This window comes from Mesocricetus auratus, unplaced genomic scaffold, assembly GCF_017639785.1.
Source record: "Mesocricetus auratus isolate SY011 unplaced genomic scaffold, BCM_Maur_2.0 Super-Scaffold_100014, whole genome shotgun sequence".
Taxonomy (NCBI): domain Eukaryota; kingdom Metazoa; phylum Chordata; class Mammalia; order Rodentia; family Cricetidae; genus Mesocricetus; species Mesocricetus auratus.
In genome coordinates this window covers 16969609-17110883 of record NW_024429197.1, presented here as the reverse complement: position 1 = coordinate 17110883, position 141275 = coordinate 16969609, and the positions used below count along the sequence as shown (strand labels likewise).

Genomic DNA, 141275 nt, shown 5'->3' with positions numbered 1-141275 from the left:
GGGATGATGGCAGACCAATCAGATGGTCATATGGAACTCTGGAGCAGAAAGCGGGGCTCAGAACAACTACCAGCACGTGAGTGGCATGGACAGGGGCAAGCTGTGGACCACTGCAGAAAGCGGGAGAGTTTGCTAAGTGAATAGGTGGATATCCACAGACAAAAGCATTAAATAGCCCTAAAATGCTTATTCCAAGTAGATCTGAATTTAAATGCCAGAGACAGAACTTTTAAATTTATAGAGGAAAATACAGCTAGGTATATCACATGCCTGTAATCCCAGCACTTGGGTGCTGAAGCAGGAGAATTGTGAGTTCAAGACTGGTGTGGGCAACATAGTGAAGCCCTATCACAAAACAAGACAAATCAATAACAAAAAATAGACAGATGTGGTGATGTAAACGTGTAATCACAGCATTCAGGAGGCTGAGGTTAAAGGATTACTGTGGGGTTAAGGCTAATCAGGACTACATAGTGAGACCTTGCCTCAAACACAAATGCCTCAGTATAAATATGTTTGCGTGTGAAATGTGTGTGTGTGTGTGTGTGTGTGTAATTTCTTTATGACCTCAGAAAAGAAATGCTTTCTTCAACAAGATGAAAAGCTGTGAGGCCAGGGAGATGGATTAGTGGTTAATAGTATGCGCTGCTCTTCCAGAGGACCTGAGCTGGCTTCCCAGTACAGGTGTCAGGCAAACCCAGTGTCCTCTTCTGATCGCCACGAACAACTGCACTCATGTGTATATACTCACACATACACACATATAATTAAAAATAAAACAAAGCTTATATTTTAATTTTGAAGAAGAAGAAGAGGAAGAGGAAGAAGAAGCCGTGTGCTGGTGGCGCACACCTTTAATCCCAGCACTCAGGAGGCAGAGGCAGGCGGATCTCTGTGAGTTCAAGGCCAGCCTGGTCTACAGAGTGAGTTCCAGGGCAGCCTCCAAAAGCCACAGAGAAACCCTGTCTAGAAAAGCAAACAAAAAAAAGAGTATCTACAATAAAGAAAACATTCATATCAGGTGGTGGTAGCACATGCCTTTAATCTCAGCACTCGGGAGGCAGAAGCAAGTGAATCTCTGTGAGTTTGAAGCCAACCAGATAAGTTCCAGGACAGCCAGGGCTGGTACATAGAGAAACCCTGTCCCCCCCCCAAAAAAAAAGAAAAAAAAGGAAACATTCATTAGTTCAAATACATTAAAATTTAGACTTGCTCAGCATCAAGGCATCATAAAGAAAATGAAAAGACGGGGGGGGGGGGCATGGGAGGAGGGGAGGGAAAGGGAGAGGGACCTGGAACTGACTTGTGAAGCAACCTTGTTTCTTATCTAAATTTAAACTGAAAAATAAATTAAAAAGAAAAAAATGAAAAGACAAGCCACTGACTGGGCTCAGTTGCTTAGACACACACCACTGATGTCCCCAAGGAGCACATGAGCAACAGACATAAACAGGCATTTCTCAGAAGTGGGACCTGAAAGACCAATCAGCGTAGGAAAAGATCAGTTCCACTGATAAAACAAAGACAGCACAAGACTGTCCATCCTTTAATTCAGTAGAATGAAGATGACTGACCCCACCAAGGGCTAGTAGTATATGTTCAGCAGATACTTCTTTACTCAGGAAGCTAGGACATGAATTTGCACAAGCATTCTGGGAATGGTACTATTTATAAACTTGAACATAATGCATACTCTGCTCAGTGGTTCTAAAGAAACTTGTAAGCGTAGGGACCATGAAACATGGCCAAGAATGTCAGCAGTATACTTCCAGCATGGAGACAGGAGGATCACAAGTTTGAGGCCTGCCTGGTCTCTATAGCTAAATCCTGTATCAAAAAAAAATGGCAATAATGCCAGTTCAGTACAGGGGTGCAACTCTGATTCCATCACCTGGAAGACTAAGAGAGGAACATCTAGAGTTCAAAGCCAGGGTTGGAGAGATGGTTCAGTGGTTAAGAACACTGGGTGCTCTTTCAGAGGACCTGGGTTCAATTCCCAATACCCACATGGTGGCTCACCACCATCTGTAACTCCAAACCCAAGGAACCTATGTCCATCTCTGGCCTCTGCAAGCATGCATGCAGGCAAACACCCATGCTCATAAAATATATGGAAAGAGAGAGAGTTCCAGACCCTCCTAGATTCATAGCAAGATCCTTGCCCCACTCTGTGTTCCACCAAAAGAAAAAGCCATCTCAAAGGGCAATAGCAAAAAATGGACAAAATTAATAGACACACTTTGACTGTACAGAGGAAATGTATAAGCTTTGTCAAGAAATTTAGTTAGCCAAAAAAAAAAAAAAAGCAGGAGGATCTCTGTGAGTTCGAGACCAGCCTTGTCTACAAGAGCTAGTTCCAGGACAGCAGGGCAGCCTCTAAAGCCACAGAGAAAACCTGTCTCGAAAAAAAAAAAAGAAAGAAAGAAATTTAATTATGCTGGGTAGTGGTGGCACACACCTTTGGCCAGCTTGGTCTACAGAGAGTGAGCTCTAGGACAGTCAAGGCTACACAGAGAAACCCAATCTTAGAATTTTTTTTAATTAGTTATAGGTGTAATCAGCTTTTATTCACAGTTTATAAATCAGGGCAGCCTCCAGGCTACAAATGGAACCCAAGCTCCCACTGCACACACTGACAGAACAATAGGAAAGAAATGGGTCTGATAGTGTCAAGTTCTTCAGATTACTTTCTTATAGAGGTTAAAGAAGAGACTTCCTGCTCGGCATTGGTGGCCATGCCTTTAATCCCAGCACTCGGGAGGCAGAGGCAGGTGGATCTCTGTGAGTTTGAGGCCAGCCTGGTCTACAGAGAGAGTGCCAAGACAGCCTCCAAAACTACACAGAGAAACTCTGTCTCAAAAAAACAAAAAGAGAGAGAGAGAGAGAGAGAGGCTTCCTTTTAAACGTCTTCTCATAAAACAGTTTTGCTGCAATATAACTCATATATCATACAATTTACCCATCTAAAGCACGCCTTGGGTATTCACAGGGCTGTATTCTCAGCTCCCCTAAAAGAGATTGAGGGTGGGACAGAGAGGTGACTCAAGGGCTGAAAACACTTGCTGCATAAATCTTACAACCTGAGATTGGTCCCTGGAACAGTGGGGGGTTGGGGTTTGAACCCAAGACCACTTGTACACTGGGCAAGCACTCACTGAATTGCACTATATCTATCTCTATTCTGGATAATTTTTTTCTATCCACCAAACAGTGAGATCCAGGTTCAGTAAGAGACTCTGGTTCAAGGGAATACAGTAGAGTAATAGAGAAGGACACCCGACACCCTGCTCTGACCTCAAGTGTGTCCATAAATTCACGAATACGCACATGTGTCACACACACATACCATATAAAAAATAAAGGAAGGGTTGGAAAGATGTCACTGATGTTCTTTGCAGAGAACCTGAGTTCAGTTCCCAGAGCCCACATCAGATGGCTGACAACCAGCTATAACTCCAGCTCCAGGGAATCCAGCACCACATCAGACACAAAGCTGAAAGTCAGGAGGAACACCAACCATATTCTCTGGTTCCTGTTACTCCTAGAGCTTGGGAGAAGATTTGTGAAGGTAGAAGGGAAATGGTAGGGTGTCCTTGGGCATGGGAGATACTTGGAGGTCATAGGTAAGGCTGACAGTGACAAGCTATAAGAGCCCGTAGTCTGATTCACATATTAGTCTCAAGCTCAGAAGCTCGTTGGTAGCTGGTGTGCAAAAGTACAGGATGGAAGAGTGCATGGAGGATGGATGGATGGATGGATGGATGGATGGATGGATGGGTGGATAGAAGGATGGATGGATGGATGGATGGGTGGGTGGATGGATGGATGGGTGAGTGGATGGATGGGTGGATGGATGGATGGATGGATGGGTGGGTGGATGGGTGGATGGATGGATGGGTGAGTGGATGGATGGGTGGGTGGATGGATGGGTGGATGGATGGATGGATGGGTGGATGGATGGGTGGGTGGATGGGTGGATGGATGGATGGGTGGGTGGATGGATGGGTGGATGGATGGATGGATGGGTGGATGGATGGGTGGGTGGATGGGTGGATGGATGGATGAGTGGGTGGATGGATGGATGGGTGGGTGGATGGATGGATGGGTGAGTGGATGGATGGGTGGGTGGATGGATGGGTGGATGGATGGATGGATGGATGGATGGATGGATGGATGGATAGAAGGATGGATGGGTGAGTGGATGGGTGGGTAGATGGTTGGATGGATGAGTGGATGGGTGGATGAGTGGATGGGTGGATGGGTGGATGCATGAGGGTTGAGTGGATGAATGGGTAGATGGATGAATGGTTTAGAGGATAGACGGATGGAGGGCGAGCAGATGAATGAGTGAATGGATGTGGTGGGTAGATAGATGGCTGAGAAATGAATGGGAAAAAGAAAGAGGTAAGCCATGAGTGTGGTGAAGAAGTGACGAATGAATTAAATAAACAGGCTTTCCAGAAAGCATGAGAAAATAGCACAGAAGGCCAGACAGCTGCTAGAGATCACAAACCCAGCTTTGGACCTGCAGTCTAAACTACTCCTAAGAAGGCTACAACCACAAGATTCCAACAGCCACAGCCCTTCTGCCCTGTGCCTCCCAGCTCAAAGGCTTGACTGTGGGCAGCATCTAAGCCTGTGCTCCCTGGGTCCAGACTGAAGAGGCAGGGGACGAAACCAAAGAACGGGCTGCTCCTGGGAACAGAAACCCGCTTCCCTCTCAGGATCCAGTTCAGACTGGGAAAGTAGGAAGTTTGCAGACCACGATGATCCAGACCTTCTGCTCTGCCTTCACCTTTCTCTGTTCTTCAACCTCGTCCTTTTGCTTCTGGCTGCTCTTCCTGGCAATGTTTTTTAGGAAAAAAGATATACAAAAATACTCACCTTCTCACTTTTACCTGTGAAACTCAGAGATGTTGTGCCTAAGACAGCTGTCTGGTTAGGAGAAGGTGGCAATCTCTAGACTAGAGCCTTCTATCAAGAAGTTCTTGATGAGGCTGAAGCAGCCTGGCCTGGGGCACATACCTTTGTCTACGGGAGAATTTTCCTGCCGTCCAGATAAGCATCTGAACAAGTATGTGTCTCAGACTCTGATGTCTACTGCAGTTCTCATCATCAACACAGCCCTTCTCCAACCATACTATAGCAACCAGGTCCTGTGATGCAGATCTAAGTCCCCACGGGCAGCAGACCACAGTCAGGGGACATGAAGAGAGCAGAGAGAAAGTTAGCTACTACTTCCTTCCCCCAAGAGAGCTCAAGAGCAGCTGATACGACCTCGTCTCCTCCTGCGCTCCTGTAATGTAATTCCCTCACCGCACCGAGTCCTACTCCACTCATTGCTGGCTCCAGAGCGCCCATCAAAGGCAGGGAGAGAATCCTGCATATGTGAGTGCCAGGGAAGCAAGATAATGCAGTGCAGACTGCCACAAAGTGGACAAGACTACTCGACACCTCTGTAACTGGGTGGCATTGGCACACTAGTCTCTTATGGACAACTACTCCATGCTAGGCTCCAGAGGGTCCCAGAGTCACAGGTCTATCCCCGCCTTCAAAGGTTCAGGTCCCTGAGAGCCCAGCTGAACAGCATCCAATTAAGCCTGGGAGACTTAGGGAGCTCCCAGGAACGCTGATGGTGAGTGTGGAAGCATGAGGGTTTCTTCTGTAGACATAATGGCCTTCTGAGAAGAGGGGAGGTACAAGAAGGGCCTGAAGCTGTGGGAAGACCACACGGGACAGTGATGGGAAGTGGAAGGGCTCACAGAAAGAAAGAAGCAAGGGGGCAGGAAGAACCCAGGGAAGAGGCCCCAGGGCTGAGAGAGGCAGGGTCCTGAAAGTCACCTAGAACTGTCCTGTGGTCAGTAACCCAGAGACCAGCAGGAAGCGGTTACAGCCATCCAGATACCTGATGGACAGTGTTCGTCTTCCCTTCCTGGGGCTGTGATAAAGAACTCTAACCAAAACAGCTTGGGGTGGCAGGGGATGTGGGCGTCTGCTTGAGTTCCACTTCCACACCCAATAAGAAGTCATTGAGGGAAGTTGGGTAGGAACCATGGGGGAAAGCGGCTGGATGACTCTGTCGGACTCGCCCACAGGTTTCTGCTTAGCTAGCTTTCACAAGCAGCCCCAGACCACCTGCCCAAGAAATGGTGCTGATCACAATGACCCTCCCATGTCAGTTAAGACAATCCTCCCACAGACATGCTCACAGACTAACCTGATAGAGAAACTTCTCAACTGAGGCTCTTTGGGAGGGAGGGAGGGAGTGGATTTTGTCTGCATCAGATTGACAGTTAGTCCTAACTGGAAAACAGTACCCCAGGCACCTGAGAGGCCTTGAGGCTGCAGAGAAGGAACAGAACCCCCACCAGAAGGCATGTCAGGCCAGATATGCAGATGAGGGCAAAGAGGCTCCTTCAGAGAGCCACTGAACAGAACAGGAAGTAGATTTTTCAAAAGAAAGTGCAAAGAACTTAGTTCCGGGTGAGGGATTGGAGTGTCTGAGGGGCTTCCCACAAGTGGGAACCCAGAAAGTAGGACAGCAAGTGTTATTGAAGGTCATCAGAGTCAAGACTGTATCTACTCAAGAACGCAGACTTTCACCCCACCACAGTTCCCAAACTCTTCATAGTGCCTCTTACCTGTTTGATGAACAGACACACACACACACACACACACACACTCACACACACTCACACATACACACATGCTCACGTAGTCACTCTCACACACAGTCGCACTCACACACTCACACAGTCACACTCACTCGCACACTCACACATACACTCACCACACTCATACACTCACACACACTCACACATGTCACACTCGCACACAGTCACACTCACTCGCACACTCACACATACACTCACCACACTCATACACTCACACACACTCACACATGTCACACTCGCACACAGTCACACTCACTCGCACACTCACACATACACTCACCACACTCATACACACTCTCACACACTCACACAGTCATACTCACTCACACACTCACACTCGCACACACACTCGCACACACACACTCACACACACACACGCTCACGTAGTCACTCTCTCACACACAGTCGCACTCACTCACACACTCACACGTACGCTCACCACACTCATACACTCATACACACTCTCACACACACTCACACAGTCATACTCACTCACACACTCACACTCGCACACACACTCGCGCACACACACACTCGCGTAGTCACTCTCTCACACACAGTCGCACTCACTCACACACTCACACGTACGCTCACCACACTCATACACTCACACACACTCTCACACACACTCACACACACACTCACACACTCTCACACACAGTCACACTCACTCGCACACTCACACGTACGCTCACCACACTCATACACTCACACACACTCTCACACATAGTCACACTCACTCGCACACTCACACACACCCCTCATTGGCCTTTGCTCCCACTGTTCTTCCACCCAGACACCCTTCTCTCCTTGTGAATCCCATCCACCACTCAGTTCCCAGCTGGAGTCCCGCTCCACTCCAGGACCCGAGCCACCATCTAGGCTCAGAAGTGGACGGGTCTGAAAGAGGTGATGGTGTGGCCTAAAGAGGACCCCAGTCTCAAGCCATGTGATATCAGCAGGTCACTTCCCCCTCTGGGTCTCAGTTTCCTAACTGAGTTTCAGTTTCAGAGGCAAATAAGGAAAGAGTCTTGAACTTGGGAAGTCCATTTTGAGAGGGCATTAAGAGGGCTGCAGACAGCTCACAGGTCAGACTACTTAGGGCTCTTACAGGGGGTGGAGTTCCATCCCCGTACCCTTGTCGGGTGGCTCACGACTGCCTGAACTCTAGCTCTATAGTCCTGAAGACTTCTCCAGAATATACAAAGACATACCCACTTGAGATTTTTAAAGATGAAAAAATTAAGCCAGGCAGTGGTGGCACATGCATTTAGTACCAACATTCAGGTGGTGGAGGCAGGCGGATCTCTGTGAGTTCAAGGCCAGCCTGGTCTACAGATTGAGTTCCAGGACAGCCAAGACTGTTTCACAGAGGAACCCTGTCTCAAAAACCAAAAAAAGAAAAAAAAAGAAAAAGAAAAAGAAAAAGAAAAAATATATATATGTAAATATTTGCATGTGTATGTGTGTATATATATTTAAGAGGTTTTAAGAGCAATCCTGAACCAGGCATTGGTGGCGCACCCCTTTAATCTCAGCACTCTGAGAGGCAGAGGCAGGTGGATCTCTGTGAGTTTGAGGCCAGCCTGGTCTACAGAGCGAGTTCCAGGACAGACTCCAAAACAATACAGAGAAACCCTGTCTCGGAAAAAAAAAAAAAAAGAGCAATCCTGAGAATCAAATGCCTTGACTATGCAAATGAGGAGAGGTTTATGATGACATACTGGAGGGCATTGTCTCTGAGCCTGGAAATAAGAAAGATGAACCATCAGTTTCTGCATAGAATGATGCTGTTTGCTAGAGGGCTCGTAGATGGTGGTGGTAGTGGTGGGGATGGTTTTCTGAGACACTCTCCCTACACAGCCCAGGATGGCCTGCAACTCTCGACCTCCTGCTGAAGCCTCTGGAGAACTGGGAAGATAGACACATCCAACACACGCACCTTACATGCTGGTTCTGAGGTCACAACTCTGGCACTTTTTGTAAACACACTGCCCAAGCCGGATAGTCTCCAGTAAACACCTATTTGCACAATGTGTTTGCACAATGATCTGTTTGCCCAATCTTGGCTGACTGCTATATTCCACCCAGAGCAAGCCCAGGAGGAGAGCACAGCCTCTGCTTCCGCACCCTCAAGCTGCCTGGCTGGCCTGCAATGCCTGACCAAGCCCCTCTGGATCCAGCAGTTCCCTGACCCATACAGCAGTCCTCCACGGTCCAGCTCTTGGTGTCCAGGCTTTTGAGAGCAGGACATTGCTGGGAAGGGAGGGAGTGTTCCAACCCACAGAGGCCTCATCTGATGGAGGAAGGAGGGGACAAGAAGAGGAAGTACCTCACAGCAGATGCCCAGTGCAGGTGAAGGGGTGATGTCCGTTGCCTTGAGCACTTTGACGCCCTAGTAAACAGTCCTTAAACGTTTGTCAGGTGCCTCACTCTGTCCCACGAGCCTTACTTCTCACTGATTTCTCTCTCAAGGATCCAATGAGGCAGACATCATGATCCCTATCTTTAAGCTGTCAGCACAGGCTGGGCCTGTGACTTGGTCCCTAGAGCAATAGCCCGGCACGCACGAAGTCCTGGGTTTGACCCCAAAAACATATAAACTGGGCTTGTAATCTTAACACTCAGGAAGTGGAGGCAAGACAAGTTCAAAAATCAAGCCAGGGGGCTCGAGAGATGGCTCAGAGGTTAAGAGCACTGGCTGCTCTTCCAGAGGTCCTGAGTTCAATTCCCAGCAACCATATGGTGGCTCACAACCATCTGTAATGAGATCTGGTACCCTCTTCTGGCGTGCAGGCAGAACATTGTATACATATTATTAATAAATAAATAAAATCTTTAAAAAAAAAATCAAGCCAGGCAGTGGCGCACGCCTTTAATCCCAGTACTTGGGAGGCAGTGGCAGGCCGATCTCTCTGAGTACAAGACCAGCCTGGTCTACAGAACGAGTACCAGGATGGCCACAGCTGTGACAAAACAAAACAAAACAAAACAAAAGAGTGCTTGTTATTCTTGCAGAGGACCCAGATTCAACTGCAAACACCCACATCAGATAGCTCACGACTACGTGTGACCCCAGGGGACCTGATGCCCTTTTCCTACCTCTACACATGGTGCACATGGCATAGACTCTGGCACACACAGAGATACATAAAATCTTAAAAACAAAACAAAATATGACAAAACTGAGGCTCGGGGACCTTAGATGACTTGCCTAGGTCTCACAGGAAGTGACAAAGGCAAGCAGTGTGACCCCAGCCCATGCTCTCAGCCTCTCTACTCACTGATGCCTCTTACCGAAACAAGTGCTTCTGCAAAACAACTTTCGTTTCCTCATGTCTGATTTTCATTTCAGTCCCAACAGCTCTGCTTCCTAGTGTAAGTTTTCAGAGGAGATTGGACCAAGGAGATCAGAAAAGTGGTTTCTGAAGTATCGAAAGGGAAAGCAATGCGACTGAATGCCTACTGTGTGCTGGCTACCATGCCAAGCACTGGTTGCATGTTTTGTTGTTGTTTTGTTTTGTTTCGTTTGGTTGTCTTGTGTTGTTTGGGGTGTGGGTGTGAGAATTAGTGTTGACGTTTTTGTGTTTGTTTACTTCTGAGACAAGGGCTGGATATGTATCCCAGACTAGCCTGGAACTTGAGGTCCTGTAAGTCATGTAGCTCAGGCTAGCCTGGAACTTGAGGTCCTGTAAGTCATATAGCCCAGGCTAGCCTGGAACTTGAGGTTCAGTACTGGGCTTGCAGATGCATATCATCATGCCAGGCTCCAACACTGTGTTTCTGAGAGTTCCTCTAATCTTCCCTGTGGCAGGTGGGAAAGCAGAGGCTGGAGGGTTAACCATGTCCCCAGGATTCTGCAGCCCAATAGGAAAGAGGACTGTCTATAGCTTCTCACTGTGCTGAACTGTGAGTGGAAGCCAGGGTGTAGATCTGCCCCCACGGACTGAAGCTTATTGAAGGAAGCAGACAGCAACAGTCCACTATTGTGTTACAAAACGGTCAAGGAGAAGGACACCTGATGCCGCTCTAAACCTAGATCAGGAAGGAGTTTCACTTGGCAGAGAGATGGCAGGGGCTCGCCTGTCTGGCAAGAACAAAAACACAGAAGTGTCACAGAGCCTGGGCAGGCTGGAAAACACAAACCATTCAGGCTGGCCAGATCAGGAGACAAATGGAACCTTATGCCCACATGACAGGAGCGGAGGTGGGCTGCAGGCTAGAACATGAGGAACTGTATTAAAGGGTCACAGCATTGAAAAGGTTGTGACACCCTGGTCTAGGGATTTACGGGGCCAGAGTTCTGCAGTTAGGCAAGGGGGAGACGAGCTGCAGAGTCAGAGCTGGAAACACCTCCCATCCCTGGATCAAGAAGCCTGTCTTCCAGGCGCTAGGGACAGATTCTCCTTAGTCAGAAAGACTGGTGGGTGTGGGTAACCCTGGGAGGAAGGGCGTGAGGCATGAGGTCCTTGGGCTCACAGATAAGCACTAGGGGAAACCAAGAATGTTGAACAGCCAGGCTGTATAACCTGTTTTCTGCCCAGAAGGCTGGGAATGGAGATAGTTTATAGCCTGGTGCTGTGCTATCTGTATGACTGAGACCACACCAGATCCTACCCCTGACTCTTAAGATTGTCACATGTAGTCAATCTATAGAACCCATCTTTATGGATGATGTCACGTGGTCTTTACAAAGAATTTCTAAGTAGTCATGCCTTAAGTTTTATTGTGCACAGGGGATTGAGTTAATTATCATCAGAAAACTTTTTATACTTAGATATACCTAAAATAATTTTAGACTCTTGAAGTTTGAACCAACACCAGCTACTGAGTCTCAGTCATGTTGAACCCAACTTCCTTGCAGGGTCAACACTCTGCCAGCTGTGGTGTTAACAGAGGCCCCACAGGGGGAAAGATAGCTCAGAGTGCTGAGGAAACTGATCAGATTACCTAGACAAGTCAATGGGAATTCGGACAGTTATAATGAAGAGCATTAGGTCTTTCAATAACTCAGCATGGGCTGCTAACTTAACTTGTGATAGAGCAAGTTGTAGACACTGGACCTACAGTGAGTTTTTGTTTTGTTTTGCTTTGCTTTTCCCATACGAGGTTTCTCTGTAGCTTTGAAGACTGTCCTGAAGCTCGATCTATAGACCAGGCTGGCCTCGAACTCACAGAGATTTGCCTGCCTCTGCCTCCCAAGTGCTGGGATTAAAGGTGTGAGCCACCACTGCCTGGCGTAGTTTTTGGTTTTCATTTGCTTTATTTGAATGTTTTTTCTTTTTTTAGAATTATTTAGTTTATGTGTATGAGCATTTCACGTGTGTGTGTGTGTGTGTGTGTGTGTGTGTGTGTGTGTGTGTGTGTGAAAATATATATATATATTTCAGCCAGATATGTGCGTGGTCCTCAAGGGGGCCAGAAAAGGATATCAGTTTTCCCAGAACTGGTGTTACAGACAGTTGTGAGTTGCCATGTAGGTGCTGGGAATTGAACCTGGATCCTCTGAAAGAGTACTGAGTGCTCTTAACTGAGCCATCTCTCAGGCCCTGTTGGTTTATTTCGAGCCAGGGTCTCCCTCTATAATCCAGACTGAACTAGAATTTCCTAAGCTCAGGGTGACCTCAAATTCATAGTTATCCTCCTGCTGCAGCCTCCAAGTGCTAGGATTGCAGACCTGGACCAGCAACATCATCTGGGGCTGCAGTTTTGAACAGAACAGACAAAATTTTTTCCAGCATCGAGGTTCAGTTCTAGAAGGGATGGGAACAGAATGTTCAGAAGAGGAGACGAGGGACAAGGTATAATTTTTTAAGGGTTCCAGAAGACGTCAATAGGAGGGTGATATTTGAGCAAAGGCCTGAAAGGGGAGAGAGTGGTCCCGCCTTTCTCCCTCCTGTGAGAGGAAAGAGTTCAGGCTGAAGGCGGCAAGCACAAAGGCCCTGAGGAGCTCACTAGAGAACCTAGCACGTTCAACAAACAAGGAAAACAGAGAAGTGTGTGTTGAAATGTCATAGAAGCTTACAGTTGAGAGACTTTTTTCCTGACTGTCCTGGAACTCTCTCTGTAGACCAGGCTGGCCTCAAACTCACAGAGATCCCCCTGCCTCTGCCTCCCGAGTGCTGGGATTAAAGGCATGCCCCACCAACACCCAGCTAAGGTTTTTTGTTTTTTTTTTTTTTTTTTGGTTTTTTGAGACAGGGTTTCTCTGTGGCTTTGGAGGCTGTCCTGGAACTGGCTCTGTAGACCAGGCTGGCCTCGAACTCACAGAGATCCGCCTGCCTCTGCCTCCCGAGTGCTGGGATTAAAGGTGTGCGCCACCAACGCCCGGCCCCAGCTAAGGTTTTTAAAGTGACCTGTTTGTGTATCATTAACACGGGATCCATCATGATGCTTGATTTTAAATGTCAACTTGCCATGATTTAGAATCGCCTGAGCTGGAGCCCTCAGCTGAGCAATTATCTTGACTGCCTTCCTTAATTGATATCGAAAGACCCACCCCAAACATGGGCGGCGCCTTCAGGTGGGACCCTAGGTCAAAAGCAAGACATGGAAGAAGGGAGATTTGTCAGCCTTTGCTTCCCTGACCTTCCCTCTTGCTGCCAGTAATTCTACCCTGTTGCTGCCACCCAACGATTCCTTCACGCAAGTCAAAACCAGGGTATCCGGACTTCCAACACCGACCAAGGACCACACACCCTCTGGGGCTTCAGAACCATCTTGGGACTGCTGAAGCACCCAGTATGTCCTGAGGATCTCCCAGGTGGGGGTTGGGATGTAAGGTGGCTGTTGCTACTACTTAGACTGCATTCCATAGACTAATTTAATTATTCATGTGTGTGTGTGTGTGTGTGTGTATGTGTGTATGTGTGTATGTGTGTATGTGTGTATGTGTGTATGTGTGTATGTGTGTATGTGTGTGTGTGTGTTCACTCTGTTGGTTCTGTTCATCTAGAGCAGCAGTTCTTTACAGAGGTCACCTAAGACCTGGGAAAACACAGTTACTTAGGTTATGATTCATAACAGCAAAATTACAGTAATGAAGAAGCAATGAAAATAATTTTAGGGTTGGGGGTCGCCACAACATGAGGAACTGTATTAAATGGTTGCGGCATTAGGGAGGTTGAGAACCACTGCTCTAGAGAACCCTGCCTAATATACTAATATATACTATTTTGGTGATTATTTTCAAACTAAAAATGTTTTTCTCCTCTATTTCTTTTGGGGAAGAAGTGTTTGTTTGGTTTTTCGGTTTTGGCTTGTTTTGGTTGTGATTTTTTTGAGACAGGGTGTCTCTGTGTATTAGACTTGGTTGTCCTGGAACTCGTTCTGTAGACCAGGCAGGCCTTGAACTCGCACCGATCCACCTGCCTCTGCCTCCTAGAGTGCTGCAATTAAAGGTGTGCACCGCCGTGTATGGCTTTCTCCTCTCTTTGTTGGTAATTGAAATTATAGGATGGGCTCTGAGGCATCTTGGCAGGGATTAAAACCTGACAAGATAAAACCGGGAGCCACTAGGACGGTACAAACAGGTAAGGGCATGACCTTTTACTGTCAGGTGGTTTTCTGATGAGAGTCCTAGGAAAAGGCAGGTGTTCAGCTGACAAGGGAAGACAGATTTGAGTAAACGTTACCTGTTCGGAAATCGTTTCTCCTCGGGCAGAGGCTCCAACCAGACTCAGTGCTTCTCAACCTCCTTACTTTTCCCTGTCTTTTTGTCCTGCTTCAGTTTTGAACACTTGAAGATCCCAGCCCTCCCTTAGCCGTGTTGTCTAGGGTGCCCTGCACAAACTCAAAGTGGGGAGCTCAGGAAATCCGGAGAGAAGGGAGAGGTGGCCTGGGCCAGGTTGCCACAATGCCCAGCCCTCTAGGACCCCCGAGGCAGGAAGGTCACTGGCTCACCAGTTTCCTTCAACCTCCTTCCTGAGAGGAAGGGGCTGCCTATGTCCCCCAAGGGTGAGGGCTCAGGGTAGAGCAGGAGAGAAGTCAGGAAGGTGTCGCAATCCTGGGTCCCCTGGCCTGTCATTAACGACGGAGCTAGAAAGAGAAGTTTCAGGAACTTGCCCCAAGAAGAGAGGAGCAAGAGAAGAGAGAGCCAACCCGAACCCCGGGAGGCTGGGCACTCTGCCCTAGCCTCAGTGTAAGTAGGGGAGGGCAGAGCCCTGGAGGCCCCAGACCATTCCCTGGCATTGCCAGGATCACTTCAGGGGGGCTGTGACAGATGATCCTTGGGAACTGGGAGTCTTTCTGAGTGTGGCATCAGGAAGTCAGACAGCTGAATCTCTTTGGGAACAGGAGCTGATCTCAGGGATGAATACATCCCTCCTGGAGTCTCTGTCCCTCAGAGTGTTCTAGTGGCCCGGATCTGCCACGGTTACCCTCTTGGCTACTGCCTGTTTTCAGCCCTTTGGCACGCTGCTTCTCGGCGAGTCTGGCTGTCTCGGAGTCCCTGAGCCTCTCTCTCTCTCCTCTCCCAGTTCCCTTTGCTACAAGACTTGGCCTGCTGGGCCTCTCTGCCTCTCTAGATCCACTGGGCTAGCTTTCGCTGCCTGCCTTTCCACCTCTCTTTGTATCTCTCCAGCCTTGTCTTGTTGTTGTCGTTGTTGTTAAAGTATGTGGCTCTTGTGCAGATGAGGCTTATCACCATGTAAAGCAGATAAGAACCTTGAACTTCTGATCCTCCTGCATTCCAAGTGCTAGGACTACCAGCCTGCACCACCATGCCTGATGGTCAATGTGTTGCTGGGGCTCAAGCTCAGGCCTTTGTGTGTGCTAGGCAAGCATTCTACCAGCTGAGCTACAGCCTCAGTCCCAGCTGCTTTATGTTTTTGATATAGGTTCTCACCAAAATGCTCAAACTAGATTTGAATGTCTTCTATAGCCCAGGCTTGCCTTAAACTTGCAATATACTCGCCTCCACTTCCAAGGTAGCTGGGATCACAGGTCCATGCCACCAGGCCAGGCTCTACCTCGGTCTATCTCAGAGTATCTCTTTCTCCTAACCTATCTACCCATCCATCCATCCATCCATCCTTCCATCCATCCATCCATCCATCTATTCCTGTCTCTATCTCTACCACACCTGGGAAGCCTTCTCCCTTAGTTTAGTCCCGATGTCCCCTTCCTCCCTCTCTTCCGACAGACAGAATCTCAAAGGAGCAGGACAGGAGACAGGAGTCAAGGGGGAGAGTTGACAATGATGAGTAAAGGAGGGGACAGCAAGAAGAGTGGCTGCTGTAGCAGTGGTGGCTTATGGCATCAGCTGTGTCAGTGGGCACAGTGAGAGCAGCTGCGGAGCCCAACAGAGAAACGAGAGTGACGGGAGCAGCCTGGGAACCTAGGAGCTAAAAGTTCACCCAGAAATGGGGCCGTGCAGGGTAGCACAGACAAAGGCATGGTGGCTGTTCCAGGAGGTTATGGGGACAGGCACTGAGTCTTGCTGGTTCCATTGACTGATTTCCTGCTTTAGAACTCACGCCACTGCTTCTGAGAGCTTGTTCCTCAAGCACTGTGTCAAAGGCTTTCATCTTAACTGTCTGACTTCAATGTTATAGCACTGCTGAGATATGAGTGTTACGGTTAATCGCCTTTTTGCAAATGGAGAAACTGAGACTCAGAAAAGTGAAGTAACTCATCCAAGTTCACCAGGCAGGTAAGTGTCCTGGGCTCCCGGCCTCTTCGTATATAATAGGCATTGTCCCCAAAAGGCCCTTGCTCCTACTCACCTGGAACCACCCGAGGAAGATGCCTGCTCTTTTTTATTTTTTTTATTTTTTATTTTTGGTTATTTATTTATTTATTTATTTATTTATTTATTTTGGTTTTTCGAGACAGGGTTTCTCTGTATTGTTTTGGAGGCTATCCTGGAACTCGCTCTGTAGAACAGACTGGCCTCGAACTCACAGAGATCCGCCTGCCTCTGCCTCCCGAGTGCTGGGATTAAAGGCGTGTGCCACCAATGCTGGGGCCAGATACCTGCCCTTGACATAAGCCCATGGGAAGGATAAGGTGGTACCAGGAATGGGCTAGGCCTAGGTTCAACCACAAATGAGTAGAGCGGAAGACCAGCATCCTGAGGCCTGGGGGCTAAGTCTTTCCCCCTCAGTGTGTACATGTGTGTGCATGTGGTGACAGGAGATAATCAAACGGGTGTGCTGATGTGAGGTTATTTTCTTAGTTAAGGTCTGCTATTGCTGGGAGAAAACCTCCTGGCCAAAAGCAAGTTGGAGAGGAAAGGGTTTATTTCAGCTTACACTTGCAGGCAACAGCCTTTCACTGACAGAAGTCAGGGCAGGGACTTGAAGCCATGGTGGAGTACTCTCACTGGCTGGCTCCCCACAGTTTGCTCAACCTTCCTTCTGACAGCACCAGGACCACCAGTCCAGGGGTGGCACTTCCCACAGAGATCTGGGTCCTCCCACACTGAACATCAATCAAGGCTTGCCCACAGGCTTGCCCCACAGACTAAACTGGTGGGGGCATTTTCTCAACTGAGGGTCCCTCTTCCTAAATGATGCTAGCTTGTATTAAGTTGACACAAAACTAGCCAACATAAGGATTCGTACATAGACTTGTCCTGGGCAAGAAGGAAGAAAAGCTTGTGTTCCTAGTGGCTCTGATCCCTGTTCTTTCCGGGAGCAGGTTTCACCTACACACACACACACACACACACACACACACACACACACACACACACACACACACACAGAGACAGACAGACAGACAGACAGACAGACAGACAGACAGACAGACAGACAGAGGCACAGAGACACAGAGACACAGAGAGAGAGTCATTTCCTTAATGCTGAGCTGGGAGAAAGCTCTGAGAGCAAAGCTCGTTCTTAATCATCTCTCACTGCCTCCAGGTAAGCAGCAAGTTGGCACGATGGTGGGCCTGGGAGCCTGCACCCTGACCGGAACTACCCTGATCCTCTTGCTTCTCCCAAAAAGTAAGTGGGGGGGGCGCTACGGAGGATTATTAAAAGGGAGTACAGGTCCTCCAGGCTGCTGTGTGCCAGATTCTGGGAGTGTGGTCTCTACATCACAGAACTTAAAAGCATCAGATCGGTCAGGGTTCTAATTACAAAGGGATGGAAGGACTCCAGGACAAAGTCTGGCTCACCGAGATGTACACACGCTAACACGGTGAGAGAGGGCCAGAAGAGCACCGTGAAGGGGGAACAGAGGGAGCAAAGACCCACAGATGGGAGGGGTCATGTTGTTTCTTCAGGAACAGACCCAGCGTCTGGGAGCAGAAGCCATGGTCTGAGCTAAAACAGTGAGATTGAGGCCAGGGGCTATGTGAAGTTCAGGGGTGGAACTTTGTCCTAATCTTGACTGAGGGCAATGACCTGCCACCTATGGTCTATGAGGACATCTGATCTTCTCAGCTCAGCGGTCGTGGTGCAAACCTTTAATCCCAGCAGCCAGGAGCAGAGGCAGGTGAATCTCTGTGAGTTCAAGGCCAGTTTGGTCTACAGAGTGAGTTGCAGGACAGCCAGGCTTACACAATGAAACCCTGTCTCAAAAAAAAAAAATCTGTTCTTCCAGAGACACAAAGGTAGTGCTAGATAAGGAAGGAAAACAAGCCTGATGCTGACTCTTCATAGACAGGCATTGAGACTGACTGCCAGTAATTAGGTCCTTAATAATGCCAGCCACCCAGCCACAGGAGGCTGGGGTATGGTGGAGATCCAACAGCAGCCCACAGAACAGAGGAAATTCCTTTAGAACGGAGGGGTCTCTGATCTCAGCAGATTAGTGTTAGTGCTGACTAGGATACCAGGCTATAAAGTAGGAAGCTAACCCTAGTCCCATCCTACCTGATGGATGTTACACTCCACAGTCTTAGCAGCCTTGGGAAAGTACTGGGTAGGATGTTAGGCATGACTGATGCACTCTACAGGGACAGTTCTGGGATCTAACTGGTAGGAACCACTTTTTATCTCCATTCACAGATGAAAGCAGTAAGACACAGGGAGTCCCACTTATATCTACTAGGGTCACTAATAATAAGTAAGACACGCAGCCTAGTCCTGTGTCTGAGCTCATCAACCCATCACACCGGCCTGCCTTTGCAGGCCGTCACATGCCTTTGAAGTGTCACAATCAAGACGGGCTCTTACAATCAGATCTGAATTTGGCAAGGGTTGCTGTGGCCTTGGGGGGTTCTTATCACTCTGATTGTGGCTTTCACTACCCAGTCCCTCCCTGGTGAGGAATTGGAGTTGTCTAAGAGGTATCGACTGCATTCATAACTGCATTCAGGGAAGGCACAGGATACAAATGTTCACACAGTGGAGAGCACGTACATCATGGGGAAGGTGTTTACATCACAGGAAGTGTTTATACCCCAGGGCCTGTTCACATCACAGGAAGCATTCATAGCATGGGACACATTCACATAAGAAGTGTTCATAGCCCAGGGCGTGGTCATACCATAGGAAGGGTTCATACTTCTGGGAGTGTTCACACCTCAGGGGGATGTTCACACTGTAAAGAGATTTCACACCAAGGGAACTGACCAACACAAACCAGGACCTGCTTTTCTCTGCAGAGCCCATGGGTAACCATTTACAGACACGCGGTTGTCTATGTCTCCCTAAAGTGCATCTTGCAGACCCCATACTTACTCTTCACGTTTAGTCTCCGTGTCCTTCCAGATGGGACAGTGAGAAGGCAGAGGAGGCCTCTGAGGTTAGGAGCCCACAGGCCTTGACATGGCCCATGCTGGCCTGGCAGAGGAGTCCTCCAAGGCCCACCCCCTACCAATCCAGGTCTGGAGAGCTGTGGGCACATCAGGATCTCAGTCCCCATTGTCCGCCTGGGGGACCCCGTCACGGCCTCCTGTATCATCAGCCCAAATTGCAGCAAACTAGACCAAGAGCCTCAGATCCTATGGAGACTGCAAGATGGACCAGAGCAGCCTGGAGACAGACAACGACGTCTTCATGATGGCAGCCAGGAATCCACCATCACTCTGCCCCATGTGAACCACACCAAGGCCTTTCTCTCCTGCTTAGTGCCATGGGCCAACAGCTTCCAGGTCCTGGATCAAGCTGAACTTCAAGCAGGCTGTAAGTCCCTCCCACCATCCACCCATCTGCTTCCAATGCCCCTCTGCCAGAACCAGGGAGAACAATGACCTCGCTCAAGTAACCCTTTGTGAGCATGACTGGGCATGTGGTTCTTCCTATCACGTGTTATTATTTCGCCCATTCTCCAGATTAGGAAACTAACATCTAGTGAGGGAAAGTGACTTACTGAAGGCCACACTCCACAGTGTTCCTTGTAGAAATACATGTCTGGGTGGCTGTTTAACAAGCTCAAGTCCTTGGCCGTAAGAGGAGATCACTTCCAGCTCCTCCTAAGCCCAGTCTCAGTTTTCTTTCCAAATTCAACAGGATGGAATTTGTGTCAAGATGAGGTATAAGAACAAATAAGAACAATGGCATAATGACACATTTATAATCTCTGCAGAGGAAGGTGGATCTCTGTGGGGGTTTTTTTCTTCTTTTTTTAATTTTTTTTTTATTTTTGGAGACAGGGTTTCTCTGAATAACTCTGGCTGTCCTGCAACTCACTCTGTAGACCAGGCTGGCCTCGAACTCACAGAGATCCACCTTCCTCTGCTTTCTAGGATCTCTGTGATATTGAGGACAACTTGATCTACATAGACAGTTCCAGGGCCACTAGAGCTGCATAGTGAAACCCTGTCTATCCCATCCCCTCAAAAGAAATTAGTGCTAGGGCTGGGGATATAGCCCCATAGTAGTACACATATTTAACATAAGCAAGGCCCTGGGTTCCAATCCTAGCACCATACCAATCAATAACAGAGCCAGGCCTGGAGGCACACTTCTGGGATCCTAGTACTTGGAAGCTGAGATGGGGGGATGGCGAATTAGAAACTAGCCTGGACTGTATCATTAGACCTGTCTCCAAAAGAAAAGAAAACAGTGGTCACTGCAGCTCCCGCCTGCATAAGCACAGCTGTGAGTGCCCTACACAGAGGAAGTCACTTAACCCTCGTTTGAGTTACTTTGCCATTGCTGTGCTAAAACACCATGACCAAGGAAACTTACAAGAGAAAGCATTTAACTGGGCTTACAATTCCAGAGGGTTAGAGTCCAGGGTGGGGGAGCAAAGGCATAGTGGCAGAAACAACTGAGAGTTTACATCTTAAAGAGCAAGCAGGAGGCAGAGAGGACTACCTGGAAATGGGACAGATCTTTTGAAACCTCAAAGCCCACCCTCAGTGACACTCCTTCTCCAGCAAGCCTTCCAAAACCGTTCCACCAACCAGAACTAAGCATTTAAACATACGCGTTTGGGGAGGGAGGCATTTTCAATCAAACCACCAACGGCCCTGAAAGACACCTAGGTGGGAAGTTGATTACTGTCACCCAAGGAAACTGAGGCATGGGAGTATTTCAGTCACATGAGGATCAAATGGTTCCTGATTGACCAAACCAGAGTGAAACCTGGCATATCTCTGACAAAGCCACCGCCATCAGGCTGCCAAGGGTCTGGGATGCCTGCCCCTGTGCCTGACAATAGCAGAGCAGCCCTTACAGGCCCACACTGCAGAAGGAATAGTTGAGCCCAAGGTAGGAAAGCCATAGGTGTACACGCCCCCCCCCAGGAAAACTCCTAACATTCTTCCCACCCTACCAGATCCTCCCGCCAGCCCCTCCAACCTGTCCTGCCTCATGTACCTCACTACCAACAGCCTGGTCTGCCAGTGGGAGCCAGGCCCCGAGACCTACCTGCCCACCAACTTTACCCTAAAAAGCTTCAGGTACAGAGGGTTTCCATGTCAGCCCCTTGCTCCAGATCCTGGGTCAGGCCACGAGTCATTGTGGGGATTGGAGCCAGAGGCAAAGATGGGGGGGGCAGGGGGTGTCTTACCTTTTTCGTCCGCTTGACACCAAAGCCCAGCCTCTTGGCAGGAGCCGTGCTGACTGTAAGTACCAGAAGGACTCCATCACGGACTGTGTGCCTAAGGACAGGCAGAACACCTGCTCCATCGCCCGGAAGCACTTGATCCTGTACCAGAATATGGTTGTCTGGGTGCAAGCAGAGAACGTGCTAGGGACCAGTGAGTCCCCAAAGCTGTGCCTTGACCCCATGGATGTTGGTGAGTGATACTGGGTGTGAGAAAGGGGAGAAGTCCCCAAATTGGGAGACCCAGAGGGGTACAGGGAGGAAACACTGACCTAGGCAGAGACAGGGAGATTTTGGGTGACCTGGAGAGAGGCAGAGAAGAGAGAAATACGAACCAGAGACTAGGTTTATTCTTTCATCTTATTTATTTATCTGTTCACTGATTTTTCAAAACAAGGTTTCTCTGGGTAACCCTAGCTGTCCTGGAACTTGCTCTGTAGACCAGGCTGGCCTAAAATGTGCCAAACCACCACCTAACTCATATTATTTATTTACTTATTTATAGGGGCAGTGCATATGTATCAGGGGGCACATATGGAGGGCAGAGGAACATTCTGGAATCATTCTCTCCTTCTACCTTGAAGACAGGGTCTCTCTTGTCTTTGATGCTGCCCTTGTGCTCCAGGCAATGTGACCTGGGATCTTTTCTCCTGCCTTCACCTCCCAGTTTGCCACTGTGGTGCTGGTGTCACAGATATGTGCCATTACGTTGGGCTTTTCGACACGAATTTTGGGACTGAACTTGAACTTGGGTCATCAGGCTTGGCCTTCAGCATATTTCTTGAAGTATCCCCTCATACCCACCCATACACACACACACACACACACCTCTACCAGGCTGTGGTGGTCCTAAAGATACGGCAGTAAGCAAACCTTCCTCAGTTCTACCCTCAGAATAGTACAACAATTTAGATGGCAAACTAAATAAAATAAGATGTCTGGTGGACTTTAGAAGTTGACAACTGAGTAGACCCTTGGAGGAACTGAGGGAGCAAGCTGCTGCATATCTGGAAAGAAAATGCTGTAAGCAGACATAGCAACCAGTGCAAAATCCCTGAGGCAGGCTTTCACCTAGCAAGAAACACAGATATTCATACCCAAACACAGCTAGAGAAAAAAAGAGAGACTGAAAGAGATCCAGGAAAGAAAGGGGAAACAAGACAGAGCTTTCCCTGTGAGGTGGGGAAAAGTTTGACACGCCACCCCTTGCAGTGAAATTGGAGCCCCCAGTGCTGCAGGTCCTGGACATGAACCCTGAACTAGTCCCACGTCAGCCCGGCTGCCTGTGGCTGAGCTGGAAGCCATGGAAACCCGGTGAATTCATAGCGCAGGAGTGTGAACTCCGCTACCAGCCACAGTTTGGAGGAGCCAACTGGACACTGGTGAGGCAGAGGACAACCTGGACAGAGGTGGGGGACTGAGAGAGGGCAAGTTGGATTTAGTGTCTCTTCCCACACACCAGGTGTCCCACCTGCCTTCCAGCGAGGACCAGTTCAAACTCTGCGGGCTCCATCAGGCCCCAGTATACACCCTGCAGATTCGATGCATCCGCTCACCTCTGCCTGGACTCTGGAGCAGTTGGAGCCCTAGCCTGCAGCTGAGGCCCACCATTAAGGGTGAGAAGCCGGGAGCAGCCATCAGAGCCTAGTCCAGGCCCCAGGGTCCTCCCCAACAAAGCCCTCTCATCTCACCCCATCTACAGCCCCCACCATCAGACTGGACACGTGGTGGCAGAAGAAGCAACTGGATCCCGGGACAGAGAGTGTGCAACTGTTTTGGAAGGTGACTCTCTGAGACCCCCTCCTACCCCAACAGAGCCCCAAGGTAGGACTTAAGACTGCAGTGTGCCTGTAAGTCTGGAAGGCATTTCACACATGCCTCAGAAGCTGGGTAGTAGCCTTGGGGAGAGACTGCAATGCAATGCTCTGGGGTCACCTGTGCCCCCAAAGGGTCCTGTCAGAGAATAGTTAGGCACCTGCTACATGTATTAACTGGCTTCGTCCTTCTTTCCCTCCTAGATCTTGCCAGAGGGAAGTAGAGGGAGAGGGAGAAGAGGTCTAGAGCCCGGTTCCTATGACTGGACCAGGCACCCCCGGCCAATTCATAATTGAGCTAGACAGCTCCCTCACCGTGTTCTTCCTCACTCCATCACAGCCAACACCCCTCCAGGAAGATGGCGGAGAGATACAGGGGTACCTGCTCTCTTGGAGTCCCTCCGATCAGCAAGAGCCAGACAGGCACCTCTGCAACACCACGGAGCTCAGCTGTGTCTTCCACCTTCCCTCAGAGGCCCAGAATGTGAACCTGATGGCCTACAACACCGGGGGGACCTCGCTACCTACTCCAGTGGTTTTCTTGAAAAATGAAGGTAGAAGGGGCTGGCAGTTGAACAGCACAGGGCAGTATGGGAATTTGAAGGCTGGACTGCCTAGGCTCCTACCTGTCTAGCCCCCACACTTGCTAATAGAGTGACCTGGACAGGTGACTTCCTTCCCGGGCCCCTGTTGTCTCCAGAACCTGCAAGCAGATGCACTAACATTGCCTCTTGGGAGCAGTCAACTTTTAAATTATTCTTGTTGGCCGGAATTAGGTTAATCTGGGAGAATATGCATACATGCCTAGAGCATGTGTACACCAGCAAAGGCAGGATTTGAATCCAAGTCTCTAGGACTGCGGCCTGAGGACTTTTCATCTTCACTCCTATCCCCACTTCCTCTCCAGGTCCAGCTGTGTCCAGACTCCATGCCATGGCCCAAGACCCAGATAGCATCTGGGTAGACTGGGAAGCACCCAGCACTGAGCCTCAGGGCTATCTGATTGAGTGGTGCCAGAAGTCCCTCAACCACAATTACAGAAATAAGACCTGGAGGATGGAGCCTGATGGGAGCATCACTGGAATTCTGCTACAGGGTGAGACAGGCCTGGGAGGGGGGATGGGATGGAAGGACAAGAACGGGGAACAGAGAGGTGGTGCTTGTCCACAGGTAGCAAGGGCAGTTGGAACCTCCCTGTAGAGGCAGCCGCTCCAGGCTTTTCTGAACCCTTACCTTGGGGAAGTTCTTCCTGGACTCTAGCCAGATCCTGTCTTTGTGTAGCCCCCACTCTGCTTCTATTCCAGTTCTCTGTTCCACTTTCTCTTCGTGACATCCATCAAATGAACTACAAGAGATTTCTGTCATTAGCCCCATAGTAAGAATCAGCACAAGCAGAAAGCAGAGTCTGAGGCTGAGTGGCAGAGTTTAGCCTGGACCTTAGTGTCATCCCATCTTTTCTCTGCAGAAAACATAACTCCCTATGAACTCTACGAAATCATGGTGGCCCCCCTGTACCCAGGCACCGTGGGACCCCCTTTAGAAGTCTATGCCTACTCTGGAGAGAAAGGTTTGTATTCCATCAGAATCCTCTTCTCTCTCCCTGGCTGGGCCCTAGGAACTGGGGATATGAGGAAATGGTACCCTTTTACTTCTGGCCGTCCTGGCTTACACGGGGCCCCTCAAAGCTGGGCAGAATTCAGGAGATGGGGTAGAAGACAGGAAATCATGCATGTAAGAGAATCAGGGAGGGAGTCTCACAGCATCAATCCATGGTCCCAACAGAAATCCAACGTCACATCTGGTAGAATTGAATGGGGTCCCTGACATGATAAAACCAGATGTGGCAGAAATTGGAGAGCAAAGATTTGCAACCAGACAGAATTGGATCCACACCCGGGCTCTGCCTCTGGGAGCCATAAAGGGCAAAGGAATTCAGACGAAATCCTGGGGGGAGGGGAGACTCTGGACTAAGGAGTGTATACCTCTGACCCTAGCAACACTAACAAGGTAGGATTTTGATTTGGGGGCCAGACTGAGCTGTGTGGTAAGACTCCCATCTCAAACAAATGCAGTTTCCTCTTAGAAGGGATCTCTCTTTTGTATCTCTGTCTCATTGTCTTACACACACACACACACACACACACACACACACCACATGCTTTTGTTTTGAGATTTGAAGTTTGATTTTTATTGTTTTTGCTATTGTTTTAATTCATTTATTATTATGTGTGTATTAGGAGCACACATGGATGCACACATGCCTAAGTGTCTGTGGAGGTCAGAGGACAGCTTTGTAGAGTTAATTCTCCCCTTCCACCTCTGTGTGCTAGGCTAGATAGCTTTCATTATCAATCGGACACAATCTAGAGTCACCTGGGTCATGTACAGCCACACAGCTCCATGAGCTCTCTTTTCTCAGTCACCCATTGTATGTCCCAGGTTCTGGGTCCAAAAACTCACCGGAGCCCGGCAGGCTCACTTGCTCTGATCACATCAAACCTTCTACCTCCCCTCTCTCTCCACAGCCCTTCCTCACGCTCCAGAGCTACATCTAAAGCACATTGGCAGCACCTGGGCACAGGTGGAGTGGATACCTGAGGCCCCTTGGCTCGGGATGATACCCCTCACTCACTACACTATCTTCTGGACCGATGATCAGAACCAGTCTTTTTGTGAGTCTATCCTCAGCTCCCCACAAGCCCAGGAGGCCTGGAAGAAGTGTTCCTCAGCAGATACAGAGATGTTTTAGCACCCAAAACTGACCATATGCTCCATCCACAGCTTTTATCCTGAACGTCTCCTTCCATGGCTACGTCCTGGACCACCTGGAACCTGCCCGTTTGTATCATGTCTACCTCATGGCCACCAGTCGGGCAGGGTCCTCCAACAGTACAGGCCTAACCCTGATGACGTTAGCCCTGGGTAAGCAGGAAGGCTGACAGTGATGACTGTTGGGAGGGTGCCCCACTTTGCCTCTCAAGAATTACTGACTTTGCCAGGTGTGGAGGTACACATCGTTAATCTCAACACTGACACAGAGGCAGATGGAGCTCTGTGAGTATGAGACCATTCTGATCTACATTAGAGAATTTCAGTTCAACCAGGGCTACACAATGAGAACTTTTCTCATAAAAAATTGTTTTGAAGAAATTCTGATTTTAAAGGGAAGGGAGGAGATTATGTAATCGTGTTTTCATATTTTTTTAAGTTTAAAAAAGTGAAAAAAAAGTGCAGGGTGGTGGTGGTACACACCTTTGATCCCAGAACTCAGGAGGCAGAGGCACATCTCTGAACTTGGGGCCAGGTTAGTCTGGTCTCAAAGTAAATTCCAGGACAACCAGAGTTACACAGAAAAATTCTGCCTCAAAAAAAAAAACAAAAACAAACAAGTTTCATTTTGAAAGTAATTAGGGACTGCCTTCATATCTGCCGGTCTGTAGGAGAGACGGGGCCCATCTGAAGGGGACCTGCAGCCCCCCAGTCTTACATGTACTCCTGCCCAGGATGTCTTTAACTTTTCCACTTTTTTTTTTAAAGATTTATTTGTTTATTACAAACACAACACCCTGCCTCCATGTACATCTACACACCAGAAGAGGGCACCAGATCTCATTACAGATGGTTGTGAGCCACCATGTGGTTGCTGGGAATTGAACTCATGACCTCTGGAAGAGCAGTCAGTGCTCTTAACCTCTGAGCCATCTCTCCAGCCCTAACTTTTCCACTTTTAACCCCCTTTTCACGCAAGAAATTTTTGCATAATTCTGAGTATGTACACATGTAAAAACATATCCAGATCAAACACTTACTGATAATAAACAACACATTTATTTTGAAACAATTCTTTGGCATGCATATACATTTTCATTTATTCAACACTAAGGCAAACCTGCATACTAATGAGACGGCTGTGCTTGCTTCTCTTACACAGACAATTAAATGTTGGCTGAATGTTTGATCTTCGGGGGCCAAGAGCATCTTCCACTACCTTCAGCATTTTTCAGAGTTAGTCAATATTTTGATTTTTACAATCATCAATGCTGAGAACAACACATCGCATGAATACATAGTACCGAATGGCAGACATATGCTTAGGGTCATTTCAGAAATTGTTGGAAATTCTGGCCTAATCCCAAGCCAGAATTCATTCAACAATTTTTTTTCTTTCTTTGTGAAATTTAAGTCAGCAACTCAAAACAGGGTTTCTCTGTATTGCTCTGGCTGCTCTGGAACTCCCTCTGTAGACCAGGCTGGCCTCGAACTCACAGATCGTGGGATTAAATGTGTGCACCACCACAGCCCGGCTAACACTACACTCTTCTTGCTTTCTCTCACCCCAGAGACATCTGAGCTACATGTTTTCCTGGGCCTACTTGTCTTCCTGATTTTGTTTGTCAGCTTCTGTTGGACTGTCTGGTTCTGCTGCAAGAACAGGTGAAAGTTTGCTAGACTTCCTGTTACCCTTCCCGGACTTCCAGGCCCCAGTCTGGGAATCTGTCCTTCCACCTCGCGCCCGCTTCAGCTGTCAGAGTAGGGCAAAGGATGGCAAGCCACGGGGACACACCTGACCCAGAGTTCACTTGCCCCTTTTTCCAACAGGACAAAATTCTTCTGGCCAAAAGTGCCAGACCCAGCTCATAGCAGTCTGAGTTCCTGGGCGCCCACCATCATGACGGAGGTAATCATGAGGCAGAAAGGGGAAAGGGATTTATGCTGTGACTGGCAGACAAGGCACTAAAGGGATGCCCTTTCTGAGTGAGGAGCACGCACTGGAGTCTCACTCTCCACAAGAGACACACCCTATGCATGCTCTCTCTCTCTCTCTCTCTCTCTCTCTCTCTCTCTCTCTCCCTCTGCTTTGAAGAGATGCAGGCCTGAGAGAGATCACACAATGCCTCATCTCAGGAAGGTACAAATGGGTGGGGCAGACATTCAAGATAAGCCATGCCTCATTTTGTATCCCTATGTTCAGGAAATCTTCCAGCTGCCCAGCCTCTGGGACTCTGGCATGCCACCAATCACCAAGATCACTGTGCTGGAGGAAGAAAAGAAGCTGACCAATTGGGATTCCGGTGACAACTCCCAGACCAGCAGCCTTCCCACCCTGGTTCAGGCCTATGTGCTCCAAGGAGATCCAAGAGCAACTTCCAACCAGTTCCAGCCCTCCTCTGGCACGAATGACCAGGTCCTTTATGGTCAGGTGCTGGGGAGTCCCACTAGCCCAGGAGTAATGCGGTACCTTCGCTGTGATTCCACACAACCCCTTTTGGGGGGCCTCACACCCAGCCCTAAGTCCTATGAAAACATTTGGTTCCATTCAAGACCCCAGGAGACCTTTATGCCCCAACCCCCAAGCCAGGAAGATGACTGTGTCTTTGGGCCACTGTTTGATTTCCCCCTCTTTCAGGGGCTCCAGGTCCACGGAGTTGAAGAACAAGAGGGCTTCTAGAACTTTTTGGGCCATTGAGTCTTGAAGGCCCTGGCCAGTTCAGAGAAGAGCCCTCTACTGAAATCTACTGGCTCTAAGAGAAGCAGAAAGGCCCAGTCTGCTCCATTTCTGGCCACTAATACCTCTCCTTTACCTTAGCCTCTGCAGGCTGTACCCCCAGGACACCCTCATAGATACTGCTGCAGCCCAGCACTCGCCTTCTTTTTTGTTTGTTTGTTTGTTTTATTTTTCGAGACAGGGTTTCTCTGGGTAGTTTTGGAGGCTGTCCTGGCACTCGCTCTGTAGACCAGGCTGGCCTCAAACTCACAGAGATCCGCCTGCCTCTGCCTCCCGAGTGCTGGGATTAAAGACGTGTGCCACCACTGCCTAGCCCAGCACTCGCCTTCTGTGTCTCCCATAATTTCAGTCTGTTAAGCTGATTTTAGGTTTTGAGTTGGGGCTGGTATTTTCAGAAATTCTTGCCAGACGTGGTGATACATGCCCATCATCCCAACGTGCAAGGAAGAAGCAAGAAGATTGCAAGTTCCAGGCCAAACTGTGTGCCACCACTGCCTAGCCCAGCACTCGCCTTCTGTGTCTCCCATAATTTCAGTCTGTTAAGCTGATTTTAGGTTTTGAGTTGGGGCTGGTATTTTCAGAAATTCTTGCCAGATGTGGTGATACATGCCCATCATCCCAACGTGCAAGGAAGAAGCAAGAAGATTGCAAGTTCCAGGCCAAACTGGGCTACATAGAGTTAAAGGCCAGCCTGGACTACATAGAGAGTTCCAGGCCAGCCTGGGCTACACAAGTTCCTTTCTCAAAAATTAAGCAAAAGCTAAATAAATAATAAACTTTTTGCAACATTTATTTATTTTGTTGAGATAGGGGCTTTCACAGAGAGGTCAGAAGACAACTTTTGGGAGTTGGTTCTGCCCTTCCAGCATGTAGATCCTGGGAACTGGGCCTAAGGTTTAGTGGCAATCGCCTTTTCCCATGGAGTCACCTCACTGGTCCCAGAAAAGAATCCCTTGAACATGGCTGGGTGTCTTACTTTTCAGGGCCCAGCAATCAGCAAGAATTTTCTCAGAATCATTCATGTATTCCTTCCTTCCTTCCTTCCTTCCTTCCACCAGCTCCTACCTAGCATCTAAGTTGTGTGCCAGCATCAGAGATTCAAAAAGGACAGCTCAGTTCCACACAGAGAGCTCCCATACTGCCATCGGAGACTTGAAACCGATTATCAGGAAACAGAGGCAAGACTTACTTAGGAGGAGTTGGAGTGCTGGGGTGAAGAGACCAGGGGTGAGACTAGCCCTGCTGGAACCCATAACTCCAACACTTGGGGAACCGAAACAGGAAGTCTGTACATTTGAGGCCAAGCTGTGATACACAGCAAGTCAATAGTGGGGTGACTGGAGAGATAGCTTTAGCAGTTAAGAGCACTGACTGCTCTTCCAGAGGGCCTGGGTTCAATTCTCAGTACCCACATGGCAGCTCACAACTGTCTCTTACTCCTGTTCTAAGGGATCTGACGCCCTCATACAGACATTCATGTAGGCAAAACACCAGTGTATAAAAAATAAAAATAAATAAATTATTTAAAAAAAGAGCACTGGCTTCTCTTCCAGAGGACCCAGGTTTTCAATTCTCAGCTCCCTTGTAACCACCTGTAATTCCTGCTCTGGATTCCATGGGAACAAACACGCAGGTGATGCGCACATGTACACACAGGCAATACACTCATATACATAAGGTAAAAAAAATCTTACTGAGGAAATACAACTACAACAACGTCTCAGGTCTAAGGATGCAACTCAGAGGTAAAAAACATTTGCCTAGTGTGTATGAGTCTCAGGGTTGAACCAAAAACATCGCTTGTCAACCCAGAAACCCTTTCCCTATGGAGAAAAGAATGAGAAAAGGGCATCATTATTTAATAAACAGTAAGCTAGAATGTGACTTTCATGGCAGGCCATCACTAAAGAGGTTATTACAAAGACAAGCTTTACCCTTTTTTTGTTTTGAAGGACTTGCTTATTTTTATTTTATGTGCATGAGCGTTTGCCTGCATAGATGTCTGTGCATCACATGTAAACAGTGTCCACAGAGGCCAGTAGAGGACAGCTGGTTCCCTGAAACTTGTTACAGATAGACGAGAGCCACCACACTGAGCCCTCTATGCAGCCCTATTTTTATTTTCGTTTTGTTTGGCTTGGTTTTTTGTTTCTTGTTTTTCCTTTGGTGTTTGTTTGATTTGGGTTTTTTTCCCTTTGAGGAAGCTCCAATACTGATATCTGTGGTAATTGCATGTACACATTCCCAGAAACAATGCATAAGAATTTCTTTTTCAGGGGGCTGAAGAGATGGCTCAGTGGTTAAGAGCACTGGATACTCTTCTAGAGGACCGAGGTTCAATTCCCAGCATCCACATGGCAGCTCACAATGGTCTATAGCTCCAGTTCCAAGGGATCCAACACCCTCATACAGGCAAGCCAATGTACATGAGATAAAAATAAATCAGTCATTAAAAATTTAGAAACCATTCTTTAAAAAAAAAAAGAATTTCTTTTCAGCCAGGCATGGTGTCGCTTGCCTTTAATTCCAGCACTTGGGAGGCAGAAGCAGGTGGATCTGAGTTTGAGGCTAGCCTGGTCTACAGAGGGAGTTCCAGGACAGCCAGGGCTACACAGAGAAACCCTGTCTCGACAAACAAACAAGCAAACATCTCCACATCCTCACCAGCATTTGCTGTCTTATGTTCTTGGTTGCAGTAGTAGCCTAGTAGAGTCATTGTATCTAGGGTAAACATTAAAATGCTTAAGTTGTTTCTCACTGTATCTAGGATAACATTGGAATGTATTAGTGTTTGTTGAAGGTACTTAGACCTTGAAGAAATCATTATATAATGAGAACAGGGATGATTGTTTTCTATGATTTATAGAGTTGTTTTTCTGAAGGAATTTTACATCCTTTACATGACTTTAGTCACAACACTACCCTGGCGCACCTGGAGTGTCTTACCTTATTGGGTACCGTAAAGAGTTCACAATAAGGACTGAAGTTGTGGGGGTGTGATGTTTTCCTTCAGAGAAAGGATAGACTAGATCAAAGGGCTTTGAGGAAATTGTTTTCCAAAAACAACAAAAAGCTTTTGTGTAACAATCAATAAATATGCCTTTGTAGGCTGTTCAGGGTTCAATTCATCAAGGTTGGACATCCCTGCTGCCAAAGGCCTAAATTCATTTTGGAGTGACCATCTTTCTTTTATTATCTGATGCAACACAGAACACTGACATTTAGTGATAGCCATTCTCTCTTGGGGTGAGATGGCTTTCAATGCACTTTTTTTGTTTGCTTGGTTTTGTTTTTTGAGACAGTGTTTCTCTGTGTAGCAGCTCTGACTGTCCTGGAACTTGCTTTGTAGACCAGATTGAACTCAAACTCACAGAGATCTGCCAGTCTCCGTCTTCCTGGTGCTGGAATTAAAGGTGTGTACCACCACCACCCTGCTATCGGTGCACTTTTAATTTGCATTTCCAGGTGTGTTGAATATTTTTTCAAATGTCTGTTGAAAATTTCCTTTCCTTCTTTTGAGGTCTGACTAATTCATTTGCCCATGTATCAACACATGATTTAGTATGGGGAATGTAATTACTAGAGTTCTTTGTATAATATATATAACTCCATTAGATGACTAAATGGCCGAATTTTCTCCCATTCTGTAAGTCCACACACATGTAGACACCAAAGGTTGAACTCTACTTTCCATGATTATTGCTTTGTTTTGTATTGTTTTTGAGACAGAATCTCACTAATTCTGGCAGGACTGAAACTTGCTTTGTAAACCAGGTTGGCTTCAAACTCACAGAAACCCACCTGTCCTAAGTGCTGGAACTAAAGGCATGAACCACCATACCCATCAACTTACCTTTTCTTTTTTCTTTTTTGTTGGGGGGTGGGTGTTGAGACAGGATTTCTCTGTGGTTTTAGAGGCTGTCCTGGAACTAGCTCTTGTAGACCAGGCTGGATTCGAACTCACAGAGATCTGCCTGCCTCTGCCTCCCGAGTGCTGGAATTAAAGGCATGCACCACCACTGCCCGCCTCAGCTTACTTTTTCTTTTCCTTTCTCTTATTTAAAATATTTACTTATATTGCATGTATGAGTGTTTTGACTACATGTATGTATGTGCACCGCATACATGCATGCCTGGTGCCTTCAGAGATGAGAGTAGAGCTTCCGTGGAATGGGAGGTACTAAAGGCTGTGAACTGTCCTGTGAGTGCTAGGAACCAAACCTAGGTCCTCCTCTGCAAGGCAGCTGAAGGAGACCCCACACTCAGCAGGGACTCCCTCCCAGGCCCTGGATTAGTCACAAACCACACACAAAAGCCTGTTTTCCCGGAAAGATCCTGTATTAAGCAGGGAAGAAAAGTTTAAATGGCCACTTTCGGACTCAGTCAGAAAACAGTAGCAAATGACCTTGCAGGTATAATTTTTAAGAGAAGGGGAGGTCAGTGTTAGAATAGGATAGAATGTGGTGGTAAAGGAGATAGGGGATGAGGGAGAAGGGGAAGGGGACAAGGGAAAGGAGGAGGGGGTATTTGTCCCAGAGGGTCAAAAGACTGCTTCTGGATAGAGACAAATATATGTGGCTCATAGGCAAATGTAGGTTTATAAAGGTAAAATAGGAAACCCCTATGTTAGGATGAGGTGTATAATTTTTTTTTTGGGTTTTTTTTTTTTTTGAGACAGGGTTTCTCTGTGGCTTTGGAGCCTGTCCTGGAACTCGCTTGGTAGACCAGACTTGGTCTCAAACTCACAGAGATCCACCTGCCTCTGCCTCCCAAGTGCTGGGATTAAAGGCGTGCGCCACCACCGCCCGGCGAGGTGTTTAATTTTAATTGGACATGTTAATTAGATGGGCCAAAGAGGACTCCTGATTACTGGACTTAAATACTTTGATAGCTGGACCTCAGTAGTCAGCCTCAGGAGGAAGAATAAGGGAACAGACTTTGGTGGCAGCTTTAGGAATGTAATCTAACAGTTTCTAGCAAGGCAGGGGGATGGGGGAGAAGCCTGCCAGAGCCACATGCTCGAGAGGACTAGTGTCCCCTCAGTAACAAGTGTTCATCTCTCCAGACTTCACCTCACTTTGCAAGCAGGGTTCCTCCCTGAACCTGGAGCTCCTGGGTTCAGCTGGACTAGCTGGCCAATGAGCTCCCAGAATCCATCTGCTTTACCTCCCTGAACCCCTGCACTAGAATAATAGGCACTGTGCCTGGCTTTTACCTGGCTGCTAAAATCTGATCTTGGATCCTCATGATTGCACAGCAGGCACTTTACCAACTGAGCCTTTTTCCCTGCCGCACACCCCTCATGGAGCCCAGGCTGGCCTCAACCTGCTATGCAACCAAAGATGACCTTGAACAACTTGTAACCCTCTTGCCTTCAATCCAAAGTGCTGGGTTTACAGGCACATGCCAACTATGCCCAATTTGTATGTACTGCTGGGATCCAACCCAGGACTGTGCATTCTAGGCAGAGACTCTACTAATCAAACTACAACTCCAGTTGCCCAAAGTCGTTTTAATTTCATGTAAACACATTCTCACCAATTCTTGAGATTATGTCCTGTGCTATTACAGTCCTTTTCAGAAAAGCCTTGCCTATGTCTGTGTCTACTTCCCTCTGGCCCCGTCTCGGGTTTTGGGTCAATCAGGGCCAGGGTGTTCCGTCCTTGGCCCGTTTCTCCCACACCCCCTACTTTTCCTTTATATTTGCCCTCACATCCCTTGTTTTGCTATCATCACAGCTAACTGAATACTGAATGCTGATGATTTAATCATGTATTGTTTGCAATGGCCTCAGTTCATAGGCTGAACAACCTAAAAGATACATTACCATCCCCATCTGATGTTTGAGAACACTGTGGCCCAGAAAGGTAGACTTTGCCCACAGGATCTTACGGCTCAGCACCCTTCCAAATCTCCATCCTTAGTCCCTACGCTACAAAGCCGCCTAAAGAAGACTGGAATCTGGGGGCTCTTACGGGCCCCTGACTCGGGGGTGGGGAGACAAGAAAGAATATTAACCTCTGGGGACGGTGTGGCCAGTCCCACAAAAGCCCCCCAAAAAAAAGAACAACTAGAGACGATGGCAGTGATTCTCAACCCCACTAACGTTGTGACCCTCATGTGTGGCGACCCTAACCATAAAATTATTTTTTTTTTATTTTCCAGTTTAAATTTAGAAAAGAAACAAGGTTGCTTCTCAAGTCAGTTCCAGGTCCCTCTCCCTTTCCCTCCCCTCCTCCCGTGCCCTCCCCCCAAAATTATTTTCATTGTAATTTTGCTACTGTTATGAACCGTAATGTAAATAAATATAATGTAAAAATACGACCCCTGAGAAATGGTCGTTCGACACCCCCCCCCATGGGTTGCAAATCATAGGATGAGAACCACTGACCTAAGGTCAAGAACGTAGGAAGTGATTAAGACTCGTGCAAGGTCATTAAGCGACATTTTAGAATTTACACAGAGCGGTACACCGGTACACCAGTAGCCGCAGAGACAGGCCATGCACCCGCCAAACGCACCAGCTCCTCCCCTGTTACTCGGAGCTCGGACCGATCCATTCGCTCAGCCCTCGGCCGCGTTCGTTGATCGCTAGCCTCGATTGGTCGAGCCTGAACTGTCATGGCTGCGCCCATGTAACCCGGCTCCGCCACAGAGGGGTCAGTGGCGGTGCGGGCCCGCGGGGTCAGGAGTCGTCATGCTGCGGGCTGCGTGGCGCGCTCTGAGCTCCCTTCGTGCCCAGGCAGTGGCACAATCCCCAGTGTCTGCGTTGCGGAGCGGAGGAAGCGCCAGTCTGCCCTCAGCACGCTGCGGCCTGCAGCCTCCGAGTGAGCCGCGGAGCGGGGGGCAGGGGGGCTGGGCGAAGCTGGAGGATCCTAGGCATCCGAAGACAGGAGAAAGGCAGTGGCAGGAGGAGAGACAAAGAATGGTGGCTAGGAAAGGAATGACGAAGTGGGAGAGCGGGAAATAGGGCGCTAGTTAGGTGCAGATGCACGCAGCCCGTGACGGAAGGGTCATGCTGGGCAGCGGAAGGAGATGAGTCTCTGCTCTTTCTGTCCTGCACAGGTCTCCTGCAGGCCGCCCGTGCTTACGCCATTCGGAAACCAGGTAGGAGGACTTGGGCTGAGACTTGATGCAGAAGAGACACCACCTGGAAAGCCTAGGGTGGACCAGGAGCGGGCCAGAAGACCCACCACATCCACGTTATATAGAGCCCAAAGCCAGAAGTCTTCGTGGGGTTCACGAGGAGTCAGGAGTAGGAGCTTTCGAGTGGAATATTAGTGAAAAAGAAGGAGTTCTTAACACCAGACCTTCCTAGAGTTTATGTGACGCTTTTTATCTGCCATTCTGACTTGAAGAGTGTAGTTTCTCATCCCAATTTGGTATGCCTTAGGGCCCTCTAACGAACAAATGTCATTTGAGGCAAGTGCTGACATGAGTGTCAAAGGACCCATTGGAACACATTATATTAGGATTCAATCATGATAACATGAGAAACACCCCTAGCCCCGTACTCAGTAAATTATAAGGTGTAATAGTATTTATCGCTGCTAGTGTCCACCTGTCCCTGTGTGAAATCTGATAACTGTAGAACCAAGTGGGTTTGTGAGAAGTGCAGGCACAGTCCATGTCTTGGGAAAGGTCGTCTGTTTGCAACGTGAGATATGAAAGCAGGTGCCCACAAGGCTTGCAGAAGGGAAACTGGCCTTAGATAAGTCCTTTGCCGTGTTGAGACCGTAGGCATTTCTCACAGATGGGGGAATGTGTAAGGCAAATGGAGCCTGGGAGGATGAGAGTTGACTCTGTTTCCCATCCCATTCCTGTATTTGACAGTCCAGCACAACCAAGATGATGAGCCACCCCCTTCCGCATTCATCAGAGAGTACAAGAGTATCATCCCCAGCATGGAGAAGTAAGCGGGAAGAAACCTACTCGAGGGACACAGGTGTCCTGGGAGGATGGGCAGGGAGTGCGAAACGGTGACTTAACGCCTTGGGCTGTTGTGCTTGAAGCTTGATTGTGTGGAGCCCTGGGTGTGGTGGGCACTGAAGGACCCCAGGTATGATGGACTCAGGTGGGCAGCTGGTCCTCATGGAGCTCAGATGCCCTTCTCTCCCTGGTACCAACAGATGCCAAAGAACTAACACACTCTAGTGGTCTTGGTAGAAGTCTCTCTTCCCTTGACCTCACAAAAGCCCTGTGAGAGATGAAATTGTGTCCTGATTGTATAGAGTTACACATATACACGCCCTGTGTTATACATCTAAGAGACAGCTAGAACATGGATCCCGAGCTGACAGACGCCGAAGCCCAGACTCCTCACCCCCGTCCAGTGGGAGCTGGGCTGGCCCTAGTCTTGCCTACTCTGCAGTCTGGTTGTGTCCAGCTGAGGTGGAAATCCTCCCTTTGCCACCACACTCAAGCCAATAGCCCCAATTATTTGGTGCTGTCTTCAACCCAACAAACCAGAGCCTTGTTACCTTTGAATCCCTAAGAAATGGCTACCCACTTCTGGAGAGCTGCAGTTCTTGTAGAAGTAACTGTCATTTGTTCTTACTTTTTAAACCTTCTAAACAATTTATTTTTATTTATGTGTATGTGTGTGCCAGCATGTGTATATGTGCCTGTATGTGTGAGTGTCCACAGGAACCAGGGGCAGCATTGGATTTCCTGGGGTTGTCTGAGTGTGTGTGAGTATGTCTGAGTGTCCACGGGGACCAGAGGCAGCATTGGATTTCCTGGAGTTGTGTGAGTGTGTCTGAGTGTCCACAGGGACCAGAGGCAGCATTGGATTTCCTGGTGTGGGAATCATAGGAGGTTGTGAGCCAGCTGGTGTGGTGCTGGGAAACAAACTGGCCCTTTACAAGATCAAGTGCTCTTAACCACTGAACCATCTTTCTAGTCTCTCCTTTAAGTTTTTATCGTGTGTGTGTGTGTGTGTGTGTGTGTGTGTGTGTGTGTCTGTGTGTTTTGGAAAGGGGAGGATATCTGCCAAGCTATCCAACATGTGGAAATCAGAGGGCAGCCCCTATGGAGTCAGTTCTCCTTTAAGGTTTGTGGTTCCAGTGTCAGGGTTATACAGCACCTATACATCTGACCAGCCTCGTTCTTGGTTTCAGGGTTTTTAAATTTATTCATGTGCATGTTTTACCCATACATATGTTTTTGTACCACATATATGCCTAGTGCATACAACAGTCACAAGAGAGCATTGATCCTCTGGAACTGGAGTTACGTATAATTATAAGCCACCAAATGTGGTCGTTGGTGGCACACACCTTTAATTCCAGCACTTGGGAGGCAGAGGCAGACGGATCTCTGTGAGTTCGAGGCCAGCCTGGTCTATAGAGCGAGTTCCAGGATAGGCTCCAAAGCTACATAGAGAAACCCTGTCTGGGAAAAAAAAAAAAGCCACCAAATGGAGGCTGGGAACTGAACTGGGGTCCTCTGTAAGAGCAACAGGTGCTCTTAACCTCTGAGATATCTCTTCAGGGGCACCACCTTTTAAGATAAGGTCTCACTCTGCCATTCTTTCTTTCCTTTTTTGTTTTATTTTTATTTATTATGTATACAGTGTTCTGCCTGCATACCAGAAGAGGGCACTAGATCTCATTATTGATGGTTGTGAACTACCATGTGGTTGCTGTGAATTGAACTCAGGACCTCTGGGAGAGCAGCCAGTGCTCTTAACCTCTGAGCCATCTCTCCAGCCCTATTCTTTTTGTTTTGTTTTGGTTTGGTTTTTGGTTTTTCGAGACAGGGTTTCTCTGTATTGCTTTGGAGGCTGTCCTGGAACTCACTCTGTAGACCAGGCTGGCCTCCAACTCACAGAAATCTGCCTGCCTCTGCCTCCCAAGTGCTGGGATTAAAGGCGTGCGCCACCAACGCCTGGCCCTATCTTCTTTTTAAACTACTGTCAACTACTTGAAATGGCTAGCAGTTGGACTAGCTAGATGACTCAGTAGTCCGGAGTGTTGCTGCTCATCCAGAAGACAGTAGTTTTGTTCCCAGCAACCATACCCAACAGCTCAAAATCACTTTTAATTCAGAGCTCCAGGGATCACACATCCTCTTCTGGCCTCCACAGGCAGCTGCACACGTAGAAGTACATACATTTTTAAAGAAAAAAGCCTTTCTTCCCTTTCCCGGTGCTTGTCTCATTGCTCTGCTTCTTCCCCAGGGTTGATGACGTTGTGAAAAGAATCTTGTCTTTGGAGATGGCCAACCAGGTGAGTACCTGTGTCACCCTGTCTTGGCCTCCCTCAGTCTTCTTCCTGGAAACTCCTTCCATCCCTACACCCCAGACTTCCCCAGTTAAAACATTTCTCCCACTGTCGAGCTCTATCCAAAGTAAGAGGGAGTTTTGGTCCTCCATTGTGCCTCTGACGTCTGATAAATAGTAGGTGCAGAGTAAAGCTGTCTTCTTAGTCACTGTTTTGTTTTTGTTCTTGCTGTGAAGAGACACCGTGACCAAGGCAACTCTTAGGAAAGAAATCATTTAATCTGGGGCTGGCTTACAGTTTCAGAGGTTTAGTCCATTGTTGTCATTGAAGGAAGCATGGCATCGAGCATGGAGAGCAGTAGCTGAGAACTAACTACTTCCTAATCCATAGGCAGAGAGATACTGGGACTAGATTGGTTTTTGAAAGTCTAAAGCCCACCTCCGGTGGCACACTTACTCCAAAAAGGCCACACCTAATCCTTCTCAAGTAGCACCACTCCCCTAAATATATGAGCCTATGGGGCCATTCTTATTCAAACCACCACAGAATAAGCAAGATTTAAGGACATTAAACCAACAAATTATTTCTCGTGTCTCTGTTTTTGCCTTGGGCTCATGAGGATGTAAGTAGCCATGTGATTGGCCAAGGCCATGGTGAATACAGTAAACTTTGGCCCCAGTTTTTCTGGACCTAGCAGCCATAACTACAGCCTTCCAGTCAGGAAGGTTAGTCCTTGGAGGATCATAAACCACACAGATTTCTCCAATTTCTGTCTTCAACAGAAAGAGAAGTTAAAAGTCAAGCAAGAACAATTGATGAGCAAGATTGCGGAAAATCCTGAGGATTCCAGAACCTTGGAGGCTCGAAGTTGGTCCAGGGGCCCTTGGAAGTGGGGGTACAGAGGAGTCTGCCAGCTGGTACCTGGTCTAGGGTTCTTGATGTGGCTTGGGAAGGGGAGAGACATGATGCACTCCAAATCCCAAACCCACTGAATGCTATGTCCTGCCCATTTCACTGTGTGACGTCACACAGGTCACCCATCTTCTTTAGGGTCCCTACTTCCTGTTATGATATGCAGCACAGAGGTGGGACCTCAGATCCCATGGAGGGGGGCAAACATGCCATCAGGCAGAATTTACATAGGAAGGGGGTTTATTGGGAAAGGGAGGGGAATGAAGGGAGAAGAGACAGAGAGAGACACAGAGACAGTGACCCGCCTCCTCAGAGAAACAGCAGAAAGAAGAGAGCAGGAGTAGGTGGGGCTTGTCATGGGTGACTCTGCCAGGTCCCAAGGGGGCAGGGCCAGGTGTGCTTGGATGCTAACTTAACACTTCCTACTCTGAAGATGGAGCTAGCTGGGGACAGGGCAGAAGACTGTGTCCTAACTTTGTGGTAAGACTCTGAGAATGTAGTGAGTATAAACACACCCTGGAAACAAAAAATTAGGCTAGTAACAGTGAGCATCACATCTGTGGACTGCTGATAGACCTATTGGCATGGAACATTTCCACACTCCTGTTTTACTTTCCAGCTGGAATTGGCAATAGCCCTCGTTAGATGTGAGTGAAAGCCTGCCTCTTGCTTTGAACCAAGGAGCAGCAGTGGGGTGAATTGGTGACCCTGTGTAGTGCCTGCATGTCCCCCCTCCACTGCCATTGGCCTGCATTGCAGCTTTTATTACCGCCTCCCTCTTCATGCCCCATTATTTTGTTAATGTGTATGGATGTTTTGCCTGCGTGTATGTGTGCACTATGTGCATGCCTCATGTCACTGGAGTTCAGAAAAGGACTGCAGATCCCTTGGAACTGGAGTTACAGACGGTTGTGAGCCACCATGTGCTGGAACCCTAACTTGGGTCCTCTGGAATAGCAGCTGTCCTTAGCCCTGTGCCATCTCTTTAGTCCTATAAGTGAGAAACTTTAGTTCTAAAAAATGAAAACCCTTTCTCGAAAAACCAAAAAGCACAAAAAAGAGTAGATTTTAAGTTTATTGTTTATTATTATTGTATGTGTGAGTATGTGATATGTGAGTACCTGTGTGCCACACAAGGAACTTGTGTGAAGATCAGAGGACAATATTCAGAAATCCATTCCTTGTTCCACCGTGGGTTCCAGGGATGTTGGGTTTGTGCCACAGCCACCTTTATCCACTCAGCCACCTTCTGGGTCCTCTAGACAGTTTTAGAATCTTAATGCATTGGCTAGGACCTCTAGTACAACAGTGAATCATTGACCTCGATGCTAGCTAGAGTTAATTTCTGAGTTTAATGCTCTTGCAAGTACGTTCAAACTGTGGCCTGCAGGCTGCATGTGTCCTAGGTAGCTATGAACGAAGCCCAACTCAACTCAAAATCGTGTGCTTGGTTAAAACATTGATGGGTTTTTGGTTTTATTGTTCGTTTTAGGTCTCTTTCCTTTTAGACCAGTAGTTCTCCACTTTCCTAATGTTGCAACTCTTTATTATAGTTCTTGTTGTTGTGGTTGTTACTTTATAACTAATTTTGCTACTGATGTGATCCTAATGTAAATATCTGGTATGCAGGCTATTTGATATACAGAATATCTGATAGGTGTCCCCTAGAGGGATTGAGATCCACAGGTTGAAAATTACTGTTTTAGACATTGTCTTACTATGTAGCCTCAACTGGCCTGAAACTTGTGATGTCAACAGCTCACAGACATCCTCCTGCCTGTGCTTCCATTATTTTTGTAACTGAATTGCATAGTTCTGGGGCATGAGGTTTGTACATGAAAACTATATCACAGTGTCAAAAATAGGACTAAAATCTTGCCGTTGAGAGTGCTGTTTACTAGCCAGTCAGAGTGGCACACACATAATTCCAGGTAAAGTAGGCAGAGGCAGAGGGAGTACAAATTCATTCTGGGCTGCACAGCAAGTGTAAGGTCAGACTGAGCTTCATGGTGAGACACATGTCAACCACCTTCTCCCACTACCCACCACGTAGACAATACTGTTTGCTATGACGGATAATGACCTTTGCAAATTACGTCATTTCCTTTTTTTTTTTTTTTTTTTGGTTTTTCGAGACAGGGTTTCTCTGTATTGTTTTGGAGGCTGTCCTGGAACTTGCTCTATAGACCAGGCTGGCCTCGAACTCACAGAGATTTGCCTGCCTCTGCCTCCCAAGTGCTGGGATTAAAGGTGTGAGCCACCACTGCCTGGCGTGGTTTTTGGTTTTCATTTGCTTTATTTGAATGTTTTTTCTTTTTTTAGAATTATTTAGTTTATGTGTATGAGCATTTCACGTGTGTGTGTGTGTGTGTGAAAATATATATATATATATTTCAGCCAGATATGTGCGTGGTGCTCAAGGGGGCCAGAAAAGGATATCAGTTTTCCCAGAACTGGTGTTACAGACAGTTGTGAGTTGCCATGTAGGTGCTGGGAATTGAACCTGGGTCCTCTGAAAGAGTACTGAGTGCTCTTAACTGAGCCATCTCTCAGGCCCTGTTGGTTTATCTCCAGCCAGGGTCTCCCTCTATAATCCAGACTGAACTAGAATTTCCTAAACTCAGGGTGACCTCAAATTCATAGTTATCCTCCTGCTGCAGCCTCCAAGTGCTAGGATTGCAGACCTGGACCAACAACATCATCTGGGGCTGCAGTTTTGAACAGAACAGACAAAATTTTTTTCCAGCATCGAGGTTCAGTTCTAGAAGGGATGGGGACAGAATGTTCAAAAGAGGAGATGAGGGACAAGGTACAATTTTTTAAGGGTTCCAGAAGACGTCAATAGGAGGGTGATATTTGAGCAAAGGCCTGAAAGGGGAGAGAGTGGCCCCGCCTTTCTCCCTCCTGTGAGAGGAAAGAGTTCAGGCTGAAGAAGGAAGGCGGCAAGCACAAAAGCCCTGAGGAGCTCACTAGAGAGCCTAGCATGTTCAATAAACAAGGAAAACAGAGAAGTGTGTGTTGAAATGCCATAGAAGCTTACAGTTGAGAGACTTTTTTTCCTGACTGTCCTGGAACTCTCTCTGTAGACCAGGCTGGCCTCAAACTCACAGAGATCCGCCTGCCTCTGCCTCCCGAGTGCTGGGATTAAAGGCGTGCGCCACCAACACCCAGCTAAGGTTTTTTTGGGTTTTTTTGTTGTTGTTGTTGTTGTTGTTGGTTTTTCGAGACAGGGTTTCTCTGTGGCTTTGGAGGCTGTCCTGGAACTGGCTCTGTAGACCAGGCTGGCCTCGAACTCACAGAGATCCGCCTGCCTCTGCCTCCCGAGTGCTGGGATTAAAGGCGTGCGCCACCAACGCCCGGCGTGTCATTTCCTTTTCTTGAGCTTGCTTTTCTTCTATCTTTTCCAGTAGAAAGATAATCCAGTCTTTTGAGATCTTGTAATTCAGAGTGCTTTGGGATTTAGAAAGAGCTATGCAAAAGCACTGGTGATTGTTACTCCTTTGGTTCCCAAAACAGGGGTGGGCCTGGGCCCTTCCTTCCTCTGTGCCCAGCTCTCATCCTCTGTGGTTTGTGGTTTCAGTTGTTGCCTTGACCGTCAGGATCCGCAATTACGAAGAACATATGCAGAAACATCGAAAGGTAAACCCGGGCTGCACTCACAGCTAAACCACAGTAGCCTGGGGGAGGGGCATGGGATAAAGGGCTCTGGATCCTAAGCAGCCATGACTGACACCTCAACTCCAGTAGGAAGGAAGACACTCCCTTCCTTACAGGGCACTGCTGAGAGTCATCAGTGGTCAAGAAAACAAACTGTAGACTACAGTCACATTGGACAAATAGTGGGTGCTTAATAAATACTTGTTGAATGTATGAATAGTCAGATTGACTTGTTCAAATCCTAGCTCTGTCACTTCTACTTAAAGTCACTGTGACTTTGGGAAGCTTATTGTTCTGAGCCTATGTTCTCACATCTGTAAAGTAGGACTCCTGCCGCAGAATTGCAAGTATTACAAGAATTGTATGGTATGGTGCATAGCACTTCTCTCCACTCTTAGCATCATCTCTCGTAAACCTTGAGACTGTTTCTTTTGAATCTTCCAGTGGAGCACTGGACATAGGGTGACATTATTCCTCGAGACACTGCTAGAAATGATGCCTGATACTTGAAATGAGGCAGTATTGCCAAGGGCCCCATTCCTAACCATTCATTGCTCAGCTGAGCAGCACAGAGCTGCCAGAAGTAGGAAATTGCCATTAGTTTTGGTCCCTGTGCTGTCCAGGCTGACTTTGAATTCTCCATCCTTTCACGTCAGCTGCCTGAGGGTATGTGCTGTCACACTCAGCTATGCAATTATGAACACAGACTGGTCTAGCCTTGAGTACTCCCAGGAGCTGGTTGAGCATGCTTTTTAGAAATCCCAGTTTTGTTCATTTGAGGTGTAGAATCCCAGCTCCGTCACAGAGGCCCCTCACAGAGTAGGACCTGGAACAGAGGATAAGGTCCTGTTTCTCACTACTCAAACTGACAACCCACTTTGTGCTGGAGAAGCTGGGTGGGTGGGTGGTACAGGGGAGAATGTGAGATTTGGACTCAGACCAGTCAGTAGACCCAGACTGAAGACTTGACCTCGGAGGCCACAGTCTGAAGAGCTATTGAAAGTCAAGGAAGCTCAAACTGTAAACATTGACAGTGCCTCCTGCTGAGCTGTAATCATGTTTGCATAAGATTGTTGGGATGATTCAATGAAATGACCGTACATCATTAATGGTAAACAATGATAATACTTATAGAATACTAAAAGTAAGAGTAATAAGTATGATGGCTTAGGCCTGTCATCCAGCAAGCAGGAAGCTGAGGCAGGAAAATTGCCATGTGTTTGAGGCCAGCCTGGGCTACAGTATGAGACCTTATCTCAAAACAACAAATAATAATCCAGATTCTTCTGTAGGACAAAGCCCACAAACGCCATCTGCTGATGAGCATCGACCGGAGGAATAAGATGCTCAGATTCCTTCGTCAGACCAACTATGATGTCTTTGAAAAGACGTGTAAGGAGCTGGGGGTGGAGTATACCTTACCCCCTCTGCATTTCCAAAAGGTCCACCGCCGCTTCCTGGCCAAGAAAGCTCTGTGCATTCGGGTATGAATCAATATGGTCTGTTGCTTTGGTCAGGCTCCCTGAACTGAGGTGCAGAGTAGAAAGAAGAAGTTGTCTGTTTCTGACCATGGCTTAGAACTGGCCCAGGTCACCAGCACATGGAGAAAGAATGGGATTCCATTGAGATAGTTCTCACAGACCTGTGCCAAACCTGAGGTTTTGCAAAAAAAATTACAAAGTTGCCGAGTGTTGGTGGAGCACACCTTTAATCCCAGCACTGGGGAGGCAGAGGCAGGCAGATCTCTGTGAGTTCGAGACCAGCCTGGTCTACAGAGTGAGTTCCAGGACAGGCTCCAAAACAATACAGATAAACCCTAACTCGAAAAACAAAACAAAAAATTGCAAAGTCTTTTCCTACTTCCTTTCAACCACCAGGTTTTCCAAGAGGTACAAAAACTGAAGAAACAAAAAAGGGACTTAAAAGCTGCTGCAGAGGCTGCCAAAAAACAAGATCACCAGGGGGCGCCAGAGAACCCTTCCCAAACCCTACCAGAGATAACCAAAGAAAACTAATAAAGTCTGTTCTGCCTTGAAGAATGATAGATGATGGCCTTCTTTTCAGTCTAAGAGGGATTTGTTTTCCATTTGGCCCTGTGATCTCAGAGGCAGAGTCCCTCCATCACCCCAGAGGATGCAATCACAAACACGTCTTGTGGTGTGTTTGACAGGTAATGCTGGCGGGGTAGGAGGGCAGCTGTAGGAGCTGTTTACTGGACTGGGCCCTAAAAGATGAGGATTTTACTGTGCAGAGACAAACGGCATCTAGGCAGGAAAAAACTGTAAGTTAAAAGGGAAAGGAATCTAAAGGTACACATTCAGGGACAGGGGGCTTAAGAGATTAAAAACTAACACTGGAGATCGGCTTCAGCCTATGAATGGGGCTGGGGCGTGAACACATTCAGTTCATACTGAAGAAAGAACTTTGGACCTCATTCTGAGAAAGGAAACTCCACAAAGAGGACAATATGTTAAAGTGCTACTACCAAAGAACAGTTGGAGGATCGGGGTTGAGGCTTGGACTGGAGCAGTTTGAGAGCTGCTAAGTAACTGAAGCCCTAGGTGTGTGTTGCCTAGGGATACTGGACTGTGGTATTGGAATGGTTGTAATTCCAGCTCTTGGGAGAGGCAAGAATCATTTCAAGGTCACCCTTGATTGCAGAGCTAGTTTGAGGACAGTCTGGACTACATGAAACCATTTCTCCAAGAGTTTAAATTGCTCAGGAAAGCAATGATGGGGGGGCATGTCAGGGAGGGAAAGTTATTCCTGGGAGCACAGGGTCCCCTTGAGATGGAGTGAGTGCATACTGACAGATCTCTGAATTCAAGGCCAGCGTGCGCCACCACCTGCTTTTTAAGACAAGGTCCCAGTCCTGGCTGTCCTATAACCTGCTTTGTAGACCAGGCTGGGCTCTGCCTACAAAATTCTGGGATCAAAGCCTGACTCCTAGCTCTGTCATATACTGTCTGACACTCCTAGAGGGGAACGGCTGGAAGGGAATGTTTTGACAAAACTTCCAAATATAATCTTTTGGGAGCTAGGCTGGCAAGAAAATGCAGAGGTTCAGCGTAAGATAAAGATGTTTATTATGACTGGGTGGTGGTGTTTTGTGCCTTTAATCCCAGCACTCGGAAGGCAGAGGCAGGGGGATCTATGAGTTTGAGGCCAGCTGGGTCTAGAGTGAGTTCCAGGATAAGCTCCAAAGCTACAGAGAAGCCGTCTCAAAAAAAAAAGTTTATTACATGTAGCTGTAAGCTTTTATGTGTTCCACCTGGTCCTGCAGCCGCTTATAAAATAATTACTCTGAGGCCTAATATTAATTATAATTGTTTGGCTAATGGCTCAGATGTATTACTAACTAGCTCTCACAATTAAATTAACCCATTTCTATTAATGTTTGTATTGCCATGTGACCATGGTTTACCAGTAATGTTCTGGCACCTTACTCCTCCGGCCAGTCTCCCAGACTCTTCCTTTCCTCTCCATATCTGTTTGGATTTCCCACCTGGCTCTATTCTTCCTGGCTGTTGGCCAAATCAGTTTATTAACTAATGGTAATAAAGCATTCACAACACACGGGAATCACATCAGTTATAGGTGGGACTGGGGTGTTAACAAGCTCAAGCTGTATTAGACAATTTCAAAAGGCTTGAGTGGTAAGAGGAAGGAAAACAACTAGCAAGTGTGACATGGACGAGGCCAGAAGCAGGAAGCCACTAAAGGAATGCGCGTGGGAGGGGGGGTTCTTGCTGGAGGCTTTTGGTTTGTTTCTGAGACAGGTTTATTTGCATAGCCTTGACTATCCTAGAACTAACTCTATAGACCAAGTTGGCCTCGAACTCAAGAAATCCACCTGCTTCTGCAAGTGCTGGGATTATAGGCTTGCACCACCGCCACCCGGCCTAGAATGCAGTTTTTAAGTGGTGTCTTCTGAAATTTACTTCAGCAGCCAGTGCAGCAGAGCAGCGATACGAAGGAATACAGAAAAGGACAGTAAGGAGTAAACGTGAGAAAAGGAATTTGGTGGCTGATTTTTAATAGGACCCAGGGAGGTGGATGTGGGCGCCAAAGCTCAAGACTCAAATTGCTGTGTTTGGGGGCGGGGGCCGGGGGGGCGGGATGCTTAGCAGAAACTGAAATCTACAAGAATCCCCTGAAAAGAACCCGCCGGGATCTAATCCTGGAGCAGAAGGTGGAGAACCGTGTGCGGAGCCTACTAAGCCATGGGGAGGGCCGGGCTTCACAGAGTAGGAAATCCGATGTGGCATCGCTTCCGGGAGGGTTTAGGAAGGAAATACAAATGATATAACTCATCGAGATGAGGAACAGGTGTAACTCAGGGTGCCTTCGTGCCGTTTGCCATGATCTCACTGGTTCCTCTGAGCATCTCTGGGAGGTTGCTGGCAAATCTGCCCGGAGCAGCACAGCAGGCGACAGCGGCCCGACACTCTAGGCCGGCCGGGCTTGAAGGCTCCGATGGAAAACTCAAAACCAGCGCTCCCCGGAGGCCAGCGTCGAGCGCCTCGTTCAGACCAATCCCTCGAAGCGGTCTTTGTCACCTAGTCCAATGGGCCCCGCTCTTAGGCTACCTCCCATCAAATCGCCCTCTGATTGGTTCGTCGTTCCTGTCTGCGGCGTTGCCCCAGCAACCGGGCTATAGGACGCGGAGGGGCCTCCAGCCTGCTAAATCAAACACTGGGGCTCTTCCTTCACCTACCCTGCGGGTTTCCTGCGCCATGTCGGTACGGACTTTGCCGCTGCTCTTTTTGAACTTGGGCGGGGAGATGCTTTACGTCCTAGACCAGCGACTGAGGGCCCAGAACATCCCCGGAGACAAGGCCCGCAAAGGTAAGAGACCCCCGTATCCTGCTTCGGCATCACCACTAACTCCCATCCAGACCTTCAGCCTAGCCCACCCAACCCCACCCCCCCACGCTCCCCTCCCGCCCGCCTCCGCCCTCCTACCTAAAGCCAGACAACCACCTGCCCCCCACCCTCCCATTCCAACTGCCAGGCCAAGGCCTCTGCGCACTTCACTCTGACAGCCGGGTACCTTTTTCACAAGATGCGCCCGTGCAGTTGGAAGCCCTCAGGAGTCAAATTAATTCTCCAAAAGGGCGTTTCCCCACAGAAAAACTGAACACCTGCAATGGACATACTCAAAGTTCTTGAACCCTCGATTTCCCGGTCTCTTGAAATTTGCCCCCTTCCAAAAGTAGTTCCCAGGGGCCCACCTGGCAGTATGCTTTTGGCTAATACCACCATCCTCTTCAACCCCCACGGAACAGATGCTGATGCCCCCGTGTTTCTGACCTCCCACATATGCTGAAGATTATTCTTGCTCATTTCAGAAGCCATTTCTAGAAATGTAGGGTCCTAAAATAATATAGATAAGAACGAAAGTGTTTCTTTAAGTTTGCAAGTGTTGGAAGGGAATATAATTGTGAAAATGCTGGAAAGCTGATAAACGCAAAATTATGCCATATGTAATTTACAGAGAAACAACCACCGAGAACATTCTGTCATACATTTTCTTCTCAGCAAACAACATTGTTCACCAAATTTCCTTGGGATTAAGCATGAACTATCATATTTCAAGGGAGAAATGTAGACGTTTATCTACAGACAATTTACAGAACACTGATGAAAGCACTATTCTCTCTCAACAGTTGATGTATACTCATTCAGCTGATGTTAAATATACACACTCAAAATTTCTGTTGTGTCTGGTTGTGTGTCAATAGACAGATAAGAGAACTCCCTAGATCATCCCTTTCCATTCATCTGGAGCGTTGCTGTCAGAGGGCTTTTTAAAATCTCTGCTTAGTCAGCTTTCTACTCCTGTCTAAATAGAGGCAAGTCCTGTGCAAGACACAGTGGTGTCTTTCAAGTCTGATCCCATCATCGTCGATTCGCACCTGGAGTCCTAATCACTCCAAAGTGTATGTAGACCTTTGAACTGTCCTTCATGACTCCATGCCTGTGGTCCCTGCCCCTCCATCCTTCCCCTGGTCTTCTGTACCATTGACTGAAGAATCACTGTCCTTCAGGAGGCCTCCTTCTGTAGGAAAAGGACTTCCTAGGTCTCACAGCACCCTGTCCATGCTTCTCTCTACCTTACCACATGGCTATTTTATTTTATACTCATCTGTTTACATGTGTCTCCCTCCTTGTTTATCTTATGTCTGTATTTCAGCAGCTAGTATCCAACACCCAGATCAGAGTAAATCAGTGCTCAGTAAAGGTTTGCTGAACAACTTGGCAGTTTGATATGGCATTGTCTTCCTTCCTCGGGAGGCTTCTGTGTTTCTTTTCTTTTAGAGACAGGGTTTCTTTGTAGCTTTGGAGCCTGTCAAACTCACAGAGATCTGCCTGTCTCTGCCTCCCCAGCACCGCCGCCAGGCATCTTTCCTGTTTCTTGCTGCCTGTGTGATGTGATTTCACTCAGGCTAATGACCCTAGTGGAGTAACAAGTTAGCTTTCTCCAGGCAGTCTGCCTCTTGGAAGATGATGTAAATTAGCAATTAAGAGTGTGCCCATGCCAGGCATTGGTGGCGCACGCCTTTAATCCCAGCACTTGGGAGGCAGAGGCAGGAGGATCTCTGTGAATTTGAGGCCAGCCTGGTCTACAGAGTGAGTTCCAGGACAGCCTCCAAAACAATACAGAGAAACCTTGTCTTGAAAAAAGCAAAAATAAAAAAAAAGTGTGCCCATGTCTCTGGCCATTGGTGGTACAAGCCTTTAGTCCCAGCACTCAGGAGGCAGTGGCAGTGGATCTCTGTGAGTTCAAGGCCAGCCTGGTCTACAGAGTGAGTTCCAGGCCAGACTCCAAATAAATACAGAGAAACCCTGTCTCAAAAAAAAAAAAAAACAAACAAACAAAAAAGGGCTGAAGAGATGGCTCAGAGGTTAAGAGCATTGGCTGCTCTTCCAGAGGTCCTGAGTTCAATTCCTAGCAACCACAGGGTGGCTCACAACCATCTACAATTCAATCTGGTGCTCTCTTCTGGCATGGAGGCAGAGCACTGTATATGTAATAAATAAATAAATAAATAACTCTTAAAAACAAACAAACGAACAAAAAAAGAGTCTAGGGAGAAGTGAATTGAGCCTTTCCATACAGTTTCTGGAACTGGGGCTATTGATGAATCCAGTCTATAAATGATTCTAAAACTCAAGACACATCTCTATAATGACAACAATAAAATACTTGTTTTCATTATTGAGACAAGGTTCATGGCTGTAGCTGTCACTGAGTAGCATGATTGACCTGGCGTTCTCAACAGTCCTCTTGCCTCGGCCTCCTGCATGCTGGGATTGAAGGCACAAGCCACCACTCATGACAACTGAAACTGTTTTTCAGTGTAGTGATACTGCACTGAAACACCTGGATGTCCACAGCTCTTCTAGCATATAGATAACACTACCCAAATTTACAAGAAAAACCAAAGCTGCTTTGCCTAGGATTGCATAGCTGGTAGGAGGAGGAGTAAGAGAACTGACAACTCCAGGCCAAAGACTCCAGAGTTCCTACTCCTAACCGACTTGTCCTTGACTGCTGCACTATGCTGCCTTACCTGAAGGGATTGTGAGGGGATTTTGTGATGTTCGTTAGATCAGGAAGAGAGGGAAGGCTTTGAAACACACACACACACACACACACACGCACACACACGCACACACACACGCACGCACGTCACGCACGCATGAATGCGCGCTGACGTGCGTGTGTATATGCATAGCATATGCCCATCAAGCTTCTAAAAGAAATGATGAAGTAGAGGCCTTGTAGAAGAGAAAGACAGCAAAACACCATAAAAAGTAAAAGAAGTAGGTGTCTAATCAACTCTTAAAGTTGATGTGGCTGAGGAGTTAGAGCCAGGACCGTTATGACAGATGCCTATACGCAAGCCTACAAAAAAACACAGACGTGGTAAATTAATCATCATGGATGTTTTGAAGGAAATCATATTTCTTGGAGCTGTTTTCATTATCTTACATAACTAATTGGTCTCCTGGAGGCTGCCCCTGTTCCCACGAGGCCAATGGAGACATTGCAGTTTCTTCCACATTGCAGCCAGTTTATTGTTGAACAGAAAGGAAGTGTGCTCTTAATGGGGCTGCTTGTCAGAGCTGCATACTAAATGTTGTCTCACATTTTCAGCAATAGAGTGGGCAGTAAAAGCTACCTTGTGCCTCACTTCTGTCCTCATAAAAGACCTACAGCTAAAACCCCGGTACATCTTGTTTACCTTGCTTATTACAGGGGAGGACACTGAGACACATGACAGCATGACTGCGAAGTGGCTTTTTGTTCTGTTTGTTTTATTTTGTTTTCCTAAGACATGTAGTACTGAAAGACTAAATAGAAATGGAGTTCTGTTCTGTTTTTTCTGGGTAAAATTTAACCACCAGCCCTGGAACTCATGGGCCTAGATCCCATGCAAAATATAACTGAAATTGAATTGTCACAAAATGAGTCATCTGGAGAGCAGAAGACAGGGCTTGGGGTACCTACCCTGCCTCTTTAAAGAGGAAAATGGGGAGGACCTGGCAACTCTCTATCGCCCTCTGCTGGAGCTGGGTGCCATTGCCGATTGGAGTGACACTAGGCTTCCTTGTGTTTTTTTCCAGTTCTGTTTATCCACAGCAGGCAGAGTGTCACTGTGCCCACACACACTTTCAAGAGGATGAATACTTCCCATCTCTAGATAACTGCAAGCCTGTGATGCTAATTCCACAGGGAAATAGCAGCTGTGAATACAATGCCCAGGAAACAAACAGATGCTTCAGGAAGGCCAGCCCAGGGCCTGCTTCCCATTACACTCTCTCAAAAGCCCATGACTTGACCACCCTTGCCCAGCACTGGCGACTACACCGAGAGCCTCATGCACAGTAGGTAAGCCCTTGGCCACTGAGCTGAATCTCCAGGTCACCTGGCTTAGAGGCATCATCTCACTAAGATGCCTTGGATTCATTCTGTAGGCCCCGCAGATCTTAAACTTTTGATCCTGCCTCAGCCTCCTGAGTAGCTAGAACTACAGTCCTGTGCCACCAGGCCCAGCTAAGCCCCTGACTCTTGAGAGAGGAAGATGGTGACTTCAAGGGGAATCTGATCCCGCAGTGGTACCCTGTAGTCTGCAAAGAGCTGTTTATATTTTATGTTGAGGTCGTGCCAGCATGTGGTGAAGGCATGCATAACTTCAGACATCATTTCCAAGCAATGTAGCGGCAAGTGTTTCCCAAAATGCCTTTAGTTGTGAAGCTTTCCACATGTGGATATGTGTAGAACTCTGTCTCTATCGGAAGGGGTGGAAAAATGGAAGTGGAAGGGGGCTGTAGACGAAATGTTCCCACCAATGAAATGAGAAAAGTCCATTTTCAGGACTTAGGATAGAGACCAGGGCTGCAACACTTGCCTGCTAAAATGCACAAGACCCCAGGTTCAATCCCAGCCCTAGGGAGAGGAAAATCACACTGCTCAAAAAGAATCCCCTTTTTTCTGTCTGTTCTTGGAATTGCTCTTCTTTGGGGAGCTAGTGTTAAAAGTCTGCTTTGAATTATGTATGACTTTTGAGGGGGCAGGGGAACAGTGTCTTACTCTGTAGACCAGCTCTGCCTGAACTCACAGAAATCCGCCTACCTCTGCCTCCTAAGTGCTGGGATTAACGATGTGAGCTCTTAATTTTTTTTTAAAAAGTGTCCAATTGAAAGTGGAGCATGAGCTGGGTGGTGGTGGTGGTGGTGGTGGTGGTGGTGGTGGTGCACAACTTTAATTCCAGCAATCGGGAGGCAGGGGCAGGTGGATCTCTGTGAATTGGAGACTAGCCTGGTCTACAAGAGCAAGTCCCAAGACAGGCTCCAAAGCTACAGAGAAACCCTGTCTCAAAAAAAAAAAAGTGGAGCATGTACATAAGACATTAAATTCAATGGACTGGAGAGATGGCTCAGTGGTTAAGAGCACTGGCTGCTCTTTTGGAGGACCCAGGTTCAATTCCCAGCACCCACATTGTAGTTCACAATTGTCTGTAGCTCCACTTCTCAAGGATGACCCCCTTTTCTTGTCTCCAAGGGCACCTAGGCGCGCGCACACACACACACACACACACACACACACACACACACACACACACACACACACAGAGCCAGGCTGTGGTAGTACACACCTTTAATCCCAGCAGTAGGTAGGCAGAGGCAGGTGAATCTCTGAGTTCAAGGTCAGCCTGGTCTGCAGAGCTAATTCCAGGACAGCCAGAACTACACAGAGAAACCCTGTCTGGAAAAACACAAACAAAGAAGACATGGAATTTAAATATAAAAACAATTCAACTGGCCAGGTAACTGGATATGGTATTTGTAAAGCCTCCATGAAACTAATGTTCTTGCTTCCTGAACTGGTGTTTTCTTTTTGTATGCTTCATATAGATGAATGGACAGAGGTGGACAGAAAACGAGGTATGCTATTTCTGGCTGCATGCATTCAGTGTGCGTTCAGTTTCACTCAGTCGGTTGGTAGTAGGCTTTTAAAAGCAGGACCACCTTAAGTGTTTCTAGGTAAGAGCTAGGCGTGAGTTTCTTCAGCTAGGACTTTGGAATGTTCTACGCCAAAGGAATAAGCACATTGTGTAAGATGAAAGCTCAGTCAACTCCAGCGAAGGGGCCACACTGCATCTGAGGGACTCCCCACCACCACCCCTTCTCCTTATTGTTGTCCCAAGCTTCCAGGGACAGCTGGGGCAGAGGCTCCACTCCTGGGTAGGTTGTCCTCTGGGTAGGTTGTGCTGCCGTGGAACCAGAGCGTTTGCTTCAGTATGAGTGGCCCTGAGATGCTCTCCTTAGCACACACAGGCACCTGGTGAGCGGCTGAGGAAGATGGAAGCATGTAGCTGCATGGCTGCCAAGAGTGTGGGCAGAAGGCATGGGTTCCTGCATGCACTGTTGCCTTATGTTCAATCTTGTTCCCCCACGCACGACAGCTGCAAACCTGGAAAGGCTGAGGCTTGCTCAGAGCGAGACCTCAGCTTTTCCCAGCCTTTATATGTCACAGGTGCCGGCCTTCGCTTGACACACGGGAATGGCTTAGGCCTATCATCAGCCATCCTCAGTATTTTAATTCTCTGATCACACCAGCCAGTTACATGTATTTGTAATGCTTAAAAGCATACTGAGGGCAAATATGGTCAAAGTACATTACGTACTTGTGTGAAATGTCATAACAAACCCCATTATTATGCATAATTAATATATTAATAAAAACTTGAATTTTTGTGCACAAGATATATGTATATTTAAAATATGAAAGACCCACTGAAGACATTTTGATATCTCTGATTTTGAATTTAAAGGTGTAGGTTTGTTTTCTTTTATCATTGAAAGAAATTTTTAGCATAATTACATAGATTTTTACATTTTTTTGGGAAATAATGTTTTTGACTTTGTAACTATTTTCCTAATTGTGATAGAAATTTACTTAGGATGTGATGTAGTAGAAAACAAAACAGCTATAAAAGAAAATAGATCTCAGACAGACAATGCCAGAACAGGGAATGAAGAAGAATCTGGAGCAGGATAAGCAAAGACAGATAGGGTAAAATATCTAGTTAGCAAATTTTGATAACTAGATCTAAATATGATGTTTTTATTGGATTACAACACTCTGAATCCATATATATATATATGGATTCAATACATATATACATGCATACATACATACATATCTCAGGATATAGTGGCACACACTTGTAATCCTACCACTTAGAAGGCAGAGGCAGGCCGATCTCTGGGCTTGAGACCAGCCTGGTCTGCATAATTCCAGACCTATCAGGATGCCATTTTTGAAGGGAATTTTTAAAAAGTCATTGATAGTGCCGGGCGTTGGTGGCGCACGCCTTTAATCCCAGCACTCGGGAGGCAGAGGCAGGCGGATCTCTGTGAGTTCGAGGCCAGCCTGGTCTACAAAGTGAGTTCCAGGACAGCCTCCAAAGCTACAGAGAAACCCTGTCTCAAAAAAAAAAAAAGTCATTGATGGTTTAGTGGGTAAAGGCACTTGCTCCTAAACCTGGGCCTGAGTTTGGTCTTTGAGACCCACATAATAGGAGGAGAGAATTGACCCTCTCTGATTTTTGTACACACACACACTCACACACACACACACATTCACACACACACACACACAACTGTATAATTAGGCTGGATGTGGTGGTGCACTTTTGTATTTTAGGGCTTTTAATATATTTATTATTGTGTATGAATGTTTTTCCTGCATGAATGTATGTGTATCATATTCTTTCCTGGTGCCCACAGAGATCAGAAGAGGGAATTTGATCCTCCAGAACTGGAGTTATGGATGGCTGTGAGCCACCATGAGGTGCTGGGAACTGAACCTTCATCCTCTGTAAAATGAATGCTTACATTGCTCTTGGCCTTTGAACCATCTCTCCAGCCCCTGGTGCTTACTTTGAATCCTAGTACTGGAGAGGCAGAGGCAGGCAGATGTCTGAGGGCTCAAGACCAATCTTGTCTACATAGTGAGTTCCAGATTAGGCAGGGCTACATACTCAGTCTCAGGTAAATAATGTTTTATAAAAATAATAATATAATGAGACAGACCCTTTTCTAATTTCAACTCCATCATCAGTGGTGTCAGCTTGGATTTTAAAGGCTCTCAGATTAAATTTTCCTCTTCAATGGAATGTGGGAATGGGGATAATTGAGAGTTGCCTTGAACTTTAAATGAGGCATTGCATATAAAGTTCTAAGCCCAAAAGATTGAACCATTGTAGTCTCGGACAGCATTCCCTGGCTTCTCTCTTGTATCTTGGCTCCACAGTGCATATTTCCATAAACAAGTGATTTTTGGAGCAGGGGTAATTGGTAGAAACTGAATTGCTTTCATCAAGATAATTATTTCATCAGACTAGGTTCAGAGAAGCCCAACTGAAGTGCTGGGTTGCTTTTATTATATTTCACAACCATCTTTTGACACTTCCCTTCAGCAATTTTTGGCCCGTCCTTTGATGCCTGGCAGAATTTCAGGTGTGAAGTGTGGATCCTGAGGGCTTTTCATGTATGTAATTAGATCGCTGAAGCTTATTTTAACATAAGTGTTCAAAAATAATCAGCAGACACTGACTTCATCATCTGTCTAAGTCCAAACTAGGAGCCTCATGTCAAGAGCCCAGTTACCAGCCATCCTGTTATCCTGGTGGAAAAAACCCTCCCCTCCCAGCCTCATGTCAAGAGCCCAGTTACCAGCCATCCTGTTATCCTGGTGGAAAAAACCCTCCCCTCCCAGCCTCATCCTCTTCGTGATCAAAATCATTTGAATGCCAAAAACAAATACACAGTGGAAACCTGTCCCTGGCAGGGGAAGGGATGTTCTAGCTGGAGACACATGTGCCCCTCCCTTCGACTTTCAGAGCATTGAAAGAACTCAAATTTCCCTAAGTCCTGCGCTATGCAGCAGGGAAAGACGATACAGCCCTGGAATCAGCCAAGGAGGAAGTTGCCTTATAGGAAACGATGCCACACAGTTCTGGCCATTTATCCCATAGCTAAATTAGCATAAGCACATGATGGCCTTTGTTTCATCTTTTCTATAAAATTGTAATGTTGCAGAGGAGACAAGAGAAAGTGGACTTTTCTCCCTGGTGTAGGCAAACTATAAATCCATTTTCCATTATCAAGTTGAGTTTTCTCTTTTTTGTTTTTTAATTCTAAAAAGGCAGAGAAATGTAAGTGCCTGGTAACAAAGGCAGACTGCATGTCTGGCTGAATCCACTGCTCAGATGTGAATCTGATGCAGTGTGTATCTCTAGGGCGTGGCTCCTCCCTCTGCATCCCTGCTGTGTTCAGCCTGGTGTCTGGTGTACCGCACGCCTGCCTGGGCCAAGTGCTCCACAGAGCAAACTGGGAGAGGAAAATGTCGTCTCCACACTCTCACAGAGAAGGAATGGTGACAAGGGACCCCTGGATGCCAGGGCCTGGCCATGAAACTTCCATTCCTTCTTTGGGTGCTCAGGTGTGCCCTGCTGCGTCCACAGGGACCGACGCTATTGTCCCCAGTTGTCAGCAGGTGAACATTGCTTAGGTCCTAGTGCAGGAGCCGTGGTGACACATGACTGTTTCACATCTCTGGGGAAAAGCTTCATTTTTCTTTTTGCTTTGCCAAAGTCAGTAACAATCACCCTGGGGTTTTGTTGCTTTTTGAACCAATTTATTTGAGGCTAAGCTGCTTTCTTGGATCCTGAGTGAGCTCAAAGACCCTAGAGAATTGATTTTGCTTTGTCAGCTTCCGCCCAATCACAGCTGACAAGGAGTGGTTTAATGTGGCTCCTTCCTTCCTGGAAACTCTTCCTTTGCTCTCTTCTGAGGCGGTCCCTCCCCCCCACCCCCCACCCCCCGGTGGCTTTTCCTTTGTATCTGTCCCTTGCAGATTCTGCACTTTATATAAAGGCTGTGATGAATAAAAAGTTAGAAAACCCAATTTACTGCAGGTGCTTGCTTGTTTCTGTCTGAAGGATTCCTGTGTCTCTGAGCATCCCTGAGGAAGGGGTGTTAGCTGGCCATGCTGGGCTGGAGTCCTCAGATGTGAGGGCACCTGCGCTGGCCATGGCTCTAACTCTTCCTACGTGAGGAGCAGAACATGGTCTAGGGTAAGATCAAAGGGTGAAGTATGAGTTCCACAGTCCTATAGGGAGTCAGCTGTGTGTGTCAGTATCTTAGTCACTATTCTGTTGATGTGGTACAACACACAACCAAGGCAACTTACAAAAGAAAGGGTTTGATTGGGATCATGGCTTCAGAGGGTTGGAGCCTTGGTGGCAGATGAAGGAACAGCTGAGAGCTCACATCGTGACCAAGAAGCACAAGGCAGAGAGCAAAAGCACTGGGAAGGTGTGGACCTTTGAAACCTCAAAGCCTGCGCTGAGTGACACTGCTCCCCAACAAGACCACACCTCTCAAGCCTTCCCAAACAGTTTCAGCCTGGGGCCAAGTGTTCAGACCCATGAGCCTATGAGAGCCATCCTCAGCCAAACCACCACAGTCAGTGTGGGAGGAAAATATGTCCCTCCCCCCTCTCTCGGAAGCAATTCCATTTGAGATTCAGGTACAAGCCGAGTGTAGTTGTGTTTACCTCCAATCCCAGCACTCTGAAAGTGGAGGAAAGGAGGATCAGAAGTTCAAGGCCATCCTTAGGTAGAAACCTTAGTTCCAGACAGCCTGGACGACAAGAGACTCTGTCTGAAAAAAAAAAAACTGGGGTGGGGGATGGGGGCCACACGATTTAAGCATATCCAGCCCTCAGCTTCCTTCTTCCCTACAATAATAATAATGAAAATATCCCTACTCCTGGGTGATGGTGCATGCTTTTAATCCCAACACTGGGGGTATGGGGCAGAGGCAGATAGATGGATCTCTGTGAGTTCCAGGACAGCCAGGTCTACACAGAGAAACCAAAACTAACTAAATCCCTACTCTTTGTTGCCTTAGTTTTTTAAAAGTGTATAGCCAGAGCCAACTGCCCAGCATTTCAATTACATTCAACCAAAGAAACTGGATGGGAGAGTACACCTTTAATCCTAGCACTCGGGAGGCAGAGGCAGGTGGATCTCTCTGAGTTTGAGGCCAGCCTTGTCTACAGACCAAGTTCCAGGACAGTCAAGGCTACACAGAAAAACTCTGTCTCAAAAATAAATAAATAAATAAATAGATAAATAAAATGAAAGAGAGAAGAGAAAGAGAAAGTGGAATTTATATCTTTCAGAAATAAGCACCCATATTAAGAATTCATTTCGCCGGGCGGTGGTGGCGCACGCCTTTAATTCCAGCACTCGGGAGGCAGAGGCAGGCGGATCTCTGTGAGTTTGAGACCAGCCTGGACTACCAAGCGAGTTCCAGGACAGCCTCCAAAGCCACAGAGAAACCCTGTCTCGAAAAACCAAAAAAAAAAAGTTCATTTCAGGGGCTGAAGAGATGACTCAGCAGTTAAGACTATGTATTGTCCTCACAGAGGACCTGAGTTTCCAACATCCACACCATGTGGCTCACTGCCCTCTGTAACTATAGTTACAGGGATCTGATGCTCTTTGTTGACCTCCACAGGAAGCTGCATTCACCCATACACAGATAGAACACATAGAATTAAAAATAAACAATATGGGGGCTGGAGAGATGGCTCAGTGGTTAAGAACACTGGCTGCTCTTCCAGAGGATCTAAGTTTAAACAGAGTTCAGTCTCCGACAACTCCGTCAGGTGGGTTACAACTGCCTGTAACTCATCTCCATTGGGATCCAACTCCTCTGGCCTCTGTTGGGTACCTGAACTCAAGTAACCCCGTTGTGTAACTGTATGCTTTTGGTATCCGTGTACACTCATCTTTACACTAAAATAACTGGTTTAAAATAGTGGCGGGCTAGAGAAATGGCTCAGTGACCAGAGCATGCACTGCTGTCACAGAGGATCCAAATTCGTTTCCCAGGACCCATGCCAGGTGGCTTACAAGTATCCTTACTTCCTGGTCCAGGAAATCAAAGCCCTCCTGCCTCTGAGGCACCTGCACATACACCCACAGAGACTTTTTTTCAAGACAAGGTTTCTCTGTGTAGCCCTGACTGTCCTTGAAGTCACTCTGTAAACCAAGCTGGTCCCAAACTCAGATCCACCTGCCTTTTCCTCCCGAGTGTGAGTGCCCGGTTAAAGTAGCGTGACCTTCACCACCACTGCCCAGCTTTTAAATTTTTCAAGCCTGACCTAGGCCAGCAGATGGCCCAGCAAACCCTGGCATCCTGGGTTCAGTCCCCGGAGTCCATGTAAATATGCAAGAAGAGAACGGATTCCGTAAGGTTGCCTTCTGACCCCCACATACACATCTTAACACACATGTGTCTCCCCACCCCCACACACAGCACACAATGACATCACTAGTGCTCGCACCAGGGCTCCCTCCTTCACTAGTGCTCGCACATCTGAGCAGTGCAAAATATTCACATGAACAGAGGAGAGGCCATATTGTTTTGCACAAGTCTTTAATTCTCAGCAGGTGGAAGTTCTCACTGGCCCAACAGGATGGCATCTATTCCAGTGCTGTGAAATCGGTATCATAGATGGAGGAGGGGTCAGGGCCTGCTAACGTGGAGCAGTCGGAAGGGCATGTTTGCTAGCCGCTCTGAAAACACTGCCTTCTCTACAGGGTGCAGCTGTGTCTGGTTTTTTTTCCTTTATTTTCTTTCTTCTTTCTTTCTTTTTTTTTTTTTTTTTTTTTTTTGAGAGAGAGAGTTTCTCTGTAGCTTTGGAGGCTGTCCTGGAACTCATTCTGTACACCAGGTCAACCTGGAACTCATAGGAATCTGCCTGCCTCTGCCTCCAGAGTACTGGGATTAAAGGCGTGCACCAGTGTCTCCCGACAGCTTTATCTATTTTCATGAAATGTTTGTTATGAAAAGTTAATCACCACTGTTCGCCTGACACTTTTGAAGTTTAATTTTAAGTAAAAAAAGGTTTAGCTTGCTGAAAGAAAAACAACACACATCATACACAGACATGTGCTAATAGTGAAGTAAAAATCTTTGTAAAAGGACCAGTGATGGGCGTTGGTGGCGCACGCCTTTGATCCCAGCACTTGGGAGGCATAGGCAGGCAGATCTCTGTGAGTTGGAGGCCAGCCTGGTCTACAGAGTGAGTTCCAGGACAGCCTCCAAAGCAATACAGAGAAACCCTGTCTCGAAAAAAAAAAAGGACCAGTGAAATGGTTCAGTGGATAAAATGCTTGCCATGGCCTGACAACCTGAGTTCCGTCCCCACAACCCTTTTCTTAGAAAGATTTTTCCAGAGGCTGGAGAGATGACTTAGTGGTTAAGAGCACTGATTGCTCTTCTAGAAGAGCCAGGTCAATCGCCAACATCTGCTCGGCAGCTCACATCTGTCTGTAATTCCAGTTCCAGGGCTCTGACACCCTCACACAAACATGCATGAAGGCAAAACAGTAAAGAACATTAAATTACAAATTAACTAAAGGCCGGTCGGTGGTGGTGCATGCCTTTAATCCCAGCACTTGGGAGGCAGAGGCAGGCGAATCTCTGTGAGTTCGAGGCCAGCCTGGTCTACAGAGCGAGTTCCAGGACAGCCTCCAAAACAATACAGAGAAACACTGTCTCGGAAAACCAAAAAAAAATTAATTTTCCTTATCAAGCTATATAATGGTGGGGACAGGGATGTGTAGCACCTGAAGCCCAGTCCTCTAATATTGCCATCATGGACAAGTGCCCTGGAAGGATGTCACAGAGCATCCCTGAGCCCTACTTCCTGCGGGACTCCTGTGCTTCTTCCCAAGGGGCTGATGCTACCAAGCACTCCGTATTTCAGCACTGTCTATGCCTCGCTCCCAGCCATGAACAGACAGCAGGCCTACACAAGGCCTCTAGCAGTATCTTCTTGCTCATCTGTTTCCTCTCTTGTCTCTACAGTTCTGAATGACATCATCTCAACCATGTTCAACAGAAAGTTTATGGAGGAGCTGTTCAAACCCCAGGATCTGTACTCTAAGAAGGCCCTGAGGACTGTGTATGACCGCCTGGCTCATGCCTCCATTATGCGACTGAACCAAGCCAGCATGGATAAGGTGAGCAGACAGCCGCTCAGTAGTCAGCTTAGCTGCTGCTCTCCTACCTGTTGTAGATGGTCCTAGGTGGGATCAAATAGGATTCCAAATGCAGAGGTGTCCTGGGAGAAGCAAGTATGTGTAACTATGAGCCTTAGGGGCTGGAGAGATGGCTCAGAGGTTAAAAGCACTGACCGTTCTTCCAGAGGTCCTGAGTTCAATTCCTAGCAACCACATGGTGGCTTGCAACCATTTGTAATGAGATCTGGCGCCCTCTTCTGACCAGCAGGTATGCATGCAGACAGAACACTGTATACATAGTAAATAATCTATAAAAAAATATGAGCTGTAGTCAGTTGTCAGGTTGAGAGGGTCTCAGAAGGCATCTGCACCCAACCTCTCTGTTGTGTGTCACCTGCCCAAAGAGAGCCCTGCTGTTCATGTCCCTGTTTATGGAAATGAGCATGTGCCACCCCAGTTCAAATACTCCACCCCCAGCTTTACCTCTGTGAAGAGGGTAAGAGAGGGCAGTTAGGAAGACTAATAGGACCAAAGAGTGATGTGCATGTATGCAGATGCCACAGTGAAGCCAATTAATATAAACAATAAACAGACCTTAATAATTAGTCTTTAGCCGGTAGTTGTGGCGCATGCCTTTAAACCCAATACTCAGGAGGCAGCAGCGGGTGGATCTGTGAGTTCAAGGTTAGCCTGTTCTACAGAGTGAGTTCCAGGACGGCCTATACAGAGAAACCCTGTCTTTTTTTTTTTTTTTCGAGACAGGGTTTCTCTGTGGCTTTGGAGGCTGTCCTGGAACTCTCTTGGTAGTCCAGGCTGGTCTCAAACTTACAGAGATCCGCCTGCCTCTGCCTCCCGAGTGCTGGAATTAAAGGCGTGCACCACCAACGGTCGGCTGAGAAACCCTGTCTTAAAAAAGATTTTTTTTCTCAAAGTGTTCCAGGATAGCCAGGACTATACAGAGAAATCCTGTCTTAAAACATAATAAAAATATTAAAAAATTGTCAACGTGACCAATCACAGCCAAGAGGAACCCAGAAAAGCCTGGCAGCCAAATGTACTGTTGTGTTCTGGAGGGGACCCTGTAGCACTGTGTGACTTAAGGGTTGGGGAGATGGCTCAGTCACAAGTGTTTGCCTCATAGACATGAGCCCATGAGTTTCATCCTCAGAACCAAATGCTAGGCATGGTGGCATGCACTTATAATCCCAGTGCTTGGAGACAAAAACAGGAAGATGTCTGGAGCTTGGGATGAGCCAGCCTAGCCGAACTGGTGAGCTCCTGGCCAGTGAAAGACCCTGTCCCAAAAGAGGTGGATGGCACTCCTAAGAACTGCACAGGCACACACTTTCACATAAACTCTAGGACACTGGGGAGAAACCAATGAGATCCAGTCTTACACAGCCCAGGTCAACATCCAATTCACTATGAAACTAAGGATGATCTTGAACTTCTGGTCCTCCTGCCTCCACCTCCAAATGGTAGCCTGCACGGCCACATCTGTTTATGCTGTGCTAGGAAACAAACTCAGGATTTCCTGCATGCTGGGTAACTGCTATCAACTGAGTCACATCCCTACACCCCGCACCCCAAGTTCTGGGACTAGAGACAATTATGAAGTTGGACTTGAATAACGATAATTCTTTTTCAACTTGCTCCATTATATGAACTTTTTTTTGAAGACATGAAGACTAACACTAGTTGGTGGGCACAAAGAATCAACATCTGTCTCTTGCTGGTACTAGAAGCCTCAGTGAGGCACCAGTTTAGCTGAGCCTTTACCTCTTGTTGTCTCCCTTTGGGGCAGTTATTTCATCCCTATGTCCGTCTTCTCACTAACAAGCGAGGAGCCCTTTCCTCAGCCTGCCCATCTTCTACTTGACAACATGGCCAACCTCAGACCTCTGGTGAAGCCTAAGATCATCAGAAAGGTGGTGGAGAAACTCATCATCAATGACATCAGTTAGCATAGAACGTCTTAAGCATCATTGTTGGAAACCAAAGGTACTGACAAGATGTCAAAAAAATTGATCGGTGCAGGTCATTTTGACCTTGGAGACAAAATTCTATGATGCTGGGGATTGAACCCCAGAGCCTCACTCATCCTAGGCAGTGCTGTACCACTGAGCTACACCCCAGCCTAGTGGGACCCAACATTGTTTACAGAGGTTGCAAGCCAAGAAAGCTCCTGATTCTCAGTGTCTTCCAGAAGCCTATGGTCCACAGTGTCAAAGAGACTGGAGATGCTGCCATTGTCAACATATATTCCATGTGAGACCTGTTCATGGTGTTTCCTCTAAAAACTTTATAGGAGGGGGCTGGAGAGATGACTCAGAGGTTAAGAGCACTTACTGCTCTTCCAGAGGTCTTCAGTTCAATTCCCAGAAACTACATGGTGGCTCACAACCATCTACAATTCAATCTGGTGTATATGTAATAAATAAATAAATCTTTATTTAAAAAAAAACTTTTTAGGAAAGCCTAGCTGGCCATTGGACACATGAATCCCAGTGTCAGGCTGTGATGTGGAGAAAATAATGAATATGTACTTCTTTTTTTTTCTTTCTTTCTTTTTTGGTTTTTCAAGACAGGGTTTCTCTGTATTGCTTTGGAGCCTGTCCTGGAACTTGCTCTGTAGATCAGGCTGGGCTCGAACTCACAGAGATCCACCTGCCTCTGCCTCCCGAGTGCTGGGATTAAAGGTGTGCCACCAACACCCGGCTGAATGTGTACTTTCTATTTAACACAAACAAAAATAACTTGCTGCATTTAAAAATGGAGCTAGGGGTGGAGGTGGTGCACACCTTTAATTCCAGCACCAGGGAGGTAGAGGCAGGAGTATCAGTTCAGTATTGGCCTCTGCTTAATAGTGAGTTTTGTCTCCTGTCTCAAAACTGTTATCAATTGATTCATTAGTTAAAAACTAAGAGTGGAGGCTAGAGAGATGGCTCAGGGCATATACTTAAGCATAAAGCTTAAGAGCATTTACTGCCCTTGCAGAGGACCCAAGTTCGTTCCCATGTCAAGTGGCTCACAGCCACCTGTAACTCCACCTCCAGGGGGAAAAAATGCTCTGTCCTCTCAGGGCACTGGCAATCATGTGTACACCCCTATACACAGACACATGCACATAATTTAGATTTTGTAATTTTAAAAAATGAAAAAGAGCCGGGCGTTGGTGGCGCACGCCTTTAATCCCAGCACTTGGGAGGCAGAGGCAGGCAGATCTCTGTGAGTTCAAGACCAGCCTGGTCTACAAGAGCTAGTTCCAGGACAGCCTCCAAAGCCACAGAGAAACCCTGTCTCGAAAAACGAAAATTAATTAATTAAAAATCAAAATGGAAGAAGGGCTGGGGATTTAGCTTAGTTAGTAAAATGTTTACCTAGTGTCTTTATGTGTTTGGGGGTTTTTGGAAGACACAGAGGATGACCAGAAGCCATGGTTTGTCCGGAGACTGTCTGGCTACTCCTTAGTTACTAACACCACCCCCTTGCATTCTCAGGAGTGCTCTGACTTGGGTGGCAGCCCGTGTGGTCACCTGAGCTGTGTGACAAGTCCACAGTGCTTTTCCACAACTGCTTTGCTGGGTTCTGATCTGCTTTTATGACCCCATCTGTTCTGTGTGTGGGTCAACAGCTCTATGACCTGATGACCATGGCTTTCAAATACCAAGTGCTGCTGTGTCCACGCCCCAAGGATGTACTGCTGGTCACTTTCAACCATTTAGACTCCATCAAGGGATTCATCCAGGACTCCCCAACCATCCTGCATCAAGTGGATGAGACCTCCCGGCAGCTGACAGAAGTAAGCATGTCACCAGCCTGTCATCTCTCTGACACAACCCTTGATCTCAGCCAACTGTGAGAACCTGCAGGTTCTATGATTACAATGACAGGTCAGAGCTTGCCACTCTCCTAGAACATTCTAAAATCTCACAGCTACCTATTTTGTAACTACAATGGGCAATTATCTTATGCTGTCTGCTGTGGCCTTTATAGAGGGAAGACAGCATCAAAGAACTTCCTCCAGTGTCTGAAAGGGTGTTGGAAGTGCTTGTCTGTGGCATGGCAGTCTGTTCTACTTCAGAGGGTGGGGTGCTGACACTCCTGCTGCCAAGGGCCCTGCTTATCTGAGTCCCACCCCTGAGCTCCCCAGCCCCGCCTGTCCCCACAGCTCAGCCCATGGTGGAAAGTGCAATGCTCCCTCTGCCTTGCCTCACAGATATATGGGAATCTCTCTGCTGGGGAGTTCCAGATGATCCGGCAGACACTGCTCACCTTCTTCCAAGACCTGCACATCCGAGTAAGTGCCTGGAATCCCCGTGGTGGATGCTGCCCTGGCCACAAGCCAGTCATCCAGAAATACCAGGAGCAGGATTTCACCCAGCTAGTGATACCCATCACTCTTAGAATCTTCTATTATAAACATTCTAGTGAAGATTTCAACCATTTTCCCCACCTCCATTGAGCTTCTTTGAAATGTGGGTTTACCTTTGCTTCTACAGCAGAACTGTGCTGTTCAGGTTCCAGTCTGGCCTCAAAGCTTTTCTCAAGCTTTCCAGCTTCAGTGTCCTCCATCAGGCACTGTCGCATGGCTGCCCTCCTGCTCACCTTCCCTGGGCTTTCCCACTTCCCTTTCGGCCTTCCCCTAACTCTCCCTCCACCTGTCTCCAAGCCTTCCTCCCCTGACTTCACCTACTGAAATTTATGTTGATCAAACCTACTGGGCCTATAATTCCATGTCTACAACTAACTATTGCCCAAAAGCCAAGTGTGCCTGACTCTCTGGCTTCTGTTGCGGAAACTTCCTTCCCACCACTCTCTTGGCCCAGAACCAGTATCACTTTGATTCTCCATCCTTGACTGTCCAGTTGCTTCTGAAGTGCATAGGGTTTGCTCTGCCTGTGGCTCTGCACTGCTCTCCAAGCTGATCACACATTAGCTTGGGTTCACATACTTTTTTTTTTTTTACATTTTCTGGGATCATGACCAAGTCTCTGAGTATACTAAGCAAGTTCCCTGCCACTGAGCTATGCCCTTAGCCCATATTCATTTCCTGCTGGCTGTTGTCCCCAAAATGTCCCTCTCTCATTGTACCATTCCTCCTCCAAACAGTTCTATACCCTAACTCTCAAAAACACACTTCTGAACCTGGGGGCGGGGGTGACTCTGACAGATGGGGGCTTGTTCCTTCCTAAAGTTGAGCCAACTGCAGTGGAAAGATGGCATGGTAAAGCAAAACCAGCCATGGCCCTGTGCTAGAAAGTACCAGCTTCACGCTGAGCCCTTGACCCTGAGCCAGTCACTGCTCTTGAATCCTAGCTTCTTTATCTAAAAGTGGAAGTGACAACATATAATTTGGAGTTTGCTGGAAAAACCCAGTAAAGGAACATAACATAATGTACATGTGTGTGCTTATGTGTGAATAGTATAGAATACTTCTACAAAGGATGTGCAGGAAACTGGTCATGGTGCTGCCTCCTGGAGTGAGGAACTGTGGAGGACAAGCAGAACAGAGGGACACAACCCCTTCTGCACCTTTGGGACCTCATGCTTATGCATACATGAAAACCAAATTCAAAAAGAGGACTAGAGTACGGTTCATGGCAGAGTGTATTTCTCTTCTAGGGGAGGGGTGATAAATAGATTTCAGCTCTAATGCCAATTTTATTTTTAACCTTCATGAATAATTTCATTGTATTAGTTATGGATGGAGCAAGAACAACATGAATATAAACAAAGATCTCTAATGTTTGTGGGTGAAAATGTAAAAATACGAAAGTACAAGCAAGATTAAGTTTTGCAGCGGATTTAACATCAATTTGAACAGACTGAGCCCACTGAGTAATGTTACCAGGACCATGCATAGTTAGGCATATTTTATGAATTGCAGTAATATAAACAGCCATATTGATTTCTCGGTTGTGAGGAGATAAAATACATTATAATGAAAAGACATGCCTAATAGTAATTCTATAGTGAACTCATTAAAATGTATTAAGCCATTAAATATATTGGGCTTTAATTGCTAAATGGGTAAACAAAGAAACATCAAAGTCACAGCCAGTCATTCAACATATGCCCCAGTCCTCCATTGGGGAGGTAGAGGCAAGAGGAACAAGAGTTCAAGGTCATCCTTAGCTATGTATCTAGCCCTGGGGGTGGAGATTTGGGGATGAATCAGCTTAGCAATCCTCTGCCAATGATCTGAACATCTGGGCTGGCTTCCCATGTCTGGTCTTTAATGTTGTTTCTGTTCCGCTGCAACTTGTGATTGCCTATACAAATTTTCTGTGTTCAAAATATCCTCAATAGATTTTAAATGTGTTAGCAAAACCAACTAAATGGAGAAAACACAGTTCTGCACCAGGAACTCTTACTTTTTTAACCAAAGAAAATACAAAACTACATGTCCAATACCAAGCTTTCTGTATGAAGAAACCACATGAGGCATTGTAGATACGGCTAAGGTCCGACCTGTATACAGGGACCTCGGCAGAGTCTACACTTGGACCACTTCTGTTTAGGCTCCTCAAGAGTTACAGCCGGTGGTGATGGTGGTGGTGGCAGCTCCTGCCTTTAATCGCAGCACTCAGGAGGCAAGGGCAGGTGATCTCTGTGAGTTCGAGGCCAGCCTGGTCTGCAGGATGAGTTCCAGGACAGGCTTCAAGGCTACACAGAGAAACCCTCTCTTGAAAAAATAAGAGTTAGTTACAACTGTCTCAGTCCCACAATCCCCCTCAACCCTCTGGAGACTCTCCAGAGCTGCTCCTGAAGGCCTGGCTCCTGCAGCCTCCCCTGACCTGTGGCCTTGAATCCTTGCACTCTTCCATCATGGATTCTTCTGCCGCTGCCGTCATCTGAACCATCGGAAGCATCATCCCATCTTATACTGAAACTTGGGAAAGTGGTAATATGGAGGAGGATTATAAAGGGCAGGAGGATGTACTGGTCATCACTATCCGTTAAAGCCTGTGTGGTGAGAATGTTTAGCTCTCTGCTGGACTAGCAGTGTGACGAGAGAACCAAAGGAGAGCGTGGTCAGCTCTCCCTAAGGGAATCAGGACAGTCTTCTTAGGGCTGGGGAAAGACTCAGCAGTTAGTGATGCTGGCTGTTCTTTCAGAGGACCCAAGTTTGGTTCCCAGCACCCACAGGATGGCTCACAGTTGTCGATAATGCCAATCCCAGGGCCTCCTCAGACACTGCACTAACATAATGTGCAGACTCACACTCAGGTAAGACATAAATACACTTATTAAAGTAAAACTTAATGTACAGACACACACTCAGGAAAGACATAAAAATACACTTATTAAAGTAAAACTTAATGTACAGGCCGGGCGGTGGTGGCGCACGCCTTTAATCCCAGCACTCGGGAGGCAGAGGCAGGCGGATCTCTGTGAGTTCGAGGCCAGCCTGGTCTACAAAGTGAGTTCCAGGACAGCATCCAAAGCCACAGAGAAACCCTGTCTCGAAAAACCGAAACAAAAAACAACAAAAAACTTAATGTACAGACACACACTCAGGAAAGACATAAATACACTTATTAAAGTAAAACTTAATGTACAGACACACACTCAGGAAAGACATAAAAATACACTTAATTAAAGTAAAACTTTTTTTAACTTTTTTTTCAAAACAGGGTTTCTCTGTTTAGTCCTGGCTATCTTGGAATTCAATCTGTAGACCAGGCTGGCCTCAAATTTAAAGATCCACCTGCTTCTATCTCCTGAGTGCTGGAGTTAAATAAACATGCCACCACACCTTGCCAGTCTGTAATCATTTTAGATTTGTTGTTGTTTTAATAATTTTCATTTTATTTTATTTTATGGGGGGGTGTTCAAGACAGGGTTTCTCTGTGGCTTTGGAGCCTATCCTGAAAATAGTTCTTGTAGACCAGGCTGGCCTTGAACTCACAGAGATCCACCACCTCTGCCTCCTGGGTGCCTGGCCTTTTCATTTTATTCTAAGAGATTATAATTATACCATTCCCCCTTCCATATACCCCTCCTTCCTCTCTTGGCCTCTTTTTCACTGGTTCTTGTTACACATCTACCTGTATAAGTATAGTGTGTACATACATATGTATTACAAAATACACCCTTCTCATTCTGGGTAATGTTACTCTCGTGTGTGTGTGTGTGTGTGTGTGTGTGTGTGTGTGTGTGTGTGTGTGTGTGTGTGTGTGTGTGTTTTCAGGGCTGACCCTTTGGTATTGGATCACCAGTTGGCATGCTGTTCTCTGGGGAAGACTGTTTCTCCTGTGGTTCTTTGTGTAGTGTTGAGGCCTCAGGGGGTGACATGTTTCCCACTGCCCCCAGTTCACTTTAGCATGTCCCTTGTCTTTGTCTTTTTCAAGCCCCATTGAGCACTTCCAGGACTTGGCAGCTCCCAAGCCTGGCGTCTCCTCTGAAGGCAGGGTTACAGTCAGGACAGCAAGCAGCCTCTGCAGCACCAGCTGCTAGACACATGGAAAATGAGGCAGAACTCTGGACCTGAAGATAGTCAGCATCCAGAAGCTCCAGCCACCCTGGAGGTGATGACCTTACGAGGCCTTCCCCTCAGGCCAGGCCTTGGTGGCTCACACCTTTAATCCCAGCACTCAAGGCCTTCCCCTCTTCCCCTAGCCCTTGGCCTGGACCTGCCTACGGCTCTTTTCAGAGGTTCATGCCCAGTGGCCAGTTTTGGTCAGGTGGTCAATTCTGATTATATCTCATATAGTTTTTGGGGAACCCAAAGCCAGCAGCATTAAGAAAGTGACAGAGAAAAAAATGTGTTTTGCCTTTTGTGTGTCTGTGGGTACTAGGATTCAAACTGGGACCCCCTGGAAGAGCATCAAGTGTTGTTAACTACTGAGCCATATCTACAATCCCCAATTCCACTTTATTTTATTTATTTAATTTTATTTATTGTGGTTTTTCGAGACAGGGTTTCTCTGTATTGTTTTGGAGGCTGTCCTGGAACTTGCTCTGTAGACCAGGCTGCCCTCGAACTCACAGAGATTCGCCTGCCTCTGCCTCTCGAGTGCTGGGATTAAAGGCGTGCACCACCAACGCCCTGCTCCAATGCCGTTTTAAAAATAAGCTTTTAAGTCTGTAATTCCAGCACTTGGGAGGTAGAGGCAGGAGTTCTAGGCCAGCCTCAGCTACATATCAAACTCAAGGCCATCCTTGAAGGGCTACGCGACACCCTGTCTTAAAAGAGTTAGGAATGATGGTGCAGGCCTTTAATCCCAGCCACTTGGCAGGCAGAGACAAGAGGATTTCTGAGAGATCAAGACCATCCTGGTACAGAAGGAGCTTCAGGACAGCCAGGACTATGTAGAGAGATACTGTCTCAAAAAAACAACAAAACTCAAGCCAGGCATTGTAGGCATAGTAACGTGGCAGAGGGTAGATAAGAAATATGGGTTAATTTAAAATGTAAGAGTTAGCTACTGCCTGGTGGTGGTGGCGCACACCTTTAATTCCAGCACTCGGGAGGCAGAGGCAGGCAGATCTGTTTGATGCCAGCCTGATCTACAATGTGAGTTCCAGGACAGGCAGGGCTGTTATGCAGAGAAACCCCATCTCTTAAAAAAAAAAAAAAAAAACTGCCAGGTAGTGGTGGCGCATGCCTTTAATCCCAGCACTCGGGAGGCAGAGGCAGGCAGATCTCTGTGAGTTCGAGGCCGGGCTGGACTGATAGCCTCCAAAACAATACAGAGAAACCCTGTGTCGTTAAAAAAACAAACAAAAAAACTTAGCTAGTAAGAAGACTGAGCTATCAGCTCACTGTTTATTGGGAAACCAGCAGTCCTGATTAAAAAAAAAACTCTGCCTCAGGACATGATGGCAAATGCCTTTATTTCCATCATAGAGTGAGTTCTAAGTCATACAAGGCTACACAAAGCAAAACAAAACAAAACAAAAAAACCTGTGTTGGAAAAGAAAAAAGGAAAAACAACAAAAAATCCAAGACAAACGTTTGTGGATGTGTGCACATATGTTTGTGTTTTATGCATGTATGTATATATTCATGTGCATGGGTGTGTGTACATATGTTTGTGTTTTATGCATGTATGTATATATTCATGTGCATGCAAGTGCATTTGTAGATATGTGATATTGTTTCTCGGGAGACATCCAGCTTGTTTTCTGTTATTGGTTCTTTGTTTGTTTGTTTGGTTGAAACTTTTTGTTCGTTTCTGATTTTGAGACATGGCCTCACTGTGCAATTCTGGCTAGCCTGGAACTTCCTATGTTGATCAGAATGGTCTTGAATTCACAGAGATCCACCTGACTCTGCCTCCTGAATACCATGCCCAGTGCTCCACCTTGTTTTCTGAGATAGGAATTCTCACTGGGGCTTGGGGCTTGCCCATTAGACTAGGCTGCTTGGCTATCAAGCCCTGTCTTCATCTGGGGTTATAGGCATGTACAAATTTAGGCCATGGTCAGCATCCATTTGTCCTGAGCATTTGTCTCTGTCCTTGGATAAAGGACAATAAAACTAGAGGTGACAAAGGATACTAGCTCAGTAGCTTACTGAAGCCTTGGCTGCTGGGTCTGGGAGGGAAGGTGTCAGCACTTGCATATAGGAAATGCAGGAGTCAAAAATGTGGTTATAGCTAGACATGGTCCGGCAGGCAGCAGAGAGCCAAGGATTTTAAGGAAGGTACATGGTTGCTGAGGATTTCAGAAGGGTGTCTTCATCAGTAGGATGGAGAGTGGGCTCAAACCAGATAGGAAGGCAGGAGATGAGGGTCAGCAGTGAGGAGCAGGGGGTAGGGTGGAGAGGAAGGCCAGTCACAGCACTAACACTGGCATGGCTTAGTCCCCAAGTAGATAAAGGAAGGTCACTGAAGGTGGCTCAGATTGCTAGTGTGGTGGCCTGGTAGTGATGCTGAGATTGGAAATCCTAAAGGATGAGGGAGTCTGGGAAGACAAAGGTGGGCATTTTTCTGAGTAGGGTGAGTTACAGGAACATTCAATGGAACCAGCTTTCTCCTTTCTTTCAGAATCTAAAAGTGAAGAATTCCTTAAAAGTCATTCACCCAGCCAGGCATTGGTGGCGCACGCCTTTAATCCCAGCATTCGGGAGGCAAAGGCAGGCGGATCTCTGTTTGAGACCAGCCTGGTCTACCGAGCAAGTTCCAGGACAGGCTCCAAAACAAAATACAGAGAAACCCTGCCTAGAAAAAAAAAAAGTCATTCACCCACCTCCAATCAAGCCAGTTTCCCCATCCCCCTCAGAACACGACTTATGCCCCTTATCTCCACTTCTGGAGCTTCGTATACAACACCTGCTTCCTCCAGCCCCCAGCATCCCCACAGCCTGTTCCCTTCAGTGAACCGCCACGCTCAAGTTTACTATGTGGAACGCATTGCTTTGTGGCGTGTTCTGTTGCTATGGTAAAACACCATGACCAAGACAACTTAGAAAAGAAAGCACGTAATTGGGCCTAGGCTTTCAGAGGGTTGAAGTCTGTGATGGCAGAGTGAGTGAAGAACAGTTGGGAGTCACACCTTGATCCATAAGGGCAAGGCAGAGCAAGCAAGCGAGCCTGCCCCCAGTGACACAGCTCTACCAACAAGGCCACACCTCCTAATCCTTTCCAAACAGTTCCAACAACTAGGGACCACACATTCAAGTATATGAGCCGACACACATTCTCATTCAGACCACCAAATAGTGCTTTTATGTGTATGCTTGTGTCCTGGGTCCAAATAGGCCTTTTCCTGTCTTTCTTTCTAGCTCTAGAGTATGGACCGGGCCTCAGCCATGCTCAACAAGTGCTCCAAACTAAGCCACAGCCGCAGTTCTCCAAGCAGACTAATAAGGACAATTAGCTACCATTTATTGAGCACGTACTGTGGGCAGGCTCTGCCTGCTCCCCCTCCTTGATGTCAGGGCCTTCACATGCTAAGCCAGCATTCTACCACTGACCTGTGTTCCCAGATCATGTTTTTGTACGTTTTCCTCATTTTTAAGACAGGAAAACATTTAAAGAGTTCAGGGTCAAGCTGTGAAGCCATCCTATGGTATGGAGCTAGAGAAGTGATTTTCCAATTAGGAGCACCTATTTTAGGTGCTCATAACCACTTATAACTCCAGCTCCAAAGACCCACTGCCTTCTGCCCTCCACAGGCACCTACATGCATGTGTGCACATACATTTATGCACACATATACATAAATGAATATAAGTACTTATATATGCACATATATATGCATATATATATATATGAAGACATTGTGTAGATGAAGCGCCTTTAAACCTGCATGTCTATTATGGTACGTCCCTCTCTTTATGTTACAAGCTTACTAGGTAGCATTCACAAACCACTGCCCACTGTTAATCCTCAGAACATTTGTATCCATGAAAACATACCAGAAAAATTACTCCAAATATATATATTTTTTCCAGGTATCCACATTTCTAAAGGACAAAGTTCAAAATTCTAATGGTCGCTTTGTGTTGCCAGTGTCCGGGCCTGTTCCCTGGGGAACTGAGGTTCCCGGAGTCATCAGGTAAATTCTCATTGGTAACTGCCCAGCAGTGTTCGGGGTGCCAGGAACACAGAACATGCCCAGCCCAGCGACTGCAGCACTGGGGAGCCCCTTAGGCTCTGCTTCCCTGCCCCTTCTTCAGTAAAAGCTCAGCTGTGTGGAGGTCAAGGATCTAAGCCAGCTTTGCCACGAGAGTGGAGGATGCTTGGGGCCAGCCACTTCCGAGGTCCATCTCCTGTCTCTTAGGTGGTTGCCGTGAGAATAAATGGCCGCACTCGGAAGTGCTTACGCAGCTCTTGTACCTCTGCCCAACTAGCATAATTGTCTCTATCTTTTTTTTCCCCCTTTGGTTGTTTTGAGACAGGGTTTCTCTGTAGCTTTGGAGGCTGTGCTGGAAATCGCTCTATAGACCAGGCTGGCCTTGAACTCACAGAGATTCTCCTGCCTCTGCTTCCCAAGTGCTAGAGATTAAAGGAGTGCACCACCATCACCCAACTTGTCTTTATCTTTTGTTTGGTTAGTTTTAGGGGCCCTGGGACTAGAACCCATGGTCTCGCACATGCTAAGCAAGTGTGCTGAGCTATGCCCCATCCTTACTTCTTTACCTCCAAAGAGGGATTAAATTCCTTTTTGTCCTGCTGTGAGCACATGATAAGGGGGCCTCTGAAACCACCCAAGTCCAGAGAACTCCCGACATGTCATCTTTTGTATTTCAGATTGTTCAATGACAAGGGCGAAGAAGTAAAGAAGACAGAATTCAAGCATGGTGGAAACTATGTGGCTGCGCAGAAGGAAGGTTCTTTTGAGCTTTATGGAGACAGAGTCTTGAAACTGGGAACTAACATGTAAGCAAATTCTCCCTCGGAATGAACTTGAGTCCACAGAGGTCACTTCATTAAAACAAACAAAAACCCATACTTCTGCTCTGAAAAATCCCTGCTGACTAGACCGAGGATGTGGCTCAGCTAATGGCACTGCCTAGAACACACGAAGCCCCAACTTCTATCCCCAGCACCACATAAACCGGCATGATAGCACAAGCCTGTAACCCCAGCATTTGGGATATGGAGGCAAGAGGACAAAAGTTAGCAGGTCATCTGGGCTACATGGTGAGTTTGAAGCCAGCATAGAGAACATGAGAGCCTATCTGGAGACAAAACCAAACCAAACCATTAATCTCTGGAGTCATTTCCCCAAATAGAATGCATGCAGAGCTCTGACAGTTAAGTGCTAAGAATCCCTAGGAACATTTCCATAGGCTAGAGACACAATCTCAAGTAACTATGGCCAGTGGAAGGCCACACAGTCTCTGTAATGTTAGCCATGTCCTCAGTGCAAATTTTTTTGTTTTTATTTTTCAAGACAGGGTTTCTCTGTATTGTTTTGGAGCCTATTCTGGCACTCGCTCTGTAGACCAGGCTGGCCTCGAACTCACAGAGATCCGCCTGCCTCTGCCTCCCAAGTGCTGGGATTAAAGGTGTGCCCCACCAACACCTGACCTCAGCGCTTGCTATTCTGTTGTTTGTTTGATTGTTTTTTGAGACAGGGTTTCTCTGTGTAACAGCCCTGGCTATCCTGGAAATGACTTTGAAGACCAGGCTGGCCTTGAACTCACAGAGATCACCTGCCTTTGTCTCCCAAATGTTGGGATTAAAGATGTGTGCTTCCACCACCACCTGGTCTCAGTGCCATTCTTTCCCGGCCTTTTCTTGGGGAAAGAAGTGAAATACGAGTGGTTCACAACTCAGGTGAGTTTTATACTCACAGCATCTTTCTGGGTGCTATTGAATATCTCCAATAAAAGACAATAACTATGCTTACCAGTTAGAAGGAAGTCAGTGAACCGGGCTGGATAACAGCACCATTTTCTGTTGCCATCAGGTACAGCGTGAATCGGCCTGTGGAAACCCACATGTCTACAACATCAAAGAACTTAGCCTCACGGACACAGGTGAGCTTCTACCCTCCCCATTTTTCTCCCTGCAGTCATCTGCATGGGGAGGAGGTGGGACTCTGGCTTTCAGAGCTAGTCACCTTTGCCCTGTTTGCAGGCTTCCCTTCAGCCTTACATGTACATAGGTTTGTAATTGTAACTTTGCTGGGAGCCTTCCAGTGATGTGACTAATTAGGTAATTTGGGGATTGGTTCACCACCATAATTAAGTGCCACATACCAGGACGTGGCAAATACCAGAGGCCTGTGGCTGGCGAGTCACAGTGCGAATTTGGATATCAAAACATCCTTCCTAGCCGGGCAGTGGTGGCGCACACCTTTAATCCCAGCACTCGGGAGGCAGAGGCAGGTGGATCTCTGTGAGTTCCAGGCCAGCCTGGTCTACAAAGTGAGTTCCAGGACAGCCTCCAAAGCTACAGAGAAACCCTGTCTCGAAAAACCAAAAAAAAAAAAAAAAAACCAAAAAAAAAAAAAAACATCCTTCCTTCAACACTTCCTGGCTTTAAGGGTGCGGTACCCACCTTCAAAATGAGGTTTTCGTTCCTCCAAGTTCCATGTCTACAACTTTTCACTACTAGCCACACACTAGCTACGGGACAAATCCTGGACTGTTCAGTTGTTCAGTATTTATGGAAAGGTGTTCATGGGTTGGCATAGATGTGGTCCCATCCTGAAGCTGCTTTTGGTTCCCTCGGAAGGACAGTGATAGAAACCGCAGCAAGATGGAAGGAGCTCTGTCCTTTGGGGTGGGGCAGGGGACAAGGGGACAAGGGGTCCCAAAGGCTCTCGAGGAGGTGGCACGACACCAAAGGCAGAGGAAGAGAAGTGACATCGAGGCGTCGGGGCAAACACAAGCACAGACAGGGGAAAGGAGGAGCAGCTAGTCTTCGCAAGGCTCCCTCACAGCACAGCAGAGGCGAGTGGCTTAGGTTTTACCAGATGCAAGGACGCTGGGGTCTGATTGAGGAAGGTCTTAACTCCAATTTGTTCTTTATGCAGGAGGGAGGGGGCTTTGTCTCAAGAAAGATGGAAGTAAGAGTGTTTTTTCGGTAACTGGTGGTAGGGTTAGGCAGGAAGGTGAAGGTAGAGACTGGGAAGGGTGGTGGGAGAAGAATGGCCTAGAGTCTGTGTTGCTGGATACCACCACCAGAGGGCAGTATGGGAGTTCGTCCGGAACGGTCCCCTTGATCTGCAGACTTGACAGGAGCCATTTGGCAGAGGGAACAGGACTGACTGAAGAGGAAGCAGGGCCCTTCTCCTCCCCTCCAAGGAGGAAGGTAGTCTGAGAAGTGTGGGTCCCTGGGGCATTCCACTCAGCTTCAAAGTTGAAAGTCTGTGGTTTGTTTCTTTGCTAGAGTCCCTCTGTTGCTGACTGGCTTATTCTTCTAGCTAAACTTGTTTTCTGTGTGGTAGATGAGCCCAGAAATAATTTAAACTGTTATTGTTTTTGCCTTGTTGTATAATTCCTCCCTGCTTCTCTGGGGTCTTGGCAGGAAATGTGATCACCCTGTGTGGCTACAAATCACGTAGTTGTTTCTACAGGAAAACATTGCTCCAAACCCTCTTGCCAAAGAAGAGCTGAATTTCTTGGCCAGGCTAATGGGAGGGATGGAGATCAAGAAAATGAGTGGCCCTGAACCAGGATTCCGGTTGAATCTATTTACGACCGATGAAGAGGAAGAGTATGTTTTAAACCTGTTTTTTCCTTTCTTTTTTTTTTTTCTCTTTTTGCGGGGGGGGGCACGGGACGGGACGACACAGGGTCTCTTACATCCCAGATGGCGGCAATGAGAATGAATGGCCTTAAACTCCTGCTCCTCCTGCCTCTGCCTCCCAAATGCTGGGATTACAGGTGGGTCTGTGCCACCACACTCAGTTTATACAGGGCCAAATCCAGGGCTCTTGTGCATGCTGGATCTAGTGTTCTGCTAACCAAGAGAGTTCTCCAGCCCTAACCCTGTTCTTTTAAGATATGTAATTCATTCTTGTCCCCATGGCTTAGATCAAGTATAAATACATATATAAACCCCTATATGTGATAAGGACACAGGCATGACAACTGCAGACCAACCAACGCATGAACACAGATGTAAAAACAGAAAGTGAAATACCAGTAGTCCATGCTGACCTGATTAAAGACTCCCTGGGGAGTAAACACATGGAACCCAGAAGTCTGATGTTTAACTAAGCAAGAGGATGACCAGCTCGGCTGGCGAGGTGGCTCAACAGCCAACGGCCCCACGTCTGAGACCCAAGTTGGAGTCCTGGACCCCACATGGTGGAAGGAGAGAACTGGAACCCACAAGGTGTCCTGTGACCTCTCCATGCCCATGTGCACACACTCACGAGGTGTCCTGTGACCTCTCCATGCGCATGTGCACACACTCACGAGGTGTCCTGTGACCTCTCCATGCGAATGTGCACACACTCATGAGGTGTCCTGTGACCTCTCCATGCGAATGTGCACACACTCACGAGGTGTCCTGTGACCTCTCCATGCCCATGTGCACACACTCACGAGGTGTCCTCTGACCTCTTCACACTTGTCATCATGGCGCATGTGCACACACACACACACACTCACACGAGGTGTCCTGTGACCTCTCCATGCACATGTACACACACTCACGAGGTGTCCTCTGACCTCTTCATGCACATGTGCACACACTCATGAGGTGTCCTCAGACCTCTTCATGTTTGTCATCATGGCGCATGTGCGCACACACACACACACACACACACACTCACGAGGTGTCCTCAGAGCTTCATGTTTGTCATCATGGCGCATGTGCACACACACACACACTCACACTCACGAGGTGTCCTCTGACCTCTTCATGCTTGTCATCATGGTGCATGTGCACACACACACACACACACACACACACACGAGGTGTCCTCTCACCTCTCCATGCTTGTCATCATGACGCATGTGCACACATACACGAGGTGTCCTCTGACCTCTCCACGCTTGTCACGGCTCATGTGCACACACTCGCGTGCACACACACAAACAAGGAGGTTCCCAGGAGGCTCTGGCAGGAGAATGCTGTGGTGCAGGCTGACCCACCTGTGCACTGAAGGGACTGGCATGTGATCTGGGCCTCAGAACTTGCTGAGCAGAGAAAGGGAAAACATTGGCAGAGACACAGACACACATGACTTTCTGAAATGTGGAAATGCAAGGGGCAGGTGGGATGCAAAAGTGAGGGGAAATGGCCGAAAATGATGCCAAGAAAACAGATTGCCATGTTCTCATGAGTTGGTTCACCATGCTAGGGAGACAAAAACTAACCTTGTACCCCTGGGCCTGTTTCTTCCTGCCGCATCCAGACATGCAGCCCTGTCCAGGCCCGAGGAGTTGTCCTATGAAGTCATCAACATACAGGCTACACAGGTACGTATCATCTCCATCATCCTGTAAAAACATTTGCTCTCCAAGGATGGATATGGCTCAGTGGCTAAGAGTCCTAGCTGCTCTTGCAGAGGACACTAATCCAATTCCCAGCACTCACAGGGTGGTTCCCACGCATCTGTACCTCCCATTCCAGGGATCTGATTCCCTCTTCTGACCTTTGTAGAGAGTAGACACACACACACAAGATACACATACATACATGAAGACAGAACATAAAAATTGTTTAAAAACTTTAAAAAATTTTTTGAGTGGGGTAGGGATGGCACACACCTTTATCCCAGCACTCGGGAGGCAGAGGCAGGCGGATCTCTGTGAGTTCGAGACCAGCCTGATCTACAGGGCGAGTTCCAGGACAGCCTCCAAAGCCACAGAGAAACCCTGTCTCGAAAAACCAAAAAAAAAAAAAAAAAGAAAAGAAACAAAACAAAAAAATTGGTCTCTAATGGTCCCCTATTCTGTTTGTCCCTAATCTGGCAAAGAGCTGAGCCCCTTGATGGCATGAAATTTAAATACCTCCTGCCCCAAATAGGAGCTCTGAAGACTTCTTCTCTTCCCCCTCAACCTCATTTCTCCCACAGGACCAGCAACGGAATGAGGAGTTGGCCCGGATCATGGGGGAGTTTGAGATCACAGAGCAGCCTGAGATCACAGAGCAGAGCACAAGCAAGGGAGATGACTTGCTCGCCATGATGGACAGGTTATAGAAGAACTGATAGGCACCCCCTGCCCTCCCTCAAGAGGCTGCCTGATGACCACCCTGGGGACATATGGCCTGGGATCCAGTGCACTCCTACAGGTTTCTCCCACTGAGATCAGCATCTCTGAGAGAGCACCTCTTCTGACGCCACACATACATGTATATTTTCAGAAAAATATATTCTGGCTCTTAACCCAGACCATCCCATTACGTGTAATTCTGTGGTGACCATGCAAACATCCGAGGCCAGAGGCTTAGCCCAAGTTAGTAAGGGGGTCTGGCCATTAATTACCACTAATGGCTTACCACTGCAGCTTTCCTGCAGGATCCTGCATCTAATAAGTCCCAGAAAGGACAAAAGAGCAACACCTGAAACCTCTGCCCCGAGGCAGGAGGATAGGAAGTTCTTGGACATTCTGGACTGAATGACAAGATACATCCTTAACTGGGCAGTGGTGGTGCATACCTTATGTCTCAGCTCTCAGGAGGCAGAAGCAGGCAGATCTTTGAATTTAAGGTCAGCCTGGTCTACACAGTGAGTTCTAGGGCAGCCAGAGCTATACAAAAACTGTGTCTCAAAAAACAAAACAGGTTGGGGGTTCAGTGGGTAAAAGCATAAGCCATTCAAATCTGGTGACCTGAATTTGATCTCTACAATCTCTTTGTAAAAAAAAAAACAAAAACAAAAAAACCTGATGTGGGAGCTGGGCCATGGTGGTGCATGCCTTTAATCACAGCACTATTGAGGCAGAGGCAGGCAGACATTTGTGAGTTCAAGGCCAGCCTGCTCTACAGAATCAGAGTTCCAGGACAGCCTCCAAAATTACAGAGAAACCCTGTCTGGAAAAACAAACAAACAAACAAAAAACCTGAGGCTGGAGAGATGGATAGCTCAGCAGTTAAGAACACTAAACTGAGCCAGGCGTTGGTGGCGCACGCCTTTAATCCCAGCACTCGGGAGGCAGAGGTAGGCGGATCTCTGTGAGTTCGAGGCCAGCCTGGTCTACAAGAGCTAGTTCCAGGACAGCCTCCAAAGCCACAGAGAAACCCTGTCTCGAAAACCAAAAAAAAAAAAAAAAAAAAAAAAAAAAAGAACACTAAACTGCTCTTCCAGAGGTTCTGAGTTCAATCCCAGCAACCACATGGTGGCTCACAACCATCTGTAATGAAATCTGGTGCCTTCTTTTGATCTCTGTCCTGCAGGCACACATAGAGACAGAACATTGTACATAGTAAATAAATAAATCTAAATAAAATAAAATAAAAAACCTGATGTGGGGAGGGAAAGATGGCTCAGCATTTAAGAGCACTGACTGCTCTTCCAGAGGTCGTGAGTTCAATTCCTAGTGACCACCTGGTAGGTCACACGATGGCATGCACCCTTTGCCACACACACACACACACACACACACACAAAATAATTGGCTAGGCATGCTGACACATACTTGTAATCCCAGCACTTGACAGGTGGAAGGAAGAGAATCAGGAGTTCAAGACCAGCCTTAGCAACCTAAGTTTGAGACCAGCCTATGTTTTATGAGATCCTCTCTCAAAAATAAAATTTAAAAGCCAGGCGGTGGTAGTACACAAGAAGAGGCAGAGGGAAGATCTCTCTGAGTTCAAGGCCAGCCTGGTCTATAGAGCTAGTTCTAGGACAGCCAGCGCTGTTACACAGAGAAACTGTCTCAGAAAAATAAATAAATAAACAAACAAATAAATAAAGGAAAGAAGGAAAAGGAAAAGAAAAACCAGGAACGAGCATATGGCTCAGTGGATAATATTGGTACTGTGGGGCAACACAAGAACGAGGACCTGAATTCAGATCTCAGAACCCACATGAAGCCAGACGCTATGGCGCATGTCCGTAATCTCAGTATCCTGCAAGGAGATGCGAAGCGAGGAGAGGAGAATCCCTAGAGACTCATGGGCCAGCTAACCAGGCATGCCCAGTAGCAAACCAGAGATGAACACCCCCCACCCCCGCCCCATCTCAAGGTGAGGCAAGAGCCAACACCTGAATGTGTCCTCAGACTTCTTCCATACATGCACCGTGGCACACTTGTACCTTCACTTACTACACACACACACACTCACACACACACTTTAAAGATTAAATGTAATTAAAAATAAATAAATAAGTGGCTGGCTGGTGGTGGTAGCAGACACTTTTAATCCCAGCATTCTGGAGGCAGAAGCAAGCAGATCTCTGAAAGTTTGAGGCCAGCCTGTTGTACAAAGTGAATTCCAGGACAGGCTCCAAAGCTACACAGAGAAACCCTGTCTCGGAGAAAAATAAAAAGTCAAGTGGTGGTGGCACACGCCTTTAATCCCAGCTCTCAGGAGACAGAGGCAGGTGGATCTCTGTGAGTTTGAGGCCATCCTGGTCTACAAAGCAAGTTCCACAACAGTCAGAACTGTTGCACAAAGAAACCCTGCTTTGAGAAACCAAATAACCTCCCCCCTCAAAAAGAAGTCTTAGTTTCTGGAGAGTGTTCTGTTTGATTTGTCTTGCAGGTAAGTTTGAAATCAGGGGAAAAGGCAATTGCCTTTGTGTGCAACTAGTTTTGCCTTGAGTCACTGGAGAGACCAGAGCCTCAGTTGAAAAATGCTTCCATAAGATGGGCTGTGATTGATGGGGAAGGACCCGGTCTGTTGTGGGTGGGGCCATCCCTGGGCTGGTGGTCCTGGGTTCTGTAAGCAAGCCATGGGGAGCAAGCCAGTAAGCAGCAGCCCTTCATGGCCTCTGAATCAGCTGCTGCTCCAGGTTCCTGTCCTGCTTGAGTTCTCTTGACTTCCTTTTGACGATGAACAGTGATGTGAAAGAGTAAGCCAGATAAACCCTCTCCTCCCCAACTTGCTTCAGTCCTGGTGTTTTGTCACAGCATCAGGAACCCTAACTAAGCTGGGTGGTGGTGGTGGCTGCTGGAGGCAGAGGCAGGCAGATCTCTGAAGTCAAGGCCAGCCTAGTGGATGCTGGAGAGATGACTTCAAATCTTTTTTTGTTTTTTCGAGACAGGGTTTCTCTGTGGCTTTGGAGGCTGTCCTGGAACTCGCTCTGTAGACCAGGCTGGCCTCAAACTAACAGAGATCTGCCTGCCTCTGCCTCCTGAGTGCTGGGATTAAAGGTATGCACCACCAATGCCTGACGACTTCAACTCTTAAAACTACTTACTGCCTCCCAAGTGGTGAGAATAAAGATGTGAGATACCACGTGCAGCTAAATTGACAATTCTGTGTCAGGGTGCATTTATGGCTATCCTGAGGCACATGTATCCCATGGGCTGCAGGGTAGACCCACTGTTTCTGCTAGAGAAGAAACTTCCCAAACTGCCTGCTACAAATATACCTCATGCTTTCTGTTTAACCTCTAAGCAGTCTGGCCCCCAGCCAAGGACAGACTAAGTGAAGGTGAATGGGAAGTTCTGTGACTCTCCACCAAGCCACAGATGTGGATGTCACTGTCATCTGGGAATGTATCTAGGAGATGGCCACAAGCTGCCCAGAAACCACAGCTTCCTCCCTCCCCCAGTCCTGGAGAGATGCTGATGATCTGAAACATACCTGCTCTCTCAGTAAATAAGCATAAGAGATACACATCTCTGCAGATGAAGCACTCTCTTAGTTTCATGCTTCTAGACTTGCACAAATATTGAGAAAAGCAAGCTGATCTGCATGGCTGGTGGTTAAAGCATGGGAGTCAGGAAGGGATAACGAAAGGAAACAGGAGCTGGTGTGTGACTCAGTGATCCAGCACTGTGTGTGCATCCTCAGAGCAAATAAATAATAAATAACAAATACCTGTGCCTAAAAACCTTAACTAAGTAATACACAAGTCTCCATTTAAAACCAAAGGGTAAGCCAGGCATTGGTGGCTCATGCCTTTATATTTTTGGTTGTGAGCCTAGCCTTTAACGGCTGAGCCATCTCTCCAGCCCGGCTCATGCCTTTAATCCCAGCACTCGGAGGCAGAGGCAGGCTGATCTCTGTGAGTTCGAGGCCAGCCTGGTCTACAGAGCGAGTTCCAGGACAGCCTCCAAAACAATACAGAGAAACCCTGTCCTGAAAAACAAACAAACAAATAAATAAATAAATAAAACCAAAGGGTGGGCAGTAAAGCTCAGCAGGCAAGGTGCTTGCTACACCTGAGTTCAATTACAGACTGCAGGTAAAAGTAGGAGAGGCCAGGAGATGGAGGCAGAGACAGGCGGATCTCTGTGAGTTCAAGGCCAACTGGTCTACAGAGTGAGTTCCAGGACAGCCTCCAAAGCTCCACAGAGAAGCCCTGTCTCAAAAAACAAACAAAAATGGTTGGATACTTTTGTGGATGATAATAACAAAATGACTTTCCTTTTGGAACTGAGGGCTACATAGTTTTTCTCTTCTTTTTTATTCCAGGTTTCCTTGGATAACTATTAAAGTCTTGTCTCTTTTACAGCTTTACTTAATTTACCTCTAGGGCCTCTTAATTCTGTAAGAATACGAGGGGAGGCAGGCAATGGTGATGGCGCACGCCTTTAATCCCAGCACTCAGGAAGCAGAGGCAGGCGGATCTCTGTGAGTTCGAGGCCGGCCTGGCAGCTTGGTCTACAGAGTTCCAGGATAGTCAGGACCGGTTCACAGAGAAACCCTCTCTCGATAAACCAAACAAGAATGAGGGGAACAGTTTTAGTTCTTATATGTTTAATGTACGTAGCTGTTTTGACTACTTGTTTGTCTACATAGTATGTGCACCTGATGCCTGTGAAGGCCAGAAGAAAGCCCTGGTACTGGTGTTACAGACAGCCATGAAGAAACACGTGGGTCCTGAGAGTCGATCCTGAGTACTCGAGAAGCAGCTGGTGCTCTTAACTACTGAGTCCTCTCTTCAGCCTGTGCAGTTCAAATAAGAGGTCACAGCCACAAAAGAGCTGGCAGGGCAGACCAGAGGGATCCAGAGCACAGGGCTGTCTGGGTAAAACTCTTGCTGGGGTTGATTGCATACTTTAATCCTAACACTCCTACCCCCACCCCAGACAGGGTTTCTCTGTGTAGCCCTGGCTGTCCTGAAATTCATTCTGTAGAGCTGGCTGGTCTCAAACTCAAAGATCCACCTGCCTCTGCCTCCCAAGTGCTGGGACTGAAGGTGTGCACCACTACTTCCCAGCTTCACTTTTTTGTTACTGTATGGGTGTGTATCACACGCAGGCAGGGCCCACTGATGTCAGAAGAGGGCATTGGATCCTCTGGAACTAGGGTTAGAGACAGTTGTGTGGTGGCATGTAGGTGCTGGGGATTGAACTTGGGACCCTCTGGAAGAGGAGCAAATGCTCTTAACCATAGAGCCATCTCTCCAGTCCCTAATCTTAGCACTTAGAATGCTGAGGCAGGAGGAAGGGAGAGTTGTGAGTTACACAGTCAAACCCTGACTCCAAAAACATAAGAACAAGGTAAGAATTTTAGGTACACAGGCACTTGTCTAAAATCTCAGCATTTGGGAAGTAGAGGCCAGAGAATTGGGAGATTAAGAACAACCTCAGCTACGTAGGCCCAATACCAGCCTAGGCACATCAATATGGGATACCAATACCAGCACTGAGTAGTTACATACTCTGCTGGGTTGTTACTGGCTCCAGATTTTTTTTTCTTTTTGGTTTTCCAGACATGGTTTCTCTGTGTAGCTTTGGCTGCCCTGGAACTCACTTTATAGTCCAGGCTGGCCTCGAACTCACAAAGATCTGCCTGCTTCTGCCTCCTGAGTGCTGGGATCAATGGCATGCAACACCACCACCCACAAACACACTTAAGAGTGGGGCAGGTTGATCCCTAATTTTCTCAGAAATCACCATACTGATTTCCACGGCAGCTGTGCAAGTTTGCACTCCCACCAGCAATGGAGGAGTGCTCCCTTTCTCCACATCCTCTCCAGCATAAGCTGTCATTGGTGTTTTAGCTATTCTGATCAGTGTAAGATGGAATCTCAAAGCAGTTTTAATTTACATTTCCCTGATGACTAAGGATGTTGAGACTTTCCTTAAGTGTGTTTCTGCCATTTGAGATTATTCTGCTGAGAATTCTGTTTAGATCTGTACCTCATTTTTTAATTGGATTATTTGGCAGTTTGATGTCTAATTGAGTTCTTTGTATATTTTGGAGATCACCCCTCTGTCAGGTGTGGAGTTGGTGAAGATCTTTCCCCATTCTGTAGGGAGCCGTTTTGTCCTGTTGACTGTGTTTTTTGCTTTACAGAAACTTCTCAGTTTCAAGAGGTCCCATTTATTAGAGCCGGGTGTTAGTGGCGCACGCCTTTAATCCCAGCACTCGGGAGGCAGAGGCAGGCTGATCTCTGTGAGTTTGAGGCCAGCCTGGTCTACAGAGTGAGTTCCAGGACAGCCTCCAAAGCAATACAGAGAAACCCTGTCTTGAAAAACCAAAAAAAAAAAAAAAAAAAAAAAAAAAGGAGGTCCCATTTATTAACTGTGGATCTCAGTGTCTGTGCTACTGGTATTTTATTTAGGAAGTGATCTAAAGACCCAGCAGTACCACTTTTGGGCCGTATCACCAAAGGACATACATTCATACTACAAGAACAACTATGTTCATAGCTACATTATTTTAACAGCCAGATCTTGGAAACAACCTAGATGTCCCTCAACTGAAGAATGGATAAAGAAAATGTGGTATATTTACACATTGGAGTACTATTCAGCGGTAAGAAACAATGACATCCTAAAATTTGTGGGGCAAATGGACAGAACTAGAAAAAAAACATCCTGAGTGAGGTAACCCAAAACCAGAAAGACAAATATAGTATGTACTCACTCATAAGTGGATACCAGACATAAAACAAAAGATATCCAGCCTACAATCCATAACTCCAGAGAATCTAGAACCCTCTTCCAGAAACAGATGGAAGTAGATGCAGAAATCCACAGCTAACCATGATGTGCCTGGGACAATATATGAGGTCACTGGCAGTGGATCCAAGATCCTACTCTACTGCACAAACTGACTTAGTGGAGCCCATTCCATATGGAGAGACACCTTGCTCAGCCTAGACACGGGTGTGGGAGGCGGAGAGGTACCTTGGTCCTGCGTCAATGAGATTATGGGACACACTTAATAGATGTGAGGTGGGGAGGGAGTAGGGGGAGCAGGAGGAGAGAAGGGAGGGGGAACTGGGATTGGAATGTAAAAAATAAGTAAAAAAAAGCATTAAAAAGGGGGGGGCAGGACACAGGGTCTTACTTTGTTACCCTGGCTGGTCTGGAACTCATAGAGACCCACCTGTTCTTCATGAAACTAAAAACCTAGCACAGTACAGCAGCACTAAAAACCAAGGAGAAAAGAACCAACAGGCTGGGTATAAGAGCACAGACCTGTAATCCAGTACTTACAGACAGAAGCAGGAGCATTGGCGTTTAAAGCCAGCCTGGATTACGTGAGACTTCGTATCAAAAGAAATGGCGGAGCAGGTTATTGTGGGGAGATGGGCCAGCAGTTAAGAGCACTGAATACTAGATGTTCTTCCAGAGATCCAGGTTGGTTTTGTTTAGCACTCCCATAGTGGCTCACAACCATCTATAACTCCAGTTCTGGGGGATCTAGCACCCTCTTCTGGCCTCCTTCGGTACTGCACAAGCACAGTGCACATACACATAAAGAAAAAAGGGAGTAGAGGGAGGGAGGAGCAGAAGTACAGGTGGGAAGGAGAAAAGGAATAACAAATTGTCATGGTTACTGAAGGAACCAAGCTTAGGTAGTTAAAAAAATAGCGGCAACAAGCACAAAAAATAACAAAATCTACGTTGGGTAAGGTCTATGTGAATTTGTCTTCTGGTGACTTCTGAGTACCGGTAGGATGTGAGAATATGCCACAGAGATGCCTGGAGAAAGGACATTTGAGGAGCAGTCTGGGATGAGTGCGGGACATGGACTCAGAGTGGCCGCATGGAGGCGGACACTGGGTCCGGGGAAATCGGATCGCGCCTTGTCATCAGCTCTAAAGGTAGGTTACCTGGCTTAGTTTACTCCCAGCAGCTTTACTGCACAGAAAGACTCCGTCCTGGACTGTGATGGGAGCAGCTGCCTCATTTCTCTTTATTCTGTTTTGTTTTGTTTTTCAGGAACTTGGGAGCCACTCACAATGGCTAAAACCGCCAGTCTTCCCCCTAGGCCTGTGCAAGTGTCCGGCAGATGATCTTTGAATTTGGATCAAACTCCACACAGCAGAAAACTCTGGAATTTCTAAACAGGTATCCTGTGATCCAGGAAGTTTGATCACCCCTGTGCAGAACACAAGTCATTTCACGTCTTTCCTTCCCACTTGCCTTCCCTACAGGTCAATCATCCTGTCTAGGGAAGGCAGGTTTGAGAGTGGAGGACTCTGTCTCATATTTGGGTGCCCCATGAATAAGCATTTTCTTTTCCCAAAACTCACAATTTCAGTGCTCGGCATAACACACAGTGAGCAAAGTAGGCCTTACTCGGTAACCATTTGATCAGATAGAGAAGGAAGGGCAAGCAAGGTGGCCTGTGTGCACAGTCCCAGGATTTGGGGCAGAGAACAGAGGATCAGGCTCACGCTCTTCCGGGACATAATGAATTCAAGGCAGCATGGGCTACAGGAGACCCTTTTCTTTTTCATTTTTGGTTTTTCGAGACAGTGTTTCTCTGTATTGTTTTAGAGGCTATCCTGGAACTTGCTCTGTAGACCAGGCTCGAACTCAGATATCTACCTGCCTCTGCCTCCTCAGTGCTGGGATTAAAGGCATGTGCCACCAACGTGCCTGGAAAATAATTCACTTTTTCAAAAAGTTATTTGTAATACAAATAATAAAAACCTAGAGACAGATATTGGGGTTCAAGCTGAGGATCAGAAAAGCAAAGTAGCCAAGCAACCAGAGAACTCTTACCTCTACTAGTGCTGGGGTGATTCTGTCCTTAATGTGGCTGGACTAATTCCCAAGACTGACTGCCAGCTCCTGAGACCCTGCTCTTATATACCTTTCTAGTACTGGAATTAAAGGCATGAGTTTGTTTCTCTTTTAGACTGGTTTACTGTCCTGTAGAACTGGGTGGCCTTGAACTCACAGAGATCCATCCACCTCTGTCTCCTGAGTCTAAGGACTAAAGGTGTCTGCTGCCACTACCTGGTCTCTATGGCTGTGGCTAGCTTTGCATTCTGATGTCCAGGCAAGCTCTATTATATCATAAACAATATATCACCACAGTTTTTCATCCAAGAGTGGTGGTGTATACCTGTAATCCTAGCACTTGGAAGGCAGAGGTAGGCAGATCTCTGTGAGTTTGAGGCCAGCCTGGTCTATAGAACACGTTTCAAGACAGCCAGGACTGTATAGAGAGACCCTGTCTCAAACCTCACCCTCCTAAAAAATGAAAGAGCACTCATTGCTCTTGAAGGGAACCTGAGTTGGGTTCTTAGTACTCACATCCATCATCAAGTAACTTACAGCAGGCTCAAAACTCTAACTCCAGTTCCAGGGGATCAGACACCCTCTTCTGGCACCTATGGCCAAGACACACACACACACACACACACACACACACACACACACACTTTTTTTTTGGTTTTTCGAGACAGGGTTTCTCTGTGGCTTTGGTGGCTGTCCTGGAACTAGCTCTTGTAGACCAGGCTGGCCTCGAACTCACAGAGATCCGCCTGCCTCTGCCTCCTGAGTGCTGGGATTAAAGGCGTGCGCCACCAACGCCCGGCCCACACACACACTCTTAAAGATGTTTTTTTAGGAACCGAAGAGATGGCTCAGCTGTTAACAGCATATACTGCTCTCTCAGAGGACCTGAGTTCAGTTCCCAGTACCCATGTCAGGTGGTTACAGCCACCTGTGCCTGTCTTTAATTTCTGGGAATTAGTGCCTCCGTCTGAGCTCTGAGGGCAGTCACCTCTCATACATGGCATACCTTCACACAGACACATACAAACATGTAAATTAAAATAAATCCGACACACAGTGATGGCATATACTTTTAATACCAGCACTCAGGAGGTAGGAGTAAGCTGATTTCAGTGAGTTCTAGGCCAGATTAGTCTACAGAGTGAGTTCCAGGGCTACACAAAGAAACTGTCTCAAAAAAACAAAAACAAACCAAAAAGAAAATATGTGAAAATTAAAATAATTCTTACTAGATTTTATTTCTAGTTGTTAGTTACAGGCAGTTGTGACAAGGGCCAAACTTTGGCCATCTGCAATAGTATACGCTCTTAATTGCCAAAGTTTAGCAGCTAAACCACCTCTCCATAGCCCTGCGTTTTGGTTTTTGAGATAAGATCTATCTGTGTAGCCCTTGCCTTTCTGGAACTCTATGTAAACCAGGCTGGCCTCAAACCCATAGAAATCCACCTGCCTCTGCCTCCGGAGTTGTTGGAATCAAGGAGTGTGCCACCATGCCCGGCCACATTCCTGCATTTTTAATCAGGTGAAGAACGTTTGTCCTCCCCCCCGCCCCGCCCCCGTATTATTTTCTTACGGATGCTCTCTCCCACGCAGCGTCATTAGCTCAGCAGGGTATTAAATGCCACAGCTCCAAGCCCCCAGCCTACAAAGATGGGAAACCAGAGACGGAGGAAAGGGGTGGTGCGTGCGTCGCGCGGCCTCCTGGGAATTGTAGTCCGTGGCCTGAGAGGCGCGTGCTCTGACGTGCTGGGGCTCCCCGGTTGCCATGGCTTCTAGGCGCTGAGGTGGGTGGCGCAGCTAGAAGCGGGCGGGCTTTGGCGGCGTGGCGCGCGGAAGGCGGAAGGCATCACGCGGTGGGGACCAGGGCGCGCTGAGACCCGGGCGGCCTCTTCCCTTGGAGCACTGGCGTGTGGCGGACTCTTCTTCCCAAACCCCCTTACGCGCGGTGAGGAGAGGGGCGCGCTCGGCACCCAGTTCCCGGGCGGAACTAACAAGCTTGACCGCTAATGGCAAGCCCCAGGCCTCTCTTCCTGGAAGTGGCAGAGCCGGGGTTGAGGTCTGAACTGGCCTGGAAGTCTCTAGACTGTTCTTTGGATTTTGTTTGTTTTAAGGCCGGATGTCACTCTGTAGACCACACTAGTCTAAAACTCGGAGATCCACCTGCCTCTGCCTCCTGAGTACTGGGATTAAAGGCCAGCGTCTTGGCTAGATTTGGCTTGTTTTGTTTTGAAACAGTCACACTCCATTGTCCAGGTTGACCTGGAGCTCTCGATGTAGTAGTTCAGGCTGGTTTGGAACTTGGGGTGCTCCTACTGCCTCAGCCTTTAGATTGATAGTATGACAAGTGTGCACCACCATGCTTGGCTAGATTACGTATTAACAGGACCCTGGCGGAAGGACATACTTAAACTACAATTTACAACAGTGGTTCTCAAGCTCATTAGAATTATCTGGGGACTAGCGGGGCATTGGTGGCGCACGCCTTTAATCCCAGCACTGGGGAGGCAGAGGCAGGCGGATCTCTGTGAGTTCGAGGCCAGCCTGGTCTACAAGGGCAAGTTCCAGGACAAACGTCAAAGACACAGAGAAACCCTCTCTCGAAACACCCCCCCAAAAAAGAATTATCTGTGTGAACTTTTAAAAAATAGTATAAAACGGGTATAGAAGGGCAGGCTTTTAATCCCAGCACTTGAGAGACAGAGGCAGGTGGATCTCGTTGAGTTCCAGGCTAGCCTGGTCTGCAGAGATGAGTTCCAAAAAGCCAGGACTATACATAGAGATCCTGTCTCAAAATAATTTAAAAATAGGACACCTTGCAGGGTGCTATGGTACACACATTTAATCCCAGTACTTGTGAGGAAGAGGCAGGTGGATCTTTGTTTTTTGTTTGTTTGTTTGGTTGGTTTTCTTTTTTTGGTTTTTCGAGACAAGGTTTCTCTGTATTGCTTTGGAGGTTGTCCTGGAACTCGCTCTGTAGACCAGGTTAGCCCCGGACTCAGAGAGATCCTCTTGTCTCTGCCTCCCAAGTGCTAGGATTAAAGGCATGAGCCATGCAGGTGGACCTTTGTAAATTCTAGGCCACACTGGTTTACATATCAAATTCCAGACTGGTCAGGGCTATGTACTGAGACCTAGTCTTAAAAAAAAAAAAAAGCTGGTTATGGTGTCACACGCCTTTAATTCCAGCACTTGGGTAGACCTCTGAGTTCAAGGCCAGCCTGGTATACAGAGTGAGTTCCAAAACAGCCAGAGCTGCACAGAGAAACCCCGTCTTGGGGAAAAAAAACAAAAACACAACAGAACAAAACAAAAACTCTGGGCTTCTCCCTCACAGCCAAATGAATCTAAATCTCCAGCACGTGTGGGATGTGGAGGCCAGGCAAAAATTTGCACAGGTGATGCCAGTGCAGAGTGAGGCCTCTGGACCACTAGTGTGGAGTTGAAGGGCAAAGGTGAGTGACATCTACGTGTGTGCTCCTGCCCACAGGGAACAGCCAGCCAATGTGCAACGATGGCACTGAGCCACTCCGTGAAGGAGCGCACCATCTCTGAGAACAGTCTGGTCATCCTGTTGCAGGGCCTCCAGGGCCGGATAACCACCGTGGACCTTCGAGATGAGAGTTCGGCCAGAGGACGAGTTGACAATGTCGATGCTTTCATGAACATCCGCCTGGCTAATGTCACCTATACTGACCGCTGGGGACATCAGGTTGAGCTGGATGACCTCTTTGTGACCGGTCGTAATGTCCGATATGTCCATATCCCAGATGATGTGAACATCACTGCCACCATCGAGCAGCAGCTGCAGATCATCCATCGTGTGCGCAACTTTGGTGGCAAGGGTCAAGGTCGACGAGAGTTTCCCTCCAAAAGGCTGTGAGGCCGTGTCCTCATTGAACTTCCAGCGCCACCTCAGGGTCCTCCCGTGTTCCGAGCCAACTCCTGCCACCCTTCCCTGCCAGTGACCTGGTATCCCAGAGACACCTGTCACAGCTGCCTTTCATAGGGTTCCACTTTGCAGAGATACTCTGGGACCCTGAATTCCTTCTGTCTGTGGCAATCCTTCTTTTTGATCATTTGCATCTGGAATCTCCATTTACCGATTGACCACGTCTATCAAGGAGTAATCAACTCTCCCAGTGAGGATTATTGTGTTTGGAGTGGATCAACTCTCACTTCTCTTGGCATTTGTTTCTTTTCTCATAAAACCAAACTTGGATATATCTAAGTCTGCCGCCTGGTGTGTGCTGGGCTTCTTGTGGCTCCTGTGTAGTAGCAGAGTGCACGTTCCAAGCTGGAGTGCACACCAGGTTTACCTAGAGTGCGGTCCAAGCAGTAGGAGTTCAGGTTGCCCAGGTATCATGAAAAAATCTAGTAGGAATACTTGTGTGCAGTCAGACGCAAAGTGGTCTTTCTGTTGAGAGTCCTTGGGGAATAGACTGTCATCTTACTGCTATTTCCTGAAGCTGAGAGTCTAATTTATCCTGGGCCCTCTATTCAGGCTGGAGAGTTCAGCTAACAAAAAATTAGTCCCAGCCAGGCATAGTGGTTCATAGTTATAATCCTGGCTCTCAGGAGGCTAAGGCAGGAGGACCAGTCTGGGCTAAGGCAGAAAAGGAACAAAAACAGGCCAGTTGTGATAGTGTATACCAGTAGCATTTGCTGAAGGAGACTGAGGCAGGAGGATCACAGTTTGAAGCTGGCCAGGGCTACTTATTCTAGCTGGGAGGGGGTGGTGCACGCCTTTAATCCCAGCACTAAGAGGCAGGCAGATCTTCATGAGTTTGAGGTCAGCCTGATCTAGAGAGTGAGTTCCAGCAGATCGAAGACTACACAGAGAAACCCAGTCTCGAAAAACACAAAACAAACAAAAAACAGTTCAAGAAGAAAGACAGTGGTCTGAGGAAGTAAAAGAGACAAAGGGAGTGAAAACTGCCAGTGCAAAGATCTTGAGGTAGGAAGGCTTGGGTGAATAGCAGGTGTGTGTCTGCGATGGGAAGGGCGGGTGGGAAGAGCAGTGGGGTCTGCTTACAGTTTGTATTGAGAGGAGGCCTTGCTGGAGATTAAACCCAGGGCTTATGCTAAGCACAAAGTCTTAGAAGCTGAATACATCTTAGGCCCTGTTGCTAAAAAAAAGAACTTGTTTTCTTTAGCACTATCTACCTTCTGTTTTGTCCACTTCAGAAATTTAATTGCATTATCAGTCCTCTTATTTTCTTTATTTGGGTCCTGTGGTCTTCCCTTCATTTGGGGTCATCTAATTAGCATACCATCCACTGAGATTCTGTGGTTGATATCAACCTTCAAAGGTTGCTGCTCCCTGACCAGAAGACATCTTCATCAGTCACTCCTGACTCAAATGTTAGGGTTTTTTTGTTTTTTTTGAGACAAGGTCTCACTGTGTATCCCTGACTGTCATGGAGCTTGATATGTAGACCAAGCTGACATCAGACTCAGAACTCCGCCTACCTCTGCCTCCTGAGTTTGGGGAAATTAAAGACAAGCACCACCTCGTGTTCCTTAATTTTTCCCGTGTGTATGAGTGTTTGCCTACATGTATGCACAGGCATCGTGTATATACCTGGTGTCCTCAGAGGTCAGAAGAAGGCATTGGCTACCCTGGAACTGGAGTTATAGGTAGCTGTGATCCATCATGCAGGCACTGGGAACTAATCTGGGTCCTGTGTGAGAACAACCAGTGCTCTTAACTGCTGAGCCGTCACTCTAGCACAGAATTTTTCCCCCTTTGTAATGCTTTGTTTTGGAGATGGATTGTGTAGCCCTGACTCTCTTGGAACTCTATCTACAGACCAGGCTGGCCTTGAACTCAGAGATCCACCTGGCTAGCCTGGAATCCATGTGGACCATACTGACCTCCAACTCACTGCTTCTGCTCCTTCTTGTGAAGTGCTGGGATCGAAGACAAGCTCCAGCACACCCAGGGTTAGATTTTTGTTTGTTCATTTTTTGAGATACAGTCTCAAGCATCCTAACCTGGCCTTCAACTCATGATCTTCCTGCTTCCACCTCCCAAGCGACAGTATTGCAGGAGTGCACCACTGTAGCCAATGTAGGTGTCAGGTTCTCTTTTGCTCTCCTCAGGTCCTGTTAGGCTCAAGAAGTTCTTGAATTTTAGATCAGTTAGGTCAGATGCAGCTCACAGCTCCAGAGCTACATCTCTCTAGAGGGTCTTGTTGCCTCACAGAGAAAAATGAGCTGGCTCCTGTCTCCTTGAGTGTGTATGCGCTCTCTCTCTCCTCTCTCTCCTCTCCTCTCCTCTCCTCTCCTCTCCTCTCCTCTCCTCTCCTCTCCTCTCTCCTCTCTCTCTCCTCTCTCTCTCTGTCTCTGTCTCTGCTCTCTGTCTCTCTCTCTCTCTCTCTCTCTCTCTCACACACACTCTCACACACACACACACACACATACATGCATACACATACACACACTTCTCAGGCTCCCACATCTATGTTTTCCATGGTTTTCTAAATTTGTTTCTATATAGAGATTTTTTTTCCATTCCTCCTTGAAGGCTGGTCTTTAGTTCAGAAACTAAAAATAGTTTCTGCATTCTGTTGTGTCTTCTGTTCCCTGAGGTAACAAATGGAGAGTGTCCTAGCTGTGAACAAGAGGGACCCAGGGATACCGAGGAGAAGATGGCAGTGTGTTTCTAGACAGCACTGGGGTCTAGATTGCCATGGCATTTCACATCCACCCTTCCTGCAACCAAAGCGGGGGTCCCATTGATGACAGTATCCCCAGGAACTCGAAGTGCTCAAGCAGCATTGTTCATACCCATCTTTCAGTCTCGGAGAGAATTTGGTGGGGGAGGAAGTAGTTTGCAGGGAGGGGTCCACTGAAGCTTGGAAAGCTAGATGGACATAGCTACAAGGTGGCTCACACTTGAGATATCCAGGGGACATTGATATTTCCACCTCTCAGCGTGGCTGAACAGATGGGGACTTAAACCAGTCCAGTGAGCTCTAGCCAGGCAAGCCTGGTCAAAGGGCCAACAAGGGCCCTTGAAGTTCTCATTATTGTTCCAGAAGGAGCCAGAGGTACAGTGCAGTATTTGAAGAGTGATGAAAGCAGTTTAGACCCTGCAAGGGGTAGAACAGCAAGGTGGGCGTGGTCCTCGAAAGCTGGCTCTGACCCTGAGCTTCATGGCTGTGATGTCAGGCTGTAAGCAAGCAGCTGGGCATGATCCTAGTCTCAGAGGCAGGTGATTCTGAGTTCAAGGCCAGCCTGGTCTACCTACACCATGAGTTCTAGGCCAAGAATACATAGTAAAACCCTATCTCCCAAGTTGGAGTAGGTGGGGAGGTATTATCAAGGAAAAGAATAAAATGACCTTTAGAGGTAAGACCAGTTTTTTTGTTTTTGTTTTGTTTCCATTTTTTTTGTTTTGTTTTTGAAACAGAGTTTCTCTCTGGTTTTTGGAGATTGTCCTAGAATTTTGTAGACCAAGCTGGCCTTGAATTCACTTAGATCCACCTGCCTCTGCCTCCCTGATGAGGATGTCCTGTGTATATGTCAATAAAGCACTGTTGGCCAATAGGGAAGCAAGATAGGTGGGACTAGGAGTCCAGGAGGATTCTGGGTAGGAGAAACACAGGGAGTCACCATGTAGCTCACCAGAGAAATAAGATGTCCAGAACTTTGCTCCGGTAAGAGAAATACTTAGATTAACAATTATAGGGTAAATACTTAAGTCAGAGCTAGCCAGTAAGAAACAAGCAAGGCCAACAGCTTCATAATTAATATAGCCTCCTGTGTGTTTATTTGGGACTAATGCGCCTCTGGAACCAGGCTGGCGGGAAGGATTCCCCTTACACCTCCCAAGTGCTGGGATTAAAGGTGTACACCGCCATCGATCCAGAAGGCCAGTTCTTAAAAGTCTTTACAGATGGGAAGGCTAAGAACCATGAACCCATGAAGAAACAAGCCCAAAGAAGGAGGGGACTTTTCCCCAACCCATAGTCAAGTTAAATGAATGCTGCACTGGGCAGGACGATTTCCCCTCCCACAAACCTTGGATTACATGCCAGTACTAGAGATGAGACTTGGAGCTTCACACATGCCAAGGCCAACATTGTACCATCTGGGCTACATCTCCAGCCATCCAGTGCTCTTGACAGTTCACTGCTCATCTATCCTGTGAGTTAGACACTTCAAACTTGATAGACCGCTGGAGCTGGTGAGCACAGCCCTGTAATCCAAGCTGCTGGGCAAATTGAGGCAGATTACAAGTTCAAGGCCAGCTAGTATTATGGACTGAATGGAGAGCCAGCCTGAGCAACATATTGAGACTCTGTCTCAAAGACAAAAGCAGTGGAGAAGTATCTGCCTACCTTAGAAGAGGCCATAGGTTCAATCCCAAGCACCTAAAAAGCAAAAATAGCAAACCTTGCCATACTCAGGCCTTGGAACTTGGACACAGAAGTTAAAAAGCAGCCAGTAAGGAGAGCTGGGGTTCTGAAGCCTGAAGAAGCTGCTGGGGAGGAGATCTTCTCCCCTCCTCTATGGTAGTCCAATCTGCCTATACCTTGTCAAGAAGCCATTTTGAGCTGTTGTGACAGGTGTCACTGTGTTATGGCAGCACCATCTGTCTGTGAGTCGGAGTTGGAGAGCCAGCAGGAGACTGTCACCACGCACGTATGTCCCAGAGATCGAGTTGGTGTCCTGATGACAGTTTTTTTTTTTTAATCTCCTCTGGCTGGCACATTTAGTTTCTATTTCTTCCCCTCCTCTGCTTTGTTAAAAATCCTATATTTTGAGTCAGCTGAGAGTCTACAGGGAGTGGGGATGATGGTGTCAGCACCCAGTGATTCATCTTACTGATAATTAGAGATCTGGAAAACCCAAAACTCATTCCTGTCAGAGTCAGGGCTTCCGGAATCCTTAGTCTTCCCCCTTTGTCAGAGAGAGGCGCAAAGTGGGCCTGGTTCCAGGACGCCTGCCTTTGGGTCATGTGCCTCACAGAGGCTCCCTGACTGAGATCAGTGGGCATTTATAGGGTGTGGTGAGCCGGATCTGAATCTCATTGGGCCTTCACAGAGATGGTGTGATGTGTTATCTCCATTTGCACAGCCAGGATTTGCACTTAGATACCTAGCATGTAAGCGATACAACAAGGATTCAAACGCTAGCCTTTTGGAATCCACCAAACTTTCTTCTAAACCACAGCCCAACCACTACTGCCTGAGTGGTTATGCCCCTCTCACCCATCTCTGGGCACTAGCTCGGGCAGCTGTAAGCAGGTCACTAAAATGCCTCACTTTGCATAAGAAACGACCTTGGGAGCTGATCTGATTACTGTTTTCTTTCAGTCTTATCTACAGCTCAGTAGCCACCAAGCATTCAAAGGGACTAAGAAAGGAACATTGACTGGGATAGCTAGACTTCATGTCCCGGCAATACCTTGTTGAGGAGATGACAAATGCACGCTTATTCCTAGCAGAGCGTAGGCAGGGCCACGTGTGTCTACTCGTGGATACAGAATGACCCGAAGGAGGGGAGGAAAAAAGAGTCATCAAGCACCCCTGTTAACTCCGAGACAAAGGAGTGGGACTATGGCCGTTGGAATTGCTGCCACCGAGCCCTTCTGGCTGCTTCTACATGGCAGTGGAGGGAAGCCAGGCTTTCCGAGGGCCCCCAGTGAGTCACTGGACTGATGCAATCCCTTTAAAGGGCTCATCTGCTGGTGCAAGAAGCTGATTCATGGAGGGCGTGGTTGCTGGAGGAGGAGAAAGGGACGGAAACTGTGGCAGGAGGGAGTAAGGTAGATAGCCGGCTGAGATCAATCATTGGAACTCTTCACTGTAATCTCCCTGAACAAGTCTCTCGGGAGGTCCAGGGTGAACTTGGCCATGCTCCGGGTTTCTAAAGAGCCTAAAGTGAAATGAATTGTGGGCGTAGCGACAGCATTCCTATCTTCTCTTGAACCCAACTTAAGCGCTTTATCGCACAGATCTCCAGAGGCTGAGAAATGAGAATCAAGGAAATGCCGCTTTTCCAATGAATGCAGTACAGTTGGCGATTCTTATAGCTACTAGAGACGTCCCCAACCCCAGCAAAGCGAGCATAGGTTGGGCAAGGTTCTGCAGAACCAAGGCTGGGAGGCGCCTCCGTTCCAGCCCCCGTGGGTGTAGATTAGCGGTAAATACCGCCCCCTGATTGTCCAATCGTTTTACAGATTTGGACCCAGATTCCACCTAGAACCAATCGGCGATCGTATCTGGGTCTCCTGCCTGAAGGCTTCCGCCCGTCCTCAAGATGGCGGCACAAACCCAGACTCCGGCGAGGGGGGGGGGAGGGGCCGCGGGACGATGCGTCACTTCCGTTGTCAGGTGGCGGCGCCGCAGCCATGGAAGGAGGCGGTGGCAGCGGCTGCGGCTCGGGTGGCTGCGCTGGGAGGCAGCGGTGAGTTGCTCCCACGCCCCCGGCCCGGCCCCGGCCACCGGGACGGAGAGCCGAGCAGCCCCGGCTCTGGGCTGCGGACTATGGGCGAGCAGCGCTGAACCCCGGGAAAGGTGAGTCCGGGGTCCCGGGACGCCGAGCCGGGTGGGGGCCGAGTGCTGGCGGGGCGGGCCTCGGTGATCGTTGCGGAGGGACCCCGGTGACAGCCCGAAGCTGTTAGGCGCGACAAAAATGGCACTAACGAATGCTCTTTCCGCCGTCGGGGGTCTGTTCTTTCCGGCGGCGGGGGCGGCGGCAGCCGGGAGCCTGGGTCGCCGCAGCTCTGGGGAGTGGGCACTGCCCGCCTTGCCCAGACCCACTCAAACTGTCACTGAAGCAGCGGACGTTTGACCCGCGCTGAGTTTCCCCCTAAAGAGACCCTCTCTACGCCATGCTTCTCTCCTGACCTAGAGAGTGACTTGAAAGTTAGGACGAGTCCCCAGGGAGAGCCAACCAAGGCTTTCCTCCTGGAGCCCTCACCCGTTGGCACCGACACCATCGCTGCTGGGGAATTTTCACATCCTGGGCGGCGTTCAGGTGCGAGTCACAGCTACCTGCTTGCCAGCTCCACGTTGGGCCGGTCTTCACCGTGGGAGAGCTTGCTGTGGTCAGTGTTTCACCTGCCGTCCTGCTCAGGCCCGCCCATTCCTACGCTGCTTGGCCCCACCTTTCAACCCTGGGTAGGAGCTTTCGGATTCCCGGTGGCTTCTCTGTCCACCCCCACCCCCCAGGTTGTTGGCGGAAGGAAGAGGGAAGGAAGAGATGACAGCCGCCTTCAGAGGCTGGATAGACTTTGCTCCGTTTTAAGTCACTGAAGGAAACCGGTTGGCTTTGCTGGTTTTGAGAATCATTGAGGAAGAGGGTAGTCATGCTGGGCTGGGCACCTTTCCCTCTTGGCTGAGTAGTTTTGCATGAGATAAGGAAGAGCAAAATCGTAGGGCCCAGAGAGTTCCTATTTGTAAACACTGCTGGGAGTTCCTCCTGCCCTCCTTAATGGTCTTGTTTTGCCAGTTGTTTGTAGATTAGACCTAGACATGCCGGAGATAGTCATTCATTCATTCTTGCCTGCAAAGGCAAGTGCTGGGAAGTATTGGTAGGTTTTGGATCCATACTCCCTAAATTCTGGAATTAAAGGTGTGCACCACCGTGCCCCATACTTCCTAAGTTCAAATTCTGGTGCAGCAACTTTCTGGTTGTGTGACCTTGGACCCTTTGTATCAGTGTCCTCATTTGGAAAACATCTGTAATGATTAAGAATTATTATGGAGAGTTAAGAAGTTAACAACACATAATAAAGAGATTCTTATCTGAACTAGTTCTCTGTCTAGTTAGAGGAAGCTGACCTGCAAGTGGATAGTTGAAATGTGATCTACAAAAGCTACAGGAACCGAATGCCCAGGGGACCCAGTAGGAAAGCTGTTAGCTCAGTCTGGGCTGTGGAAGCTCGGCGTGGTGTCCTAGGAAGAGTGGACAGTGGTGACAGGAGTCCAGTCTAGGATGATGGGGGGGGGGGCTTAGCCAGATGAGAATACAGTGGAAGATGCTGTGTGGAGAGAATTACAGAGTCAGAAAATTTGCGTTTATTTCAGAAACCTCAGCTTGTTCGGTATAGTGGTATGGAAGCTGACATAGTACAAAGTGAAGCAAAATAAATTGATGAAGAAATGAACATCTCATTGGTAATTTGAGACTTTATGCCTGGTGCAGTGAAAGGCTAGCAAAAAACTTTTACCTGAGTAGCATGACTAGATCCGTGTTTTAGATAGCTTTCTCTGTGCAAGAGAGGTGAAGAGTTGGAGGGTGAAAGAGCTAGAGACCTCGTCAGAGACCACCTCACCTCTCCAAGACCTCGTCAGAGACCACCTCTCCAAGAGGAGAGCTGGCATAGGCATAATGTGTTGAGGAGGCACCATTTGCTGCCCGTGCTAAGTGGCTAACCCTTTGCAATGCCTGGCACATGTACCCTTCTCTTTCTGAGATTTCAGGTTGCCTAAGCAGCTGGCAAGGTAGGGCTTCCCTCCCAGAAGGCGGGTTGTAAGGGGCGTTACATTGTCACTCTTGTGCCTTTAATGGGTAAGGTTGTAGAGGTTAAGAGCTTGTTTGACTCAAGCGGATCTGGTTCTAATCCCGGCCCTGCTGGCCACTAGGGGCTACATAGAGTGTCTCTATGCCCAGATTTCTCACTGTAAAAAGAAACAGTGGCACTACCTCCCCAGAAGGGCAGTTGGGAGGATTAAGATAGATGTTGCAGGGTTGGTTAGTGCGTGGCATGCACTGGGTAGTAAATGCTTAGCAAATGGTAGTTTTCATTGCCAGCTGCTGGAGAGGTCTGGCAACTACTTGAGTGTTCACAGGAACTAGAGCTGTGTTCCTTTGAGCTGTCAGGACTGTCCTGAGGAGTTAGGAGAGCTACACACAGACTGAGGAACTAGAGCTGTGTTCCTTTGAGCTGTCAGGACTGTCCTGAGGAGTTAGGAGAGCTACACACAGACTGAGGAACTAGAGCTGTGTTCCTTTGAGCTGTCAGGACTGTCCTGAGGAGTTAGAGCTACACACAGACTGAGACTCTATCTTTTTTTTTTTAAAGATTTATTTATTATATATACAGCATTCTCCTTGCATATACGCCTGCAGGTCAGACAGGGTACCAGATCTCATTATAGATGGTTGTGAGCCACCATGTGGTTGCTGGGAATTGAACTCAGGACCTCTAGAAGAGCAGTCAGTGCTCTTAACCTCTGAGCCATCTCTCCAGCCCGACTGAGACTATCTTTTTTTTTTTTTTGTTTTTCCAGACAGGGTTTCTCTGTGACTTTGGAGGCTGTCCTGGAACTCGCTTGGTAGTCCAGGCTGGTCTCGAATTTACAGAGATCCGCCTGCCTCTGCCTCCCAAGTGCTGGGATTAAAGGCGTGCGCCACCAATGCCCGGCCCGACTGAGACTATCTTAACCCTACCCCAACCCCCAGAAAAGTAGAACTGCTGAGAAATAAAATTGTTTTGTTTTGGCCTTTTGAGACAGGGTCTCTCCATGTAGCCCAGACTGGCTTCAAATTTGTGTTGATCCTCCTGCCTCTGCCTCATTAGTGCTGGGATTACATATTTGTGTCTCCAAGTTTGGCTGATAAATAGCATTTTGTTTGTTTGTTTGTTTGTTTTTGTTTTGTTTTTCAAGACTGAATTTCTCTGTGTAGACTTGGCTGTTTTGGATCAGGCTCACCTTGAACTCAGAGATCCTCCTGTTTCTGACTCCTGAGTGCTGAGATTAAAGGTGTGCACCACCACCACCACCACCACCACCACCACCACCACCACCACCACCACCACCACCACCCAGTGATAAATAGTAATTTAAAGTATGAACTGGAGAAAATGTATGTTAAGTTCTCTGGAGTCCCCACCAATGAGCCTGGTCTGGAACCTGAGTTAGCATCTTCAGGAAGCATCACACTTGATGTATGTGTGGTGCATCAGGTATATGTATGCATATACTTAGGTATATGGTGGTTCAAAGTAGAGCATCTCTGTTGTCCCCATGTGACTGTCATGTGCTGGGTACAGGGACAAGGAAGAGGGGAGGACAGACTCTGCTGCAGAGGAAGGTGTGTCCAGTGAAGATTGGCACCCTGATTGGCACTTAACAGACAGGCACTGGGGAATCTTTCGCAGAAGTCTGTGCAGCATGAAGCACAAATCAAGGGAACAGAAGGAATGACTTGTCTGGGGACGAGGACGTTGAGGAGAGGTTTGGAGAGCCCTTAGAACTTTGACGAGTGGATGATTTTCTGGGGTCCTGTGAAGCACTTGAAGCAGTGTGAATGGGTGTGGGGGCACTTTAGGTACCACAGGGGTTCTATCACAAAATGCAACAGGACTTGCTGCAGGACATGCTGGAGAGGTAAGTAGGCACCCAGTGCAGATGTTCCAGCTTTGTTACTCTGTTGGCGCCTGCGTGCTGGAGACACATTAAACCTTCTTCCAAAGAGCCCTCTGGCTTCAGAAGAACCGTGGGCTGGGAGAGTGGGTGCTGCAGCAATCTCAGGCAGGCTGGCGGGGGCTTGGAACAGGGCAGCTGAGAAGGAGGATTTCATGAGTTCAAGTCCAGCTGCAGGGCAATAGTCTCAAAAAATAATTTAAAAAATGTATAGGAAGGTGGGGAGGAATTGGAGGAGGAGAAAGAATATGATCAAAACATATTGTATAAATTTATTGTTTTTGTTTTTCGAGACAGGGTTTCTCTGTATTGTTTTGGAGGCTGTCCTGGAACTCGCTCTGTAAACCAAGCTGGCCTCAAGCTCACAGAGATCCCCCTGCCTCTACTTCCTGAGTGCTGGGATTAAAGGTGTGTGCCACCAACGCCCAGCTGTATAAATCTTTTTAAAATAAGAAAATTTGGAAGCTTGAGTATGTTAGAGTGTTGGTAGCTCCGTTGGTAGAGTGCTGGCTTGGCGTGCATGGAGCCCTAGTCCAGTCCCCAGCAGTGGGTGTACTAGTACATGCCGGTAATCCAGCACGCGGGAGGCAGAGGCAGGAGGTTTACATGCCGGTAATCCAGCACGCGGGAGGCAGAGGCAGGAGGTTTACATGCCGGTAATCCAGCACGCGGGAGGCAGAGGCAGGAGGTTTACATGCCGGTAATCCAGCACGCGGGAGGCAGAGGCAGGTGGATCTCTGTGAGTTCAAGGCCAGCCTGGTCTACAGAGTGAATTCCAGGACAACCTCCAAAACAATACAGAGAAACCCTGTCTCAAAAAAACCAAAAAAAAAAAAAAAACAGATTATAGCTTCAAGGTGGCCCCCAGACTCCCCTACACATCTTCCCAAGCCCTGGAATCAAGAGCCGAGGGAGAGAGACTAGTGTTGCATTTGTGGTTGACTTGCTGTTTTAGAGATGGTTCCATTTATAAGGGTGCATTCTGTCATTCTAGGATATATCCTGCACCTTCTTGAGTGTAACTGATTGAGCAGGCTGTTTAGCTCGACTGACTTTCTTTTCCCTGTTCAAATTATTTTTTGTTTGTATGTATGTGAGGTTGCATTAGTTTGTATTCACTGAATGCGTGTGTCTGTGGAGGTCAGACCTCCTGGAGTTGGAGTTCCAGGTGGTTATGAGCTACCTGATGTGGGTGCTGTGAACTGAAAACAGGTCCTCTGCAAGGGCAGTAAAATGCTCTTAACCAGTAGGCCATTTCTCCAGCCCCTGACTTTCTTCATACATGTGGTTTAACACATCCTAAGTATCTGTGGGACAAATGCCTAAGAGCTGCTTCTACTTCTTTGACAAGGTCCTTCTATAATAGCCCAAGTTGTTCTCAGACTTACTACATAGCCCAAGGGGGCCTTGAACTCGCCACCCTCCTTTCTCTGCCCCCAGAGTGCCAAGCCTTCCTAAACCCCAGCAGGTATGCTACTCCTGAGTGAACAGGTACAGCCGGCTACCACCCTCCCGCCTGTGGCAGATGTGGGGGTAAGCTGGTGGGGGTGGGTGGGAATGTGAATTCCTGGGGTTTAGCTCTCCAGTCTGTGAGACTTTGGATACCATGTCTGGTGTCCAGGTCTGGCCAAAAAAGTCCTGCTGCTTTTGCTGGCAGCATCCTGGGTTAGGGGTACATCTCATGGGCAATGGGTGTGTTTTCTTTTGAAGAAATAGGAAGGAAGTCAGCAATAACAAAAGGCTTCGCATCACCAGAGATCCCCTGTGGAGGGAGTATCCTGGACACTGTGTGGCCTCGGAGGGGCTGGGCTTGTCTCAGTTTTACTGAACAGCTTGGCTGGGATCAGAGGGATTAAGGAATCTGCCCTGTGCTAAACAGCTAATGAGAACAGAGCCGGGACTTTCCATCCATCCTTGTGTGACTCTGGAACCCATGTTACCCTTTTTCTACTCTGGCCAGGCTCTGGCCCCAGGGAGCCTAGTCCACAGGATCTTGGAGTCACAGAGCTTAGAGCTGGAAGGGACCTTGATAGCACTGAACCAGTCCCTCCTTTGCTTGAAAAATGGGACTGTCACTGCCTGGAGACAAGTTCCTCGTTCCTCCCTGTGGGAATTAGGTAGGGACACTTTAAAGCTTGTTAGCCAGTTGTCAGATCTGGCTTCAGAACCCAGCTCTCACATGCTAGCCAGATGACCTGGAACAAGTCATTCTGAGCCCAGTGTCCTCACCTGTAAGAGGGGCAACCATCTCTGCACCAAGTTGAAACCAGGTTACTGTGGTATCAAGTTTAGCTTAGTTTCTGGCCAGGGCTGGGGTAATCATTAGTGGCCTGTGTGTACCCTAAGGCTCAAGTCAGTCTTTAGTACTGTAGATACCAGGTGGCAACAGGAAGTTCCTTATAGGTATGTTTGCAAGCTGCCTGAGGGAGCTTATATTTACCAGGAATACTGGCCTTGACTCTTCTAGCCTTAGCTCCTCGGACCGCCCTGCCTCAGCATACAGTTCCACACATCTGGGGTATTTATTTTCCACCTGCTACCATGTCACAAGATGCCCAGCCTCATTGGATGCGATTACTGCACTTAACAGTTTCAGTCAATTCAGCAAATTTTCAGATTCTTAAAAATTATCATTATAGCTGGGCAATGGTGATGAAAGGTTCAGGCATTACGCTGGCCTGCCGTGTTACCTGGCAGGATGCACTCAGGCAACACTCTGGCCAGCCCAGAGTTCTGTGAGAACCACGCAGGTGCCAAGGACGCTTACGCTCTCTTTTACTCTTTTACTCTCATCATCTCATCCTCTCATTCTCTCTTACTCTCGTCTTTCTCTCTCATCCTCTCTCATCTCTGTCATGTCTGTCTGTCGCTCCCCCCACCCCTTTCAGTCTCCCTATAATAAACTATTATTAATATGCTCTCCATGGCTTGTGCTCCATCCATCACGCTGGTCCTTATTCCTTTTTAACAGCAGGTGACACACGCCTTTAATCCCAGCACTCAGGAAGCAGAGGCAGGCCATCAGGCAATCATTGAGTTCCAGGCCAGCCTGGTCTATGAGTGAGTTCCAGGACAGTCAGAGTTACTTAAAGAAACTCTACCTCAAAAATAAATAAATAAATAATCTATAGGTGAATAGTCAAATAATATGAAAGAATATGAATGAGAATTATAAAAGATTTTCTTCCCACTTTGGACTCTTCTAAAAATTCCCTGTGCATATTCAAGGGTGTTTTTAAATTTTTTTGTTTGTTTTTCGAGACTCAGTTTCTCAGTAGCTATGGAACCAGTCCTGGAATTTGTTCTGTAGACCAGGCTGGCCTTGAACTCACAGAGATCTTCCTGCCTCTTCCTCCTGAATGCTGGGGTTTTGATTTTTTTAGCCAAAAGAGAATCGTATGTACATACAGTATTTCGGCTTGTTTGGTGGATTGCTTTGAGGCAGGGTTTCCTTGCATAACCCTGGCTGTCCTGGAGCTCACTGTGTAGATCAGGCCAGCCTCTGACTCCCAAATGCTACCATTAAAGGTGTGCACCACCATGCCTGGCTTACAGTTTGTTTTTTGAGGGGGTAATATATCATAGACATTTTCCTCTGTTGTTATGGACTTCTTCTCAAAGGCTTAATAGCATTTCACTCTCTGGATAGGACATAGTTGGTTAACCTTTTTTTTTTTCCCTTGGTAGGTGGTAAGATTGTTTCCTGTCTGGCTCTGTGGGTATTTTGATTTGTGTTTGTGTATAGTTTGTCTTTTTCTCTTCTGTAATGCATAAGTCCCAAATTGAAATGATCTTTGTGAACTTGTATGCTCATACCTAGAGAATAAATCCTCAGAACTACTGGAATTACTCTGCCCCAGGCATGTGAGTTTCCTTTTGCTGGTTCTCACTTCATACATAGTATGTGGTTTTCTGAGTAGCTGCTGAGTGACCTGCGGTGAAGACCCCTCAAGCAGTATATACTCAAGGAAGACATGCTAACCTTAGTGTCTGGGTGGTGCTTCATGGTCCTAGAGATAGGCTTGCTCTAGCCTTTCGGTGGCTCGGAACACAAATGGGCCCATCCACCTGCTTTAAGCACTCTGGGTTATAGGCATATGCCACAATGCCTAGTTACTGTGGTGTGGGGAATCTAGGCAAGTGCTCTACCAACTAAGCTACAGCTTCAGCCCAAAGTTGCAAAATTTAATTTAACTTTTTATAGAGACAGGTTAAAAGAGGTAGTTTATTGGCTCTGATCCAAGTGCCTTTTTTTGCGGGGTGACAGTGATTTTTTTCTTTTTTTAAATGTTGAAGGCGGTACAAGGGGGAAATTGCTGCATGCATGCTCAGCCTTGGCTTTCCTGTGTCATTCTGAAAATCCCAGCCAGACATTTGCCGGGTGCCTTATGCATGTTGCTTCTCAGAGCAGCTCTGGTGACACACTCTTCTTGGGCGCAGTGCCGCCCGGCTCCTCCAGGTGAGCACAGAAATGGGTGTCCAGGTCACATAGTGGACAGAAAGGTGACTCTCAGACTTAGCCGTCCCTACTTTGAGCTCTTGTTGCTTTTTCTTTGCCTGATTTCCGCTATTCTAGGTGACAGTACTTGAACTCCTTATGGGAGTCTGTGGCAGGCCTGTTCTTGGGTTGAGTCAACCACACAAAACCGTGACTGATATTTTGAGCTGAAGGGACCCTGAGTCACATGCGAGGATCTTCCTTGCTGTGAGCTTCTTGTCTAGCCAGTGAACTGTCAGCTACTTGCTCAAATATTCCTTGCCCATGGCACAAGGCCCCCTTCAGAACCATGGCCCACCACAAAAGTCTACAAGCCAGTGTGCGTGGCTGCTTTTCTGGATGGGAGATACCAGGCCATCACAGCTCGAAAGAGCTGTTAAGACCGTCCCTTCCTCTGACACCACATGCCCTGACAGATTTTTTTGTTGTCACATCAGCTGCTTCCGGAGGCAGGGAGGAGGGATCGGTTGGTGACAGGACTGGCCACAATGTCCCGGAGCCTATTCTGGTGGGCTCTAAGAGTGATTGCTGGTGAAACCTGCCTCCAGCAGCAGCCAGCCCCCTTCAGCATCCACAGGGGCTGGGGTTGCACAGTCTTTTCCCTAGAGGAACCATACAGAGTGCCTGTTTGCCTTCGGTGCACAGCCCTGTGGCTGTTCTAAAATTGCCCAGACCCACCCTGGCTGGCACCTTGTCTTCTAGTGGAGCCCACTGGGGAGTCCTGAGGGTTTGAAGTGATTCCACAGTCTCCTGGTATGGGCTGAATTTAAAGCCTGCTTCCTGGAGGAGAGAGACAGAGCTGGGTCCCCTAGCTGCAGAGTGGTCCCCAGCCTGCAGTGTTCAGTGTGACTGAGTGCTGCTGAGGAAAGCTGCCTGATGGCAGCGGATGTACTTTGGGGGAGCTGTGCAGGCCCTTTGTGAGCACCCCTCCCACTTCCCCCTGGCTGAGTCACTTCCTCTCTGGCTGCAGCAGGTATTCTACCACAGGCCCAGAGCAGAGCAGAGCGCCTGCAGTGGGTGAGGCTCGCTCTGTGTAGCCCTCCCTGTCAGCAGTAACCCCATGCAGTACAGTGCAGCGTGTAGAGAATGATAGGGTGGTATATTTTCCTAACAGACTAGAGCTATGTGTATCCTCTTGCATGTAAAAAAGTGAGTAGAGTCATCACTCTGTTTGGGAATAGTGAAGACTCAGCACATACATGAGTCTTTGTCGTCAGGGAATCCTGATCCTCCTCCCATCCCCCCAGCATCCATCCGGAGCACAAAGCAAATGGCTTCCAGTGGTTCTTTTGAGATCCTGGGAGAGAATTCATGCCTCCTTCAGCAGTACTTGCCATTCAGATTCAAAGGGATAGATAGCCCTGAAACAGTCTCACTCCCGCCAGGGTAAGAGCAAAGAACAGGACTCTGGGAGCTCCTGGCCACCAGGCTTTGGTTTCTTAGTCCTGAAAAAGCAGGCATTTGTTTTGCAGGTGTAGTTTAGTGGTAGGGAACTTGCCTACGATGCATAAGGCCTGGGTTCTGTCCCCAGCATTGTAACAAAAGCACAAATAGATGAACGAATGAGAAAGTTGTTAAAATTATAAAGAACCCAGGCAGGGCATGGTGGTGCAGGCTTGTAATCCCAGCACTTGGAAGTCAGAGGCAGCAGGAGAACCAGGAGATTGAGGTCAGCCTGGTCTACAGATTGAGTAAAGTCCTGCATTGGGGAGAGGGGTGCTAAGAATGGGTCCTTAGTAATTAGAAGGTGCCATTCAAGTACGAACCAGAAATTCATGTGCTTGGAGAAATTCTCCACCAGGTTACCTGTGCCGCAGCAGGGACACTTGTCTTCTCCTGCCGGCACCAGGATAATATCTGGTCTTTTGGACATCCTGTGAAAGAAATGTTACTATCCTTTTTTTACAAATGAGGAAACCAAGGCCCACAAAGGGTAGGGGTTAACTCACTTAGGGTCACAAAGCAAGTGACTGATGGGAACTAACCCTGAACCCTGGCTTACATGACCTTTTAGTGGTCTTGCTCTCCCAACTGGCATTTGATTAACTGGTCAGTGGCTTGAAACCCTTGTTTGTGGGCTGTGAATTCCTCTTGCTTCCTTGAGTGTAGAGAACAAATCTGTAGGGAAGTTGGCAGTCTCTGGGTGTAGAGGGGACGGTTAAGGAAGCAACAGACTTAGCATTGGAAAACCTGTATCCCTGGCTCAACCTTTTTGCTTGTTTTTGTTTTCTGAAACAGGATTTCTCTGTGAAACAGTCCTGGCTGTCCTGGAACTCACTCTGTAGACCAGGCTGGCCTCTTCCTCCTGAGTGCTGGGGTTAAAGGCATGCGCCAACACACCTCCTGGCCCCGCCTCAACATTTCCAGCTAGCTCTTTGATGCTCAGCAGGTTCTCAGCATCTCAGTTTCTTTTTCTAGAAAGTGTGCATGCACCTGCGTGTGTTGGGGAGGATCAGTTAGAATTATATATTTGCAACTGCTTTGTAAACTATAAAGCTGTAACAAAAATTATTTAGGATAGTTAATGTAATCCCACTTGGATTCTAAGAGACCTTACATCAAGGTTTGGTCTGTTTATAGGTCCGGGGCGGGATGGACAGATGGTCTACACATGAATGGGTTTGATTCCATGGTTAGGATGTCTCTCCACTATCTAAACAACCCAATTTAGACCTTGTCCTACCTGTGCATTTCTGACGTGAGCCTTTCTATTTTATTTTTCATAGGAAGGGTCTCGCTGTAGCTCAGGCTAGCTTGAATTCATGGTGATTTCTTGTCTCCATCTCACTAGCACTGGGGTACTTTTCTCTCTTGATTTCTCTTTTTGTTCTTTTCTTTATTGGGAGGGAGGTAGTTCTCACGATGTGACCCAGTCTGGCCTCCTGACTCTACTTCCTAGGTGTTGGATTAATAGGCATGTGCCACTACATCTAGTTTGCCACGAGATGCTTTTCCTGGTAGACATTGCCTAGTCTGCCCTGTTCTGTTCCCACACCAATCCTGGCCTGACCGAGGGCAGGGTTCTCCTGTGAATCACACTTTGTGCCTTCATATTCAGCTGTCTCTGTCCCCTGCCCTAACATTGGCCTCGGTGTCTTAGAGATGCATGGCCTGTTTTCTCCTGACCTTTTGGAAGGCATGGACTGGGCTCAGGCAAGTAGACATGAGTTGGACTTGTTCTCTGGGAGCCCACAGCCTGGGACGGGGGAGTGACACAAATCAATAGTCACAGCCCAGTGAGAGAGTGCAGAGGTGTATGCGGGTGCTCTGGGTGGTCCTGGCAAGTGGCTGTAAGTATTTGTTATAAGTGACAGACACGTCAGTGAGGACTGAGAGAAGGACAAGCAGGCCATAGAGAAGGGCAGGGCAAGACTGTTCATGGAACATACAGCGCCCATGACTCATGGGCTACATTTAGCGTCATATAAGAGCAGGGAGGTGGGGGAGGTAGCCTGGGTCTGGCAGCCTCACCAGGGAGCTTGGGTTTCTTCCTGAAAACGGGGAACCTTGGAGAACCTCTGCAGTAGATAGCTGACCATGCCACCTGATATCTCTTGTCTCATTACCCAGCTAGCAGAGGCAGTGTCTTGTCTTTGATGGAGTGGTCCCTGAATCCTTTCTCGTCAGCCTGAAGGAGAGCAGTGGCCCACTACCCTGCCCTTGGTGCGGAGTACCGAGGATGCATTGCAGAAAGGCGCCATCAGGTGGTGGACATAAAGATTACAAGTCCTCATTTTCCTCCTCATTTCTTGGTCATATAAGACTAAATCTGTTCCTGTCAGGCTGACCCTGCCAGGCAAGAGGGGTTTCAGGTTCTCCCACTGTGATTATGTACCTAAAGACAGGCCCCTTTAAGCTTGTGGACTGACTCTTGGGAGTATTCCAGCTGGTTGGACTTTGTCCTGTGTCTCTGAGAATGCATGACTCTTGTTCACACCTAAACACCTGTGCATATTACATAACCCACACATGCTTTTCAAACCCAGGAAATGTAACTGGGGCTGGAGAGATGGCTCAGAGCACTTGTTGCTCTCCCAGAGCACCTGAGCTTGGCTTCCAATACCCACATCAGGGGGCTCACAACTGCCTGTAACTCTGGCTCTAGGGGACCCAGTGCCCTCTTCTGAGGACATCCACACATGGTCTACACTCTCACACACACATGCATATAAGTAAAACATAATAAAAGAAATCAAGAAAAGAAGTATAAATGTGCCATTGCCCCCCACACACACACACAGTGAGGGTGCCTTTATTCTTTGCTAGTTGCCTATGTCCTCTATGACTTTCTTCTCAAGAATTACCCCCTTGCATTTATATGCTGTTTGTCTTTAGTTTCCTTTATCTTGCTGTTTTGTTTGAGACCAGATCTTACTGTGTAGACTTGGCTAGCCTGGAATTCAGCTATATAGCTCAAAGTCAGAGATCCACCTGCTTCTGCCTCCCAAGTGCTGGGTTTAAAAGTGCATCACCAACAAAGACTCTACTTGGTAGCTGATGTTGGCCTAGAACTCACTGTTTGCCTCAGGCTGGGAACAGTCCTGTTCCTCAACCATCCCAGCGTTGAGATTACAGACATGAACTTAGCTGTTCTAGAACTTGCTTTGTAGACCAGAAGCTCCACTCGCCTCTGCCTCCCAAGCTACCACCACCCACCAATAAATGAGACAGACAGACACACAGACACACCTCAACTCAAGGTTGTCACAGTTATATTCATTTTGTCCAGTTTTGCCAAAGAAGAGCATACGTAAGGAATACATCTCTGTTAAATGTGCCATATAGGGAGGCCCATGGTGTTTCCATTATTAGGGATAGTAACTTCTGCCGTTTGGACTGGTTGCAACTTGCTCCTCTTCAGTTGGAGTGAATTGCACAGAACTTTTGACTGACGGTTGTTTTGAGAAATGTGTGCACCTAGAACCAGCTCCGCAGGAAGTGTGGCAGTGGAAAGATTTACAGCCCAGCATATGTGCTTCTCCCAGCCCTCCAAATGCTCTTAGACCAGAGGTACTGTCTCTTTAATTCTGGTTTTTCCCTAACCCCCACACTGTCCCCAAACTGGAACAGGATGGTGGAACTGTCAAAGATGGCTTCATCATCCTGAATGGCCCCTTACTGTGTCGTCAGTAGAGTAGTATCAGCTAGTGTGCCAGTCTTGGCCTGCAGAATAGAGCGCCACTGCTCTCTGAAGGACCACAGAGGATGTAGCGCTCTGCCTCCACTCAGCAGAGCCATGTCCTGTTGACCCCTTCCACAGCAGGCACACCTGCTTCTGCCCAGCTCTGCCCCAGGCCTTCAGCAGCTCAGGTCTCTAGGCTTCCTCTTCTCCCCGTTTGTGGAGCACTAGCTACCAACCATTGGGGCCTGTAGTCTGAGGCAGCAGACAGCAGATTCAACATCCCTCAAGCCAGGGCACCCCTTGCTACTGTGTTTGAACTTTTTAAAAATTAATTATGTATTTACTTATTAGATTTATTTATTTATTACATATACAGTGTTCTGCCAGAAGAGGGCACCAGATTGAATTGTAGATGGTTTTGAGCCACCATGTGGTTGCTGGGAATTGAACTCAGGACCTCTGGAAGAGCAGTCAGTGCTCTTAACCTCTGAGCCATCTCTCCAGCCCCGTGGTTGAACTTTTGTTTGTTTTGTTGGTCTAGAACTTGCTGTGTAAACCAGGCTAACCTCCAACTCACAGAGATCCACCTGCCTCTGTTGGGATTAAAGTCGTGTGCCACTATGCCGACACCCAGCTGTTGTTAAGTTTCTTTTTTTTTTTTTTTTTTTTTTGAGGCAGGGTTTCTCCGAGGCTTCTGGAGGCTGTCCTGGAACTAGCTGTTGTAGACCAGGCTGGCCTCGAGTGTCATTAAGTTTCTAATAGCATAATTTATCAAATGGTTATACTATCCCAGAAGGTCCTCTGCTAAACCTTTGTGTGAGTTATCCACTTAATTCGGAGGACAACTATGGGAGTAAGAAAGGCACTATTCTCTAGCTACAGACAGAAAAAAACCCTTGCCCAAGAGCTCATCACCCGTGATCTAGTACTGGATTTGAATCTGTATTTCACTTACCCTAAACTCTTTGACTGCCAACATATGGTGATCTCTATGGCTCAGGGGAGTAGGTGGGGCATGAGTCAGCTGGGACCCGAGTCTGTTTTGTTCTAGCCACAGTGCTCTGGGTGCCCCGGGAGAATCTGGACACAAAGACTGCTAAGCAGTGCATGACAAATGGAGTGCAGGTAATGTAGGCAGAAGTGTAGGGTCCCTGCCTTCAGTAGAAAATGCCAGGGCTGAAGACTACACGATGCTGGTTCACAAGAGTACTCATTTTAATTGGCTTTTTTTTTTTTTTCTGAAAACCAGGAACCTGAGGGTGGTAATGGGACCTGCTGGCAGGGACAGCTTGCGTAGGACACTGTTGGCTGAACCTGACCCTGCAGAATCGACATAGTTGTTTGGAATAGACTAGTGGGCACTGGCAGCTGCTGACACGCATGGCTCCCAACTCTGTGTTCATAGGCATACACAGAGACATGTGTGCACTCAGTAAGTCATTCGCTGCCCAGGACCATGCTTTGTTTCCTAGCCAGGACTGCCCTACCCTTAATTCATTGTGTTGGTTTGTAGGGCTACCCAAGTCTTCAGAAACCCAGTGGCTATTCAAGAAGCCCAGGACCAAGCTAGGAGGTATCTGTGGTTCTGGTACTCTAGAGGCTGAAGCAAGTAGATTGCTGGAACTCAGGAGTTGAAGGCCAGCCTGGGCAACATGGAAAGACTGCCATCTCAAATGAGAAAAGTTGAGGTTGAGTGTTGTGCTTCCTGTCCATATACAGGCCCCTGGCTGTGCAGCCCACATGCTGGTGTGTGGGTGCTTCTGGGTGTGAGTGGCTGGATTCTTCACAGCCAGGCTTTAGTTCCTTTTAGCTGTGTTGATTTGAGGCTGGACTGAGCTGGGGGACTGTTCTTAACTCAGAACCATCTGTCTTTACAGCCCATCTCCCTTTGGAGATGTGGAGGTTGTGTTCACAAAGTCTGACTGATCTGCTCTCAGTGCCTGGCCTGCCTGGACCCGCTCACCCCTTCTGTACCTGCCCCATGTACCATACTCCTGGGCTCTGGCCATCTTTAACTGTAGAATCTTCTTTATCACTTCCAGCTCTGCCTGAAGGCTCACATTTCGTGGTGGCTTTAGGGTGACAGCCCCTCCCAGGTACCCCATAACTCCCATTTTTACCTCACCGAGTTTTCTGTTGAGGTTCTGAGGAGTGTGGCACCAACTTGCATGTATTGAACATAGGAAAAGTTGACAAATTGAAAGCTGAGACATTGAGACCTCAACCTGGGAAATGTTAACCAAAATCTGAGGTGTGGGGGGAGCCTCCATCCCAGTCTGGGGTCAGTTGTCTGGGAGGGCAATGCCTAAGTCCTCTTGAGACTGTAGTAGCCAATACTGTTACTGTATCACCGCAGGTGCAGGAGCCTCAAACAGGCTTTTTTGTGAACCATTTAGAGATACACTTGGAGGCATTAATTCCTTGTCAGGATGGCTGGAGGGCAGGGCAGGGCCTCCCTGAGTCCCTGCCATCTGCAGGAGTAGAGGCTGTGTCTGAAAACCCAGCCCTCCAGTTTCCCTGGCCTGTCTCTTCACTGTGCTTCCTTTGCTTCAGTCAGCTCTGGGTACCAGGAAATGATGTTCAGGAAGGAAGGCAGCCTGGGTACCTCTTCCCTGCCAGCATCTTTTCCTCTCCCTGCCCATCTGCTCCCATCCTTCTGTCTGCCAGCATCTTGGAGCTGTTCCCATTCCATTTGCTTGAGTCGAATCCTGAGTGGAGTAGGAGGGGTCAGGCTAAGCCCACTCATTGTCTGGGCTACAGCTGCTCCCAGCAAACTGGTGTCTAGACTGTTTGTAGGCGAAGAAGTAGCGTCTACACAGATGTGATACGCCTGCCTGGTGCTCTCTGGGGAACTGTGGAAGAAAGAGTAGGCCCAGTACCCGAGAGGAAAACAGGATCAGTCTAGCAATACCAACTACTACCAGGCTGCTAGCCCTGGCAAGAACCGTCACCAACTGGAGGGAAGGCATCTAATTACCAAGGTGCAGTGGTGTGTGTGTGTGTGTGTGTGTGTGTGTGTGTGTGTGTGTGTGTTTCTAGTGGTGATGACAGTAAACATAGACACACAAACAATATACATTATTAAAAGCAATGTGGGAAGCACATGTAGGAAATCACAGGACACCGTGAATATGAGACCAGGTGAGAGCCATTGGCGGTGAGCTGTCAAGCTTGGCTTCTCTCAGGAAGTTATGTATATATTGATGATGCCAAGAAGTTAGCCAAGCAAAGAGCAGGGATGCTGGCACATGCTACCATCTGACTTCTCTGTGTTTCTAAAGCCATTTCAGCATGAACTTGTTTGGCAGAGTTCATAGACAGATCTAACCATGGCTCCCACGCCTTCTGTTGAAGCTTTCCAGTTACCAGCAAAGGCTAAAGGAAACGATAGATATTTTACTGTATAGCAGTTTAAGCAGCTACACTTTCATACATGTGGAAGTAAAAAATGGAGGACGGATCAGCTGAGTTCAGTCTCCAAGACTCACATGATAGAAGAAGAAAACTTCTTCCCACAATGACATGTCTGCTATGATGTGTATATACCTACACATACACTCTTTTTCTTAATGGAGAATAAAACAAAGAGAATTAAAAAGAAAGAATACATATCACCAGTAAGCATGTAGAACAAATTCAGCCTCAGACATAAAGGATTATGACCTGCCAAAACTACACAGAGAAACCCTGTCTCGAAAACAAAAAACGAGAGAGAGAGAGAGAGAGAGAGAGAGAGAGAACAAAAAGACAAAGAATTATGACTTTAAAAGTAATAATATCAGGGCTGTCCAGGTGGCTCAGCAGTTAAGAGCACTGAGTTCTCTTGCAGAGGACCTGGCTTTGATTCCCAGCAACCACATGGTTGCTCACCACTGTCTGCAACTCTAGCTGTAGTGGACATGACACCCTCACATGGATATAAATGGCAGGCAAAACACTTACGCACATAAAATAAAAATAATTTTCAAAAAGTAATAATATCCCTTCCGTTACTCATGGAATTGGTGCAGGTTCAGGCCCAACCTGTGATTCCCCTCCCCCATGTGGCTGGCTAATGGCACTGTCATCAGTTGCCATAGCCTTCCTGGGAACAGCTTGCCACTATGTGTCAAACACATTGAAAAAAAAAAAACATTCACCCTGCCAGGCAAGATGGCTCACACCTATAAGCTAAACATTTGGAGGCCTGAGAAAGTATGAGTACAAGTTTGAAGCCAGCTTGGACTATATAGTGTACTCTTAGTCACGATGGGCTAGACACAGTGAGTTTCAACCTGTGGGTCACAACCCCTTTTGGTGGTTGAATGACCCTTTCACAAGGAGTTGCTTAAGACCATTGGAAAACACAGATTTTGCATTACAGTTCATAGCAGTAGCAAAAATTACAGTTATGAGATAGCAACAAAAATAATTTTATGGTTGGGGTCATCACAACATAATTTTTAAAGGGCGACAGCATTAGGAAGATTGAGAACCACTGAGCTAGAGTGAGACTGTTTGAAAAATTAATGAAAATTATAAAAATAAAGTTCTTTACCCCATTTGACCCCACAGTCTTGCTTCTTGGCGTTTATCTCCAGAGAGGGAACAGAATGCCAAGAGCAGTCCCTTTGAGTAGCCATGAGGTTCTTCTGGGTGTGTCCACCTTTCTGAGACACCAGACTCAAAAAGGAATAAGTATTTCCTTGTCTCTTTCTTTCTGGTGCTGGCCAGAACCTAGGTTTGCTTTCCTAGTACTTTGGGCTCCTTAGTGTCTCACATCCCCATCCCATCCGGGGGCTGCTCGCAGTGCGGCTGACCCCCATGCGCTGAAACAGCATGGTGTTATTCCCTCCCCTGCATAGCTGCTATTTACAGTTTGTCTGCCTTGGGGTTTAAACTTTAAAGAAAAAAAGAGAACCAAAATATACAGTCAGACGTGTGACCATAGAAAGAAAACTGAAAGGAAATGGATGTCCATAAAGTAGGGGATAAACCACATCCCAGTGATGCCACTGAAAAAGATGGTCAGTGCAAATCTATTTATTTTTTTCTTCTGTGATGAAGATGGAGCCCAAGGCCTTGGACACTCCAGGCAAGTACTTTGTTTTGTTTTGTTTTGAGAAATTCTTTTCTGTGCAGCCCTGGCTGTCCTAGAACTCTCGGTTGGCCTTTAACTCTCTGTTGCACCAGCCTTTAATCCCAGCACTCGGGAGGCAGAGGCAGGCGGATCTCTGTGAGTTCGAGACCAGCCTGGACTACCAAGCGAGTTCCAGGACAGCCTCCAAAGCCACAGAGAAACCCTGTCTCGAAAAATCAAAAAAAAATAAAAAAAGGGGGGGAGACTAGGTTTGGTGCATGTCTTGTTTTTGTTTTTCTTTTTTTCTTTTTTCTTTTTTTTTTTTTTGGTTTTACGAGACAGGGTTTCTCTGTATTGTTTTGGAGGCTGTCGGTCCAGCCTGGCCTCGAACTCACAGAGATCCGCCTGCCTCTGCCTCCCGAGTGCTGGGATTAAAGGCGTGCACCACCAACGCCCGGCTCCCTCCCCCCTTTTTTTACAGCCTTAATAGGATATATTTCACAAACTATATAATTTTACCAGACATAGGGAGAAACTGCAAAATGGCATCAAAGTATAGTCCATATTTTTCACAGTGATTTATATTACTTTGTATGACACTGGAAACCTGGGAGACACAGAGGCCTGTCTGGAGAACAGGCATCTAGGTGGTGAGTTAGCTTCCGTAGTTTTCATGTTGACCTTTTTTTTAGTGTTGGTGTAGGGAATGCCAATTGCTTGTATTTGGAAAACGAAATCACAAGAGAAGTTTGGTATTCTGTATCTTTCAGCCCTTTAGAGAAGAGCCACTAACATGTCACTAGTCCTCCTACCTGGCTTCCCCTTCCCCTGCCTTCTCACATCAGACTCTCAGCAACAGAGACTCTTGGGAACTTGTTGCTTATAGCCGCTGCACATTTACTTTCATGGTCCCCTCTCCAAGACTGTTCATGCTGTTTTTCTCAGTCCACCCCTGTTAATTTTTCCCTGAGCGTTAGCCTGCACTCTCTGACCTCTGCCTTCTCCCTCTACCTGGGCTCTGTCTCCCCAAGGAGAGCAAGAACTCAATGTTTCTGTTATCTGTCATGAGGCTAATGTCTTCCAGAACCTGATGCTCTGTATTTGCCTTGTCCTGACGTCCTAGAGGGGATGGGTTATCAGGAAAGCTACAACCCCATTAATCGGCAGTCACAGTGACCCTCCCTCATTTCTCACTACCCCAATCCTTTCTTTTCTTTTTTTAAAGATAGTATCTTGGAGCTAGAGAGATGGCTCAGCGGTTGAGAACACTTGCTCTTACAGAGGACCTGGGTTCAAAATACCCATACAATTAAAAGTTAGTATTTATGGGGCTGGAGAGATGGCTCAGAGGTTAAGAGCACTGGCAGAGGTTTTGAGTTCAATTCCCAGCAACCGCGTGGTGGCTCACAACCTTCTATAATATAATAAGATCTGATGCCATCTTCTGGCTTGCAGGCATACACACAGGTAGAACACTGTATACATAGTAAATAAATACATCTTTAAAAAAAAGTGTTCATTATACTGGGCAGTGGTAACACACACCTTTAATCCCAGCAATCAGGAGGCAGAGGCAGGCAGACCTGAGTTTGTGACTAGCCTGTTCTATACGGTGAGTTTCTGTGTAGTCCTGGCTGTCCTGGATTAATTATAAGATTAATTAAAAATAAAAGAAATTCAAGAGCATTCTTGACTACATATCAAAGTTGAGGCCAGTACTTCTGAAACTTTGTGGGCAAGAAGTACCAAGCTCATGTATAAAGGAACCATTTCCCAGGGTCCCCTAGTCCATTGCTTCTTGGAGTTGACTTAGGGAGGCGGGTACCACAGGTCTTTTGGCTGTGAGCTTTGGAGATGGGGGGTCCACTTGGAGAACAGCTGCTCTGGACTGGGGCTTGGTTGCCTGGGCCGTCTGTATAGAGGTTTGTCCTCAGCACCCACAGTCCTGTCTTACTCTCATCCCTTTGGCCCCTTTACAGCAGATGTCCCCACCCTCACTCCCTCTGTGATCCGCAGCTGCTGCCTTCAAGGACATCTGCCATTGTATAATGTGGTTCTTTTGTCCTCAGGAACCTTGGATATTCCTCCTGGTGGGGAGAAGGTGGCTTCAGCAGTGTATAATGTCTGCTCCAGTTAGACTACTGACTGGGTTCAAGTAAGGAACATAGTTGGTTTACTCAATGGAAGGCTCTTTTCTGTCTTGTCCAGAACTGAGAATGAAGCGGAGAGCATCAGACAGAGGAGCTGGGGAAACGTCGGCCAAGGCCAAGGCTCTAGGGAGTGGCATTGCCGGAAATAATGCCAAGAGAGCGGGGCCATTTATCCTGGGTAAGTGTCACCCTGAGGGAGTGGGTATGGCCAAGCACAAAGGCTCTCATTCTGACCTATCAGCAGCAGATTTATTTAGTTTTGAGACAGGATCTCTTTCTGTGTAGACTAGGCTGGCCTTGAACCCATAGAGCTCTGCCTCTCTCTGCCTTTACCTCCCAAGTGCTGGGATTAAAGGCATTTGTTGCTGGAGAGATGGCTCAGAGGTTAAGAATACTGACTGCTCTTCCTGAGGTCCTGAGTTCAATTCCCAGCAACCACATGGTGGCTCACAACCATCTACAATTCAATATGGTGCCCTCTTCTGGCGTGTAGACAGAACACTATATATGTAATAAATAAATCTTAAAAAAAAAAAAAAAGAGGTGTTTGTTGCATGCTTGGCCCTGAACTTCTTATAGAATACTATGGAAATTCTGTGAAATTGAATGTTTTCTGCAGGCTGAGGAGCAGTAGGGCCTTCTGCATGGTGTCTGAGGCTCAGCCAATTCAGGGTATGTTGGCCAGGGCCACAGGTAGTATGGGCTCTGGCACCAGGGGCTTGGTGGGACTTTGGCTTTAGGACAGCCTTCGGGACTTACAAACACTGCCTAGTCCCAACTTCAGACGCCCACAAATAGCTCCTAATGGTGCCTGCTACCAGCAAATAGTCCTGTGCTGTTTGCAGGGGTGTAGAGACTTCAGCTGAGTACTCAAAGGAGATAAACAAGATGGGGCACGTGTGAGGAGAGTTTATGGATAGTGACGCCAGGGAAAGCCTTACTCTCTAGCCCATCTTCCTGCATGAGCTTCCTGAGTGCTCGGGTTACAGGTGTGCAGCACACTGGAAATCCTTTTTGAGGAATGTGTCAGCAAAAGCCAGGTGTATGTCAGACATGTTCACACACATCCTCCTCCATTCTGTAAGAGGTAGAACTCAGGCTGGAGCGATGGCTCAGAGGTTAAGAGCACTGACTACTCTTCCAGAGGTCATGAGTTCAATTCCCAGCAACCACATGGTGGCTCACAACCATCTGTAATGAGATCTGGTGCCCTCTTCTGGCATGTAAGCAGAACACTGCATATGTAATAAATAAATAAATCTTTAAAAAAAAAAAAAGGTTAGAACTCTCCCCTGAAGACTTTGGAGGCAGCCCAGTACATATAAAGAGAACATCTAGTGAGAAGGCCATGGTGATGATGCTATGGAAAATATGCTCATGGCTTTATGTGCCTTAGGTCCCCGCCTGGGCAACTCGCCAGTACCAAGCATTGTGCAGTGTTTGGCAAGGAAAGACGGCACGGATGACTTCTATCAGTTGAAGGTAAGCTCAGGCTGGGACCCTCAGAACCAGGGTTGTCCTAGCAGCTGTCCCTCCTCTTTGCTTTTGCCCCTGCATCACCTATTTCTTCCAAGAAACAATCAAGTTCACAGTCTCACTCAGCCCCTGATTAAAGAGCTTTGTGTGAATTACAGGCTGTGAGGAAAAGCAGCTGCCAGCCATGCATGCTTGTGTGGGGTCGGGCACAGGCATCACACAGCCAGAGTGAGCCTGCTTCCCCTGTCCTGCCGTGCTCCTGGGTAAAGGAAAGCATTTGTTCTTTTTCTTTTTGTGCTTCCCTAAAGATCCTCACCCTTGAGGAGAGAGGGGAGCAAGGAATAGAGAGCCAGGAGGAAAGGCAGGGCAAGATGTTGCTGCACACCGAGTACTCGCTGCTCTCCCTGCTGCACACACAGGACGGCGTGGTCCACCACCATGGGCTCTTCCAGGTGAGTGACTCCACACTGCTCGCCCTGCCACATCTCCTCTGTGAGCAGCTCCCAACACATGACTCCAGTATTCCCTCCCTGCCGGCTGTCAGGACCTGACCAGGGGGCTTTGGAATCGGGCTAGGGCCATGCTGGCTGCTACAGTACCCCATGGTGATTTCAGCCTACCCAGATTGGTCACAAAGGACAACCTACAGCAGCCAGGCTTGCTTGGAAGAGCTGATTTTCTGAGGGAGAAAAGGAAGTCATTTAATGTTTCCGTGCTCTTTCCAGCTATTGTCTAGATTGGCAGACTAGACTGAAAGGCAGAACAAGAAAGAGTTGGGGTCACCTGTGGTCAGTTCTCACAGTGTGACTATATTACAGTCCTGCCTGCCCAGGCATTTCAGGTGGTTCTACAGATGTCCTTGAGCATCAGGCAGGTCATCTCAGGTCTCTGAGCCCTAGGGAAGAATCATAGTGGCACCTGCCCTGAGGCTGGTAGGCAAGGCAGATGCACAGTAGCGCACAGAGGGTGCCTGTGCTAGCCGCTGCCACACCTGTTCATCATCACCATTGTTTCCCTGTCAGTTTGATCCCTGACCAATAAAGCAAGTGGAAAATGCTAATGAGGCTGAACTGCAGCTTCCCAGCCTGGGGATGACAGTAAGATACCCACCCACATGTATACCTGTCAAGGTCTTATTCTTAGACTTGCCATCAGAGGCAACTCCACAAATTGAAGTTGATTTTAGTATCTTGATTCTGGTATCTTTATATACAATTTTGGTGCCTTCAGATGCTTGTCCTTCATTTATATTCTTTTGGATGGCAGAACAGAGGTGACTGAAAGTACTTTGAGTGGTAATCTGTGTGTTGGACGGGCCTAGACCCTGAAGCAAGAAAAGCACAGGTCTGATCTGCTTTTACAGAGAAATCTGGCTATTTCATCCTCCAGGAATTCCCCAGAGGGCTTTGGCTATCTGCTGGCAATGACCTGGCACCTTCTCTGGTCAGCAGGATCCCAGCATAAAGTTGCACCTGTTTTTGTCACACTTGGGATCCCTGCCGTAAGGAGAGTGACTCGGGCTGCAGGCCCAGTGTTGGCAGCTGACCCCTGACTGCTGCAGGCCACAGCTGGCTTATCTACCCTTGACATTAGGGAGGGAGGCCTTGCTCCCAGGCTGTGGGTCCAGACAGTCCAACCATGGCTGCCTGAGGACAGGAAGGCAGAGAATCTGGTAGTTCAGTCCACAAGGCTGGATACTTGTGCAGTCCCAACCTGGTGCTGAAGGCCTGAAGGAGAGCTCCTGGTCTTCAGTGTGTGTTGGAGGCCCAAAGTTAGTTCTAACCCTGGTGAAGGGTTACTGCAGTAGCAGGGCAGGTGGACCTGCCAGCGAGAATGAAGACGAGCAGGCAAAAAGCAGTCCATCTGTCCGTCTGTCCGTCCTCCCCCCCACCCCCCCACCCTCTCGTTTTTGAGACAGGATCTCATTATGTAGTCTTGTTTTTTTTTTTGTTTTTTTGAGATAGGGTTTCTCTGTGTAGCTTTGGAAACTGTGCTAGAACTCCCTGTGTAGACCAGGCTGGCCTCAAACTCACAGAGATCCGCCTGCCTCTGCCTCCCAAGTGCTGGGATTAAAAACATGCACCACCGCTGCCTGGCTTGCTATGTAGTCTTAACCAACCTAGAACTGGAAATGCAGACCAGACTGTCCTCGTACTGGCTTCTGCCTCCTGAGTGCTGGGATTAAAGGCGTGATCCACTGCCTACTCTCAGTTTCCTTTTTCCATGGACTACCACCAGAAAGTGTGGCACATATATTTAAGGTTGATCTTCCTGCTTCACATAATCAGATTAAGAAGATGTCTCGCAAGTACATACGTTGACACACAGAATACGGTGTTGACTCCTGAAGCTTTCTGGGAGTGACCCCTCTTAAACTTCTGGAGTAGTGGCACATGACTTTAATCCCAGCAGATGGATCTCTGTGAGTTCAAGGCCAGCCTGGTCTACATATCAGGTACCAGGCCAGTCACAACCACATAGTGAGACCCTGTCTCCAACAACTGAGAAACAAAAACATCTACAGTCTTGGACATGGATGAAAGTGACATTGGTGATAACTGGAATCTGGGACCATAGTAGGAGGACACCCAAGGCCCTAGTTTGACGGCAGTGGCAGTGGGCTGAGAGGGCTAGGTCAGCCTTAAATGCCCAGGGCTGACCTAGCACTGCTGGCTCCTGCCAGTTTGTTTCAATGATTTGAGTAACCACCTGTGTGTGTACCTCACCAGGGCAGCAGACATTCAGCCACCTCCCTCTGGGCCTTAAGAGGAGGACCTTAACCCCCTGGCCTTGGCCTGTCTCTCCTTGCCTCCCAGGACCGCACCTGTGAAGCAGTCGAGGACACAGAGTCTGGTCGGATGGTGAAGAAGATGAAGAAGCGCATTTGCCTCGTCCTTGACTGCCTCTGTGCTCACGACTTCAGTGACAAGACTGCCGACCTCATCAACCTACAGCACTATGTCATCAAGGAAAAGAGGCTCAGCGAGCGGGAGACTGTGGTCATTTTCTACGATGTAGTCCGGGTGGTGGAAGCCCTGCACCAGGTGAGGCCCAGGGTCCCATGTGCCACAGAAAAGCATCCTTCTGGGCTTCAGCTCAGCAGAAAGATGCTTGGTCCCAACCTTACCAGTGTGCTCTGTGGCGGGGAGTGTCCAAGGGACTAGTGTCTGCTGCCCTGGGCAAGGCAGCCCAGCTGAGCCCCGTGCAGTAATTCCCAGCCACTCAAGAGCTGAATTATAGCCTCCCAGCTCGGGGCTAGCTGTAGCAGACAGTTACAGAAGGGAGGCACTTGCTCCTTGCCCCCCCCCCCCAGGCTGCAGCTTATTGTCTCCATGGGGTGGTTGATGGGGCAAGAAAGAGGAGCTGCACGGGGTGAAAAGCAGCTGAGCAGACTTCTAGGCCACTTCTTACCCTCCTCAGGTGCATGCTTGATAAGGCCCAAGAGACAATCCTAGGGTGTTCCTGCCTTCCCAAACCCTGATTGAAGAGCCTCCACCTTCCAAAACGAACCCCACCCCACTCTTCACTTTCTGGTGCAAAGCATCCCCTCATTGATTTTCAGAAAAACATCGTGCACAGAGACCTGAAGCTTGGGAACATGGTGCTCAATAAAAGGTAAGTGTCCATTCTTCCTCTGTGCAGCCGTCAAGCTGGGCTACGTGCTGCAGCTCCCAGTTCTCTGCAGTGTCCGTGGGATTCTGATTCAGAACAGCCTGGCAAGGGGGGGTATACCAGGAGTTGAGAGACTTGGAAAGGAAAAAGCACTGGCTTTCCCAGTGGAGCAGAGCTGACTGGGTCTTGGAGGGGATGTGGGAGGTGCAACACATTGCTCTCTTGGGCACTGCCCCCTTCAGCCATGATTAAGGCAGTAGTGTAAGGTCTCACGGGGAGGAGGGACTACTCTCTGGGCTGCCACGGTTCTAGAAAGGCGCACTGGGGAGAGGCGCACTGCTTCCCTGAGCTGCCCCCTCCCTTCCCCTTCTGGGTAGGTTAGAGGGCAGAAATGGCAGCAGCACATACTCATAGCACAAGCGTCATGGTGGTCATTTGTTCCGTGATGTGGTTGGTCCAGGAGGGGCCCCATTGTCCTTATACAGTAGCCAAAGTCTCCATGGTCACAGAAAAAGAAGCTGTAGGGAGGCAGGCCACCCAGGGAGGCCAGGGCCAGTCTTAAAGCTGCAGCCTGGTGCACCATTGGGTGGTGCTGTGCAGCAGTGGTTACCTGGTGTGGGGGCTGCAGATTTGTTTCTCGGGTGCATCACCTACCCCCAGATAGGTTGCCATCTGGTGATGGGATGCTGACCAGAAAACAGCTATCACAATACACACCGAGGACAGTGTGGGGCACTGGCTGATTAGGAAGGAGGAGCAAAGGTTTGCCAGCCTGAGAGCATGAAGGGATGAGAACCGAGTGTCACTCTGCAGAGGAGAGGGAAGGAAACAGGAAATTCCAAGGCTGCTTTCACCCCATCTGGCCAAGTGAGGAGTCAGGGAAGATGAAGGGGCAGGATGTGGGGGTCGGACTGGCTCAGAGCCCGCCCTGCGCTGCCTCTTATTTGGAGACTGCTGCTCCGTTTTACTCGTTAAGTGAATTCACCCATGTGTCCAGTTACCATCAGCTTGTTTCTCATCTGTAAAAGTGGAATGATCCCACCTTCCTGCAGCCCAAGGTACAGATAGATGTAAAATTGCCAGGTGGGGGTCGGTGCTTCCTAAATACACCCCTAATGTCAATTCTGAGAGGGAGGACCTGATGGAGTGAGACAGGACAAGAGGCCAGGAGCTCCCACCCCTCAGATGAGGCTGAAGGCCCTGCAGTTCCCCAGGAGAGGAAGGCAGGTGTTAGAGGGCACTGGCCACCTTGACCCAAAGTTGTGGAGAGTATATTATCTTAGGATGACTTAGCACACCAATGTGAAGATTTACACCCTGGTTCTTAGCACTCCAGAAGCCAGAGGCTGGGACATCACAAGTTTGAGGTCAGCCTGAGCTATAGATAATTAGAAAGACCCTGCCTTTAAAAAAACTAGGATAAAGAGAAAAACCTGGGTCCTGTTGGTCCTAGACCTTTTGTGGGAAATTGAAGAACCCATGTCCCAACCAGCTGGACTAGAGAGCCCGGGGTCTTCTTAACAGTTGCTTGTTGACTTGCTGGCTCTCTAGATAAGCATCCCAAGGGTTGTCATGGAAACACGCAGTGGAGCTCCTGCCTATTAACTACACTAGTGTGCATGGCCTCTTTTTCCACTGGTGGTTTTGCTTCTCTCCCTCCTCCTGGCCCCCAGTGCTGCAGGTCTGAAGGTGCACCTCTAGAGTACTCTGCATACCTCTTAGACAGATTCCAGCTCCTTTCACTTGAGTACCAAGACACTCGGAAAAGCACACGGAGACATAGCATGGAAAGCCCTTCACATTTCCAGTTCATCCTTGGCATGCCAGCCCTTTCCCACCCACCCTGCCAGGCTCTTGTGCTAAGCAGTGAAATGCAGACAGAAGGACGAGAGCCCCCAGGACGGAGATGGGAAGAAGCAAGGGCTGAAATCTGAAGTCCTCTGTGGGGTTATGTGAGGCTGGCTGTGGGTTCCTTCTTCCTCTTTCATCTTGGGTAGGCAAGTTGCATACCAGTTCCTAGAAAAGCAGAGCACTGTGGTAGCCCAGGGGCCATAGCTGAAGTGTGACTCACTCAAAGCAATCCCTGCTGACGCACATCGCTCTGCCACCCCTCAATGCCCTTGCCCTCCTGTCAGGACCAGCTGGGGGGTCTAGGACTCCTGGGGAGCTCTCTGCCACCCTGCCAACGTGGGTGGTGGCGGCAAGGCAGCCAAGCATTAACAAACTTTCCTGTGGGAAAGACTCTGGGTACCTCAGTGGCAGAACAGCCACCACAGGCAGAGGGCTGGGCGGCCTGCTGGCAGGACCTAGAGCAATACAAATGCATGTGCTCCAGGGCCAGTTGTCACCCATGTCAGAGACAGCGTCTTTCCTAGGCTCTCGCAGGCACGCCAGCTGGCAAAGAATGGAAGGCTATTGACAGCTGCCTCTGGCAAGCCTGGAACTCTGTGCCCACGGTGCCTAGCTTTCTACCTAGTCAGATCCAACCGATCCTGAGAGTCAGGCTTTGCCATTTTCCCCCTCAATAGAAAAGCACATTCGAGTTTAGCAAGAGGTTCACACAGCAAGGACATGGCAGAGGCAGGATCGCCCCAGCTCAAGCAATCCTCCCAGCATCCCAAGCCTCAGAGACCACAGGATACATCTGTGGCCACAGTGGGCAGCACAGAAAGCCACGCTGTTGTGTAAAACCTTACAGTCCTGTGACACAGGAGGCTCACAACTGGAATGTTTGCATGCTGACATACAGATGATCCTCGCTGAGACCCTTGGTCTACATTCGTAGGCTCTGTTCTGCAGGCTACCAGGCAGGCTTTTGTAGGGCATCTTGGGTAAGAGCTGGAGCCCATGTTTCCATTGGGCATGTGGAGGACAGACTGGCCTTTGTTTGTGCCAACCCCTTTGCCAGCAGAATTCCCTGAGGTAGCTGAAGTGCTCTCAGAGGCTCTTGGATGCAGCTCCTGGGGAAATCCACTCGCAGACACATACCCTGCCCTGGAGACTGTTCTAGAAAGAGGTGTACAAAGCCCCTCATTGACCATCTCACAGCAGTTACCATGCTCAGCCAGTAAGCACAGGCCAGTGCACTTAGGGAAGAGACACTCCTCACTGATGCACCCCTAGGTCCTCTTGGCAAGGGCCACCCTCCCTTACACCCCCAGCTGTAGTGGGAGGACCATACCATGTGCTTCCTAGAAAGGTTCCAAGCCCAAAGCTGCCTGCTTGATGACTCTTGGAGCAGAGCCAGTTTTTCTAGGCCAAGGCACTCTGAAACCCAAGTTAAGAGATGAGTCAGCCTAGAAGAAAGGAAGGAAGGAAGGAAGGAAGGAAGGAAGGAAGGAAGGAAAAGTCTTTTGGGGGCTGGTCTCTTCCCAGGATGCTCTGGGGCCTAACAGACCTGTGCTTAGATCTACCTCCCAATTTTTCCAAGCTGTGTGAGCTTAGGCAGATCCCTGTACTTCTAGATCTTAGTTGTACCATCTGATGTTAGGTATTGAAAAGTCTCCCTCATAAGCTGCTGTGGGAATAGCAGTCCGCCTGAGTCCTGGCAAAAGAACAGAAGTGCTGTAGGCCCCAGAGCTGGCTCTGCGTATTTTCTGTGCCACCCATTATTTCCTTCACAACAGCTGAACACCATCCGCTTGCCTCAGCTCCCCTCCTTATGTCAGGGGCTCTCCAGGGAGGCTGGCCCAGCTTACTAAGTGACTCTTGCCCACTCTATGGGAGCCACATTCCTCATTGATGGCAGGGTTCCCTCTCAGAGGCCTTGCTGCTCCTAATGAGAGCATCAGGCGCCTCCGCTGTTCGTGACACTGCTAGGGTTCCTAAGTTTTGGCGATAGGGCTGCTGTGCACAAGCCCTGGCTTTGACCCCTAGCACTAATGGAAACAAAACAACTACAAAGGTTGTTGGAAATAGACAACATATTGTCTCGTGGGTGACTCTGACATGTGTCTAAGCCTGTGTGCATGATGCCCATATAGCAGAACCCCAACATGGCAGAGCTTAGCCTTGGCAACGTCACCAGCTGACAATGCCTTCCCTTTCCTGGAACTCTGTTTGAGGCCTTGAACCAGTAAAGACCAAGACCTGCATTGCTGGCCACCTCCTAGCCATGGGGTTCAGAGCTAGCCAGCCAGCACCAACACAGTGTGTATGCCCTCCCATGAAGCAGGAGCAGTTCTCTACCCTCCCAGTGCTGAGTATCTGGGTGGCTTTGGCCTACAATGGGTTTAGAAAGAGTGGTTGGAATGGTTAATTGTACCATTGCTAAGTCCATTCCCATTCTGAGGACTGAGAAAAGAGATGACACTCACCTAATTAGATGGATGCCAAGGAGACCTACTTCCCCCCAATCCCTAGAAAAGATAGGCTAGAGGCAGGGAAGATAGTTGAGTTGGTTAAGTGCTTGCCAGGCAAGCGTGGAGGATTTGAGATCAGATCCTTAACATAAAAAGCCAGAATGGCATGAGCACAGGGAAATAAACAAGAGGATCCCTGGGGCTTGTTGGCCAGGTAGGTTCACCAGATTGGTGAGCTCTGGGTCCAGCAAGAGACCCTGTCTCCAAAAATAATGTAAAGGCCAGGCGGTGGTGGCACACACCTTTAATCCCAGCACGTGGGGGACAGAGGCAGGCAGATCTTTGAGTTTGTGGCCAGCCTGGTCTACATAGAAAGTTCCAGAACAGCCAGGGCTATGCAGAGAAACCCTGTCTTGGAGGGTTGGGAGGAAGCCAAACAAATACATGCAGGCAAAACACCCACACACATAAACCAAAAAATAAATAATGATGTAGAGAGCAATAGACACCAGCTGTGACATTGGGCTTTCGTAATACAACATGTACACACACACACACACACACACACAGAGAGAGAGAGAGAGAGGGAGAGAGAGAGAGAGAGAGAGAGAGAGAGAGAGAGAGAGAGAGAGAGAGAGAGAGAGAGAGAGAGAGAGAGAGAGAGAGAGAGAGAGAGAGAGAGAGAGAGAGAGAGAGAGAGAGAGAGAGAGAGAGAGAGAGAGAGAGAGAGAGAGAGAGAGAGAGAGAGAGAGGCGCTGTCAACTGGGGGGTGGCATGGGATCAGCTTCCACCCTCCACCAGAGCATGTGGGGACTTCCCATGGGACAGAATTCCCATGTGAGGCCCAAGCCTGGTATAGGGGCTTCCTGCTGAGAAGATGCCTGTAGTGGTGAGGGGGGAGCTCAGGACCTGCCCACTGGCCACAGCGCAGTGAGCCGGGAATTAAGGGCATTCATGTCTGCTGGTCTTTTTCCTGCATGTGGGAATTCGGGAAATCATGTTGAAGTTGTGGGCTACTCCCAATCTTGAGTATTGGTGAAAACCCCTGGGATTTGTTCCAGCTCTGAGCTGTACCCTGACATTGAGCCAGAGCAGCAGGTTAAGGGAAGGCGGCTGCTGTCCACTTGAAGAGAGAAGTCTGGATGCTTTTATTTAGAATAGGGACCTGACCCAGCAGGGTGCCTGGCTCTGCTGCCTCTGTGATCACTCTCTGCCTCCCATTCTTAGGACCCATCGGATAACCATCACCAATTTCTGCCTTGGGAAACACCTTGTGAGTGAGGGGGACCTGCTGAAGGACCAGAGGGGGAGCCCTGCCTACATCAGTCCTGATGTGCTCAGTGGTATGTGTAATCCTTGGACAGATGGTAGCCTGTGGCTACTGAGCCCACGCCAGTCCTGACCCACCCTGTACAAGATCTCTGGTCTAATGGTGGAACAAGACAGACTGGTCACATGCCCAGTTAGAGCGATGAGAGAGAGAGAGATGGGCATTCCAAAAGAGCATATGAGGGCACTAAGAGATCTTTCCCAAGGTGTGGCACTTAAGCTGCAATGTTAAAAACTAGGAGCCCAGCTGTGTGAGCATGGTACCACACATCTGGTACCCCAGCATTCAAGAGGCAGAGGCAGGAGGATCTTGAATTCTAGGCTAGCCTGGGCCACATAATAAGCCCCTATCTCAACACTCCTGTGCCCAAATAAAGCCATACTACTATCCTAAGGACAATGTCACAAAACCCATTTTTACAGATAAGGACACTAAGGCTAAGATGACCTGTTTAGCGCCTTCAAAAATTAGTAATAGGTTTCACTGTGACATTTTCATTTTTTTTTTAAAGATTTATCATGCATACACTGTTCCTGCTTGGATGCCAGAAGAGAGCACCAGATCTTATTACAGATGGTTGTGAGCCACCATGTGGTTGCTGGGAATTGAACTCAGGTCTTCTGGAAGAGCAGACAGTGCTCTTAACCTCTGAGTCATCTCTCCAGCCCTACATTTTCATTTTTATGCATGTATATCAGCATGCTTTGTTCCTATCTGCCTTCCCATTCCTCTTCCATAGCTCTCTGTTGCTCCTCCTGCTTTCATGTTCCATGTGTCCCTTTCCCAGTCCCCCTCCCTGTCATGGGGACGTGCAGACCATACCACTGACAAGGTTGATGAAGCAGTGAATGTGCAAAGCCAGGCTGGGGGCCCAGGCAGTGAGCACAGTAGATGACACCTGTGTCAGATGTACTGACGGCCCGCCCGCTCTCTGAGCTGCCGTGGGAGCTAGCTCCCAGTCTCCTAAGCTGATGGAGAAGAGCAGGGCAAGGTGGGGGGGGGGCTGTACACGCTCAGGCGTCATCCTGGGGAGCAGGGAACTGGCAAGCATGCAAGAGCTCAAGAGACTGCGCTGTGCTTGCCCTGGGAGTCAGAATGGGAAAAGGGCCAGGCGTTGGTGGCACACACCTTTAATGCCAGCACTCGGGAGGCAGAGGCAGGTAGATCTCTGTGAGTTCGAGGCCAACCTGGTCTACAGAGCGAGTTCCAGGACAGCCTCCAAAGCAATACAGAGAAACCCTGTCTCAAAACAAAAAAAAAAAGAATGGGAAAAGGACCTGAAGCAAAGATGGGATTTGGAGTGAGTAGCTGCCCAGGTTCATCAATCTGAGTGCGAGTGAGTGTGCATGTGCTTTGTCCCCAGGCCGACCGTACCGGGGCAAGCCTAGTGACATGTGGGCCCTGGGTGTGGTTCTCTTCACCATGCTCTACGGCCAGTTCCCATTCTACGACAGCATCCCACAGGAGCTCTTCCGCAAGATCAAGGCTGCGGAATACACCATCCCTGAGTGAGTCCTGCCTCCTGGGAGGGGTGGAGAAGGGATCACAGGCCCTCTGGGATTTCAGTGAGGAGATAGCAACAGCACTGGGGTCACCCTGCTGAGGTTCCTTCCTCTTCCTCCCTGTCCAGGGATGGGAGGGTCTCTGAGAATACAGTGTGTCTTATCCGGAAACTGCTGGTCCTTGACCCTCAGCAACGGCTGGCCGCTGCGGATGTCCTAGAGGCCCTCAGTGCCATCATTGCATCTTGGTAAGTGAACCTGCACAAAGCCAGGAGCTCAACTGCTGTCCCCCTGCCTGCCAGACATGCCAGCTGTTCTGGGTCCTAAGCTGCACTGACTCGAGACAAGTTAGCAGCAGCAGGACCTGTCTAATGTGACATGTCCTTCTTCCCGGCAGGCAGTCCCTGTCCTCTCTGAGTGGGCCTTTACAAGTGGTTCCTGACATTGATGACCAAATGAGCAACTCTGACAGCTCCCAGGAGGTGAGTGTGGAGAGGGAGGCGAGGGCAGGTACGTGCAGGGCTTCTTCCTCAGCCTTGGCAACAGAAAGATACTGTGGCCTTGCTTGTGTCCTGTCCATCTGAGGTCCCCAGCCTGAGAGAGAGAGAGACATGAACACAGTGAGCTCCTGGGAGGCCCCAGTGCCAGGCAGCCACCTGGGCCTCTGCTAGCTTCCTCTTCCTGTCCAAGTCCCATTTCTCTCCGCGTCTGACTCACTGGGTTCTCTCACCCTTCCTGCTTTTCTTTTTTAGATGATTCATTTGTCCCTCTTCTCTCCTCCCTGCTCCCTGCACTGGAGAAAGTGCTAGGCCACGGGTGGGGACAGAGACAGGAGTGCCAGTCAGCAGCTGTAGGTGGTCTCAGAGCACCCCCAACAGGGAAATTGGACCTGAGCTTTATAGGGACCCTCCCTTGGAGCTCCCTAGCAAGCAGTAGGCAAAAGACCAGGAAGGGCCTTGCCTGGAAACCTTCGCCAGCTCCCATTAGTCCACCCTAAGACCTGTGGGGCATAATTTTATCCCAGTGACAAAGGAAGAGCCCGAGAATTGAAGAAGTGGAGTGATGTGCCCACAGTCACACACTTGGCAGCCCGGGAACTGTGCCTTGGCTCCGCTAGTCAGGACCTGCCACTGCAGTCTGGATTGCACAGGAGGGAACTGAGCTTGAGGCTATGGCTGGAGAGCGGCTCTGCTCTCAACCCTTGGCATGCGTCAGCCCGTCGGAGCTTAGAGACCCCTTTGTGGGGAGACACCTGTACCCCCACCCCCATTCACATTCACACCCCACCATGGGTGAGGAATGCAATCTGGAAGGTAGAGATGCGGTCAGAAGACAAGGTTGTGTGCAGCTGCAGCCTCCTACAACTCCCCACATCAGCCAGCAAGGTGAGGGCCAGTTGGCTGGAGGACCTCAGGGCCCTACACTTAGCCTCTAGGGAGGTGGAGCCTGAATTGTGGTGCCCGGGAAGCATAACGTCAGCGGCCAGGCTGCCCAGCCCTGGCTCCCTGTGCTCTGTCTTCAGCTTGATCTCTCGGTCTCACAGGCAAAGGTAACAGAGGAATGCTCCCAATACGAGTTTGAGAACTACATGCGACAGCAACTGCTACTTGCTGAAGAGAAAAGCTCCATCCATGAGGCCCGGACATGGGTACCCAAGCGGCAGTTCGGTAGCATGCCACCAGTGCGACGGCTGGGCCATGATGCCCAGCCCATGACTTCCTTGGACACAGCCATCCTGGCACAGCGCTATCTGCGGAAATAGTGCCCTCAGCTAGGGCACCAGCCCCAGCACACCCTTCCTCAGCCCCGCCATCCAGCCCAGGCCCAGCCCAGCAGTACTGGACTGAATCCTAGGCTGCTACAGGGACAGGGCAGGGATAGGGATAGGGACAGCCCAGGTCACAGCCAGGGTCAACAGAGGTACCACAAAGCTACCTTTTGGGATGATTGCTTGATTTTTTTTTTTTTAAATCTGAGAATTCTAGATACCTGATCTGCTTTTAATCATGACATTTTAATCTACCTCTGTCTATCTAACCACGCTGTCTCTGGACCGAGTGCCGGGAGGAAAGAGGGGAGCCTATGCTCGCCATCCAGGCCCTGGAACAGCTACAGCCTGGCCAGGCCACTGCTCCCCACAGTCCATATAAGCTGACCATGCAGCTCGCTACTGGCCCCCAGTAAGCACCCCTTCCCACTGTCCATGTCCCACTACTACCCCCTTCCCAGGGCCTCAGTCTAAGCTTTGGAACACTTCCACCTCATCTTCCGCCCAATTCAAATATATTTATTTTTTTACTGAACCCAACTTCTCTGCCCCCCAGCCCGCTGGATAATGGCTCCCTTCTCACCCCCAGGCTCCTAGGAGTTCTCTTGCCAGTTCTCTGCTCTCAACCCCCGGGCCCTCTGTCTACACTTGGCTCTTTCTTTGTCTCAGTAGCTTCCCTGAGGTGCTTCATCCACATTAGCCCTGCCTCCTCCGTCCTTCTCGGGTACCCAGGTAACATGGACATGGTGTGAAGGGACCTGTGGCCAGCTTTGGAGGATGCTCTGGGCCTGCACGGGACAGGCCACTTATGCTCAGAGACCCTCCCACCCTGTCTCAGAAGTATCTCTCCCAACAGACCCTGGGCAGATGCCTACCCAGGGGTGGAAGACTTGGAGGAAACCTGTGGGGATCGGGGACCTACCTGGCTTGAGAACAGCCCTGCTATCCTTTTTGAGCCGAAATTTTGAAGTGGATGCCCGTCTTGCCAGAAATGCTGTTCTCTCCAGAATGCCCCTTCCTGCACTGGACTTGGCACACCCAGTACCAAGCAAAGACCCAATTCTGGAGGCCTACACCCTGTGTACCCTCAGAGAGGGTGATGTCCCCCCCTGGCAGTCCTAGACCGTTTCTGCCTCTTGCTCTCCAAATGGGGGAGACCATGTTTCTTAGAGTGTGAGCTGCCCCTCTCCCCCTGAAAAGCTGACTCACTGTGAGTGACCTTGGGCAAGTTCCCAAAAAAAAAAACCTCCTTGTGCCTCAGTTTCCCCATCTGGAAAAAATGGGGCCACCTCTTGCCAGCAGTAGCAGGGCCGCCCATGCCCCTTCCTCCCCAGACCCCTCCCCCCATCCAGCCCTGGGCGCCTGTGCCTCTGTTTTGCTGGGTCTGCAGGAACCCACCTGAGCCCAGCACTTCCCTTAGTACCCAGCCTTGCCTCTGATTCAGCCATCCAGCCACTGAGATCAGGGCATGGTGCTGGGTGGGGGGAGGGCTCTTTTCTATATTTATTTGATAACAAAAAGTCTCCTAAGGGAGTAGAAATGCAGTCAACCTGGGCTTCAGCCCATGATTGCCCTCCAGTGAGGCTCTGTGGCCTGGTTAAGGGCCCTCCCGGGTGGAGCCCCTGCCTAGTGTCTCAGGCCTGCATTCACAGCCCTTTTAAAAGCAATACCTTCAGGTCTGCAGAGCCCATCAGACAGCCTGGTTCCTGCCAAGGTCAGCCCTAGGTCTGATGGTATTTCTGGCAATGCAGATGAGAGGAGGTTGGGCCTGCCCTCACTGGTGTCACACACTGAGAAGTCCTATTGTAAAGAAAAAAACAAACAAAAAAAACAAAAAAACACAAAATGGAAAAAGTCACAAAAAAGTTTGTATAAAGACGTATTTTTGTACTACATGGGGACTCTTCCTGCATGTCAGCAATAAAACTTCCTGATCTGGAGCCACCATGGCCTGAAGCAATGCCTCTGTTCTTGTCCTCAATCAAGCCTGCTATCTCTAACCCAGGAAGGCAGGTGTTGTGTCTCTGGGCCCTGCCAACAGGTGCACAGCGACCTCCAGCCAGCAAGTAGTTAAGTCGTGCTGCCAGAAGCAGGAGGGGACCGGAATATCCTGCCTCCTGCCAGTGCCCAGTAGGAGCTTCTAGCTTGGTTTGGCTCTGCTTCTGCCCACTATAGGCAGAAGAGTAGCAGGGCCTTGACAACTGGAAAGCCATCGGCCCCCTCTTTACGAAGTCCTGTGTCAGAGGCAGCCATGGGCCCACACGCCTGTTCCAGAGAGCTGGTGTAAGGAGCTAGCCCTCTGTACTGCCCTCTCCTCCTTGGGAAGCCCAGGGGTGCCTGCCTTCCTTCCTCCTTCCGTTGCCTAAATTTAGACTGCAGAATGTACTTCCCAGCAAAGCCAAGAAGCAGCAAGCACTCCCTGGTGAAGGGAGAGGTAGGCTAGACCATCCCTAGTTGGGCAAGGGAGAAAACAGGCACCACAGCAAATGAAGCCTCTCCCAGACGGGCCTGATGCTCATGGATGCTCTGCCTTGCCTCTTCCCCGCAGCCTATACATGACATACATGGATGGACCCCTGCTCTGTCCAACTCAGGTGCAATACCATGAGACGCCTTTCTCTCCTCCACTGTCAGCTGCTGCCCTGGACCTGGCCTCCACTCACAACCTCTCCCTTTGGCTACAGACGTCTCTGTGGCTGTCTAGGTCTCCCAGTTCAGTCTGGCACCCACCTGGTGCTCAGAACCTCCTCGGTTGTTTTGTTTTTGCTTTTAGCAGTTAAGACAAGTCAGTCCTATTTCTTCAGACATTATGCTTTCTTTTTCAAGAAATTTTTCATCTTTTAAGTGTATGGCTGTTTTACCCGTATGTATATCTGTACCACTTGTGTGCCTGGTGCCTACAAAGACCAAAAGAGGGAACCAGATCCCTGGAATGGGTGTTAACAGGTGATAGTGAGCCCGTGTGGGTGCTCAGAACTGAACCCCGGTCTTCTGGAAGAACAGCCAGTGCTCTTAACCTCTGAGCCTCTCTGGTTTACTGATTTGTACTGGACTATTTGTCCTTTACGAATCTTCAGGTTTTGTTTCTTTTTACCAACTATATAATAAGCAAGCTGAAATTTCTCAATCCAAGAGCACAGACCACCTGATCCCAGCTTTCTGTCCATCTTTCTGTCTTCATTCCTTTGCAACACACTCATCCCCAGCCCAGTCTCCTACCCCGGACAGTCCAGGTGCCACAGGGACCAGAGGAGCCATCTAAAACTTAGGTATAGCCTGGTGCATATACCCAAGATCTCTAGTTTCTGTGATTTAGACAGCGGCCTGGTCTACATGGTGATTTCAGGTCAGTAAGGATAACATACTAAAGCCGGGGGATGGAGCTTGCCTAGCACACATGAAGCCTAGGTTCAGTCCCCAGAACTACATAAACTGGTCCCATCCCTGTAATGCCAGCATTGGAAGTAGAGAGTCATGAGGATCAGAAGTTCAAGGTCATCCCCAGAGGGATGTCTCAAAAACAAAAATTTAACTGCTTTTGATCAAAATACTCTATTAACGTACAAAATGTCAAAGGAAGGGGTCAGAGAGATGGCATGGCAGTTAAGAGCACTTAATGCTCTTGCGGAAGTCCTGAGTTTGGTTCCCAGTATCCACATCAGGTGGCTCATGGCTGCCTTTATCCAGGCCCAGAGGCTACAATACCCTCTTCTGGCCTTTGCAAGCACTACACACACATAGCAGACACATATACGTAAATGTGTTTTTCAGAAAACAAACTAAAGTCAGGTGGGGGCACACACCTTTAGTTCCAGCACTCAGGAGGTATAGGCAAGCTGATCTCTGTGAGTTCAAGGCCAGCCTGGTATACAGAGTGAGTTCCAGGACAGCCAAAGCTATACATACAGAGAAACAAGAAACACCAAATAAATAAAACTAAGAAAACAGGGTTGGAGAAATGGCTTAGCTGTTAAGAGTACTTGTTCTTACAGAGGACCCAGGGTTGATTCCCAGCACCCACGTGGTGGCTCACAGTTGTCTAAACTCCAGCTCCAGGGGAATTCTTCAGGCACCAGACAGGCAGGCAGTGGTACACAAACATACATGCAGGCAAAACACTCCTGCCGTAGAGATAGTGTTAGGCGTCCTTTGCTATAAGGACCAGGACCAAAAGCAGCTTGGGTTTTGTGTCATTTCACCTTTGTACTCCATGGTCAAAGGAAGCCAAAGCAGGGACCCGGAGGCAGAAACCGAGGGGAAGCCGTGGAGGGAAGCTGCTTTTTGGCTGCTGTTGTTTTGTTCTGAGACAGGGTTTCCGTTTTGGCTGTCCTGGAACTAACCCTGTAGATCACACTGGTCTCGAACTCACAGAGATCTACCTGCCTTTGCCTCTCAAGTGCTGGGATTAAAGGCGTGCGCCACCACTGCCCGGCTCAGATTGTTTTCCTCTACTCCCCAGGACTACCTTCCTAGGAGTCACACTGCCCACAGTGGACTAGGCCCTTCTGTATCAACCAATCAAGAACAACCCCCGCCCCCCCTTACAGGCCATCTGATGAAGGCATTTCTTGGTTGAGGTTTCTACTTCTAAAATGACTCCTGCTTATGTCAACAAAAACCTAGTCAGTACAACTGTCCACACAAACACATCACAAACCATAACCGTTCTTTTCTTGTTTATCTCCAAGAACCTAATTTTTTGGTTTTTTTGTTTTGTTTTGTTTTCGTTTTTCGAGACAGGCTTTCTGTGTAGCTTGAGCCTGTCCTTACTGATGGCTTCCCTTGCCATGCTCTTCCACCACCAACCCATGTCAGTAAGACTCAGCTTCCTTAAAGCCTTCACCCCATGTCCACTCTCTGGAACTCTACCTGGTTCCCGTATGTTCAGTTAGTGATCACTCCTTCCCTACTCAAATCTCAAAACCCATAATTGGCAGCAGGAAAATCTTTGGGTCTACACAGAGAACTGGGAATTTTTGTTCTTTTTTTGTTGTTGTTGTTGTTGTTGTTTAAAGATTTATTATGTATACAGTGATGTATCCCTGCATGCCAGAAGAGGGCACCAGATCTCATTACAGATGGTTGTGAGTCACCCTGTGGTTGCTGGGAAGTGAACTCAGGACCTTTGGAAGAGCAGCCAGTGCTCTTAACCTCTGAGCCATCTCTCCAGCCCGTTTGTTCTTTTTATTTTTTTGAGACAGGCTTTTTTCTTTGTGTAATAGTCCTAGCTGTCCTAGAACTTGCTTTGTAGACTAGACTGGCCTCAGACTCACAGAGATCTACCTGCCTCTGGATCCCAAGTGTAGGCATTGTGGGCTACCACTGCTGTGCAAAGTGGGGGGAATTTGTATTTTATGTTGTTTAGGACTCTAATTAATCACAACACACAGCACCCCTACAGCAATGTTCCAGAAACAGTCACACACATGACCCACTTAACAATGACCACTGTAGTTTTTAGTTATTTACTTACTTTTCATGTCTATTGGTTTTACCTGTATGAGGGTGTTGGATCCCTTCGGAACTGGAGTTACAGATGGTTGTGAGCTGCCATTAGGGTGCTGGGAATTGAACTTTGGTCCTCTAGAAGAGCAGCCAGTGCTCTTCACCAATAAGCCATCTCTCCAGCCCCGGCACATGCCATTTTTATGTCACAGGACAAGATGAGTTGGTACACCAGCTGGGTTTCATTTCCAGATCACGAGCAGCCCAGCAGGAAGCACCCAGAAAGGTGCTGAGTGTCTTACCATGACAGACTCCTCCGCAGTAATGTCTCCACACAAGTTCAAAGCCGCCAGGCTCCACTACTCATACCTATGTGGACCTCCAAGCAACATAACGTCTCTAAGCCTTGTCTTCCTCTGTCAAATAGAAGCCACATTATAAACAGAACAGGGAATGACAGGGACAGAGGGCATTTCGAATATACTACCATTCCCCTTCCCTGAGCAAACTTTTCTCCAGGATCCCATCCTAGCCAGTGGACCAGGTGCTGGGGGGCATGGCAACACTGAGAAACTGGACAAGCTGTAGGAGGTCCTGAGTGAGTCCCTTTTCCCCACCTCTCTAAGACCATGCTCTTAGAGTAGGGGAAGCCTCAGTGTGGCAGACAGGAGTCAGGGCCGGCCCCAGGGGCTGAAATGGGCAAGGACAAACTCCCTGATGGAGGCCTCTTCCAGTCTGGGTTCCTCAGGCACCTAACCTGCCAAGACCTGCCTTTCCTGTTCCTCTCTGGGCCTTCCAAGAGACAAA

General features: G+C 48.1%; 5 protein-coding genes across 8 annotated transcripts; all 5 read left to right on the top strand.

The window, feature by feature from the left end:
* The first annotated feature begins 14688 nt into the window (after nucleotides 1-14688).
* Csf3r (colony stimulating factor 3 receptor) lies at nucleotides 14689-29072 on the top strand. Its single transcript, XM_040756663.1, has 17 exons — nucleotides 14689-14814; nucleotides 16229-16326; nucleotides 17540-17623; nucleotides 19451-19750; nucleotides 21351-21474; nucleotides 21626-21813; nucleotides 22833-23002; nucleotides 23083-23236; nucleotides 23323-23402; nucleotides 23775-23988; nucleotides 24342-24530; nucleotides 24900-25001; nucleotides 25960-26106; nucleotides 26216-26356; nucleotides 27775-27868; nucleotides 28034-28112; nucleotides 28407-29072. Exons 3-17 carry the CDS (start codon nucleotides 17560-17562, stop codon nucleotides 28881-28883), a joined length of 2523 nt encoding a protein of 840 aa, XP_040612597.1. The 5' UTR covers nucleotides 14689-14814; nucleotides 16229-16326; nucleotides 17540-17559; the 3' UTR covers nucleotides 28884-29072.
* Nucleotides 29073-35548: 6476 nt separating this feature from the next.
* On the top strand, nucleotides 35549-45768 carry Mrps15 (mitochondrial ribosomal protein S15). The gene is made up of 8 exons (XM_005084372.4): nucleotides 35549-35767; nucleotides 36006-36047; nucleotides 36774-36852; nucleotides 39121-39169; nucleotides 39946-40030; nucleotides 43656-43714; nucleotides 45025-45216; nucleotides 45610-45768. The coding sequence occupies exons 1-8, from the start codon at nucleotides 35638-35640 to the stop codon at nucleotides 45745-45747; spliced, it is 774 nt and encodes a 257-aa protein (XP_005084429.1). The 5' UTR covers nucleotides 35549-35637; the 3' UTR covers nucleotides 45748-45768.
* A 2608-nt stretch (nucleotides 45769-48376) lies between these two features.
* Nucleotides 48377-81106, top strand: Oscp1 (organic solute carrier partner 1). Of its 2 annotated transcripts, XM_040756661.1 has the most exons (11): nucleotides 48377-48580; nucleotides 54158-54187; nucleotides 62198-62352; nucleotides 65987-66154; nucleotides 66572-66652; nucleotides 74759-74862; nucleotides 75558-75686; nucleotides 76723-76792; nucleotides 78337-78476; nucleotides 80128-80191; nucleotides 80791-81106. In XM_040756661.1, the coding sequence occupies exons 1-11, from the start codon at nucleotides 48469-48471 to the stop codon at nucleotides 80914-80916; spliced, it is 1179 nt and encodes a 392-aa protein (XP_040612595.1). In that variant the 5' UTR covers nucleotides 48377-48468; the 3' UTR covers nucleotides 80917-81106. The 2 variants fall into 2 exon arrangements, with proteins under 2 accessions (XP_040612595.1, XP_040612596.1); XM_040756662.1 differs by lacking the exon at nucleotides 54158-54187 and having other exon boundaries at nucleotides 48378-48580.
* A 7440-nt stretch (nucleotides 81107-88546) lies between these two features.
* Nucleotides 88547-94044, top strand: Lsm10 (LSM10, U7 small nuclear RNA associated). Of its 3 annotated transcripts, XM_040756660.1 has the most exons (3): nucleotides 88547-88893; nucleotides 89012-89140; nucleotides 93309-94044. In XM_040756660.1, the coding sequence occupies exon 3, from the start codon at nucleotides 93333-93335 to the stop codon at nucleotides 93699-93701; it is 369 nt and encodes a 122-aa protein (XP_040612594.1). In that variant the 5' UTR covers nucleotides 88547-88893; nucleotides 89012-89140; nucleotides 93309-93332; the 3' UTR covers nucleotides 93702-94044. The 3 variants fall into 3 exon arrangements, with proteins under 3 accessions (XP_040612594.1, XP_021079970.1, XP_012982421.1); XM_021224311.2 differs by lacking the exons at nucleotides 88547-88893; nucleotides 89012-89140 and adding an exon at nucleotides 91470-91605; XM_013126967.3 differs by lacking the exons at nucleotides 88547-88893; nucleotides 89012-89140 and adding an exon at nucleotides 91614-91766.
* Nucleotides 94045-100157: 6113 nt separating this feature from the next.
* Stk40 (serine/threonine kinase 40) lies at nucleotides 100158-136963 on the top strand. Its single transcript, XM_005084373.4, has 11 exons — nucleotides 100158-100347; nucleotides 121093-121212; nucleotides 122431-122516; nucleotides 122819-122962; nucleotides 125327-125554; nucleotides 126073-126125; nucleotides 131651-131766; nucleotides 133117-133261; nucleotides 133384-133503; nucleotides 133653-133737; nucleotides 134799-136963. The coding sequence occupies exons 2-11, from the start codon at nucleotides 121101-121103 to the stop codon at nucleotides 135015-135017; spliced, it is 1308 nt and encodes a 435-aa protein (XP_005084430.1). The 5' UTR covers nucleotides 100158-100347; nucleotides 121093-121100; the 3' UTR covers nucleotides 135018-136963.
* The last annotated feature ends 4312 nt before the right edge of the window (nucleotides 136964-141275 follow it).

Bases quoted from the DNA above. Each gene is read 5' to 3' on its own strand.
- Csf3r (XM_040756663.1), top strand. From the start codon at position 17,560: ATGGTGGGCCTGGGAGCCTGCACCCTGACCGGAACTACCCTGATCCTC. The intron at 19,751-21,350 runs GTAAGTCCCTCC...CCACCCTACCAG, and splicing joins AGCTGAACTTCAAGCAGGCT to ATCCTCCCGCCAGCCCCTCC. The intron at 26,357-27,774 runs GTAAGCAGGAAG...CTCTCACCCCAG, and splicing joins CCTGATGACGTTAGCCCTGG to AGACATCTGAGCTACATGTT.
- Mrps15 (XM_005084372.4), top strand. From the start codon at position 35,638: ATGCTGCGGGCTGCGTGGCGCGCTCTGAGCTCCCTTCGTGCCCAGGCA. The intron at 35,768-36,005 runs GTGAGCCGCGGA...TGTCCTGCACAG, and splicing joins CTGCGGCCTGCAGCCTCCGA to GTCTCCTGCAGGCCGCCCGT. The intron at 45,217-45,609 runs GTATGAATCAAT...TTCAACCACCAG, and splicing joins AGAAAGCTCTGTGCATTCGG to GTTTTCCAAGAGGTACAAAA.
- Oscp1 (XM_040756661.1), top strand. From the start codon at position 48,469: ATGTCGGTACGGACTTTGCCGCTGCTCTTTTTGAACTTGGGCGGGGAG. The intron at 62,353-65,986 runs GTGAGCAGACAG...GTGGGTCAACAG, and splicing joins ACCAAGCCAGCATGGATAAG to CTCTATGACCTGATGACCAT. The intron at 66,653-74,758 runs GTAAGTGCCTGG...TATTTTTTCCAG, and splicing joins TCCAAGACCTGCACATCCGA to GTATCCACATTTCTAAAGGA.
- Lsm10 (XM_040756660.1), top strand. From the start codon at position 93,333: ATGGCACTGAGCCACTCCGTGAAGGAGCGCACCATCTCTGAGAACAGT.
- Stk40 (XM_005084373.4), top strand. From the start codon at position 121,101: ATGAAGCGGAGAGCATCAGACAGAGGAGCTGGGGAAACGTCGGCCAAG. The intron at 125,555-126,072 runs GTGAGGCCCAGG...ATTGATTTTCAG, and splicing joins TGGTGGAAGCCCTGCACCAG to AAAAACATCGTGCACAGAGA. The intron at 133,738-134,798 runs GTGAGTGTGGAG...TCGGTCTCACAG, and splicing joins ACTCTGACAGCTCCCAGGAG to GCAAAGGTAACAGAGGAATG.